General features: G+C 39.2%; 5 protein-coding genes across 8 annotated transcripts; 1 reads left to right on the plus strand and 4 right to left on the minus strand.

The window, feature by feature from the left end:
• Positions 1 to 46,282: 46,282 nt before the first annotated feature.
• On the minus strand, positions 46,283 to 47,558 carry LOC121630437 (growth arrest and DNA damage-inducible protein GADD45 gamma-like). The gene is made up of 3 exons (XM_041970721.1): positions 47,458 to 47,558; positions 47,167 to 47,374; positions 46,283 to 47,069 (listed from the first exon to the last, which is right to left on the minus strand). The coding sequence occupies exons 1-3, from the start codon at positions 47,556 to 47,558 to the stop codon at positions 46,956 to 46,958; spliced, it is 423 nt and encodes a 140-aa protein (XP_041826655.1). The 3' UTR covers positions 46,283 to 46,955.
• Positions 47,559 to 53,745: 6,187 nt separating this feature from the next.
• On the plus strand, positions 53,746 to 55,173 carry gadd45gb.1 (growth arrest and DNA-damage-inducible, gamma b, tandem duplicate 1). Its single transcript, XM_041970212.1, has 3 exons — positions 53,746 to 53,952; positions 54,049 to 54,256; positions 54,354 to 55,173. The coding sequence occupies exons 1-3, from the start codon at positions 53,810 to 53,812 to the stop codon at positions 54,465 to 54,467; spliced, it is 465 nt and encodes a 154-aa protein (XP_041826146.1). The 5' UTR covers positions 53,746 to 53,809; the 3' UTR covers positions 54,468 to 55,173.
• A 2,005-nt stretch (positions 55,174 to 57,178) lies between these two features.
• Positions 57,179 to 61,785, minus strand: nim1kb (NIM1 serine/threonine protein kinase). 3 transcript variants are annotated; one of them, XM_041970480.1, is made up of 4 exons: positions 61,224 to 61,785; positions 60,621 to 60,890; positions 58,572 to 58,840; positions 57,179 to 58,485 (listed from the first exon to the last, which is right to left on the minus strand). In XM_041970480.1, the coding sequence occupies exons 2-4, from the start codon at positions 60,886 to 60,888 to the stop codon at positions 57,730 to 57,732; spliced, it is 1,293 nt and encodes a 430-aa protein (XP_041826414.1). In that variant the 5' UTR covers positions 60,889 to 60,890; positions 61,224 to 61,785; the 3' UTR covers positions 57,179 to 57,729. The 3 variants fall into 3 exon arrangements, with proteins under 3 accessions (XP_041826414.1, XP_041826413.1, XP_041826412.1); XM_041970479.1 differs by having other exon boundaries at positions 61,090 to 61,785; XM_041970478.1 differs by having other exon boundaries at positions 60,621 to 61,785.
• A 105-nt stretch (positions 61,786 to 61,890) lies between these two features.
• LOC121630284 (coiled-coil domain-containing protein 152-like) lies at positions 61,891 to 74,638 on the minus strand. 2 transcript variants are annotated; one of them, XM_041970482.1, is made up of 9 exons: positions 74,412 to 74,638; positions 74,059 to 74,164; positions 73,542 to 73,610; positions 71,095 to 71,159; positions 69,366 to 69,501; positions 67,351 to 67,478; positions 67,140 to 67,238; positions 62,565 to 62,739; positions 61,891 to 62,457 (listed from the first exon to the last, which is right to left on the minus strand). In XM_041970482.1, the coding sequence occupies exons 1-8, from the start codon at positions 74,472 to 74,474 to the stop codon at positions 62,611 to 62,613; spliced, it is 795 nt and encodes a 264-aa protein (XP_041826416.1). In that variant the 5' UTR covers positions 74,475 to 74,638; the 3' UTR covers positions 61,891 to 62,457; positions 62,565 to 62,610. The 2 variants fall into 2 exon arrangements, with proteins under 2 accessions (XP_041826416.1, XP_041826415.1); XM_041970481.1 differs by having other exon boundaries at positions 61,891 to 62,739.
• An 858-nt stretch (positions 74,639 to 75,496) lies between these two features.
• ghrb (growth hormone receptor b) lies at positions 75,497 to 110,995 on the minus strand. Its single transcript, XM_041969383.1, has 9 exons — positions 110,794 to 110,995; positions 99,826 to 99,913; positions 87,564 to 87,699; positions 84,435 to 84,613; positions 83,030 to 83,208; positions 81,524 to 81,668; positions 81,319 to 81,409; positions 78,411 to 78,480; positions 75,497 to 77,485 (listed from the first exon to the last, which is right to left on the minus strand). Exons 2-9 carry the CDS (start codon positions 99,902 to 99,904, stop codon positions 76,613 to 76,615), a joined length of 1,752 nt encoding a protein of 583 aa, XP_041825317.1. The 5' UTR covers positions 99,905 to 99,913; positions 110,794 to 110,995; the 3' UTR covers positions 75,497 to 76,612.
• Between the last annotated feature and the right edge of the window lie 7,371 nt (positions 110,996 to 118,366).

Below are 118,366 nucleotides of genomic sequence, written 5' to 3' on the forward strand. Positions count from 1 at the left end.
AATTTACTGTAGTCCAATTTAATTATATCATTATTTACATGACATTATAAAATTTATTACATCATTCAAATTAGTCCAATTTATAACTTCGTTTTTTTAAACCAATTAATGAAAATAGGGACCTCTCTAAGGAAACCAACAGATTGCATTGAATCTTCTCTTCCCATTCGTCCCTCCATCCGGAGCCTGTACGGTGCAATGGGCGACAGTAGAGAGGAAAAACTTCTTTTTAACAGGAAGTGCAGCTATTTCCTTCAGTGGGTTGGAGAGGACAGAAGATTCCAATTAGGGACCATAACAAAATTTAATATTGAATCACATTATCTGCTTTTATTTATTCTTTAATTGTATCTTTGTATTCTATAACACATCGTATTTAAACAAGTTTTCCAAAATGATGAAAACTTAATTTTGTTTTCAGAATGTTACACATGAGTAAGTGTTTATGATGCACCTGTGTTTGTTTTATTTGTGTCTTTATTTTATTTAATCAGTGCTCTTCAGTGATGTGTAAGTTCATGCTTTTTATGAACTAGTTCAAAGTTCAGTTCATTCAGGTTAAAATGAAAAGTTAATGTTCATAGTTCACCCTTTCAATTCTGAACTTGTTCAAAATTCAGTTTATTTTATTTCTTTTAAGTTAAAATGAAAACTGAATTTGAGAAACTTGTAACTAACCAACTAACCTGTTGCTGGGAGATCGTATGCCTGAAGGATGCAGACAGTGTGATTTGGGTGATTTGGGGGTGTTGGTGGGGCTGGTTTGCCCTAATGGACCGATTTTGCATTGTCGGTTTGTTATGCTAGAGTGTGCAGTGCATGGTGGGTAACGTAGTGTAAAGTCAGTGTAGAGCCAGTGAAAATGTAAGCAGTTACAGGGCCTGAATCTAAACAAGTTCACGTTCATCTTCATTTACAAATGTGTTGCGTTCAGTTCAGTTAATGCATTCAATGAACGCGTTCATGAACACCACTGGCACTATTTATGGAACATTTAAAGGACGTCTTTCTGCTCAGCAAACCATAAGCTGACATAAAACTAAGACAGTGTAGTTTTTTTTTCTTCCTTTTTTATCTTTTTTTTTTTTTTTTTTTTTTTTTTTTAAATGCAGGAAACAACACAAGTGTAAAAGCAGTGAATTCTAGTCAGAGGTTTCATTTGTGCCAGCGGTACATTTATTATGACTTAGTGCAGGACATCTTACCTTAAACAATCCACATCTGAACAATTATTTATTTCATGTCTAAGCTTAACTTACCAGGGTAAAGGTGGAGGTAATAAGTTTTTAATTGGATGGGAACTCCACCGACAAACTCATCCTGACTCCAAATTTGAAGCGTCTTACCTATAAAAGCGTCAAACCAATACCTTTATGACCGTTTTCTGAGATGCATTGAGACTATTTTCTTTCATACATATGTTTTAATGTTTTGTTTTGTTTTGTTTTGTTTTGGGTTTTTTTTGTCCAGGACACAAAGTAACTGGTTACATGTTGTGACAGTTTTAGGAACTTCCAGGAAAGGATGTTGCTTTGTTGGTGATTCTGCAGCTGAATTTATGTGCCAAGAGCTGAAGGACAGAGGAGTAACATTACCAGGAGCAATCTTCTTTTCATCTGCCACATGTATGCATGTACTAACCCACCCATCCCCCAAAAAATGAAAAAAAAGAAGCAAAGCAGCTGTTAGTGTTGGAACATGGAAGATGATCCCTCAGATTTAACATTATAGTATCGGAATAAACAAAAAACTATATTTCACTACAGAAAGATACAGAATTGATGCTGCCATAAATCATTTCTTTGTCTCTGAATGTTTACAGCCTGATTAAATCAATCTTGATTTCTTCTTTTAATAAAAAGAAAAACATATCTCCTTTTATTGGTTTGTATTTTTCATCTCTAAATAAATAATCTTTTTCCTCAAACCCCCACAAGAAAAGACTGATATCTTAAATCTGCTTCAGGCATCACTCTCAGTGTGGTCAGGCCAGACAAAGACCCCCAGCCCCCTTTCCTCTACAGCCTGAGTAAACCTTTTGGAGTCTCATTTGGGAGTGAGTGATAGAAGCTGCTGCTTGGCACATTTCATGGATAATCAATGTGATCAACCTCCAAACAGCCAATCAATCGTCCAGATTTGTGCATCATCTTCTTCATCCACCCCTGTGAGTTATGGTGACACCTGTAATTGGATTCACTCTGTGAAACAACGGAAGAGGAGAGAAACGGCCCAGAAAAAAATGAGACAATTATACACAAGGGTAATGCGTCGCACGGCAGATTTAGACAAACTCATATTTATTCCGAGAAGCAAAGTGAAGCAGAATGTGCAGTGGGCGCTCTTCAGAAGTGCTTTATTGAATTTGTCAGGCTGTTTCCTCCTCAGCAGCCCAATCCTTTCCTCTATCTGTTATATCCATCACACACACATACACACACAAACAAACTCAAAATGATGGGTTTCTCCCTGCACCCCAGGGCTCCCGCGACCCTGCACCAGATTAAATCTGACACTCATGACCAGCTCTGACAGGGGGTAAGGATGCTGAAGGGTGAGGGGGGGGAGATGGGATTGGAGAGCAGGGAGGGGGGGAGCTGAAGAACGCATATGAGGTGAGGAGGGGTTGGAACTGTTAGTTTGGAGTGACAGACTAATTAGGACTTCGCTGCATGAAGCTTTATTTTCATATTTACTCCACAGACTCAGGAGGCCGGACAGGACTCTGACCAGACCAGCTTGGATTACATGGTGCGAAAAAAAACACCCAGAAACAGTGAAACATGGAAATCCTGTTACACAAAGAAGTGACAAAAGCTTAAAAGATAAGACTGATGTTTGTGATGGAAGATGATATCATCATGCTGTAAATGACTCCCTCTGCTGGTGGATGCAGAGTGAGCAGAGACCTCAGTCAGTGATCTGAGATCGCATGATGGGGGTGAGACAAGAGTCCGTTCCTGTTATTACTCACTTTGTTCAAGTTTTAAACAACTGTACATTTAAATATATATATATAGATATATAAAATATAATAATATATAATATATTTTTTATAATATATAATAATATGTATTATAAAATATATATTAATTTGACGACTGGCACATTAAAATAGACAAATAAGTCCTAACGTTTAATTATGAATTGCTAATAATTAAAACGTTCTGTACTGTATCCATTCATGAACTGAAATACATGACTGGAAGTAATTTGTGTAAAGAAATTAATTAAAACAAAAACACGCAGCTCACACCACTTAATCTTACAGAATATATTTGAGTTTTCACTCAGATTTATGAGCACAGAACCTTCCAAAACTAAATGTAACACAGTGTGCTTTTATTTTTATTTAAAAGAAATAGTGACACTTAAGCTTATTGATTGATTGATTGATTGATTGATCGATCTATCTCTTTGATAAATAAGGTTTTTTCATTAAATTTCATAAAAACTGTGATGCAAGACAAATAAAAATAATCTATCAAATATAACACGTCTAAACCCAACTCTGGAGTACAAAAAATAGTGTATTTTTAATAATATTTACACTACAAAAGTAGCTGGTTTAACTTAAAAAGCATATCCAAAAAAAAAAAAAAAAAAAAAAAAACATGAATGACAGTACAATTAACTTAAATGGTTTTAGCTTGTCAAACTTTTACAAACTTGATCAGCTTGATTTAGCTGGAAGTACATGGGGTTGTGGAATAGAAGTGAACAGCATTGTGGGAAATCCTGCTCCCCCACCATCACCATTCCTCATGTGCTCATCTTAATTACACTGATCCAACTTAAGTAGTAGTAGTAGTAACTAAAGTAATTTTAGCTAGATTAAAAGGAAGAAATATCCACCATAAATTCTATTAAAACCAATGTTATATTTTACAGTGTAGTCATATAGTTTATAAGGGGTAAAGAACGAGGAGATGCTATTTTTATGTTGAAGGAAATAAATAAATAGATTTTTTAAGCCTCTTAGAGAGGCAGAAAGTAATAAAATTTTGAGTATGTGCTATAATAAAGGTAGATTCTTGAATCCTTGAATTCATAATTTTAAACTTAAGTGGTTCATTGTACCTAAAGGCAACTATGTCATGATATACTAACTCATTATACATCTTAGCTGCCATCTGTGGAGTAGTGCAGATTATATATTGGTATACAAAGTTATATGGATTATAAGCAGTCAGCAAACTGCTCACTTCTACATCCCATCTTGTGTAAAGATTTTTCAAAAGAAATTAGGCTGTCCATCGCTCTTTTTTTTATCACTATTATAACTCATTTAATTATGTACTTATTATTTATTTTAAACACACACTTCCACTCAAATCACAAAAAGCAGCAACATGATGAAGCTTATAAGGAACAGAAGGTCAAAGCAACACTAAAGCACGGTGGAGGTTTTATCATGTTGAGGGAGGGGAGGGGATTGCTTTACCACTGTGGTGCTTTACAGGTTTGGACATTACAGGTGAACTGTATGCACGGAAATGCATGGAAGCTTTGATTTGAACATGTATTTGCTGTATTAATTCTCCACCCAGCTGAATTATCTTGTTTAAGTCGAGACTCACATGTTTAAATTTATTAAATTAATTAAATTTATTATTGTTGGACCCAAACTGACCTGGGTGCAGTCCACATGCTCTTTTGAGCATTGCAGCAGAAAGTCAGTATATATAAATCAAATTTAAATCCATTTAAGTTTTATTTATAGAGCACTTTTCATGCATAAAGCAGCACAAAGTGATTTACATAAAAAAAAACACATTTTTTTATGTTAAAAACACAAGCATTTTATGCTTGGTCATTTATGCCATTACACTCCACGTTGATCCCTGAGGTCTGGCCAAAAACTCTTGGTGGTCCCCAGGTATACGTTAAGCCTCCAGGGAGGTCGTTCCTGAATGTTTTACATATGTTGTGTTTGTTTTTCTGTTTTTAGTTTCTTGTTTGTTTATTTGTTTTTAAATATGCTTTATAAATAAAGTTGTCTTGTCTAATATCTTTAATTTAAACTTTATTTAAGCTGACCAATTTGAGGGAAATACAATAGTGATGTAGGAATTCCTAATATGGGGGATGGCTTTTAACAATCCCAACTTCTTTACCAGGTTCTGCAGAAGCTACATATCTGATACATACAGTTACATGGCTATAAAACCTCAGTGACTCTCTAGACCTGTCATCAACTAAGCCAGCATCCCCCACACCCCCCGCTCAGTTTTTATATCCTAATTCCCGTAGATGCAAATGCATAATGAAAATATTTTACTGTGCATGCCAACAGAGAGCAAAACGACATCTCAGGGGTATCAGTGTATCATCCTACACTAATAAAATATTACATCATAGTATAAATCCATATACATGAGTGATGTAGCTGCAGCTGCAGCAGAGGAAACATTGCTGAGTGGCAAACTGTGGAATAAGATGAGGTCATTTAAATAGTATATCACTTAGAAAAAGAAAACACCCCCTGAGAAAGTACATACATGTATACATGTGCATGAATGCTGCAAAAGACCGGCTGTACAACATTTTACTCAGCCATGAATCATGATACATCTATTTCCTGCAGCGTACTGTAGTTTGTGACTGATCTCTCCCTGAGGATAATTACAGCCTCTACAGTTTAGCTGTTCTCCAGTGATTTCCTGCCCCATGAAATTAGGCCTCACTGTGTCCATTTATCATCCCATTACCACAGTCTTGTTCTCTATAAATAGATCCAGGTCTGGTAGAATTGGAGAAAGAAAGGCAACGGTGCCAGCAACAACATTGCCAGCAATCACACAATCAGCTGCTGCTTGATTACAGCACGAAGGATTAATGATTAGGTGTGTTTGTAAACAGGTTGCACTGGCTACGAAACTATTTAATAAAGCGTTATGTGAAACCTGAGCTGATTGTTTACTAATTAATAAATATCACTTGGTTGGAGAAGAAAAAGGAGTCATTAAAATAAGTTCATACACTGCAGAGCTTGATTATGATCATCTTATTTTTAGTGTCCCTGAATATACGACTTATTAAGGCACGTTTAATTTTTTATCATATGACTTGTGAAGAGCAGGAAAAAATCATTTCAGGAAACAGCTTTCATAGTTACGATTACTTATTTTGACTGAAGCAATCTCAAAGCTGATCATAACACCTGCAGACCAGTCCATGAACAAATATGCAACAATTTCACAAAAATGCCTAAGAAATCACACAATAACTTCATTTAACTTCTGTAGTTCTCAGTACAGCTGCCATTACTCTCATTAGGAAGAAAAGTTTGTATCTATTACATTTTGAAAGTGTAAAAAAATGTAAATGCGTAAATCACAATATGCTTTATAATAATATCCACAAAAAAATAAAAGTATAAAATGATAAGAAATTAAAGTAAACAAAACATTTATGAAAGTTGTACAACAGCAGCAGCAGCTTAACCAGAGATAATTTTAAACAAGTATGTCTTAAACTTTGCAAAGTCTCGGGGGAAAAGAAGTAAAAGCTCTGTCCCCATATGTCTTCAGGCAGGTATGTAGGACAGACAACAGGTTCTGGTTATTAGATCTGAGTCTTAGATCTGAATGAGATCTGACAGATACGTGGGTGGTTGTCCACGTAGAGCCCTGTAATAGTAAGTATTTTCATTTTAATCCTGGAAGTGACTGGAAACCTGTGTAGAGAACAGAGCAGGGGGTGACATGGGAATATTTGTTTGACCTGGTGTGTAACCTAGCAACAGCATCTTAAATGGACTGTAAATGGTGAAGGACTGTTTTTACTGAGTTGTGAAAATATAGGTGTTATTGCCGTAATAAAAATTGGATGTAATGAAAGCATGAATGGCCAGGAATCCATGGACCTCAATTTACTATTATTACACAAGTGTGAGAACTTGATTTTGCCAGTGATCTTAATTTATTGTTGAATGACAGAGAATGATAAAATGACACCCGTGAGCTTCTTAAACTTGAGCAAACCAAGGATGATGAGAGCCCAAGATTCTGGATTCTTTCAGGAATCTGGAGCTATGACTGAAGCCTCAGTTTGTCAGGATTTAACTGAAGGAAATTATCAACCATCCGGCCTTTTATTGCTTCAACCCAATCGAGGAGTCTAGCAAGTTTAGACATCTTAGTTTCCTAAAAGTAAAGTGGAGTGACACGTGATATTAAAGTTGCGTATACCATATTCCAAATGTAACACACACACACACACACACACACACACACACACACACATATATATATATATATATATATATATATATATATATATATATATATATATATACGGGGTGATTGTGGCTCAGAAGGTTGAGCAGTTTGCCCATCAGAAGGTTGGTGGCTTTTTAGACGGAGCTCCAGCAAATAATTTTTAGTGGAGATAAGACCAGCTGTGATGGACTGGCAACCTGATAACAACTGGGATAGTCTGCCGCTCACCACAGTCCTTAATTGGAATATGTGGGTATAGACGATGGATGGAATTTCAGGATTGCTTTATTTTTTTATTTTTTTATATAAAAGAAAGAAGATCTGCCAGTTAACTATTAAAAGGTTTAATTACAATCAAGTTATTAGTTGTAGTTGTATTTCATCCTGAACCAAACCACAGCCTGGCATTTCCATCATTACAATCACACTAAACATATAACATATCCAGTAATATGACACCACCACTGTTTCGAATTATGGAAAGCGGCTTGCATTATAGAAGGGAAAAAAATCCTAAGGCACTATAAAAATGTTTAATGGCTTAGCATCACTTTATGGATACAGTGAAAACCTTTAATTGTCTAAATTATAAATGGCTTCATTATAACAACGAGGCTTATTCAGGCTTGTCTAACAATAAATCGTTTCATGCATAAATAAAATGAACTTGAATGTGAAAGACTAACTCCATCCAGAAGTGCCTGTTGGTAGCGTTAAATATGACTGTGACGTGTTTGACTTTTGTGGGGAAAATAGGGAATAAGCACCAACACTTAGCCTGATGTTTATTTGACAAGGCTGTCACTCCAAAAGGAAAGCCTCGACTGAGCTATAAACACACTTCACCTGCAGTTTAAACAGCGTTGCAGTTTTAACACTTCATTTTCATCTGAGAACAAGCTTTCCTTTTAGGCTTTTCCTTGTACCTCTGAAACAGCAGGCTGAAGTTTATTTTTGAAAAGTACCAAGTAGGAACACATCTTTTAAAAGACTTTGACCTGCAGCCCTCCGCTGAGTTTTGATTAAATTAGGTGGCAGCGGCCGTATCAGAATGGACTCAGAGGCCATCAGTAGTGCATCATTATGTCGGTGGGAAAATGCGGAGCGGGAAGTGAGAAGTGATGAGGGTCACAGTGGGGTCATGACATGAGGAGCAGGGCAGAGTGAGCCAGAGGACCCCGTGGGGCTTCTGCTCAGGCATGACCCTCCTCAACTAAACAGAATTTTTCAAGTCATTCAGTCAACACATTGGAAATGTTCAGTGTTAATTGTGAAAGCAAGTCAAGTCATAAGTCATTTTAGCCATAATTTAGTTCTGTAACTCGTGTATTTTAGTCTAATTTTTAATTAATTTGACCTCAACTCAGGACATTCTGGACCGGTAGAGGGATTATTTGACGACCTCTTCAATCCCACCAGCACCTCTTCCGATGATGAAGCAGAGTCTGTGGACTGAGAGGTGGACCCTCCTCATTCCTGGACTGAAGTTGGTTGTTAAGGAACCCCTCGGTGGCAGGGTCCTGGTTGTGGATGAGATCCGCCCCTAAATTCCTCATGGCTCAGGATGTTGTGGAGCGTTGTTGGTTGACATGCCTCTGTACATGTGGACATTGGCCACGGTTACATGGTGTTTTTGGAATTAATTATTCAACATGAAATAATTTGGAATTAAAGTATTCTTCCTTGTGTTTACATGGAAATAGTAATTCCAAACTGAGGTTTACAAAACAGGTTAAATCGCATTATCTCAATTCCGCTTTAGACTTGGAGGTTGGGAAGGGATCTGATTGGACAGGGGGTGGACAGGATGTGTTTATGTCTACCAGAGAAAAAACAAAGTTCCTGTTTCTTTTCGTTTCATCTACAACCTGGAAGACAACATGAGAACCGTTTTTGTTCTGATCACTAATGTTATTTTGGTTTTTAACTATATTTTCATCTATTTTGTAATTTTAGTTGTGGTCTTATTTTATGTTGTTTAATTATGTTTTTGCATTTATGTCTTTTTAAATGTTTGTGTTCTTACTATTCTTACTGTTCAGCACTTTGGTCAGAACTTACTGTTTTAAAGTGCTTTATAAATAAAGTTTGCTTGGCTGATTATGATTGTTATGTGTCATCGCAACAGGACAAGGGAACGAGCATGCACAGAATGACCGGAGTTAATTTGAAGCACAATGAATGTGTACATGATCGAGGAATTATTTAATCCAGATTTAAAATCAGAATAAACCATCCACTTACTTCGGATTTAAGTTTAATTCAGAATGGCCATTTTCATTTGGAATTAGGTGTTTGCGATGTCATTTTAAAGAGGATTTAAAATTTATATTTTGAATTAAAGGGGAATTAAAACACTTGTGTAAAAGTGGCCATTGGGGACAGTAATTTTGGACTGGCAGACTGGGGTAGTGAGTCCACTTTTAAGAAGGGTGAGTTTGAACTGCAAGGGGGATCTCAAGTCTCAGCCTCCTAAGTATGGTTTATTCAGGGGTCCTGGAGAGGCGGGTCCACTGGATAGTCGAACCTCGGATTGAGGAGGAGCAGTGTGGTTTTTGTCCCAGTAACAAACCCCCTTGTACGAGCTGTCAGGTCACAGTATGACAGGTGTTATATCTCGGCCCACAATAAGTCCAGAGTTGTTTCTAGTTAGAATAACCATAACTTTTATGAAAAGAATTTCTAGGCACATCCGAGGTGTTGAGGGGATTGGGTTTAATGGCCTAAGTATTGGGTCTCTGTTTTTTGTAGATTATGTGGTTCTGTTAGCTTCATCGGGCCGTGATCAGTACGGCATTGGCAGTGATGCAGATTTTTCATTGGGCTGTCATGGTGAAAAAGGAGTTGAGCCAAAACTCAAAGTTCTTGATTTACTACATTCCTAATCTCACCTATGGTCATGAACTGTGGGTGGAGAGCAAAAGAAGGAGATTGCGAAAATAAGCGGCTGAAATTTCTCCGCTGGGTGGCTGGGCTCTCCTTTAGAGGGAGAGTCCAGCTATTAGCCACCATTCTGGTGACTATGAGATTTGCAGTGCTTCGTTAAATCAGTGTAGAACTGAGAGTGAACACTACAAGCTACCCTGGCCCATCGTGTGTTTCTCTGCTGGTCTGTAAGCAAAGCTTTACTGGCAGCCATGTTTCTGTGCCATCTCTTTAAGTAATGGTGACTGAAAAGAAAAGTTGCATAGCTGGTTCCAGCTTATAAATGTGAAACCGCAATCGCTTTTACACACAAACACATAAAGCAGGAACAATTTGCCTCTTTAACTGTTTAAAACAGGTCAGTTGTCTGTTTACACAGACAAGAAGAGCCTTAAAAACAAGAAGACATTAACATCCATTGTGTTAGCATTGTGACAAAATCTTTTTACAGGTAGTTCATTTCACATTCCTGTTGCACATGCTTTGGTGTGCATGCACGTGCACTAAGCAGACCAACCCCAGTGACATGTAGTTGCATTTCTGCAGAGAAGCACATGAGGCTACAGGGAAGCTGAGGAGTAGACTGTGATTTAGGCAACTGGTTACACCATATGTTCTGAGTTGGTCTGATCCAAAAGCATAGATTTCCTTTAATGGGATATCTGATGCTGAAAAATGTGACACCACTGGATGCTGTGGAAATGTCAAAAAACCGGCTTTTGGTTTGGTTTTGTAAGTGTCCTAATTCTGCTAAAGCTGAAGTCTGGTGTAAGTGGGAAATCCCCAGACATTATCGCTGTTCTGCATATGTCAACATATCTGATTTGAGTTGACAGTTGACTTGTTTTAAATAATGCAGTGTGGATTTGGGAGGATTTTGTGTGCGTTAAATGCTTTGAAACAACAAACAGTTGCCTCTGCCACCTCCGTTATTGTCAGTGTAAACAAAGCAGCAGATTAGCAACCAGAAAAAGGGTGGGAGGTTCCTACTGCGTTGAGTTTTCTTATTCTTTTTTTTAAAATTATGCCACAGCTCAATGTGTGAATATGGCAAACACATGAAAATCACCAGTTTTTATAATAGAAAATAGACAGATCAGTCAGTAAGGATAAATACCGGATCAGCATCAAAGACTGTTGCTTCATGATAACCCTGTCTGTGGTGGCTGTAGTCATCACATCATGATCAGATTGTGGTGGAACGGCCGACAGAAATGGAGGGACAGATGATGTTACTCTCATCTTTCTCAGATTCTCAGAAGCAATAAACAGTTCCATTTCATTAAATCTGGCAATCTGTGGTTGTAGAAATCCAAAGTATTTCCCATTGTAACGCAGCACAGTGGGAATGTCGTCATGTCTTCCTCCCCATGGCAACCACCTCCTGCACAAGTTATAGTTCATTCAAGCTCAGTCTGGTCCTCTCAGCTGGAATTCACATAAAGCACCCTTTGCTTTTGTTTTGATGTTAACGAGGGCTCGACTAAACCCACTCTGATGTTCTCTTTCCCATAAATGTTATTCCCGCTCTCCTCAACAGTCTCCTCTTCCTGCTGAGAACTAACTGAAAACATGTTTGCCTGTGATCCGGCAGCCTCGGACAAACGTTATTTGTTCATTAAACAGAGCTATCATTTTGACTCTGGAGAAGATTTCAGAGGTTCCCAAAGCGAGATCAGGTATCTGTTATCCAGTGACCGTGGTGGAGCTTCTTCGGGTTGCCAGGAGGGGAGAATTCCTGAAAGGAAAATAATGTGTCCATGTCAATGCCAGTCAAGTGTGTCAGGTGATGAGAAAGCATGTTTTTTGTTAAGTGTAGACAAAATAAAAAGGATGAAAGGTCTATAAGAAGAATGTGAATAATACACATTGAATAGACTTTACATGAGGTATGGTAGGAAAGTGAGGTTGCCAATGAGTGTATATCACATGTACTCTTTGTGTGTGAAACTGACCCTACTGGACCAAAACGGAAAAAAATACATTTAGTGTTGAAGAATTCAAACACCCTGCTGGATCCCCCCAGCTCCTACTCCACCCACATGAATCATCTTAAATGTTCGTTTTCAAGTCTGACTGAAAGTAAACAAATAAATGAGCCACTTGGGACGGCCATTTTACTAACTGCATAAGCGAAACCCCCTTTGGGGATGCTTGCAGTCTGACCCTACCACCCTGGATATTCATATGTTTGTTTATGTGTAAGATGGAGGTGATGGGTTAAAGGTAACATGAAAAACATCGCTTCTTCTCTGCCTAAGAGTGTAAATTTGACTTGACTATCAACTCGCTTCTCTGATGTAGCACAAGCCTGTCACTTTGTTTTAGGCCTGGACATGTCATGCAATGAGCTGTTCAGATCTGCATTTATTTATTTATTCGTTTGACCCGTCCTGTCCAGCATCATGACAGCAGATGACAAAATAACGGTCTGGCTGCCGTGCTGTGCCAAACAAATTTACTTTGCTAAGAGGAGCTTTTTGTACACGTGTCTCCCCTTGAATTTGAAATGCTATTCTTTATTATTATTTTATTTTTATTTCATTTTTTATTTTGGTTTTTTTAAATTTGTTACTCATAAATTGTACTCATAAAGGCTGGACCGGACTAGAATAACAACAGAAGGAAGACAGAAAAAAGGACAGCGACACAAAAGGTTGAAAACAACGTCTGGTGACGATAAGATGGAAAAAACAAAGTGAAGAGTCTTTCACTTTGTTTTTGTTTTTTTGTTTGTTTGTTTTTTTGTTTTTGTTTTGTTTTTTTTTTCGTTTTTTTGTTTGTTTTTTTTGTTTTTTTGTTTTTTTTTGTTTTTTTTTTCGTTTGTTTGTTTGTTTGTTTTTTAATCCCAGAACACAGCAGGGCTACAATGGCAGGAATGTACATAATGAATGTCAATGTGCCAAGCAATAAAATATATTTTCTGATGATGTCACAAGACAGGCTTGTTTAAAACACCTGGCTGTAAAATAAATTGTATTTTTAATTTTCAAATTTTTACATAAGGATGTAGAAACTGCTTGTTGCACAACATCTGACTGGCCAGCTGATGAAGTGTAAATGTGAATTTTGTGTGCAAAAACACAACCTTAATCCAATTACTGTAAAGACATCTTGAGATGGCTGTAAAAAAGCATGACCAGTGTGAAAGAAATCCACCAGCATACTGCAATAAACTCAACAGATTAAAGAACAGACCGATTGTTGAGTAGATCAATAATCCCAGTTGTACTTATCCTATACGTAGATTGATTTTGGATTAATGCTTCAGACTAGTTTAACCAGGAATAAACAGACATAAATTACTTAAATAGTCATTTGTTCCAAGTGCAATCCAAATAAAAAACAAAAATAAATAAAATACAGCAGAAATGCAGTAAATAACCCCCATTATGATTTATGAACACAACAAAAAGTTGCAAACAAAGGATTTAATTAAGAAAAAAAAGGATTATTTATTTATGTCCCATAAATATGTCCCAGTTTTTTTTGTTTGTTTGGTTTTTTTTTTGGTTTTTTTTGTGCTGAGGCAGCTACCTGGTTCAAAATCCAAACCTCGGGTCTAATCCAGGGTAACTCTGTCAGTCCTGGTTCCCAAAGACATGAGGTGCTCGTTGAATAGGAGAAGAGGCCGGTGAATGAAAATTAATCTGCACCCTGAAAAAATTTTATTTTAGTGAACAATTGTTCCTTATCGCTTCCTCCTAAAGATGATAATGAGTTTAAAATCAAATCAGGTGTAAATGTTGATGATCATGAGTGCGGCAGTAATCACTCAGCAATCATTGCTGCTGCAGCGATGATGGGGAAAACAAAACTCTGAAATAAAATTACAGCGGTTGTGAGAGATGGACGTGGGCGGCATTGGAACGGGGAAATATGAAGGTACTTTTTATTGACTTACGCAATAGAATTTAATTTACTTTTAAATGAAACATGTGTGTGAAGCATTGTGTAGCACAAACATTAAACATATCACTCTTATATATGGGCCACAAGACTCAATGATGAAAATTAAGAATTAGCCCCTTGGCGTTACCATTACTGCATTTGTCAGTCCCTCACAATTTTCCCCATGATGTCCCAGGAACATCCCAGAACTCTAAATGGCTGTGATTATGCACAGTTTGGAGCATTCTTGTTAAAGTAGAAACAAAGAAAAATCCATCCTGAAATACAGAAATTATGATTGCATTATTTAAATTTTCTATCACTATAAGGATTTTACCAATCCATGATGACCTTTGACCTTGATCCTTTACCCTTCAAACTGAACATCAGAATGTGGAAGACAGGGGATTTAATTGACTGGGTGGTTGTTGGTACCAGACGGGCTGGTCTGCTGGGATTTTCACACACAACCATCTCTAGAGTTTACAGAGAATGGTCTGAAGAAGAGAAAATATCCAGTGAGCAGCAGTTGTCTGGACCAGAATGTCTTGTTGATGTCAGAGGTCAGAGGAGAATGGGCAGATTGGTTGGAGATGATAGAAAGACAACAAGAAGTCAAATAAGCACTGGTTCCAACCAAGGTCTGCAGAACAGCATCTCTGAACACACAACATGTCCAGACTTGAAGCAGATGGGCTACAGCAGCAGAAGACACACCGGGTGCCTCCTGTCAGCTAAGAACAGGAAACTGAGGCTACAATTCACACACACTCACCAACACTGGACAATAGAAGATGGAGAAACGTTGGTCTGATGAGTCAACATTTCAGCTCCACATTCAGATGGTAGAGTCAGAATTTGGTAAAAACATGAAAACATGGATCCATCCTGCCTTGAATAATCGCTTCAGGCTGATTGTTGTGGGATGGAGTGGGGGTTATTTTCCAGGCAGTCTTGTGGTCACTGAGTACAAACATGGCCTGGTTTAACCACCACAGCCTACCTGAGTATTGTTGCTGACCATGTCCATCCCTTTATGACCACAGTGGAGCATCTTCTGATGCTACTTCCACCAGGATAATGCACCATGTCACAAAGCTCAGATCATCTCCACCTGCTTTCTAGAACAAGACGATGAGTTCACTGGACTCCAACGGCCTCCACAGACACCAGATTTCCAGTAGAGCAGCTTTGGGATGTGGTGAAACGGGAGATTCTCATCATGGATGCAGCTGACAAACTTGCAGCAACTGCGTGATGCTGTCATGTCAATATGCAGCAAAATTTCTGAGGAAGGTTTCCAACACCTTGTTGAATCTATGACACCAAAAAGTACTAGTACTAGCAAGGTGGTCATAGAAAAAGTGGTTTCTTACAGTGACACATACTTTTTAAATAAATAAACTAGTGTTTTCTTTATTTCTATTAAATTCCTTTCCTCATAGAGAGACCTTACATGTTATTGAAAAGCCATCTGTTTCCTAATTTTAGCTGTTTTTCTGATGCATTCCTGTTCCAGAACATTTCCACCACATGTGCAAGGGTTGGTAGTAAATTAAGTGGGTGTTAAAAGTTGTCAGGTTTAGTTTGATTAAATGAGCAGTAAATCTGATGTTATTTCTCTTAGTGAGGATGTACCTTGAAAATGTAGCTTTTTGTCTGCTTCTAAACAATGTTTGTTATGGTCTGACAGAAATATGAACACAGGATGGACCAATAACATTGAAATGTACTTGATCTGAGACATCAAGTTCACCTTTTCCTTCTAAATGAGCAATGTGTTGCTCATTCCAGTTTTGTACAGGGTCAGAACCTCAGCATATCTTACTTTTTATATGCAACACAGAACCTCATGATATCATTTAGATATTGAACACTTTCATAGCTCCTATTAATATCTCTGCTAGTAGGAAATGGCGCAAGGTATAGTCTACATGAATCTGATCAGAGCGTAATCCGTGCATGCCCTGGAGGTATGCTCTGTCAACAAATGATACACCATATATACATATATAAAAGACAATAATGGTAGTGCAAACATCAAGGCATACCAGGACTAGGCTACTGCTCTGGTTTGGATTACAAAACCAACCTACCAAGAAGTCCTCCGATTGAATCAATCATTTAGGTCATTTTTTTGCATCTTTAGGTGCAACCGTTACTGACATACTACCATTAGATGCTATTCTGCAGACCTTGGTTGGAACCGATGTTTTTTTGAGTTACAGTTACCTTCAAAGCCTTTTAAATCCCCTGTCTTCCTCATTCTGATGCTCAGTTTTAGCTTCAGCAAGTCGTCTCAACCGTGTCTACATGACTAGATGAACTGTATTGCTGCCATGGGATTGGCTGATTAGATATCTGCATTAAAAGGCAACTGAACAGTTAAGTTATACCCAATAGACAGTTCTACCATGTTTGAAGCCAAGTGACAGTAGCAGTGAGGACTGCTAGCTACTGACTCCAAAACAGTTCCTATAAATTGTTTGCAAATATGATATGCTGCACAGCTTTGTGACTCAAGAAATCCAGAGTTAAATCTAAAGTTACACTTATTTTGCTTTGTTGTAACAACTCAGGGCTGATGGACAAGTGAAGTTGTTTATCCAAATCACGGCTCACTGAGAAAAGAGCACCGGTCAAATTCTTTACTGCTAATGGAGCTTTATGTTATAGTTTGTATATTTAGTCTTCAACTGTATCCGATCAGATTCTGTTTTAGCTGCTAAGATGAGGAAATGTTATCTCCCCCAGAAATGCCTAAGTCTCCCCAATGAGAGACTTCTAGTTTCAGCTATGTTGCTGCTACCTGATTTTAGATAAATAAACTTACCGCCTTATTCTTACTTCCTGGCGAAATACTTTCTGCTATCTGAGCTTTGTGCTTTTGACCTCTGCAGTGTTGATTTTCTGCTAGTTCTTGTTTTAATCTTCAAAGCTCTCTGGTGGTTTTATGTCAATACAGATGTAAACATATAGATTCTAAGCTATCAAATAAAAAAGAAAACAATAGAGTGATAAACAGACCACAGTTAGAAGTAAAAGAATAGTTCTCACATATGTGAAAGATATATAAAAAATTCCAAGAAAGTTGAGAAATTTCTTGAAATGCAATCAAAATGAAAATCCGTGATTTCTTAATCCAACTGAACCTTTATTAAAGTTGCTCCACACCAGGAAGATGAGGCTTTCTGTTTTGACACAGCTGATGTGCGGAAGACTCTGAGGAGAGTTAACACACGGAAGGCTCCAGCCCTGAAAACATACCTGGGCAGGTGCTCAGGGAATGTGCTGACCAGCTGGCTTGTGTTCTAATGGACATTTTAACACCTCGCTTGATCAAGCAATAGTTCCATCATATTTTAAAACTTCTACTATCATCCCAGTGCCTTAAAAACCTCAAATCTCATCTCCCAATGATTACCGGCTTATCACACTCACTCCCATTATAATGAAGTGCTTTGAGTCCTCCAGACTCCGTCCCACGTTTGACTCCATCCAGTTTGCCTACTGGCCGAAACGCTTCGTAGAGGACGCCATCTCCTCTGCTGTTCACCTGAGCCTTGCACATCTGGAGGAGAATACTCATGGATGGATGCTGTTCCTGCACTTCAGTTCAGCATTTGATACCATCATTCCACAACATCTGGTAGACAAGCTAGGACCCCTGGGCTTTAGCCACCTGTGTAACTGGTTGCTTGACTTCCTCACTGACAGACCTCAATCTGTGCAGGTCAGACAGAATACCTCCAAGGTCATCAATCTCAGTACAGGCTCCCCTCAGGGCTGTGTCTTGAGCCCTCTGCTGTTTAGTTTAGATGATACATGACTGCACCCTCAGGTCTGCCACCAACCACATTGTGAAGTTTGCAGACAACACAACAGTGGTGGGCCAACAACCACAGAGAGGAGGTGGAGCGGCTGGTGCAGTCACAACAACCCGATCCTGAATGTGGACAGAACTAAAGAGATCATTGTCGACTTCAGGAAAAACCAGTCCAGTCACTTTCCACTCCTCATTAACCGCGTGGCTGTGGAGGTGGTCAGAAAGACAAAGTTCCTTGGGGTGCACGTCACAGACGATCTCACCCGGTCTGTGAACACCGAATTATTGGCCAAGAAGGCAGAGCAGCAGATGTACTTCCTGCGCAAGATGAGGAGAGCCCACCTGCCCCTGCCCATCCTCACCACATTCTATAGAGGCACCAGAGAGAGCTTTCTGAAGAGCTGCATCTATGTGTGGAGTGGAGGCTGCAGAGCTTCTGACTGGAAGCGTGTGAGGAGTGTTGAAGACAGCTGAGAGGATCATTGGGGCTTCTCTTCCCTCCATTGAGGACTAAAACGCTGCTTGTACCGTGCCAGAAACATCACCAGTGACCCCTCACACCAACACCATGGACTGTTCTCCCTGGTGGCCTCTGGAAAGAGGTTCCAAGCATTCGGTGCAGGACCACTAGATTCTGTAATGATGTTTTCCCTCAGGCCATCAGACTGTTTAACTCTTAAAATGGAAGTTGCAGTTACTCTTATCTGTTTATTTATTCTTATCTGTTTTTTAGTCATATTTATTAATGTACAATGCTGTATATATTTCTTTTCAATTTTAAATTAATATATATATATATATATATATATATATATATATCAAAGAATTTTTTTCTTTATACACTTGTTGCATACTAGAATGACTAATAAAAGTCCAGGTCTATTTAACAGATGAGTACAAAGACAATGATTGTCAGTACAGTTGGCAGATTGACTGGTGACAGGTAAGGGTGTCATGATTAGGTATAAAAGAACAATCCACCAAAGGTTTAGTGTTTCTAAGCAAAGATGAGTCCTGGATTTCTGCTTTGTGACAAACTCCATCAGGAATCATTTATATACTCTAAAGAAATATTTCTCACCAAATAGAAATTTAGTGTTTTTACAGCTACACCGCAAATTATCATAGAAAATTTTAGACAGTTTTGAAAAATATTTGTGCGTAAAGGTTAAGGACTGAAACTGAAAATGGACAAAAATAAAAAATAAAAGTTAAACGGCTATTTTCAGATTAAATGTAGAAATATTATGAAACATCTTCTCACACTGGACAGATACTTTAACTTCATGCCTTTCCAAACTAGATGTTAGTGCAGCTGACATTGTGACTTGTTTTTTAAGCGCAGGTGGACATAATCTACACAGAAATTTTATATTTAATTTTCAGACATTACGTAAAATTCCTGTGAATAATCACAAGCAGACGTGGTGTCTGATGTGCACGCTGCTAGCATCTTTTCACCAGCACTTCCCATTTTAGAGCAAGTGCTGGTTTCCTGGTTTCCCGTTTCCTGGTTTGTTAAGCTTGAGTGTGCAGTGCATCATGGGTAACATAGTGTGAAGTAGGTACAGAACTGGGTAAAGGCACAGACTTGCATAATCTAAACGAGTTCAGGTTCAAGTTCTTTATTTGCAAATATATTTAATTCAGTTCAACGTTCACAAAAAAATGAATATGTTAAATGGTTGTGTTCTTTTTAACTGGTTTGTGCACAACACAGGAGGAGGAGAATCAGAGAAACAAAAAACACAAACTGTTTAGCAGCTGAAATCTTGTCAATCTTCAACAATAATGGATTCTTCTTGGAAAAGTCCAACAATTTCTATCCTGGAAATCCTTTCTTTGGATGCACAAACTCAAAAAGTGGAAGAAACAACCACGTGATCTGCATTTCATCATTTAATTGCTTGCTACAGGATAAAAATGATTTATCTACTTTCATTTACTTAATTTTATGTCTTTTTATGGTCACAACTGCAATGTGCTGGACACAGAGAACTGCACTGCAATTATTTAGTGTAACTTAACACATTTATAGGCGCTAATGCTCAAAGCAAGTTCCTCAAAGGGCCTTTAAAATAATACATAAAACATGTTTCGCACAGAGACTTAAACTGTAGTACATTTTATTAACCTTCACACAGACAGTAGTGTGATTTGCTGGAGTGCACACATAGTGGTGTGAAAAAGCATGAAGCCAGATGTTTATTTCTTTTAACATTTTTATACCTACAATCAGTTAAAAGAAAGTAACGAGGGATTACAGTTCATGGGGTAGGGGTCAGCGGGGTCGGGAAAGTGTACATGTGCTTTGTGTGTGTGTGTGTGTGTGTGTGTGTGTGTGTGTGTGTGTGTGTGTGTGTGTGTGTGTGTGTGTGTGCGTGCATGTGTGATTGTGTGTATTTTTGTGTGTGAAGGCTTGTTTTATTTTAATATGCATAACTTGTTTCTACAGTGTGAAGCACATCATGTTGCTTTCTGCATGAAAAGTGCTTTATAAATAAAATTGATTTAATTTCTGCTTCAGTGCATTACAACAGATATAAATAAAAAAAAAACAATAAAATGTCACACATCTTTAATATTTTATGTGGGATTGCTTTTCTTTCCATCGATTATGGTTTCAAAACGACAAACAAAAAAAATGCTACTAGCTAAAGTTTGGGCAGCCGACGTGGCAAGCATGTAACTGTACCTTCTTTGCAACTTGTCCTCTAATCAAAAATAACAAATAGTTTTAATTAATTCCTTTAAATATGACCCGCATCCTCTGATATACCCCTACACATGCAAAGAAATATTATTACATGAATGCAAAGTCATTCTCAGGATACTCGTTAACAAGCCACAAAGTCCTCTTAAAGATGCACTACTAACTTGCATCCTGTCTGTACTGTGAGATCTCTCCAGCCACTGAAAGACAGTCGTATCTTGACTCTTTTCTTCTCTTTCTTTTCTTTTAATCCTCAGATAACATCTTCTTGCATTTTTTGCTGAATCAGTCACAGTGCAAGTTTAAAACGGCCAGTGTGTTTGTATAAGTGCGGTTTTTCAGCCTTGGGACTTTGCTGGGCAACAACAGCTCCTGAAATGCACATAACAGATGTCACTGAGCCAATAAATGAGTCTGGAACGCAGAGTTTTAAGGTTAGAAAATTATATAACGCATCTTTAAAGGACTCATGGCATGTTTGTTCATGTTTTCTGACTCTTCTGCAATGTTAAAGAAATGTATTATACACAATGCTCATGTTATAATAGTGATTAATATGGCAAAAAGAACCTGATTTATCCAGTAATCTGAAACTCTTGCAGCACTTCTTTTTTAGCAACTTTTACACTATTACATGATTCTCCATGTTTGGATTTGTTTACTATACGTCACTGAAAACCTAATTTTTTTTTAAAAAAAAGGGGGGTCAGTAAAACATGGGCTTTGTGGGGAAAGTTAAACAAAGTCAAGGCTGTTGCAACGCTAAAAGGCTTGCGTTTGTACCTGAAGTGGTAAGTGAAACTGTTTCTGATGTCTGTTTATGTTGGTAGGAGGTGTATAAATACATTCTAGTACAAACATTACTACAACCAAACACATCCATTTGTTGCTTCTTAAAGCACACAGAAACATGGAGTTGCTCACACAAGCAGTCATACTTTGAAATAACCCCCATCCCACACAGTACAGCCTGTTTACCATTACAGTAAACATCCATAAATTAATTAATATGTTAGTTAGGCTCAGACAAGTATTTATTATTTAACCAAGAGTGAGTGGGTGATTAAACACAGCAGCTTTAATGTCACCAGGTTTCTGTCTGTTTCATAAAGCAGACTGTGTGGAGCCAAAGCAGTTACAGTGATAACAGTCGAAAAAAATTACTTTATTGAGTTACAGTTTTGTACAAGTTATAATAGCATAGATAAGAAAAAAGTCTTGTGTAGTAGGGGGGAAAAAGGGGGTTTTGTCTGGTGAAGATGTAATTTTAGTCCACTATTCAGCTGGTCAGAAACATTTGTCCCCAGGCCAAAAGTAGTTCCTGACCCCTGGTCTGGGCATTACTATCAGGTTAGATTTTTAAAAAAAAATTATAGTTAGGATTAAAATACATTCTTTATGCTTTACCACTTCCACCTGTAACATTTTACATACAGTGTGAGGTTGTAATTATAGATTAACTGCCTGCATGAACAAACAGCCCATGGGAGTAATTTCTAAGGACAGTCTGTCTGAAGCTTGTAAACACTTTTTACAGAATGCAAAAGTTTGATTTCCGTCCATTCGTCCTACACAAGCCTTCCATATCTGTAATATTCAGATCTCACTGTACAAACACTGCTATTTAAAGTCTATCCATAGATTTAAGATAATGTTAATGGGCTGTTTTGTTATTAAAAACTTTCAGTGTGTGGGAGTTGTGTGGATTTTCCTACCAAAGGTATGGCTACATCACATTCATTTGTTTTTACCCAGCAGCAACAAACATTATCTTATTTGTTTTTTGTTCCTGTTAAAACCCAAAGACACTCAGAATAACCTCCACCTTTCTTCCTCCGGGCTCTGAAAGTGAAGCCTTGGGCCTAGTGCTCCTGGTCCTGATTGATTCTCTAATAAGGAATGAACAGCAGTGCCTCGTACTTTGGATAATTGTCATATTTGTCACCCTCAGAAGCGGGCTGAAGCGACAAACGTGTGCAGCTTCTGGGATCTAATTGGACAGAGTTATCAGACGGCGAAAACGCAGGCAGCAGAGTGGTGAGAGGGGGCGATCCATTTTCTGCTCACAACAAGAATAAGGAGTCGTTAAGACGGACAGAAAGGCATTAGGGGCATCGTGCTCATGCATAACTTCACACGCAAACTCAGAAACAGCTACACACACATATTCCGTGTATCATAAAAAGCATTATGTAAAAGCAATTTTGCTTTTACAGAAAAATACAAAAGTACATGTAAACATAATTTTTTAAAGAAAACCTATTAACACAAGACTTTGTCATTTTAAAGCTTTTCCAAAAGGAAACTGGTCCTCCATCTACATGTTACACATTGATATAGAAGTGTGCATACAGTCAGTTTTGTGTAAAAATAACTTTGTCACATGTAAATAGTTCAATTTCAATATAGACTCAGGTTGCAAAGAGCAATGTATGTTATCTTCGGGGTTATGGCTCAAAAAGTTTGGGAACCACTGCTTTACACAGTAGTTCTTCTTTAACCCTATAATGTCATTTGTGTCATATTTGATACATACAGTTTCTGACCCCTCATTTCCACCGGGTGCGTGTGCGCCACATTACGGCTGTGCTGCAGCCTTTGCTGCAATTTGCAGCCGGTTTGGTCAATGGTTTGGTTCCCACCAGGTGCGCCACAGCGCGTCAGAAGCATCCCAGAAGCGCCTTGTCGCAGCTCTGTGCTAAACTTACATGTCGAGTCTATTTTTGATGGAGCACACACCCAGGACGCGTCAAACTCAGCAGTTCTGATAGGGGCAAACAGGAAATCAGACACGGGAGCAGTGTAAAAAGTTAAGGTACTTTTCAAAAACAAAGCTCCTATGCAGACATGTGCTGCTGAACCATGTAAACATTACGTCTTTAACCAGTTTATTCCGTAACTGGAGAATCATAAGATTCTGCAATTCTCCTGTGATTTTCTGCTAGGCAGACTGCACTTGTAGGTGCTCCACGTCCGACACGCTCCCAGTGTGGACCGACGTGCCATGGAGGTCGGAAAAAAGAACATGGTGCAGCCATAACGTGGCTCACACACACCCGGTGGAAAAGAGGGGTCATACTTTTAGCATCACTTTATTTATGTACGTAAAGGAGCATAAATGGGCCTTAAGACCTAAACTGTGCGTTATAATGACAAAAATATAGGATGAATTAACCCATGGATATGCATAGATTAGTCTGCCTCTTGCTAATAAACATACCATAGCTACCTTTTTCTGCAAACCCCTAAGATGATGATGACCAAATGTTGAACTAACAGCTGCATAACAGTTGTCCATCTAAAGTACTGGAAGTTTACATAATGTCTCCACCCATCTTTTCTCTAGTCTGGTTGTACCTCCATTTCCCTCTGTACGGTGTTTTGCAGCACAGATATGATTCTGCTAAGCATGGGAATCTCTAAGTCCCTCATAATTTGACAGGTTTATGATTTAGAGAGCTACAGTTCAATTACAAAATTATTATCAATCCCTCTTGATGCCTCTTCTTTCTATACATCTTTATTTTTTTCTCACTTTATGACTTTTAAAGTATTTGCATCAATGCATAAATTAATCATTTAATAATTTACCTATAGTATATTTTGTTAACCCCTTAAGCTCGACCAGCTCCACTTATCCAAATGATTTCAAAGTGTGCCAAAATAATGTTTCATCTGGTGGTATCCTTACTAAAACCTTTATGGAGGCTTTGCTCTTTGCTCATGTTTTATCACATTTGGTACATTCGTCGTTAAGGAGTTGCTGAAAATGTTTAATAGCATCAATGTGCATGGAGTCATGGTTAGCATGGTTTTATCCTCTGGCAAGTAGGAGAAAAAAACAGGTGAGGTCAGAAATGTATTTCTACTCTGTATTATTGTAACTTACTCAGCCACAGTGACAGAAAAAATCTTTTGACACTTGGAATAAATTCCCAACATGTCCCTAGAACATGAATATGAATATGCTTATTATTGTATCACAATTCTTCATTTCCTATATGTCATTTTGTTTTGTTTTGTTTTTTGTTTTTTGTTTTTTCTGAAAATACAGCCAGAGTTAAAGTGGTTTAATAAAACAAACAGAAGAAATGCAGCCATCTTCTCTGTGCTATGGACCTTTGTGGCACTTTACTTCAGCTTTTTCTGTTTCCTCCTTCAGTGTACCATTTGTGTCACCTTATCAATCATCATTTTAAAACATTCTTTTTTATCTTTCATATACCCATGTTAATGCATATAAGAATTTATTCCAGCCCTAATGTGTGCCTTTGCTACTTAAGCACATTGATATTCAACTGGTTCCAATATATTTCCACACAGACGATGCTTTCCCTTTACCTAACAGGGAAAACTTGCATGAAAAGTGTGCAGAGAGATGATACATGAAAGTGGAGAAAGCATAAGAGCCTCTTTGGCAGCATGTATGGAGGAGGAGGTTACCTTGTTTAAGGCTGTCTGATGAAAGAGTTGATCTAATGTGCATGTGTCCACTTTAATAATTTATGACCCCCAGCAGCTGTGCAAATATCAGTGTTGAGCATTATTTTTCACAGCAAATTACGGCCTGACTTTTGGTATTATAATGACAGATCAGCGCTGGATAATTCATCTGAGGGCTCTAAAATATGCAATTACTCTGTTGTTGGTCTGGATCCATTTATCATGACACTCAATGATTTGCCTACATAGAGCCAACGCTTTTATCAACACAGGAGTTAAGGAACTTATAGTTATGGACTTGTGTGTTTTGTTTTTCTCTCTGACAAGAACAAAGCTGTAATATATAACACAGAATGAAGGGAGGAAACCAGTATGAGTTCCAAAATTTTTCCACGTTGAGTGGCCAACTGCTTAGTTCTTACCTCAAGTCCCAGCAGTTCACGGCCAGAAAGTGAATAAACAACTTCCAAACCGCAATCAGTCCATCGTCAAACAAAAAGAAATCATCCCCAAAGATAGCTCCTGTCCAGGTCTCTTTATGTCTCATTATTCCGCCAACACAAACTCTTAGCTGCTGTCATGCAGTTAAAAATGCTATAATTTGATGTAGTTTTTATTGCTGTCTGTCCAGAGTCCAACGCGGGGGTTCAGATGGAGCATAACTTATATCTGGAACTGGCTTTAGGAGGACAAGATTTTTAAAAAATGACTTAATAAGTGGTGCTGCAATAAGCAGAGATATAATCAACATGTGTGCCAGAAGAACCATTTCCTCCTCTTCTCTTCAGGACTCAAGTCTTTCATGAAGATATTGTTTTGTCTTGGGGGGCCTGGAAAATATGAAGGGTGGAGGCAGCCGATTAAATCAGCCTTCGACACCACAGCAGATCAAATTTGTCTAGCCAAGTTTTATGTTTTCTGTCATACACCCATTTTAAATTATGATGATTATTCCGATAAATGGGACATATTGACATCACTGATCACCTATATCATACCTAAGACCACAACCCTGGAGACCCATATTTTACTGTGCCTTCACATCAGTGTTGCCAGCTTAGCTACTACTAGTTTTCAGGCCCCTCTAGCAACATCCGTCTGACAAATCTAGCAACTTTTCTGGTGATATTGGAGACTTTTTAAGACTGGCATGAAACAACATACCATTTACTCTTGCTGCCGTAGGCCCCTAAACCATCCCAAAACACTCACAAGAGGCTCAATCCACGAGCAGCAGCAGCAGTCACAGCTCCCTTACTGCAACATGTTGTAGACACTTGATTAAAAACTAAACCAGACCTTGTAAATAAAAATACATATATTTATGTAGTGGACTTTCCCAATTAATATAACAACATATATACAGTACCAGTCAAACATTTGGGCAGCTCCCGACCCTGGTCACTTTAAAGAAACTCTTCAAAACTCACCTCTTTACTAAGGCCTTCAGCATTTAATCTATTTATGCTGCATCTATTTATGCTCAACACAGATGTGAATAATCACATCAGGCAAGAGGAGGAGAAGAAAGATAAGGACATAATTTACCTATTTCACACTTACAAACCTGAAAAAGGTCACATATAATGCATATATCCCTTACTGTGTAAAAACCAAACCACTACATGGCATGTACTTTATTTAAATGTCAGGGGTCCTTCAGTCCTCTGCACCCTGTACTGATTCAAATTCTGTCACTTTAATCAGTATACAAGAGAGTTCATTGTTTATCAGAGGTTACCACAGAAAAAGAAGTTATTCATACATTTATTTTTGCACTTAGCACTTTAATTTAGAAAAAAAATAGAAATCCTTGGGTTGCTCTGTAGAGAAGTTAATCAGAATACAGAAAAAAAAAATTCCTCCACAAATAAATTCAACAAATATTAATTCAAATTCTTTATATGGTTCACTTCAATTCTGCAGTTTTTGTTGACAACAAAGTAATCTCAAGTCACTTTTACAATCACAGTCCAATTCAGTCCAATTCACTGTAGTCCAGTTATAAACCAGTTTAAATAAATTTCATTATATGATTAGCAATAAACCAATTTATAATAATGCAATATAATATAATAATGTGTTTATATAAACCAAGTCATAAAAATTAATAAGCTAGCTAATGAAATCTGCAGATTGCATTGAATCTTTGATTCTCTTTGATTCAATCCCCAATCCTGAGCATCCACGAGGCAACAGTGGAGAAACATTCCCCTTTAACAGTAAAGAAAACCTTCCTGTTAAAGGGGTCGTAAAGGCAACGTTGCATGCTCACCCACACGCCATACGTCTGCCATCTGCCCTGTACAGAGAAAAATGGGATTCATCCAGGAAGAGAACACCTCTCCAAAGTGCCAGACCCCATTGAATGTGAGCATTTGCCCACTCAAGTCGGTTACAACAAGAACTGCAGTCAGGTCGAGAGCCTGAGAAGACAAGCCTGCAGATGAGCTTCTCTGAGATGCTTTCTGACAGTATCTGCAGAAATTCTTTGGTTATGCAACCCGATTGTTGCAGCAGATTTCCAGGTGGCTGGTCTCAGACGATCTTGCTGCTGGATGTGAAGGTCCTCAACTGGTGTGGTTACACATGGTTACGCTTGTGAGGCCAGTTGGATATACGGCCAAATTATCTGAAACGCCTTTGAAGATTGCTTATAGTAGAGAATTGAACTCTCAATTCACAGGCAACAGCTCTGGTGGACAACCTGCTGTCAGCATGCCAATTGCACACTCCCTTAAAACTTGTGACCTCTGTGGCATTGCGCTGTGTGATAAGACTTGATATGCCACACCTGTGAGGTGAATGGGTTATCTCAGCAAAGGAGAAGTGCTCATTAACAGATTTAGACAGAATTGTGAACAATATTTGATTGAAATAGGCCTTTTGTGTCCATAGAAAAAGTCTTCCTTCTTGCAACAAGTGCTGTGTTTATATTTTTGTTCAGTGTAGTCTAATCGTGAAACAAATGCAATGGCAAGTATAACCTCAGCATATAAGCTGTGCTGATCTCTTAACATCCCAACTGTTTTCATACACCTCCAAAAACAATGTGTGAAATTATCAACCCAGGACTCTATGGAGACCCCAAGGTCTCCTCAAGCCTATTCCATCAAATAAAAAAGAAAAATAAAGAAAAGAAAAAAAAATAAAGAGTTAACCACTTACCTGGTCATTTTTTGCGTGACATTATTGAACATGCAGCAAAGGTCTCAGGCTGGGCACAAATCTGGCCGGGTGAGCTGTCTACTTCCTCTATTCATTTTCTTTCCGCTTATCCAGGATTGGGTCGCAGGGGCGCTCAGACTTCCCTCTCTCACGCCACATTTGCCAGCTTGTCAGGGGGTCATAAAGAGATGTTCCCAGGATAGCCAAGAGATTTATTCCCTCCAGCACATCCTGTGCCTTCCCCGGAGTCTCCTCCCAGAGGGACGTGCCCAGAATACCTCACAGGGGACGTTTCCAGGAGGCATCCTGACCAGATGACCGAGCCACCACATCTGGATCCTCTTGATGCAGAGGAGCAGCAGCTCTACTCTGAGCCCCTCTGGATGCCTAAGCTTCTCACCCTATCTCTAAGAGAGAGCCTGGCCACCCTGCAGAGGAACCTAATTTCGGCCACTTGTATTTGCGATCTCATTCTTTCGGTCACTACCCACAGCTCGTGACCATAGGTAAGGCAACTCAAAATAGTAAATTTAAATCTGTAAAAACCTCTAACAATTCTCGGCTGCAATTCTTCTAAGTTAATTGCAACCAACATTACTCTTTCATTCATTTTCTACGCCACCTAGTCGATATTTTAATTAATATTTATTGAAAAGAAATCTGCAGTGTTTGTAATCTGTATGAAGTGGACAGCCATAGTTACGGCCTCTTTAATACACCTGGGGCAACCAGATGGTTGAAGTAAAGAACTCCTGGAAGCTACAAAAGGGTATGTTGGAGTTGATACTGAGGTAAATACATAATTTTTCATTGAAATCTATAACAGTAAGAACTTAGAAAGAGATTAAAGGAAAACAGAGCTGAAATCTCAATTCTCTAAAATCTGCCGGGAGTCTTTCCATCCGTCAGTGTGTTTGCTCTGACCTCTGAGGAGTCTCAGCAGTGCTGTAAACCCAAAACAGCTCATCAGTGAAAACCCATCAGAGTTTATTTACTCTGCAAATCCACTCAGCAATGTCTCCGTATGGCAGATGAAACTTGCTCCTTTGATATCCATTACCTTGTTATTCGCCGGTAATATCTCTGCCAGCATTATGGCTGTAATTATGACTGTCATTCAAGCCAGGCTTTTAACATAATTGAGTCATAAGAAATTAGCATAAAGGCTAATTTGTTTGATTATGCGTGAATTTGGGGAATTATGGGACTAAATGATGACGGCTGTGTGGCAGGTTTAAAATGAGCTGTGGGGAAATTGTTTAAGGGGAAGTGCAGTGATGCAGTCTCTGTTCATAATGCGCCCGTCATGGCTGCAAATCACCGCCGTGCTTCCGAAACCTCGGAAATCCAGTCTTTGACTTTCATGGCTTAATATCAGCAGAGGGATCGCTCACTCCTCTACATCCTACTGCTCCTATAAAAGGTCATCACCCATATTTTGCAAACAAACACAACAGTGTGTTTCATCTCAAGAGTTTTATCCTGAGATATGAAGAGAGCAGAGAGAGGTTCTTCACTGCCTGAAAATGGGTTCAAATAAGACTCTTACACTCCTGCAGGTATTTATTGGCATCTTGCCCTTTGGCCATGTTTGTCTCATGAAAATGACCTTCATACTCTTTTTTGCAGGTACAACAAAATCTGTTTGCTTTAAAGGGATATTTTAGTTTTTTAAGAAAGTTTGTGTGTCAAGCATATCTACAGTAGACAGACAGACAGTACAGTTTCCTGACAGGTGAGCTAAAGCTAAAAGCTAACTGGAGCAGGGCGTTGAGATGAGTGAATTTTTCACCATCATTTTCACCACTATAAAAGCCACAAATCTTTCATAATGGCTGGAGATAACACAGTTTGAGGGATTGTTACTCAGCATCACTTCTTACACAGAGTACATTTGTATGATACAGTTTGGTTTGCAGCCATTTAAAAGCCCAGTCCAGTTCGGCTGTTACACAGAGGTTGTTAGACTTACACATACCAACCACTTTATTAGGTAGGCTACATCTTGGTAGTGGTCAAGGAGTAGGTACAACATCTGCTGACAATAGCAGCGCCATCTTGGCTAAGTGTACCAGGGTGGACCTCTTTTTCCTGACTTAAAGGTCCCATATTATGCAAAATTCACTTTTTAATGGTTTTGGAACAGTCATACTGGTCCCCCCGCATGTGTAGGAGACCCGTAAGTGTGAAACTCTTTCAGGCGCTCTCTCTCCCCCCTGCTCCACCTCTAGGGAAGTAAGCGCTGAAATGAGCTTGTTTGAAAGCGTGTACGTTATGACGTCATAAGGGACAATAACCACTCCCCACAGAGCGATGGACCCGTCTACCGGCTCTCAAAGCCCGCCCTCTAAAAATCACCTAGCGCCCAGTGTTTTTCCCTCTTCGGCAACCCTCGTTAGCGGACATGGCTAAGCGACAGAAGCACTGTTCTGTTTGTGGCTGCATAAATGAACACGAAAACGTTTTTTTACTTCCATCCACTGAACCCACGAGGACTGAGTGGATTAATTTTATTTTTGGAGGAAATGTACCCGGAAAACTTCCAAAGGTTTTGCATGTCTGTGGCCAGCATTTCAAAGAGGACTGTTTCCACAACATGGGGGCATGGAAAGCAGGCTTCGCCAACCGTTTGAAGCTGAAGCCAGTTTCAATACCAACTGTCCGTGACACAGCTGGAGAGGTAAGAGCAGTACTGTTAGTCTTCTTGCTCGAACTTCTTCAGGAATGGGTTCCGGTGTTCCGGCGTTTGTTTATCCTTCACTACGCTGTAATCAGCGTCTAGTTACCGCTAAGGCCTAACCTGTCAATCACCTCATGACGGGCGATGCGATGGGCGGAGCCAACAGCTGAGCTGCTCCACCAGGGTTCCGCCCACCATAAACGGCACATTTCTGAAGCTGCTAAAAAGAGGGAGGTGAAGAGAAGCCGCTGCACTCAAACTGAGGGTCGATTTGTCCATACCATGGCGGAAATATTTCATTTAGATATTAATGAATGGTCTCAGATTGGGAATAAAGTGTATAATATGGGACCTTTAATTCTTTGAGGCATAGATTCATCAAGGTGCTGGAAACATTCCTTAGAGGTTGACATGGCAGCAACACACAGTTGCTGCAGATGTGTCGGTTCATCCATGATCAGAATCTCCCGTTCCACCCAAGCAGCAACCTCCGGCAGTGAAAGGTGAAGCAGTTCACCCCTCATCCGCTAGGGTCTGGCTCCAAAACAGAGGAAATCCCCATAGACTCCCATGTTAAAAAGACCAACTTCACAGCAGAAACATGTTTAAAGCCTGGTACAAAAATCCATTTTAGGATTAGTAGGTCAAGTTTACCTTCATGACAACTGTGAGGGGGGTGAAATTTTTTCGAAATCATCTGTTTGGATGTTATTTAATCTTGAAATTTAGCAGAATTAAGGGCGTGTCCTTTTGATTGACATGTCTCCAATATCCACGGCAAGAAGGGAGAGTGCAGCACAACCACAGTTTTTATTCGGCTAACAGTGCACCTTAGCTTTAGCCCACCTACCTTCATTAGCTGGTTAGCTCACGTTAGATCCGAGTTGGCTCAGTTAGCTTTTAGCTACAGGCAGCCCAGAGTTTGATAGATGTCAATCATCCACCCCCACGCTCACATACCCCTCTCAATTCCAATTCTTTGCCCATTTTTGTATTTTCCAGGATGCTGCCAAGATGGCGACGGTGGGAACTGCCCAACGAGCTTCACTTTTTCTCTTCAGAAACCTAAGGGTGACGTCACAGAGGCTCCGTCCATCTTTTGTATACAGTCTGTGGTTCCACCACATCCCAAAGCTGCTACTGGATTTAGATTTGGTGGCTGTGGAGGCCGTTGGAGTCCAGTGAACTCATTGTCATGTTCAAAAAAAGCAGGTGGAGACGATCTGAGCTTTGTGACTGGAAGTAGTGATCAGAAGATGCTACACTGTGGTCATAAAGGGTTAAACCAGGCCATGTTGGTACTAAGGGGTCAAAGCGTGCTTGAATGTAGCAGCTGAAATGGAGACTCATAAGACCAAGCAATGTTGGTCGAGTTTGGTGACTCTGTGTGAATTGTAGCCTCAGTTTCCTGTTGTTAGCTGACAGGAATGACAGTTCTCACTGGATATTTTCTCTTCTTCAGACCATTCTCTGTAAACCCTAAAGATGGTTGTGTGTGAAAATCCAAGTAGATCAGCAGTTTCTGAAATACTCAGACCAACAACCATGCCACGTTCAAAGTCACTTAAATTCCCTTTCTTCCTCATTCTGATGCTCAGTTTGAACTTCAGCAAATCGTCTTCTTCATGTCTACATCCCTAAATAATTTGGGTTGCTGCCATGTGATTGGCTGATTAGATGTTTGTGTTAACAAGCCATTAGACAGGCAGAGCTGGTAAAGAGAGGAGTGAGTTTATGATTTTGCAGCAGTTGCCTGGGACGGATGATAGGTGTTCAAAGAGCTCCACAGGTGAAGCAAAAAGGCCAAGATTATGGTTTTGATTAAATATATATTTGTTTTAGAGAGTCCGCAATTCAGGCTCCTAAAGATTTCAGCATTGGTGCTCATGGCATGAGCCATATAGATATACATTTTCCTGGGACCTGCACATCTCATTTATCCAGAAGGAATTTGGGTAGTTTATCATCATAGGTAATGTTATTTACTTTTCCTTATTTACTTTTTAATAATATTACTTTTTAATAATATTTGTAACAACTTACATTACATTGGACACAATGAAAGTAACACTTTCAATAAAGTTGGGACTTAGGATTGTATAACTTTTTAAAGAAGTTGGTTTAATCTCTAAATTTAAAAGGGATCAGCAATGACTTTGATTTTATTGACTGACAAATCAAGTTTAAAGTCACAAATAAGAAAAGTAAATCAGAAACCTTTTGATACAAGACGTATAGTGTCACCATAAAGTAGCTGTAAAGGTCATATTACTTGTAGTTGTCGCTAAACAGCAGCAGAATAACTTACGGTGGATTCTTTTTTTCCCCCCTAATACTTGATTTCATAGTCAAATATCTTCTTGCTAAATCAGTTTCAGCAAAATCTTTTAGCTGTATATAGGAATCAGCACCCTGTTAATGTTTGGGATGGATAATAATCTAATTTTAGTGTTTGTAGTGTCAAACCATTTCAAGAAGCTTTCCATGGAATTGGTTTAGAGATGCAAACATTTGGCTGGTGATTTACCAATAATTACAGGCCAGTTGTAACCAATCAAATGCTACCAGGTGCTCTAGTTTGTAAATTTAATTATAGGCTGTAAAGTGTTAGAAGTGTCACACTAACTGCAAATTTATAACATGGTATTGATAACCCAACCATAAGGGAGGTCAGAAGTTTTTAACTTTTTGTGATTGGATGTGCATGTTCTGACTGTTAAATAAATGCTCAGTAATAACAGTAGTATACATCTTTGCCTGAATCAAAATAAACAACACATGGGATCCATTTACCCGAGCTCCATCACCCTCCCCCAAGGCTCTCTTGAAGGGTCTTTGGAGGCCTTGACCTGTCATCCTTTCCCCCTTCTGCAAATGTAAGCCATACATACGCTCCTCTTTTCTCTGCCCTCCATCAACAGGCTTCTCAAGTAAAAACTACATAATATCTGCTATGCAAAATATTAAATGAGGCTGTTATCATTAGGATTGTTGCATGTTGCAACAGTTAGCGAGGCCAGAAGAAAAATCTGCACCACAACGTACAGAAACATTTTATTCAGCATATTCCTTCATCTTTGTAGCAACCAGAATGTTTCCCAGAATGAACCATCTTCACTGCAGCCAAGTTCCAAATTAAGGCAGAAAAACCTAAAATCAGACACTTGGAGTTTAAATGTCAGTTGTGGGTATGTTCACATTGGTTTGGTTGCCTGCAGGAAATTCTTGCATCACCAACAGTAAGAGAAAAACTATCCCAAGCCAGAGAGACATTTTAGGGAGATCTTTTTCTAGCTGTGAGAGTACAGCAGTGTTGAAGCACTGCCGTTTCTCCTGAGTCTGTGTTCCTAGCTGCGGGAGGCTTTGTGTCCTGCTACAAACTGATACTCAGAGTCAGTGAAGCGCACCAATCCAATTTGCTGTGTGGGAGCATTAGAGTATAAGACTCCAGCGTTAATTTCTTTCTGAAATGACTTCCAGTCTGTTCTGTTCTGTTCTGTGTGCTCCCTGGGACAGAGATGGGTGAAGAGGGGGAGGTTAAAAGAGGAAACAGACAACAGCAGAGCCAGAATCAGAGAAAACAGGAGGGACTAGATAAATGGATGAGTGCAAGGATTCAAATAGTTTATTTGAGACATCAATTCTATGAGCTGCATGTTGGGAAATGAGGTTTGAGAGGGGCAATGTGCTGAAAAACTTTAAGGTGAGGAACACTTTCTGTGTCTTTCTTTGATAGAAGTTGCCTTGACCAGTCCTCACAATAATGTGCAAGTTCTTGTTAATGTCTAAGCACAAAGTAAGTATGACTTCTATGTGTGGCACTATGATTCTCAAGAAAATCCTGACTGTAAGTAGACAGTCTCTCCTGCCAATTGCCAGTTTAATTAACTCGACAAGACCTAAAGTGTTTTTTTTTAGCTTGTCAATGTCTGTGTTGCTGGGGCACACCACACACACACTGAATTACAAAGGAGTTTCTAACACAGACATCAGACCTTCTACAGACATAAAATAAACACTCACAAAACACTCTTGCTCCTCAGCTTCATGTCTTGGTGGTGTTCTCCTGACTGGGATGGAGAAACGTGCACATTTGGACACTTTCTGCTGGCTTTTTTCCATTAAGGACATTCAAGCTGGCATCAGTTCTGACTCTCAGAGGATTTCAGGAGGGTTGTCAAGGTCATATGTCTCTGATTCTCCTGACCACTGTATCAGTTCCACCTGTTCAATTGCTTGTTGACACAAATATCTAATCAGCTAATCACATGGCAGCAACTCAGTGCATTTAGACATGGTCAATATGATTTGAAGTTCAAACTGAGCATTAGGATGAGGAAGAAAGACTGTGGCATTATTGTTGGTCTGAATGAAAGCAGTTTACAGTGGTATTATTTCTATGTATTCATGAATTATCCATACTCAATATCCATACTCATCCATGATCTATACTGCTTCATCCAATTAACGGTTGTGGGGAAGCTAAAGCCTAACCCAACAATTAGCAAGTGAGAGGTGAGAGGCAGGTACACCCTGGACAGGTCGCCAGTCCATCACAGGGCCAATACAGAGAGACAAACAATCACTCACGCTCACTGCTAGGGAGAAATTAGAGTCATCATTTAACCTAACATGCATGTCTTTGGATGGTGGGAAAAATGCCAGAGTATCTGGAGAGAACCCACGCATACACGGAAACAACATGGAAACTCCACACAGAAAGGCCACTGTTTAAACCTCCCCCCCAGCTGAGCCTCAGACCAGTGACCTTTTTGCTATGAGGCCATGGTGCTAACCACCACACCACCGTGCATGTACTGGATTATTGATGTGTTATAAATATGGTGGTGTGTTTCCAGTCTTTTCAAGTCTGATGGTCTAGTATACCACAATTTTGACATGACTCTTGGTGGCATGTATTGGCACATAGCATAGCCTTCACCATCAAAGTTCAGTGGATCAGGTAAGTGCATTAAATCCACTGATCAGATTTTAAGCCTGATCACAATCATTTCCTGAACGTAACCAAGTATGTTTGCTTCTTCAGTCTAAGGTTGATGTGTAAAGCTAACATGCTGGATATTCTACCAACCTAATAATCCTGGGATGCATGCATCTAGGCTAAAACCAAATGACATATGGTCCATACCTAAACGCTGTTTAATAAAGTTTTCCCCACAGTCTGCCCCATGATTTTACAAATTTCTTAATTTTTCTCTGGCCTCTGGATCTTTTCTAGATAGTTTTAAGTATGCGTTTGTTCACCAGCTGCTCAAGAAACCCCGTTTGGACCCTTCATTTCCAATGAACTACAGAGCAATTTCTAAACCTTCATTTCTATCTAAGGTTTTGGAGAAAGTAATGTTTGTTTTAGAAAAGTGCTGAATAAAGTTTTATTATTTCATTTTGAGAGACACCAGGGGGTCTGACAGAAAGGTCATAACCGACACAATGAGAATCATAAAAGGCCGACATTTCTTGCTACAGCCTCTCTCATCCTTATAGAAGTCAGAGTGCAGCTTTTGGATGAGGATGTTTGTGGTGTTGGTGCCAGTTTTAACACCAGTGAAAATGTGTGGAACCATTCCACATAAAGCACTCATCATTTAAAAAAGGAAGAGAAGAACTTTGTAAAAAAAACTGTCTAAGTGACATTATAGGAAATAAAAACCCAATGAAAATCAAATTAATAGAAGTAGAAAATGAGCAACAGTTCACAATCAAAGCACCACCTTCATAATCAACAACAGGCGCTCCTATTCCAGCTTGAACATGTCTGTCTATGCAGCTTCCGCACTGGATTTTATTGACAATAATTTTTGCTGCTGACTAAGGCAATAATGTTAATGCAGAGTTATGCAGAATCAGGTCTGAGGTCATTTTAAGTGAAATGATCAGGACTCATCAGATGACGTTAAATCAATTGACAAGATTATGATCATCCACAGAAACCAGGATGAAGAGGTGGCATATCCTTTGAGTTGAGTCTGTTGTCTGATGTTCAGTGTGGGAAGGTCAAAGATACAAATGACCCATTTCCACTGAGTGATATGGTTCAGGTTTATTCGGGCTGGTACGCTATAAACCTGTTCCACCAACGGGTCCAGGTTGGTACAGGGTGGGTTGAAAGACATTTATTTGCCTTTCACAATCGAAAACTCAGGTTGTATTTGTCAAATGTTAAGACCTGGCAAATATCAAATAACCTTTAAAGAGCATTTATTGTATATTGTTTTGATAATTATCATTTTTCCCCAGGTTCACTTGATTAACATAAATGACTAATTTAAAATGAAAAATATACCAGTGACTATTTTAAAATACTCTAAATTTAATGGCTGAATAAATAGTAAATGGTAAATAGCACTTTAAATTCCTATGAGTAAATTCTGCCTCCCAATTTCATATTTATAAAAGAACAGAGTGCGCCAAAGTACTATTATGGTTTTATGTCTAAACTCACTCAGCTTACATGATTTGATGTTATGTATGTTTATTTCATTATCTTACATCTTAACACTTATATTGCTAACATGATAAGTTATTCTTGTTTTTTAGATGGAAAAAAAAAAAAACAGGCAGCCTGAGAGTATCAGCAGTTAGTGTGCTGTGATGCAATAACCACTCTTCACCACTAGATGGAGATATTTCTCTGTGTTCATTAAGATGAATAGAGCGGCAGGGTGAGAGTTGCAGTACCACCAAAGCACCACCAGGTGGCACAAGAAGCTTTTAAGCATATTTTCTTAGAAATAGCGTGCTTTGGTTCTGTTGAAGTTAAATGATAAAGTAGTATAATTAAATCAGCATTTATGCACAGCAAGTTTTGTTTTTCATTTTATAGATTGATAAGGGCAACAGGTAGTATTAAAAACTATTATTATCTGATATTTAGCAGCTTTCTTTTAAGGATAATGAAAAATACTATGATTATCATTAAAGAAATAGTTATATTAACAATGTAATATTAAATTAAGAAATTAATTTAAAAATGTATATCTATTTTTAAATTTATTTATGGACTTGACATTTAGTTTATTTTTTGTTTGTTTACTGATTTATTTTTTCATTTTTCACTTATTCATTTCTACACTTATTCATGTATTTCTGCATTTATTTAATGATTCATCTGTGTTACACAAATAACATGGATCTGGCTAATGTGCTATTACTTTAACAGTACTATGATATTAATGATTTTGACAATCACGAATGACCATGTAAGTGGATTAACTGTTTATGTCAAGACTCAGCAACTCTGCAAATCTTGGGCCAATGTCCTGGAGGTTTTAGATGTTGCCCTGTTGCAAAGTCCCTGTTTCAAATCAATAAGGAGTCAAAAGACAACCTTTTTTTTTTTTTTTTGTAAGTTGACATTAAATTATTGAACACAGTTATTTGACAGCAAAGCAAAGTAAGAGGCATTAAAACTGGTTTATTTTCCTCTTTCATCAACACTAACCGGTCCAAGTCATGAATTAACCTAAAGTGCTAAAACACCTATCTGGCTAATAAAGAGAAAAAGTTGCGAGTGCTTACACCTCAGCAGCCAATCAGAAAGGATGATTTTGTCGTTGCTAAGCTAGGCAGAGCAGAGGATAGCACTGGAGCTTCCATTGGTTCATACGGGTCTTTTTTTTTTTTTTTTTTTTTTTTTTTTTTGACTGATTCCTGAACAGATGATGTGCCTGCATCCATATGGTACACCTCTGGGACTCCTTTGTGCTCGGACTGATCTGACTCGCATCAACTTTAAAGGCTTCCTCCTCCACTTTAAAACCACCTCATCCCCCCACCTATCGCAGCTGCTGCTGCTGCTGATCTGCAGGATGATAGGGAGTCAACACCATGCTGATCTGGCAAAGTGTGCCTTTCGTTTTGTATACAACTACCTCCCCCTCCTCCTCCTACTCCCTCCCCTGCAGCTTGTACACTCTCAGTTCCAGACTTTGTGTTTTGGTGAAAGGGACTGTCTCAAATGTCCTGTGCAGCCAACAGCAGCTGCTCCTGGACCTCGCCATTATTTGGCACAAAAGAGGAGTGAGGGTCCACCTTTGTGTAGGGCCCCTCCTGTCGTTTTTCTGCTCTTTGTGCCCATTGATGAGGGTGTAGAAGAGTTGGCTGTAGCTTTTGTGTGAGTTTTGTTTGGGTGAGGGTGTGCAGAACAAGCACATGCAGCCATCTGATCAGATGCACTAATGCTGTTAACACTAATCAAAATGTTTTCAAAATGTTTTTTTTTTTAATATAGATATATATAAATGTTTCTTTTTATAAATTTTCTCTTTGGAAGTTCAGAAAGGAAGCTCAGTTTACCAAAGCTCTGTGCTACACTTCATAGTCCACTTAAGATAAACTTATACTCACTGTGTTGGACTGCCTCTTTCCTTCATAACTGTCTAAACTCTTGGTGTCATAAATTGAACAAGGTGTTGGACACCTTCCTCAGAGGTTTTCTCCATATTGACATGACATCATCACACAGTTGCTGCAGGTTTGTCGGCTGCATCCATGATGAGAATCTCCTGTTCCACCACATCCCAAAGCTGCTCTACTGAACTGAGATCTAGTGACTGTGGAGGCCGTTGGAGTCCAGTGAACTCATTGCCATGTTCTAGAAAGCAGGTGGAGATGATCTGAGCTTTGTGAAATGGTGCATTATCCTGCTGGAAGTAGCATCAGAAGATGCTCCACTGTGGTCATAAAGGGATGGACATGGTCAGCAACAATTCCCAGGTAGGCTGTGGTGGTTAAACCATGTTGGTACTAATTGGGTCAAAGTGGGCCAAGAAAATATCCCCCACAGCTTTACACCACAAGCAGCCTGAAATCTTTATACAAGGCATGCAATTTTCACAACATTCTGAGCCTAGCATCTGAATATGGAGCTGAAATGGAGACTCATCAGACCAGCAACGTTTCTCCGTCTTCTATTGTCCAGTGTTGGTGAGTGTGTGTGAATTGTAGCCTCAGTTTCCTGTTCTTAGCTGACAGGAGGCACCCGGTGTGGTCTTCTGCTGCTGTAGACCATCTGCTTCAAGGTTGGACATGTTGTGTCTTCAGAGATGCTGTTCTGCAGACCTTGGTTGAAACCAGTGGTTGTTTGAGGTCTTGCTGCCTTTCTATCATCTCCAACCAGTCTGCCCATTCTCCTCTGACCTCTGACATCAACAAGACATTCTGGTCCAGACAACTGCTGCTTACTGGATATTTTCTCTTCTTCAGACCATTCTCTGGAAACCCTAGAGATGGTGTGTGAAAATCCCAGTAGATCACCAGTTTCCGAAATACTCAGACCAACAGCCATGTCAAGTTCAAAGTCTCTTAAATCTCCTTTCTTCTTCATTATGATGCTCAGTTTGAACTTTAGCAAGTCGTCTTCTCCACGTTGACATGAGTAAACATCAATATCTGAGTTGGCAAAAGTCCCATTCTGTATAAGAACTAAACCAGACTCTGCATAAACAGAAATGTTCAACTAAATCTGAGGTGGGAAAGGAAGGAAAGGTTTCCTGACTTTGAGGAAAGTTTTGTCCCCTTTACACCTCCACCTGCTTGCCTTCTTCTTATACAGGTAGGATCCTTCCATCAGGCCAAATCCTTGTATTGCCCCATGCTCCATTCTCAGGCTCATTGTAGGTACTATTAGTGGTGAACATGGGTCAGTATGGGCACCTTGTGTGGTCTGTAGTTACACTGTCCCATACCCAGTAGACAGCTTCAGTTCAACAACAGCCTTCTCCACCAAGCACAATGTTGCTGGTTTTTACAAATGTTCTTTCCTTGAACCACTTCTGGTAGGTTGTGCCACCCCAGCCTTCCTCCATCACAGCTTTGTTCTTGCTGAAGTTGCTCACGTTTCTGTTTGTTTTCTGTTTTTTCAGGTTTCAACACATCAGCATAAAGGATGATGTCAGCGGTAACACTGAACTATGGGCACGTTTTTACATGTAGGCCATAAACTGAACTCTAAACTCAGAAAGTGAGATTATAACATGAATGCCAGAATGACTAAACTGGCCCGGTTCCTGCGTGCAGCCTGGGGGGCTTTCAGGTTGGCTAATATAATTAGTGATTAAACTCATTGTGAGCAGAAGCAGGTCTGACGAGGATCCAAACCAGAAATTTGCATTAACAGCTGATGACTGAAGGACTGGGTGGGTGTGTGCACACATGTACAGACCTGACTGAGGACACACACACACACTAGGAGTGCGTTGTTTGACCCTGAGCCCCCTCTGGCCTGCAGCACAACAGCAGCAGCAGTCATATGGTAATGATGGAGGAAGATATTAGCATAGTTAAAAAGTGGATTAGCATAGTTATCAGACAGAGCAAGGCAGCAGAGTCCTGCAGCTCAAAAGTGGGGACAGTTTTAGACTTTTTTTTCAATAACGTCATTTCTAAAATAAATACGAATAACATAATTGAACTCACTGGTTTGGACTTCGACAGGAATGAATGACCTGCACACACACTGAGCCAGTCATTGCCATCTGCTGTTCTCCAGCACTGAAAAGGCTTTGGGAGGAAGAGAGGGGGGCTTTCATGTTTAAAGGACACTTGAGAAGCAGCATGTGGCTGCAGCAGCAGAGCTCTTAATGCTCAGGGTTGAGGCAGAGGGCAGCTGAGGTTGTTCAGGGTTCAGAGAGAGCACCAGAGGGGTTATTTTTAAGCTTTGTGCTTACAGGTTCAAGACAGGTGCTTCACCCCAACTTCAGTAGTTGCTATTTTAAGCTGTGCTAACCACCTCCTTACTCCAGACTTGACTTTGGTTGCATCTTCGAGCTGTCAGAAAAATCTCATGTGTATTACTCCTTTAAATGTTGAACTCTCCCTTTAAAGTAGTTTTTTTTAGCATGCTTCTTGCTGAGCTGAGCTTAGCGCAGAGATGTAGCAGTACGAGGATCCTGCTCCGCCCTGCTGTGAGTGTTGGGGGATGTTGTTGTTGGTCAGGATTTGGCTCTGAATGGATGAATGGCAGCAGGCTTGTGCCAGGCACAGGGCCTCCTCCTCCTCCTCCTCCTCCTCTTCCTTTTAAACCCTTTCTCCTTGTCATTAAATTGGTCAGCAGATGGAGTGATTGCTGGAGTGGTTGCCGTGGAAATTTAAAGAGATGATTGTGTTTCAGCTGGTCCTACTTGGTCCAATTTTTTCTCTTAATAAGTTAGAAAGAGTTTGTGAAGACAGAAAATTCTGAATATGAATGAAATCTTTACGTCTTGGTTTTTGTTTGGTTTATTTCTAATTCTAGCTAATCATATAAGTTCTAGTCTGCAGAATGAGGTATTGTGAGTTTATAATGAGGCGAGGGGGCTGCAGCAGCTGTTGAAGTCACAATAGCTGACAGTGACAAGCAACATGCAGGTCACAGTGACTTTTCAGTTTCAATCCAGACATGTGAAAGCCACTCAATGTTTCTGAATCACACATTAGAGAAAGAGAAGAAAAACCAACGTGTGCCAGGAGCAAAGGATGACCTCCATTAAGCTGCAGCTTCAATTTAAGTGACTTTCTTTGTTTTTTCTATTCTATTCTATTCTTCTTAGAGAAAGAACATATTCCAAAGAACAAACTATCAAACCAACAGTCCAGTCCAACTTGAGCCATATTTGTTTTCAGCAAACAAAAAGAAAAGATCCACTTAAACTACTAAAAAAATTCAGGAATATTCAATTTTTAGTGGTCCAGTCACTTCTTTTGGGTTTTTTAAGGTTTTTTCACCTTGTTAGCTCACAGCATGTTCTTAAATAAATACTTAAACAATAAATAGTTGTATATGTGCCTTAAAAGTTTTGAGAAAGTCACATTAGGTTCACCTGTAACAGTTGTGGTGCATTTTAAGTACATTGTGACATCATACAAAATGCAGATTATGCCTGTCTTTTTGTGAGTAGTGTCTATGTGTCTATGCGCCATGCAAGGAAAGAAATTACATAAAAACAAACCACAAAAAATAAGAAATTAAGCCAAAAAGCAGCTAAAATAAGCCCAGTTTACATGTATAAAACTATATGCTCATCTGGAGCTACGAATGAGGAGATATGGAGCATTTATCAAAAGATTTTGTCTCTAAATTCTGGGAAAGTTATAAATTTATGAATGGCACTATAAATGTAGCAGCGAAAGTAAGGAAACTTGTGTTGGTGGATTATTTCTTTGTTTTAACTGTGCTTCTTGAATATGAATCTTATATTGTTGGAAAACCTATTTTCTGTTTAAATGGTGAACCAAGAAAAACTTGCCAACTCTTCTCTGCCTATTCAAAACACTTTATTCTGCTGCTGGCTCTTGTTTGGTGTGATCACAGCTTCCCAAAAGTGAAATGTTGCTGGAAAGTGAAGTGAAAAGTTTCTCAGACTTGGAAGGCTCTGGGCAACAATTGCTCCAGGACTGTACACAAAAGATGTCTCTCTACTATCAAAATTTAGTCAGAAAGACATATTTTTAAGGTCAGGAATTTACATTGTGCTACTTTAAGCACACTTAGGACCAATCGCATTTCTCTTTTTTAGCTCTTGTCCTTTTTTCCCCTAGGAAATGAGATACCCTTTCTTTACTTTTATACGTTGTCAGTCGTTGTTTTGTCAAACAAACTGACAAGTATTTATGACACCCGAACGGCAACAAACTGATGACAACAAACAAAGGTGACATCTACAGCTGCTCAATTCTTCCATTATTGTTTCAAGCCTGGGCTGTGGCTATTTGTCTTCAAAGAGACGAAAAAAAGGAAAAGAAACATTATGTAATAATGTTATAATACACACTATGACGAATGTTAGCAGCAGTAGTAAGCTAGCTAACTTTAATGTTTATGAACATCATTGATTAGCAGTTAGCGATAAGTTAGCCATTTTGACAACATCCCTATGATGAGTTACACACCTTTCATGAAATGAACTTTGAAAATGCTTTGCTGAATGCTTCAGCTCCATTTGTAAGCAATAGTACATGGTTTTGATCAATTAAAGCCTCATGCCTTGTCTTAGAAAAAAACCCTTTCACATTATTTACCACATGTTAAATTCTCTTTTTCGGCTCAACAGTGACCTGGTGAACGGTGTCAAAGACATTAAACATGTGGAAGACATGAAAGAAACCGACCGCTTATATACTTACTTCTAAAATTATTACTGGATGTCTCTATTAGTACAAATAAATTACTTTTTTGTCCTAACAATTTCACGTTTTACCATAAGACATTGCTGACTTGTCTGATATTAGTTTACAAATGTCACCTCAATGAGCTTTGATGGCGAAACTCACGTCTCTCCATCACTGTATTAGTTTAGGCCTTGGTGATCACATGTCTACATAAGGCACTTCAACCTTCTTCCATTAACACACTAAATTTCACACTGAACTGATGCCTTTAAAGACACGGAAAGAAAATATTCCTGTGTAAAATAGTCGGATTCACTTTGAAGTGCAAAGATCTAAGTTACAGGAGCAGCGAGTTCATGGAGAGAAACAGGATATCGTATCAAGTGTAAAATGGCTGGAAAGGCAGTGAAAAGTCAGACTCACCAGACGTAAAGGTGTTTTTCATGGTACAGTGATCCCAAAAAACAAAAAACAAAACTCAGAAAAAAGGTTTTTAATAGAGACATGAGCATGTTGGACTATTCCTTTAATACAGGAACATCAAACTCTGGTCCTTGAGGTCCACTGTCCTGCAGGTTTTAGATGCTCCGCTGCCATGGCAAGGCCAGAGGGGGGACCTGAGGGGGCACAACCCACCCCTAAAATCTAACGGGTGCCACCTTAAGAATACAGAATAACAAATATTTGGTTTAAACAAATTTTTACCTGGATAAACCACCAATGCTCCAGTGCATGTAAATGCAGCATGTAATGTACTTCTATGTGTAGCTCTTCATTAACATGTTAATGATAATGAAGCAACGTTTATAACATATTATAACAACATCCTTTCACCAGCTGTTTATGACAATATTTGTCTGTTACAGCAGTTTACATGTTATTAACAGGATGTAAACATAAAATGATCAGATGTGAGGACTAAAGTTAATCAGGCAAAAATGATGAAGAAACACTGATCAAACTTGTGATTTGACTCAAAACTATGTTTTTCTAAATAAATAAAGTATCTGTTTGTACAATATTTACTACAGCCATTAAATCCGGGATCATCTAGAATAAACAATATTAATGAAAACAAATATCAGCTGTTAGCTGTTGCATAATTTACTTTATTTTTTATATCATTTGACCACTTCTGTTGGAATTATGAGTTTATTATTTACTATAATCTAGACCTTTTTTTTTATTTTTTAATAATTTACATGCGCCACCTTTTTCATGGTCTGTGCCCTTGCATCAAACATTTTCACACAATTCATATGAAATGGATCCAACAGCTTGTTGTTAAATTCTGCAAAATAACTCAGTAATTGGAGTCATGTGTGTTGAAACAAACATCCCAAACCTGCAGGACAGCGGCCGTTGAGGACCAGAGTTTCAGATCGATGCTTTATGGACTGTACGTACCTCTTCATTCAGAAACATACAGACTAGGACGAGCAGATTGAGACACAGCTTCTTCCTCAGAGATGTGAAATCTGTCTTACCACCATCCCTTCAACACACAAATACAGAATCATCTACCTCCTCCTGAATATTTTCTGACTGTTTGTGATGCAACTTGCACCATTTACTTACACCATTAGTCAACTGCTTATATTTGCGCACCTATTTTTAATTATTTATTTATTGCTTAATTTATTGTACTTTTAGTGTCTCTCTTAGTGTTTTTTTTTATTTTGATTTAATTTTATAGTGTATATATTTGATTTTAAGATGAGAGTTAAATTTCGTTATGTGAATGCATAATGACAATAAAGACTTCCTGAATCTTAACCTTAATAGATAGAAAATGAGGTGCCTTGAGGAGAAGCCTTGTTATGCTTTTTTTTTTATTTAGCCACTTATACTTTTACTTATACTTTATACTTTTACATTTACAGAAGATTTTCTTCTCTTACTTCATGTATGAAAGTGCTCAAAGAACGTACATACAGAGTTGAAGGGTTTGCTTTAAGTTGAGGATGACACAAGTATATATTTAAATTTTATGCATGCCGCTGATTAATCTGTGATTCTGTGATTTCAAGTGTAAAACTACAAAAAAAATATACAGAAAACTCAAAAAAGGTTCAAATCAGGAAGTTTCCCTCGTGTAAAAGTCACTTGTAAAGTCATTTTTGCTTCAGACAGTTCAAGTCAAGAAATCAAACAATCATTGAAGAAAAGTTGTTGTTTTATTCATCAGTTTTTATCTTTAGAAAATATAAATATACAGGAAACACATGAGATTATTTTGTATAAAGGTTCAGAAAATACAGTTTCTATTTTAACTATACATTTTGCCACAAATTAACCCAGTTTAATCTTTATTTTTCTAAATATTACTGGTCTACAGTTTCTGGTTATCTCGATTACAAAATGTCTTGAAACATGTTTTATTTTTTTTTTTTTTTTTTTTTTTTTTTTTTTGATGTTTGTCTCATAATTTCAACATAGGCTTTTTTAAAGTTCTAGAATATTTTCATCATTGTTAAATTTCTAAAGTGAAACCTTTAGAGAATTAAGACAATTCTGGAAAGTGGGAAACATTTCCGCTGACTGCAACTGCTGTCATGTTGCTCAGCAAAGAGAACCTCCTCAAAAAGTCCCTTTCTAAGTAGGCCTCTTCCTCAGCACCGCTTCTTCTCCTGCTGCGCGTGCTTCAACGTGCGACATTTGCTCTGTGGGACCACAGGACGCAGAACTCGCTTCTCCTTCCTCTCCAAACCTCATCCGCACAAAGAATGAGGGTCGACGTGTCGCTCTCGTGGCATGCCCGACCTCGTTCACATAAAGAATGAGAGTCATCTTGGCATGGACGGGACGAGAGGCGACGGGTTCACGGTGCGTGGGGGCCCTCCTCGGGCCGGCGCCGTGCTGCCTGGACGGGATTCCTCCTCAGGAGTATCCAGGGATGAGCAGAAACAGGATCATCCTGATCATCAGGATGAGTATTTCCAGATTAAGAAGCTTCAAAGCATCTGAGTGAGTCCCAGATCAACGGCCAGGGAGGCTGATCTCAGGAACCCAGTCGTTCAGACGGCGGCTCTCCTCACAGAACAGGTGCAGCTTCTCCAGAGCGGGGTCCTCCCAAGACCCTTCAGTTGGATTCTGTTTAAATAAGGAGAGAAAAACAGTTAAAATCACATGAATTTCTGCTTTGAAATGCTTTAAAAAGACTCTTTCTCCTTGTCTGAACTCTACGTACCGTGATGAGGACGCAGTGCGCATCTTCGAGCTGCTCCGCCTTGTCTCCAACGATATCAACCAGGCGCTGCATGTCGCTCACTCTCACGATGCTGATGTCGTTGTCGAAGCAGAAGGACTGGATGAGGGTGAAGTGAATCTGGAGGGCGATGTCGCACTCAAACTCCTCATCCATGGCCAGGACGCAGAAAGACACGCTGTCCGGGTCTCTGTGGACAAAGAAAACAGAGCTGCTGTTAAGACAACTGTCTTCAGTGCTCATACAGAAAGCCAATAGGTGCAGATTACTTACTCAGTCATAATTTTTGCACTCTCGTAGACCCCAACAGTGACTCGATCTTCACTCTGAGCAAAGAGCAGCGCTTCTTTCAGAGACTTTCCAGGAGAAATCATCATGTACTGCTCAAGTGCTCAGAGAGTCCAGAGAAGTGCTGTTTCAAAGACTCAGACAGCATTTATACCACATAGCCGGCACACGCTCACTTTCTGATTGGCTGCGTGGAGCACAATGGCAACAAGAGGCCGCTGGCCTCCACCCACCCTAAGGGACGCGTGCCCATAGAAAAGTCTCTGAAAGTCGGGGGTGGCTTAGGTTGAAAGGATCAGATGTAGAAACTCTCTGACCTTTACATGATCCTTTCAGCTTCAGCAGGAATAATAAAACCACACAGGAAGACCAGAATGCTGCTGTCAAAGTCAAAGAATTAGAGGCTTTTCAAACTGTGGAGGACGTCTTTATTGAAGTACTTCAAAAACAAAATGTTATTTTAGATTTTTTTTTTCTTGTACTTTTTCTCAACCTGCACAGGTTCAGTTAATTGATTATGTAGAAATGATGATAAATAGGTAAAGAGACAATTTTCATGCTAACAATGCAGTCGTGTGCCATTTATTAATCCTCCAACGTGTGTTAAAACAACACAGCGTAAGCAACCAAGAGGCAGCGTGTTTAAAGTCCTTACAACACCTGAGTAAGATGATGTATGTTCGGGAGCATGATCTAATCCGAGATCACTGAGTAACACGGAGCATATTTGTCATGAACTTGAAGCATTACATGAGTACAGGAACGCAAGGCATGTCCACAGAGTCCACTACAATAAACACTTTTTTCTTAAGACCTCTGTTGGCCATCATCAAAAACTATTACATGTCTGTCCACAACAACTAAGACTTGACATTAGATATATTTTAATTTAGGAAAAAGTCCAACACAAAGTGACTAGTTTTTAAATCATCGTTAAAACTGGTATCTGTTGTTATGTGGCCGGGTTTCACAGGACTTCATATCTGTCTCTACCATTTCAAGTTGTGCTTAACTCAAAGTGGTGGTCAGCCCGGCTCTTTGTGGCTAACATGTTTCCGATCACTGGAAGATACCTTACGTTTGCATTTATTTTGATAGTTCTAATCATTCAAAACTTGACTGAAGTTACTTCAGGATCCCTTAACTTGTGAAGGTATGAAAAAAAGGGAGTTAATCATAGGCTTTACAGAAGAACACTGAGGAAAAATGGCTTGCAAACCTTTAGTTAGGATCAAAAGAAGCTAAAAAGCATGGAAGACTTTGCAGTAATCACTGGGTAAAATGTTTATAAACCACTTTTCTTCAGCTCATTATGGTCCTGCTAATTTATTCAGAAAATTCAAGCTCATGGGGCAATAAAGGTAGAGTTGCCTTCTTCATTTACTAGCCAAGATCACGGTTGCTAGGCAAGTTAACCGACAGACTGGGCTTCTATGAAAGATCTAGACCATGATAGACCAAAACAGCTGTTACACTCACATGTATTTATAGGAACAGAATGTAGGTTTTGTCCTGAATTGTCTTAATTTCATCTACTTTCACCCATCCACATATAGAGTTAAAGAAGCTTTTCCATGAGTTCATCTGCTTGGCCGTGTAAAAGCTCGTATGAACCACTAGCTCATTTGAGACATCTGGGAACTGAACTAACGGGTTCTCCAATTCAAAGCTAAAATCTTTATTGGAAAATGTATAAAGATCTTTGTCATCACATAATGTAAGTTTTTTTTAAGATATTTAGTGTATGATTTCACATCTAAACTATGAAATTGCCTTTGACGTCGCCAATATCTTCAATACCAGCTACCATACTTGTCAAGGAGAAAACAGCTCAGTTCAAGTTCAATTTTATTCAGATTACGTTTTTCTGTCAGGGAGATTTTTATGAGGGAAAAGTGTTTCTTTATCAGTCTCGTGTCAGTCAGATCCATATCACTGTAACAGAAAACAAGGGAATGTCTTCATTAAATCATCGGTACTGTGCAGATGTTGGAGACACAAGTCTGTTCATTTAGGGCCATTAATGTAATGAGAGAAATTATAAACAGATTCTAAGATACAAATCAGAGGAGCTCTCCTCTCTAATAAAGTAGCTGGTAGTAGAAAGGATTTATACTTCAGCCATGCAGGGGTGGGTCTAGAAAAGTTTAGATGAGGGCCAGGCAGGGGCACTGACCAGGAAAAGGGGGGCTCAAATGAGATATACTTTATTTAAGATCTTAATTTTATGTAATATTGAACTGATTAGTACAACTAAAGTTATCATCTAATGTAAAAAAAAAGTGAAGTAAAACTCAAGTAAGCATCGGTTTGCTCTTTCTGTTGATACAATACAGGAAAAACGGGCAGATTTCAGGCATAGTCGCGAATGGTGATTAATCCTGATTAATCATGATTATTTATTTGTAAGCTGTGATTATTCTGATTTAACATTTTATTCACTTGACAGCCTTAATAATTATCATTTATGTGATGTTTGTGGTTCATTTTCGAGAAATATTGGTTATTTTCACTGATCACCACTAAAATCAGCCCCATGACAAGCCTACACATAAAAGGCTATTAGATAAAATAAAAACTGAATTTTAAAATTTGTGAAGAGATGCTTTATATATATATATATAATGGTTGGAGGGAAAGAGCATGTGCTGAGCAACACCATATTCATATATATATATATATATATATATATATATATATATATATATATATATATATATATATATATATATATATATATATATATTCCAAAGACAATTGAGAAGGATTTACTGGCACATTCAAACATGAAAATACTGAGTATCAAACTGGGGATCCGTTTAGATTTGATCCTAGCAGTTCTGCTCATCATCACAGTATCATCTCTTTTAGACAACCTTGTTATTTCTTTAGTCTTGTTAGCTGACTTTTGTTCTGTTCTCTGCTTGAGGTCCGGGCTCTGTTCAGGGTTCATCAATCCTTATGCTGCTGAATTTTATGCCAGTTCTTGTGTCATTTGACATACCTCAGCCTTTCCCCCTTGATTCTGTATTTTGGATCCAGATGCATCTCTCATGTCCCGTGTAAGGTCTTTGCTGGACTTTTTTGTATATTTTAAGAATGTCACTTCCACATACTGTTCATCTGCTCCAGTTTATCAGGCCTGGGACTTCTTTTTGGCCCTCAACTTCACCATTTTTTTTTATATAACAAAGAAAGGCAGAAAGAAAGAAAAGTCCTTTACGAATACCAAAGGGAGAAGCAGACACACACCAGCTATGCCAAGTTTTCAATTACCAGCTCTTTGAAAATCACCTTGTTGCTGCAAACTTTTTTTTCTTTTGGCTGTCAAAATGGGTTATTTCGGTACATAGATACCATACCATGCCATACTATACCATACCATACCAACTTCTTTAGAAAGTACTTTAAAAACAACCACAACTGGACAAAGTCGAACACAAAAAGATCAATTAAGCTCAAATAAAGAAACTGAGTCTCCTGAGGCTGAAAGCCAGTTAATAAAAATGGGTTTTAAGATTAATTTTTCAAAGAGATGCAACTACATAAATTGGAATAAAGATGTCTTTGGGACAGGCTGCTAGTAACAAAATGATAAAAGATTCAATATTTCCTAAGTTTTTATGTGTCAACACAACACTGCTTTATACCTTGAGTTTGGTGATTTTTTTATCCTTGAATTATAAAGAAAGGCATGAAGTTGCCTAACAACAAACAAAAAAGGCCTAAAATGACAGAAACTTTGAAAGACACTGAAAAATAATGGAAAGCTATTGTTCAAGATCACTTTTAAAAGTTGCAAAATACTCTGGAAGCAAAATATAAGTAAATGAGGAGTGGATCGAGGATTTTGCAGAGTACTTTATGTGGTTTTATGTGCAAACACTTGCAATATGGCATTGTTATACTTCCAAAGAGAAGTAGAAATTCAAAAACGTGATCAAATCATCCACAAACTGCAGTTTCTTATATTTCTGTAAGGAATAAACCAGCTGTGTGTGTCTTGTGGACTTTTTTAAACTCGTGGCCAATTTTCACAGCACGTCCTTCTTTTTTGGATAGGAAGTGGCACGCGCCGCTGCTTTGCATGCATAAAAGACGGCCCTCACTTCAGGCGCGTGGCATCTGGGGTTGTCTGCGTGCTTTATCTCTCTGCCTGCATCACTCTCCATAGCAACGGAGAGATACCATCTGTCCCTCGGGGGGAAGGTGAAGGGAGGGCAGACAAAAGACTACCAGGCAGCACCTGCTGAGCGTGTTTGTTAAGCTTCTGAGTGGAAAAAAACGCAGAAATGCAGCCATGCAGCACTTTATTTCAATATGTTGTATATTTATAACTCCACAACTAAACGAATTTGGTTGGATTTCTCTATCTGAGCAGCTTTGGCGCATCTAGCAAAGGTTTTTGGCTCCACTGAGGCGCCGCAGGCCACAAGGAAAAGCAGCTTTGACCACCAACACCTGTCGCGCGCATGGGGTGGGGTGTGTGGGGAGGTCCTCCGCCTGGCAGATGTGCTTCAGCAACAATGGGTCCGTATCGATTTGCACGCGCCTGCCCTGTGGTCATGCAAACTGATCCTTCCTAAAATAGATCAGTGTTACAATCTCTGTCAGCTGGATCCAAATCAAACTTTGGAGCAAAGCTGATGCGCAAACGAGTTTGCACCAAACAGACGTCGCCTAAAGATGGGGGTGCTGCAAAAACGTGTAGATAAGAGTTTTGTTGCCAAATAAAACACTTGGCATTCCTCCACGTGTTTATAACTCAAACTCAAAGTAATCTTTTTCTGTTTTTACGCGCAGGACATCGTTTGAAGAAATGTTCTATAGTAAAAGTTTGGACCGTCACCTCTCCTCTTTTGGGATTCAAATTTAATCAAAACTCAGACAGCAGCACTGCGAATGTGGAGACTTGTAGACAAAAGCTCAGGGAGCCCCCAGGGGTCCAAGCTGACCTGGGTTTATGGAGGGAGGAAAGAGGGGGAGATGGGTGGTCCCCTCATAGCGACAGTTCTCCATCTGCCGCTCTCTCTTCCACAGAACAATAGCGCAGAATCAATCACCGCCAACATGTGCCTCCAGTCCCCCCTCACCATCACCTCATCCATTTACGCAGTGGCAGCAGGTCTGACTTGATGCAAGATGATTCTGGATTGTCATGCAGATGAAATAGCAGAAAATAAGACGAGATATGAAGGAGAATCTGCTCCATCAGTGGTGCAGAGTTGTGCGTTAAAGTTCTAGTTTTTGGCTAATTTGAACGTCAGGAGATTGTTTTTGCTCACTTTGAGTGATGCTAAATACTTCCAAGAAAATACGGTGTGTTTTAGAAACTTGTTAAAAAGATTTGTGCATGAAAATGACGCAGAATCTGCGCACTGAATACCACCCCAAAAAATAGTGCAGACTTAAATCGACTTCCAATCCTCCAGAGTAAATAAATAAAAACAGGGCGGAGAATTTTGTGGACAGCTGATGGCCACGTGGTTTGCAATGGGCAGCAGCAGCATGCGCAGTTCTGGCACGCGCTGTCCATTTGCATTTGTTTGGAGGGGTCCCCTTCCTTGATAATAGAGGGACTTCAGCACGCACAATGAAGCGTTTTTATGGCCTGCTTCTAGTCCACAGATGGCATCATCCACCTGCCCTTTCTCTGTGCTGTTCATGAGGAGGGAGAAGGTTGGGGGGGTGTTCACACTTTCTCTGTGTGTATTCTGCAATACTATCACTAAAATACGTTATTAAACTGAAGAAAAGCATTGATTTAGATTAGTTTTGGTTAATATAATATAAGATTTGTTGTTTAAAACTTTAAGGCTAAAATGAACCGGAATGTTTTTAGAGGAGGATAATAATACGCTTATGTGCACTTTTCAGGCTTTAACAGGTTGCAAAATATATTCTTAGATTAAAATTTTACAAATGCATGGCAGAAAGTGCAGCTTGTGCATGATGCATCTCAGCCACAAAAGTAAAAACAAATCGAGGGCAATCTCATTTTAGCGACTTCGCAAAGAGTAACCAAAGTTATTATTATTATTATTTTAATTAAGTTATTTTAGTCTCTGCAGCTTGCAGAGACGGGGGACGTGCGCGGCTGCATGACCCCCTATCAATCTGCCACGAGCCAGAGTGTGACAATAGCATTATCATACCAATACACCATTCAGCTCCAGCCAATCAGGACACAGCGCTTTCACTGCTCCGCACGAGCGGCTGGCTATAAAACAAGAGGGTCTGCAGCTTTGAAGGGCATTCTGCTCTTCTCGCAGACCTGAAATCTCCAGCTGAACTTTCGCTAACTCTCCTGTTACGGGATATCTCCATCGTTTCCATCATGACTCTTGAAGAGGTCCTAATCCAGAAACCCGCCGAGCGCGCACAGTGCGCCGGCAAAGCCCTGGAGGAGGTTCTGGTGGCTGCTAAAGACAACGACTCTCTCACAGTTGGGGTCTATGAAAGCGCCAAAGTAATGAATCTGTAAGTATGGAACTCAAGATGTTACAGTTGAACACTTTTCAGAGATTCTGTTGTGCGTAAAATCTCATTGAGTTCTTGTTTTTGTTGTTTCCACAGAGACCCGGACAGCGTGTCTTTCTGCGTCCTGGCCATGGATGAGGAGTTTGAGTGCGACATCGCCCTCCAGATTCACTTCACCCTCATCCAGTCCTTCTGCTTCGACAACGACATCAGTATCGTGAGAGTGAGCGACATGCAGCGCCTGGTTGATATCGTTGGAGACAAGGCGGAGCAGCTCGAAGATGCGCACTGCGTCCTCATCACGGTACGTAGAGTTCAGACAAGGAGAAAGAGTCTTTTTAAAGCATTTCAAAGCAGAGATTCACGTGATTTTAACTGTTTTTCTCTCCTTATTTAAACAGAATCCAACTGAAGGGTCTTGGGAGGACCCCGCTCTGGAGAAGCTGCACCTGTTCTGTGAGGAGAGCCGCCGTCTGAACGACTGGGTTCCTGAGATCAGCCTCCCTGGCCGTTGATCTGGGACTCGCTCAGATGCTTTGAAGCTTCTTAACCTGGAAATACTCATCCTGATGATCAGGATGATCCTGTTTCTACTCATCCCTGGATACTCCTGAGGAGGAATCCCGTCCAGGCAGCACGGCGCCGGCCCGAGGAGGGCCCCCACGCACCGTGAACCCGTCGCCTCTCGTCCCGTCCATGCCAAGATGACTCTCATTCTTTATGTGAACGAGGTCGGGCATGCCACGAGAGCGACACGTCGACCCTCATTCTTTGTGCGGATGAGGTTTGGAGAGGAAGGAGAAGCGAGTTCTGCGTCCTGTGGTCCCACAGAGCAAATGTCGCACGTTGAAGCACGCGCAGCAGGAGAAGAAGCGGTGCTGAGGAAGAGGCCTACTTAGAAAGGGACTTTTTGAGGAGGTTCTCTTTGCTGAGCAACATGACAGCAGTTGCAGTCAGCGGAAATGTTTCCCACTTTCCAGAATTGTCTTAATTCTCTAAAGGTTTCACTTTAGAAATTTAACAATGACAAGAATATTCTAGAACATTATAAAATGTTTGAAAATGTCATTTTCCTAAAGGTTTCACTTTAGAAAATGGTTAAATTATTGATAGAATTATGAAAATTTGGTTGAATATTTTTAGAAACATATTTACTAAAGAAAAAGTATTGTAAAAAACGTAAATTTATCTTAAGATTGTTGGAACAATGTTGGAAACAAACTCATGTATCTTTTAGAAGTTTCATAACTTAGATAAAAAAAATGTTTAATAAAAAGTTAAAAAGATCTTTCTAATGAGTTGTGTTTTAATTTTTCTCTTGAAAATGTGTGTTTGGACACAGATGGTGATGAGTCAGAGAAGGAGGGGACGGGACAAAAACTACACAGAAAAAGTTTCAGACTTGGTAAATTTGCATTGGAAAGCCTGTCATCTGCTCAGAGGGTCCCTCCTCCTCCTCCTGCAGACCTAATCTGCATGTGTATGGAGCACAATAGCGCACAATAGCGGAGCTCCATGGTCCGTCAGCGTACAGAGCGGCTATTGTTTGTCCCGCAGATGTCTCCGCGGACACGCCGCACCATCTGCCGCTCCGTGCAGGTGGGGGTCGGGCAGGGCATGTCTGGGCGGAGACGAAGAAGGAGGAGGTTGATGAGGGGGATAGGGGGTTTGTCAGGCCAGAGCGGGGAGGTTTGGCTGGTTTAGGCTGGTTCCTCTGCGTATCATCTGGAGTTTTGCCAGCTGCTGTTGTTTATTCTCAGGCACTTAGTGAAAAGTTTGGTAAACAGGCCACAGTGTCTGACCAGCTCTGTTTGGGTGGAACCAGGTGGTGCAGAGCAGGAAGTCTGCAGACGCCATCAGGATTTTGAAACACTTTATTATAAGAAAAAACTGACTTAAGTTTATCACTAATAAGCATTTGTCTTGCTGTTCCTAGGTTTGTTGTGGATAATTAACTAATTATTGCCGTGGTTTGTTATAAACTTATAAAGATGGGGTGGCCAGAGCAAGACTTTATTAGGGGGTCCATATCCTCTAACATGCACTGTTGTGATAACTGTGGTCACATTAGAGCAGGGGTGCCCAAAGCCGCTGCTGTTTCCTGCTTCAACACACCTGATTCAAATGAAATAGATCCAACAGCCTATTAAGTTTTGCACAATGACTCATCAGGTTAAGTCAGGTGGTTTTGGAGCAGGGACACATTTAAAACCTGCAGGATTGTGGCCCTTGAGGACCGGAGCTAGCCACTCCTGCATTAGAGAGACATGAGAAATAAAACATCCTTACGTTAATAATCTGGATCACCAAGTGGAAATATTTACAAGTTCAGAAAGGTCCATAAAAGCTAAGTTTTTCTGGCTGAGGCTGCTGTCTGATGATGGTGGTAGACTGGATCTTTGTGTCTGACCACAATGTCTTGCATGGTGAGTTCTACATTGGGATTGTTGATACTGGGGCTGAGCTCTCCCCCTGATCTTAGTTTTCTTTTTTAAAAGTATTTATTGCCAACCCAATTTCCAAAAGTTGGGAGGTTGTGTAAAATGTAAAAAATAAAAATAATAATAATAATAATAATAAAAACAACATAAAAAACCCCATAAATCCATATTTTATTACCAATATAGCATAAACAACCTTTCAGATGTTGAAACTGAGACATTTTATCATTTCATAGGAACTATGAGCTCATCTTGAATCTGATGGCAGCAACACATCTGTAAAAAGTAGTTCCAGGTTGGTGTTTAGCGTTGTGTAGCATCCCCTCTTCTTTTAACATCTGTCTGTAAACATCTGGGAAGTGAGGAGACCAGTTGCTGGAGTTTTAGGAGAGGAATGTTGTCCCATTCTGGTCTGATGCAGGATTCTAGCTGCTCTACAGTCCTGGACCTTGGTTGCTGAATTTCTGCTTCCATGATGCTCCAGATGTTGTGTATTGGTGAAAGGTCTGGACTGCAGGCAGGTCAGTTCAGCAGCCGGATTCTTCTCCTGTGATGCTGCTGTGATGGATGCAGGATGTGGTTCAGCATTGTCTTGCTGAAATCTGCAAGGCCTTCCATTAAAAAGACGCTGTCTGGATGGAAGCAGATGTTGCTCTAAAACTTTCACGGACTTTTCAGCATTGATGGATGTCAGCTGCCCACGCCATAGGCACTAATGCAGCCCTATACCACCAGAGATGCAGGTCTTCAAGCTGGATGCTCCCTCTCCTCTTTAGTTTACAGGACATAGCGTCTATGTTTTCTAAAAAGAATTTAATATTTTGATCCTTCTGACCCCAGAACCGTTTTTGATTTAGCCTCATACCATTTTAAATGAGAAGATGGTGGTGTTTTTGGATCCTGTTCACATCTGGCTTCTTCTTTGCATGATAGAGCTTTAACCTGCATTTATGGATTTCAAGGTGATCTGTGTTCAAACAGTCATTTGTGGAAGTCTTCCTGAGCTCATGCAGTGATTTCCAGGCCTCTGAAAAACATTTGAGTCAGATCATTTAAGAGGAAAACAATCTTTTATTTACCATAAAATAATTTCTGTCCTTTCTTTAGTTCATCAGGCACTTTTACATATATCGTAGACGACCTGAAAAAGTTGCATTTGACATAATGGAAGATAAAAAGCTGCAAACTGTAAAAACAAAAAAAACAAAAAAAACAAACTACAAGTCACTTTTCCATCAGCAGCCATATCAAATATTAAAAATTGCTAGTTGTTAATATTTTGCTATAAAAGCAAATGTAGAAAGCATGACCAGCTTTGTTATGAATGATCAGCCTTCTATGAAAGCACGCAGAACTTGGAGGTGTGCCTGAGGCCCCTGTAGGCCCGGAGCCCCTCCCTCTTGTGGTCCCTCACCATCCCTCGGACCACCGGCGGACAGTCGCAGCCTCTCCTCTTCTGGACTCGGTGTAGCAGGATTTGGTACACGCCGGTGACGGGGTTGCGGCTGTCTTTGAGCTGATTGTTCTGTAGGTGCTCGGCGGTGAAGCCAAGCTCCTCCAGCTCGATCTTCACATCCTCCTCATCCTCAACATTGTCACGCTCTGAATCCAGCAGGCTCTGCAGAGCATTCTGCGGTTCGGAGGGTGCCAACGACCAGGGAAACTCTACAGGCAACAGCCAATCGCAGCCCAGCATCTGGTCGACGGCGCAGCGTTCAACAGGGGCCGGCTTCAAGATGCCCTTGATGAGTCGCTGGCAGGGGCCAGGCACCCAGGGGGGGATGGTGTAGTTGCCTTCGATGATGCAGCGCCGCAGCTTGCCCATGGTTTCAGCACGGAACGGCATGGTGCCGGTCACCATGAAGAAAAGGAGGACCCCCATGGCCCACACGTCTACCGGAGGCCCCAGGTATGACTCGTCCTTGAAGAGCTCTGGGGCAGCGTAGGGTGGAGAGCCGCAGAAGGTGTCGAGGGCGTTGTTACGGTTGGACACCCGCGTGCTGAATCCAAAGTCGGCCACCTTCACGCAGCCGCTGCTGGTGAACAGAACGTTCTCGGCTTTCAGGTCTCGGTGGATGATGTTGAGGTTGTGCTGCAAAAACACAGACAGTAGAAGTTTCTCAGATTGTGCTCTAATCCGGTGGATAAGCTACGTGAAGGACCAAAAAGATCACCAACCATATATTTGACAGCAGAGAGGATCTGCGCGAAGGTGATCTTGCTGGTGTTGTCTGACAGTTTTCCCTCATTGTAGATCCGGTTGTGGAGATCGCCTCTCCCTGCATACTCCAGCACCAGGTAGAGGCGGCTTGGTGTCTCCACCACTTCATACAAACGGATCACGTTGGGGTGCTGCAGGGACTCCATGTTGACAATCTCCCTGGAAAGCAGACGCTGGGCCTGAGAATCCAGCCTCATCTTGTCCAGGATCTTTAGAGCCACTTTGTCTGCAGAGGGACAGAGTGATATTTTGTCATGGGACAGGGATGCAGCTGAAGACTTGTCCACTAGGTTATCTGCTGGGAGTGGAGCAGGAAATGAAAACATGGATGTAATTGTTTAACAGAAATTGTTAAAATTATAATTTAACTGCACATGTAGAGTTCAGGAAAGAATGAATGAAGCTAAATCAGAGCACTTGTCTGTCTTGTTGGCAGTCAGTCAGGAATGAAAGAAACATCATAGCTTGGATCTCTGGCTGGGTCTGGAGGTCAGATCTCATCCACTTCAGACTAAGAGCTCAGTATTTTGTTTGAGTTAATACGATTATGCATTGTGAATCAACAGGTATGTGCCTGTACAGATTGCAAACAAAGTCAAAAGTTAGAATGAACTGTCCCCTGACAGCTGTCCAGACAGGGCAGGGACATTGGCTGCACCTCTTAATATGAAATGGACTGACTTGATGAGGAATCAGTTCATAAATTAAAACCTGAAGGTTATATATTTGCTGTGTTGTAAATCTAAACCTCAGCTCTCAAACTAATTTGTGAAAAAGAAAGTGGGATAGGTTACCTATTTACAAGCTGGGTGTGGATGGTATATTTGCAAATTAGCCACTTCAGTGGACATTAGCGAGTCATCCAATACACTGCCACTCACTGAAGAATAAATAAATATATTACATAATTTAATATGTATTCATACATTATAATTACCATGTTTGCCTCAGTGATAACAAATTGTACGACCACATTTTATAGAATAGTTAAATTATATAAATAGGATGTATTGTTTTATAAACTAGCTACAAATAAAAAGTAAAATAATATTACAAATAAAAAAGAATCACTGTACGTGTCTGTAGAAGTAAAATATTGTGGAAAAAATGTGGCTGAGGGTTAATCTCAGTCTTTCAGTCAGGTTGAGGTCCGGACTTAAGCTGCTACTGTTTGGGATCATTGTCCTGTTTCATGACCCAGTTTCAGCCAAGATGTCGCTGTCAGACTGATGGTCTCACATTTGGTCTTTGGTATCCAGAGGAGTTCATGGTCCACTCAATAACTGCAAGGTGTCAAGATCCTGTGGCTGCAGAACAAGCCCAGATCATCAGCCCTCTGCTGCCGTGCTTGCCAGTGTTTGTGCTGATATGCTGGGGGCATTCTGATCAGACATCTGTACTTTGGTCTCCTCTGTCAATTCAATTTCAGTTTATTGTTTATTTGGCGGGGGTAATGCACAATCACACCACTGCACCGTTAGCTAAAAGCTAATTTACATCTGCAGTCCCTGGGCAGGACACAGGACAGTGTTCCTGGTGTTTTGTAGTTTGATTAGATGATCGGTTAATCAAGCTGATCAGCAGCACCTGGTTGTTTCTTATCCTCTTAACTCCCATCGAACCAGTAAGGGTGGACTTCCCTTTTCACACATTTCTGCTTTGTTTTTGTTAAATTAATAATAAAATGTTGTAATATTTCATGTTTTATTGTTCTTTTGAAGTGTTATGTACCTCATTTAAAAACAAGATGTACCAGTAAGGTTCAGAAGTATTTCAGTGTACTTTAAGAAACCTTTGCTTCAGATTCAGTCAGTTAAATTCAGCTGTATTTATGCTAATAGATCATATTGGGTTAAAGACAGAGGTCTTAATTCTTAATATATTCTAGGAAGTTCTGTTTTCGTACATAAAGGAAATGAACTTAGCAGTAAGTGTGCTTTAATAAAAGAGGGGTGAGATGAAGAGATTGATGAAATATTTCTCATACGACCATCACATTAATTTACCTTTAGTCAGGGCATGGAAAGCCAGTTTGACCCTGGAGAAGGTTCCATAGCCGATCTCCCCGCGGACCTTGTAGAACCCAACCCTGCGGCCAATGATTAGCTCCTTGATAGTCTTCTCATCTTTGCACATGTCTGTGGTGAGCTGTTGGAGGGGGGTGAGGCGCTGCACGGGGTCCTCATCCTCAGGGCCGCCGTCAGAGCTGTCCGTCAGGCTGTAGAGGCTGTGGACGAGCTTTGTGCTCCCCACCTGGTACTGACCTCCAGGCATCTCTGCAGCAGGCACCATAAATTGAATGAGTCATAACACATATTAATATACAAAAAAAGTTACAGGAAGAATAAGGCTCTAAATGAAATGACTGCTTGGACTAGAATTAAGCATTACGAAGAAGCTGAAACAAGGGAGGGATTCAAGAAAAGTCATAGAGATTCTGAAGGTCAAGAGAATTAAAATGAGAACTTCTCTTACCAAGAGTCCAAACTGCTCCCTTGAATCAAAACATGGCTACAGTCTCTGTTGCAAATTATACAAAAAAGAAAAAAGAAAAAGGAAAAAGTTCCTCTTTTGGTCCAGAAGGACCCAAAAAGAAAAGATTCACTTACATGCTGAGGTCAGAAGAACACCCATCTTAGTATCCTCGTCTTTCACTCCAGCAGCCAAGTGCATAGTGATGGCCAAGCACACCAGAGACAGGTGAGGAGGAGGAGGAGAAGGAGGGGGGGCATCTGAGCCACGAATCAAGTGGGCAGTCATCATGTACATCCCAGACCACACCTACTCTCCTCAAACAACGAAGGTTAAGATGGTGTCATGATCTCTAATCCTTTTTTATTTTAGGTCTGCCCCAATCAATTCAAAGCTCCAACATCAAAACAAGGAGGGAGAAAACCCCACACGACAAACATACATGTATTTGTATTTACAGAGTATGTAATGGTGATGCAGATGACACAAAACACACCTGAGTGAGAAGCAAATGTCTGCAATGTGAGTTAAAGCTGAGCTCTTTGGCTTTCATGAAGTTGAAATGTTATGCAACAGCATTACCTAATGTTCCCATAGAGATTAGCTCTCTTCCCCCTTTAGACGCCGGCCGAACAGCACAGATAAACAGATTACAACGCAACACCTCGGGAGGCGGAGCATCTTCATTCAGGTGTGTTGTCCCTGTGAGGAGCGGCAAAGGAACAAGGAGGGGCGGAACAATTGTCTCATCATGTGGTGTCAACACAAGAGCAAGAGAACAATGAAATCTTTTTTTTTTTTTACCCCAAACACGTGGGTTGCATCTGTTCCTGGTTGATCAGTCAATTATAAATTCCAATCAAAAGCGCCAATGATTATAATGTGGGGTAAAGAATTAGATGGTAAATGCAAATATTCATGCATATAATTCCCATAAAACTATTTCTAATGAATTAATTAAGCAAACAAGCATTAATTGATGCCATTTAGACCTGCAGGCAGGCAGCGTTCTCTCAGTCAGAGCCAGACAACCTTTTTCCATTTATCTGACGTCATAACTTTATTTATTAAGCAACAGCTTGAACGTTGCTAGATCCAAATAACAGAAACATTTCCAGCTCGAATTCAAAGAATCTTGCAGCAAACACGCAAGCTGGATAAATCAAGTTCAATCATTTTTTTGAATGGAAAAAGATAAACAGCTTTAATTTCTTGAACAGGATTAGTCTTCCTCTGATGTGATTCATTCAGAAGCGTGCTTCCTCCTGCTCCTTCTCCCCTCTGTTCTGTTCTTCCTTGCAGGAGTCTAATTGGATTAGACTCTTGGACTGGACTGCAGCATGTGTTTAAATGTACTCTGCACATCGTCACCTGCGAGCGAAGCAGTGAAACAACAAATCTACACGAGCCTTACACCTGCACTGAACTGCATTTTGTTTGTAGTCCAACTCTGAACATTTTAAAAAGACGCCATGAACCTGCAGTTCTTTGGGGTCGGCCTCTGACCGCTGACCTCTAAACGAACTAGATCTTCCTCCTCTTCAGACGGCTGTCACTCAAGCTGCTGGCACGCTGATTCTCTTCCAGCTCTTTGATTCTCTGACGTAGAGCCTCAATCTCTTTGTTCTTCTCCTCTTGGAAAAACTGCAGCTTCTGAGGAAACACACACACACACGCAATTAATCCAATCAAACACACACTTCCACAGCTAAAAGAAACAACCCATTCATTCAAAATCTTTCACTCACTGATAGTTGTGAATACGTGCAGGTAAGGAGTATTTGTAGTGACTACTGATTAAATTTGTGGCTTTTTCTTTTCATTCATTTAAAGCTGCTTTGTCCTGATTGCTGCAGAAATCATTAAAAAAAGGATTTTGATTTGATTTTTATGTTGTTCAGGGCGTCCAAAACAACATCTCTACCAGCTGCAGGACCGTGGGGTTTAATGGGGAAATTTCAGCCACAAAAAGTTTGAGAAGTAATTCTGTCTTTAGATTACCATGAAATTTCAGGGTGGAGCTTGTGGTGTTCGGTATTTCCAGCTTTTCACCAGAAGGAAGAGTATGATTACAGAAACGAAGGATGAAAATCCGCTGGTTCATTTCCTTTTTGTGTCCTGATCACAAAGCTGCTGCTGCATCCAAGGACACGACTCAAGGAAAACATTACAGGATGAAACACATATATTTATGTATTATCTTGTTTTGAAAATGCTTGTTTTTCAGAGTTTATAGTCTGGACCCCAGAAGACTAGCTGACATCTTGGCATCAGCTAATGGGATCCTTTTAAATAAACAATAAACAGTAAGAACAAAATTCTATTTAAATAGCATTGTAGCCTTTACACATTTAGGCTGCATTTCATTTAGATTTTTTAAAGTATTTACATCAAATGACTACTGATGGTGCTATTCGTTATCTGCTAGACTTTCTCTGGTGTTTTGCTGTAGAATGATTTTTGATTGTCTTCCACCACAATGCTGCAGGCAGTACAGAGCAGTTTATCTCCATTTTCATGCTCAACACTGGGAAAAATAGTGTTAACCTTTGAGGTCTTTATTAGACAGTTTAATGACCAGAAAGCCGGCCAGAGAGAGCTGTGGGAAGTGTCATGCATGGTGCTTTGTGGTGATTTTAGACAGAAGACGTGACACATTTCCCTTACACACATCTACGTTTTATTAATCAGAAACAGAGAAGTAAAGTTGATGATGGCTGCACATCAAGTACGCAGTTGCATTAAAGTTGTGCTAATTATAAAAAAGTTGAATTTGGGTTAAATTTGAATTTGATCGCAACATCATGAATTCTTAGAAATGATTCTTCTCTGGACAATCAGCTCCTGGAGCTCAGATCAGACCCCAGCACAGAGCCAGCCAACTTGATCAGTTTTTTCCAGTTTCTGATGCTGCTGCACCAGCAGACGATGTGAACTGATTGTACTCGCCACAGCACACATAGAATTTATGCAACATCTTGGTCCAGACACTGAAGTTATCTCAGCTTCCTTAAGAAATAGCTTATTTAGTTTAGTTTGAAGCATGTTTAAAACAATAAGTGATTTAGAATGTCACTGTCACAATGAGCAAACAACACAAAATCCTAAATGTCAACAACACAATCTGAGTTAAAAGCCAAGAAATTGAAATGTCTTTTTTGTAATTAGTGTTAGACATATTAACTGTAGGTGAGGTTATGATGTGGAGGGGAAGGCAGGCCCATGGTTTGGGGCCAACAACAGAAAACGTTATGTCACCCTTGTGTTTGAACCACAGACTGTATATAAAAGATGGACGGAGCCTCTGTGAAGTCACCCGTATTTTTCTGAAGAGCAAAAGTGAAGCTCGTTGGGCACTTCCCACCGTCGCCATCTTGGTAGTGTCAACCGTGTCGTTAGTCCCGGAAAATCCAAAAATGAGCATGTTGAGCTGAGAGGGGGACTGTGAAGGTGGGGGTGGATGATTGACACCTATCAAACTCTGAGCTGCCTGTAGCTAGGAGCTAACCGAGCTAACCCGGAGGAAAGGTAGCTAACCAGCTAATGGAGGCAGACGGGCTAAAGCTAAGGCATGCAAAGCCTGCTAAAAACTGCGTTAGTGCTGCACTCTCTTTTCTTTCCGCGGATAATGGATACCTGTCAATCAAAAGGACACGCCTCTAATTATACTAAATTTCAAGAATAAATAACACCCAAACGGATGAGTTAGAAAAAAATTTGGCCCCCTCATAGTTGTCACGAAGGTAAACTTGATCTATTAATCCTAAAATTGATTTTTGTACCAGGTTTTAAACATGTTTATTTCTGCTGTTGGTCTTTTTAACATGGGAGTGTTTGGGGATTTTGTTCTGTTTTGGAGACAATCCCTAGTGGATGAGGGGTGAACTGCATTTTTTTTGCACTTCCGCATTGGCTTCACATTTTACTGCCGGAGGTTGCCGCTTGGTTTTAACCTGGACCTCCGGAGAACCAGAAGCATCTGATCGTCAGATCCCAGGGATCAGGAAGGACTGGGTATAGTTAGAAAGTTAGAAAGACAAGAAAAGGCAACCCATTTTAACACTTAAAAGATGAAAATAAATTTCATCTGTACAAATGTGAAAAGAGACACCATGGCTGTGTCCGAATGTCCACCCTACTCCCTAACCCCTCGTTCACTACATAGGGCTGCACTACATAGCACACTACATTGTGACTCATTCTCCTGGCGATTTGGACACGAAGCTGCCTATTTGTTCGTCGCTGCAAACCACGTGACTACCGCCGTCACCACGGCAACCACAACCAGCGTCAAGATGTCATTCCAAATCCAATCTAAAGTTGTGTGTAAATATATATTTTTTTATTATTCCTTATAAGTTGTATTTTATTCTTTGTTTGTTTGCTTATAGGTAATTTCAGACAGCTCAATTTTTTCGCCTCCTTGCGCCATGTTGAGCTTCTGCCCGCAATGCATTGTGGTCTATATTGACCCGTCTAGTGATCGGTGCCATCGATGCTCACTACTTTTCAAGATGCATTGTGGGTAATTTTGAATTTACTTTTTTCTCTCTGGACTTTCAGACACTTCGACAAAATGGCGTGACCCCTATATAGAGCACTATGTATGGAGTAGGGAGCACATTCAGACACAGCCCATGTTTTTAAAGGATAGAACCTAGATGCAACAAGAAAATGCCCGCGAGTGAGATGAGCTGAAGACAATTCTCCAGTCTTAACAGAAACCTTTGTTGCTTAAATATGATCCAGACTCAAAAGGAAGACCTGTGGTAAACAGTCTCAAAGGCAGTCCCCAAGTAATAAAAGGTAATTTTATAACCTTTAAGTCTGTGAAACACTTTAAAGGTCCCATATTATACACTTTATTCCCAATCTGAGACCATTCATTAATATCTAAATGAAATATTTCCGCCATGGTATGGACAAATCGACCCTCAGTTTGAGTGCAGCGGCTTCTCTTCACCTCCCTCTTTTTAGCAGCTTCAGAAATGTGCCGTTTATGGTGGGCGGAACCCTGGTGGAGCAGCTCAGCTGTTGGCTCCGCCCATCGCATCGCCCGTCATGAGGTGATTGACAGGTTAGGCCTTAGCGGTTACTAGACGCTGATTACAGCGTAGTGAAGGATAAACAAACGCCGGAACACCGGAACCCATTCCTGAAGAAGTTCGAGCAAGAAGACTAACAGTACTGCTCTTACCTCTCCAGCTGTGTCACGGACAGTTGGTATTGAACCTGGCTTCAGCTTCAAACGGTTGGCGAAGCCTGCTTTCCATGCACCCATGTTGTGGAAACAGTCCTCTTTGAAATGCTGGCCACAGACATGCAAAACCTTTGGAAGTTTTCCGGGTACATTTCCTCCAAAAATAAAATTAATCCACTCAGTCCTCGTGGGTTCAGTGGATGGAAGTAAAAAAACGTTTTCGTGTTCATTTATGCAGCCACAAACAGAACAGTGCTTCTGTCGCTTAGCCATGTCCGCTAACGAGGGTTGCCGAAGAGGGAAAAACACTGGGCGCTAGGTGATTTTTAGAGGGCGGGCTTTGAGAGCCGGTAGGCGGGTCCATCGCTCTGTGGGGAGTGGTTATTGTCCCTTATGACGTCATAACGTACACGCTTTCAAACAAGCTCATTTCAGCGCTTACTTCCCTAGAGGTGGAGCAGGGGGGAGAGAGAGCGCCTGAAAGAGTTTCACACTTACGGGTCTCCTACACATGCGGGGGGACCAGTATGACTGTTCCAAAACCATTAAAAAGTGAATTTTGCATAATATGGGACCTTTAAAACCAACTAAAGACTTGGTTTATTATGTTCAGTTTGATACTTTAGGAACCAACCAACCAATTAAAACTAAACACACATCACGGCTGGACTACTAGATGTACTGTGTACTGGATTTTGTGAGTCCTATTATGTGTTTTATTCTTGCCTCTGTCACAGGTGGTCATTGTCAGTGAGAATTGGCTCTCCATTGACTTATCTGGTTAAATAAAGGTAATATAGATGTAGTAGATGTACTTTTACTAGATGTAAAAGGCTGTGAGTGTGTGGCTCACCCTCTTATAGACGCTCTGTGGGATGAGGCTGGAGCCGTGGAGCTGCTGCTGCTGGCTCCACTGAGCCGTATTCTGAACTCGGGCTAACTTCGCACCAAACTGTTAAAACCCACAAAGAGAAACAGAAATGAGACAAAAGTGACCACTCCTCCTGCACTGTCTGCTCCCGTTGACACTGTTCTTATACATAAACAGCCTTTTGTTTTCTCACCTCCATTTGTAACTTGAACAGCTCGCTCTGGGTGTCCCTCTCCTGGTCCTTCAGCTTTTTCTTCAACTTCTCCAGATCCAGATCCTTCTCCTCCATCAGCTTCTTTACATCACGATCTTTAGCTTCCACTGCAAATAAAAAGAAACCACAACAGAATTCAGAGCCACAGATTGTTCCTCTGTAGCTCTTCTCTGATGCTGGGGGCTCATGTGAGGTTGGAATTTTTTTTCTGTTCTGAATCTTCTGAAACATCTAAAAACTTGAACTTTATCTGATATTATTTTATTACATTAACTTCATAGGAGCTTATGTCTGTCCTGTTAATCATATTTTGAGCATCGGGTTGGTGCTGGTCCACATTGGGTGGCTGTTCAGGGGGACCAGGTCACCCTGGACATTGGGTGGGGCCTCTGCATTGGGGGGGTTGCTCTTGGGCTCCTGGGGCCCCGCTCTCCGTCCATCTTTCCTGGGGTCAGTGCTCTGTGGCCGCGGGGTGCTCTGGCTGGGGCCTTTCCTCTGACCGGATGCATGCTCGTCCCCGTGGCGGCTGGCTGGGATCTGTACTCTTGAAAGGGGGCTGGTCTCCTGGGTCCCAGGGCACCCTGGGACAGCTCTGATCTTTGTGGTGCCCTGGTCACATTTGCACAATCTCTCAACACTACTCATTCCTATTACTTACTACCTGCATGCTGAGACAGTCACTGTGTCGTGTTGTGGGTTTAAACACCAACAACTAGTTATGTTCATGTTTTTCTTTGTGCTGCTGATGTTTTTGTTGTTGTGATGGATGTTTTTTTTTCTACAGCTCGTCTGTCTTTTTTATTGTGATCCTGATGTTTTTTCCTTACAGGTGTTGCAGCTGGTTGTTTCTTTCTGCTAAGACCGAACAGCTGATGTTACCTTATATCTGGTATATCCTTGTCTTTTTTTCTCTTGTGTCTTTACTCTCTTTTTTTCTTTCATTTTCTTTCGTTTACTTTCTCCTTTCTTACCCACCAACCCTTTTGCAAGGTCCAGAACAAATATGTAAAATCAGTAATAGAGAAATTGAAAAATAAAGAATGATGCCTAAAGTTCCACTTGGCAAAACAAATTTGTTCAGCACAACAACCAGACCATCATTCTGCTGCTATGATGCTGGACGGGACAAATAAAAAAAAAAGATTAAAAAAAAGAAATGAGACCTCAATGTCTCGATGGGTAAAACCTGTATAAAGCTAAATAAAAATAAATCTGTTTATATAGCACTTTTCATACAAGTTTACAGAAATAACAACAGAAAAAGAAAAGTCAAAAAGTCTCTGTCAGTTTCTGTCTCTCTTATACACACACACACAAACACACACACACACACAAATAACAAGTAATAAGTAAAGAAATTAAATATAGCACATAGATAGAATTAAAAAATCGAACAAAGCATAAAATACATATAAAATAGAATAAGATACAAATTAAAAATACTTTTAAAAGCAAAATTTAAAAAAAAGGCCAGTTTAAAAAGGTGATTTATGTCTCGTTGTCCTCAGGTCTTCAGGAAGGTGTTTCGCAAACATAGACAAGGAGAAAGTTCTCTGAAGTTCTCTTTAAAAAGAAAAAAACTGTCCTGTGACCTGAGAGCTCTAACAGGCTCATAATGTAAAAGCAGTCCAGATAAAAACCAGTAAATAGAAAAGAGAGAACTGAAACAGGGTCTTAAAGAAGAAGGTCTTCACTGCTTCAGACGGTTCCATAGTGAGTAACTGTAGATGTGCTGACTGTTTCTCTCTCTGAACTTCATTACAGTAACTAAACATTCAGTTCAGTCCTGGTTGAGCTGTAACAGGATCTCTGCCATCCAGGTGTCATTATCAGATATACAACTTTCACGTTTATCTCTTTCATTGTTTATTATCTTCATGCGGAACTGTTCCTTCCAATTTTGTTGTGAACGCTAAATGAATAGAACTAGTAGGTGTGGTATGTACACAGAGACCAGGTCATGCTGTGAGCAGCAGTATTTAATGACGTCTTACACTGAGTGAGAGCCTCCTTGTGGGCGTCCTCCACCTCTCTGCTGCACTGCCGTCTTACAGTCTCCAGCTCCCTCTTGTGTCTCTCTTCTTCTACTCTCATTTTACTTAGCAGCCGCAGCATTGCAGCCTCACCAACCTGATTTCAGCGCAAACACACACACACGCACAAATACAAACACAAACACACACACCGGAGATTTCAAAGCCAGATTTCCCCATTTTTTAAAAATCCACCTACTTGCAGGCTGCGTAGGATCCTCGTGTCTTCTCTGCTCTCTCAGACGAGGAAGCAGAGCGTTCTGCACTGCAAACTCTACATCAGTGGATTCTTCTGACAACGTTTCAGATGAAGAATCCTTCAGGTTCCTGGAAGGTCCAGGCTGCGCTTCCATCTCCTGAGCTTGGTCTACAGAGAAGGACCTCTTCATCTTGCTTGTTGTCACAGAAATGAAATGCCAGCCAGCCAAGATGCCGATATTTAAAACTTTGGCTCCCACAGGACAGCAGTGCTGCTGCATAAACCCACTAAGTATTGCTTTTGTTTTCCTCACTGTGGCCTCTTTGGAGTGCAGCCAGGGCAGGGAGCCATGTTTTTATTTACTTGTAAACAGTGCAAGTCTGCTAAAGAAACTTTGTCTGATATAACAAGTTCTACTTTCAGGTAAAACTAGGGTCAGTCTCTGCAGCTTAAAGACAGGAGTCCCACACTGCACTCAGTAATACTGTCACAGAGCATAACAGCAGGTGTTTCAAGCAAAGGCCTTTAATGGGAAATGAAACCATGGTAACCAGTGAAATGACTATTTTTCTCTAAAATAAAACCCTGATGGTCGAGATTAAAATATGTGGTTTTAATGGGAGTCTATGACCAGAAAAGATAGCAAATCTAAATCTGTTGACTAAAGAAAAAAAATGCAGCAAAATCAATTTTGTCACTAATTTTCAGTATATCTAAGACTGATCTTGACATCTATTTTCAAATGGTTAAAAATCATTTGAATGTTTCCATATTTGGTATTTTTATTAGGACTGAAGACGACTGAAAGACCCCTGCTAAGAACAGAGAAAAGAATTATAATTCTGTCATTTTTATAGCACTTTTTTGTCCCACTTTAAATCAAAAGGATAGTAAATTTGACCCCGGTGACCTGTTGACCTTCAAAAGAAAAACATTCTTACTTAAAATCATCCCACATGGGGCAACCCAACAAAAAGGTGACCAAAAGTTGAGCGAAAAATGACCTAAAAGGACAAAAAAGTCCCTGATTACCTACAAGGTTTAAACAAACATAGAGGAATGCAGCAGACGTAAAGTCCAGAGTTCATAGAGTTCATGATATTTACTCTGCACCAGAATTATGATTTCTTCTCAAAAGTTGTTGTTTGAAGTTATGTAAACAACCAAATTTAGTTATATAAGTATTTGGGAATAAAAATGAACAGTCAATCCAATATTGTTTAGTTTTGCATGTGTTGGAAGCTCTCTCATGTCATAATAACATGCTCCAATGTTTATTAAGTACTTCAGATCTCAAAACAGGTGTAACCTCACTCCTTAAAACGATCAGCCTGAACAGAGGTGTGAATTAATAGAAGGAGCTGCTGCAGTATCTCTGTTATTTTGACCAAAGCATACCAGAGACATTTCATTAAGACTTCAAATAATTATGTCAGCTTGTAGAAAAAATAAAGGCCAGAATATTTATTTCACTCCTGCTTCTGTTCTCACCTCCACTGCTCTTTCGTTCTGTTGTTTCACTTCCATTAATTCTGTCTTCAGTCTCTCGTTTTTCACTGAAATACAGACAATAACAGAGCATTTAAATGCTGAGAATGATCAATAACTTTACTTAAGATTCATCAGCTTTTGAGATACTGTTTTTTATATTCTCTAATCTAAAGCTATCTGTTATTCTTTACTATTTTTTAATTTTTTACTGATTTTAAAAACTATTTGAATAATAATTAGGTTACATTAGTATAACAGCATGTCAGTATGACCCGTCACAGCAGACATTTTTACTTGTCATATCAAGAAAACACAGGTGACATGAATGAAATAAACAATGGCTCAGTTTCACTGTTAGAGCATGGAAAGGGGACAGTTTAGAATCATGAGCTAGCATTATTTATACCCTGCGAATGAGATGGATTTACTTGAAAACAATAATAAACTTCACACTGTGAATCCATTTATCTGTCATAAAATACACTCAGTGTCCACTTTATTAGGTCCAACTTGCTAGTACTGGGTTGGACTGCCTCTTTCTTTCAGAACTGCCTTAATTCTTGGTGTCATAGATTGAACAAGGTGGTGGAAACCTTCCTTAGAGGTTTTCTCCTTATTGACATGACAGCATCACAGAGTTGCTGCAGGTTTGTCGGCTGCATCCATGATGAGAATCTCTCGTTCCACCACATCCCAAAGCTGCTCTACTGGACTGAGATCTGGTGAGGAGGCCGTTGGAGTCCAGTGAACTCATGTTCTAGAAAGCAGGTGGAGATGATGTGAGCTCTGTGACATGGTGCATCATCTCGCTGGATGTAGCCAGTGTTGTGCAAGTTCATGCGTCTCATGAATTAGTTCAAGGTCCAGTTCATTTCAGTTGTTTTAACTTTAAGTGAGAATGAAAGACAGAAGAAACCTGTAACTAACCAACTAACCTGTTGCTGGGAAATCACAACAGTGTAATATGGATTGTTTGGAGCTGGTGGTAGGAGGTCTTGCCCTTTCCTTATCGATTTTTTTTATTGTTGAGGACTTGCAGATATCCTCTCCAACTGGACGAACGCTTCAACTCCACATGTCTCTTCAAATTACAAGTCAGTGAGGCTGACTTGCTTTTTAAGTGCAGGCAGACATAACTGGCATAGAAACGTTTCACCTTTCACCTCCACTTGCCATTTTAAGAGCAGGACTGCACCGACGTTGCTGAGGAGCGGTGCCGGTTAAAACGCATGGTGATTAATGCAGTGTGAAAAAGTTGTAGCACCTGAAAATGTAAACCTCACATGATATGAATGACTTCATGTTATTTTACAAATACATTCAACGTCCACAGAAAAATGAACGTGCTCAATGAACACGTTCTTTTGAACCCATTCATGCACAATTCTGGAAGTAGCCATCAGAAGATGCTACACTGGGTCATAAAGGGATGGACATGGTCAGCAACAATACTCAGGTAGGATGTGCTGGTTAAATTATGCTCATTGAATCCAAGGGGCTCAATGTGCACCCAGAAAGTATCCCCTCACCTGTACGCTACCATCAACCTGAACTGTTGATACAAAGCAGGATGGGTCCATGCTTTCATGTTTCCACCTAATTCTGAGCCTACCACCTGAATGTGGAGCTGAAACGGAGACTTGTCAGACCACGAAATGTTTTCCATCTTCTGTTGTTTATCTGTCTAACAAGTACTGTGCAGCACAATGCAGAAAGATGTGTTTGATTCATTTTGGATAGATCAAGCTAAAATTAGCATATTGCTAATAAGAAGGATCCGAACGATGGGAGTGGGGTCTGCACATACTGAACTCATGTTTAAAGGTTTGGTGATGGCACGATTCAGACTAGAATACGCATACTGTAAAATGTCTCCACTAGGGGTGTTTGCAATGTATTATGTATAGTGGTTCAAGAATGACTTGTTCTTTGTTTTTGAGGGAAAAAAAACTGCTTCAGTTGTGGATAATTTAAAAATCTTTTCTAAATAAAAAATGTGATTAAAAAAGTGTCTGTTGAAAAGGTCTATTGTCCAGTGTTGTGTTGTGAATTGTAGCCTCAATTCCCGTTCTTAGCTGACAGGAGTGGCACCCCTTCTCTGTAAACCCTAAACATGGTTGTGTGTGAAAATGCCAGCAGATCAGAAGTTTCTGAACTACTCAGATCAACAACCATGCCACGTTCAAAGTAACTTAAATCCTCTTTCTTCCTCATTCTAATGCTCAGTTTGAACTTTTGTGCAAGTCATCTTCACCACGTCTACATCACTACATGTGTTGGATTGCTGCCATGTGATTGGCTGATTAGATATGTGTTTTAGCAAGAAATTTAACAGATGGACCTAATAAAGTGGTCAATGAGTGTGTTTGTTTAACTTTAAGTGTGCAGGAATACTTTCCTCATATTCTAAATACACACATTTCATTAATAGAAGTTGTTCCAGCTACCTCTGAGGTTGCATTGCTCCTGCAGAGTCTGCTGCAGTTTGTTCACCGTGATGAGGAGGCTGTCTTTCTCTGCAAGAAGACGATGGAAATTAACAAATTCACCCAGATTCGTTTAAGTCCCTTATATTTGTTAAATAATTAATCTAATACTGTTCAGAAAGTTAAACCAGCCATTACTGAATGCTACAGGGAGTCATTAAACATCTGGCTTTAAATCCAATGTTTAATCAATGTCAGCTATGTGCAAGTCAGATTAATGTAAAAAAAGCTGAAAAATATTAATAATAGTAACATGTCAAATTACAATATAAACTTAGTTTTTCTTCAGCATCGGCCAGTTTAACTCGATGCTTTAAGACTGAGAAAAGCAGTTTTGACTGTCATTAGGCAAAATTACCAGCAGGGGGAGACAAACATACACCAACTCTCCCGCTATACTGACCTGTTTAGAAAATATTTTTTATTTTTTTATTCATTCATTTATTTATTTATATATATAAAAAATGCTAATCCTCACCCTCAACCAGACTCTTCTCCTTCATGAGCGTGAACTTCAGGAGTCTGTTGGCATCCTCTAACATGACCTCCAACATGGCGTTTCTGCCATTACTGTCTGTAATTTTCTGATTGTTAACAAGCAAAGAGGGACTATTTTAATCACCAAGAAACGACCCGCTAATAAATCTGGTCAAAATATTGTCAAACTCTAACATGACATTTTAACTTTATTGTGTAAAATTAGCTTAGACGAGATGCTTAGCGCATGATTAACATTTTAAAGGTGTTTTCTACAGTTCTAACATCTGTATGTAGCAGCGTGGTTTTATCTGCAGTGATTTGGTCATTTAGCTAGCTAACGTTCATCTTTACCTGTTCCAGCTGAACAAAATCCTCCATGAACTTGTCAAGATTAACGCAGTTTGGATTTGTCATCTTTTTAATCTCAGATGTTACAAAGATATGGTTTATCGTTCCTGTTTTATCGCCACTTTACACCTTAGTTAGCCAGGTGGTCCTTAGATGTCTAATCATTAGCTGGAATGTCCCAGCGCGAGCTCTAACGGTTTGTCGCGAGGAAGCTTGCAGACACAGGTGTTTGTTGTTTTCTTTTTTAAAATTCATTCATGTATTCATTATCTGACCTGCTTCGGCCATTAAGAGTCTCGGGGAAGCTGGAGCCTAACCCTGCATTAACAGGTGAAGGATACACCTGGAAAGGTCACCAGTCCATCACACTTACTCCAACATGCATGTCTTTTTTCTTTATTTCCATTTTAAATATTTCTAAATGCCCCACACACATCAATAGTTTTTTTCATTATTATTTTTAATATCAGTCAAATTTCTCTTCCATAATTTTTATCCTAAATACAGTCATTTCTAGGCAGGGCCGCAGGTCAGTTGGGTGCCTAAAAACAACTGATTTGAGGTGAAAACCCCTCTCTTGATCTTCTTTATTTCTAAAACAAATGCTCACAATTAATTTTCTCTTAATGTTCTCAAACTACAGGCTCTAGATACAGGCTAACATCTGTAGCACTACAAGAGTATCACAAACTGGAGCACTGTAAAGGGAAATGTGAACAGAATGACAAAGCCTGTGCCCCCTCAGTGGAGGGGGTAATTTTAATCATGATCAATATGCAACTTTTCTTATTTACATTTGTTATAACTGATAAACAATATTTATTAACTACGTGACCTAATACATGTCTGAAACTCAGAGATCAGGAAACCTGTAAATCAGCACAGTGAGCAATGACGTCATATTTAAGATGAGTTAAGGGGGCTCTTCTATTCATGTTTTCTTCAATATTCTAAGTGTTAGAGATGATTGCAGTGTTTTTTCTTTATATACTTATGTATATAAATAATGAACAATGGGTGGTTCATCTTTACTCACCACTGATCTATGTAAACAAACTTGTCTAAGCTAACATGATATACCAGTACAGTTGTGTGAAAGTTCTTTATTTTCTCAATATTTTGGAAAAAAAATACAATAACTGTACAGATGTAACACTCATGACCACTTATTGGCATAATAAGCATGTGCTTCAGCCAATACCTTTGATTACATTTATCAAATTTTTCTTGTTTTTGTGGTTTTATTGAAAAAAAAAAGTTGAATGTTAATCAATAAACAATGTTATAAAACAAACACAAAAACATATTCCCAGCTTTGGAGGCTGAACTCAGCATGAAATTGATCTAACTGAATAAAAAATATATAATAATAATGACAATAATAATAATAATAATAATAATAATAATAATAATAATAATAACAAATCAATACAATAATATCAATTAGATATATAATATCTAATAAAAATATATATGTTTGATTTATAAACGTAATAAGCTAATACTGAATGTGAGATTAATCCACTTCATTTTTGCTGTCAGCTTTGAAAATATTTCACAGTCTCAGATCATAAAAGAAGACCACAATAGTTTGAATTGAGCACACACACACACACACACACAGAGCATCTTTGCTTCTCAACATGCGAGACAGACAGAATTAGGTATGGTAACTGGTATAAAAAAGCAAATATTAGCAGAACCAGAGAAGAACCCGATCTGAGACATACTTTCCATCTGTTTACAGAAACCGAACAACTAAAGAATGAATACCGAACCTAACTTTATCTGTATGAGTCTAAATGAACGAACGCTACATGTATCATTCAAAGCAACTTCATAAGACATTAACTTTTGCCAGTCAGCTGGTTGGGGGGACTCTTATGACCCCCATCAGTCCATAAATTGACTACAGCTGTAACAAATGCATTTAAGCTATTTAAGAAGTAATGCTGAGGAATATATGGTTTTAAACTTTGATGTTCTTTTCAGCTCCAGCTTTCTTTTCATGCTTCGGACCTTCAGCTATGTTGCCTTTAGAGCCTTGTCAGATAATGCTGTTAATTCTGAGGAGCAGACATGGTGGCGGGACCCCCTCAAACTATTTTAGGCAGGTTGACATTCAGCCTCAGACTTGCAAACGTCAATGACAAGGAACTGCTCTGCCTTGAATTTGTCTTTTTTTTTTACACTCTGTGACTGATTTATGGTGTGATGCTTCCCAAAACATCAGGAGTGACGTAGCCATCTGGCGTCGGCATGGTCTTTAATATTGTCAGGATGGGGCCCGGTGTTGGGTTCGGCGTTAGGAAGAGGCTGTTCTGTCTGTCAACGCCCTCCACCACAGTGTAGACAGGAGCAGGGGGCAGCAGGGACATGGGAACGGTGTCAGATTCGCAGTGAGGTGATCGGGATAGAGAGCTGTTAAGCTCTACTCCTGTTTGGAAGGGTTCACCACGGCCCCCTGGGGATGATTCTGGGTTAATGCTCCCTGCAGTGAGCTCTGAGGTGTAGTCTTTGGAATCTGCATTCACCACTAGTAGCTGAACTTCATTCTTTTCTTCTCCCTTCTCCACCATGACGTCTTTGTCTTTGCTGGTGTTTGTCTCCACCTCAGTCTGTTCTTCAGGTGACAGCAGCACATTACCAGAAGACCTGACCTCGCTGACCTGCGCATACATGGCCTCTTTTCCCTGGGCTACTAAAGAAGGCTCTCCAGATGGTGAGCCTTGGTCCCCAGAACTTGACTTAGAGCCTGTCTGGCATGGCAGGTCTTTACTCAGCATCTGGTTTGGGATGGGAGGATGGAGAGGCGATGCATTTGAGTCGCTGAGGAGATCTGGGTCACAGCAGCTGGAGCGGCCTGAATCATCATCTCTGAAGCCAATTGAAAGAGGAGAGCAATTAGAGGACAGGGAGGGGTCCATGAGACAGTCTGTGTCCAGATCTGTCAGCCTATCGCTCGGCTCCTCGATGTCTAGATCGATGAACTCCACCCAGGGGTCATTGTTGTAAAGCTCTGGCCTCAAATCAGGGGGACCACCCAGGATTGATGTCAGCTCTCGCAGCTTCCCTTTCTGTTAGAGAAAAGAAATGAAGTTGACGCCTTCAGCTTGTGAGTTTTGTGCTCTAATTTTATATAATTGACAGTTCCAACCAGCAAAATAACATTTTTACACAAGTTAACAACAGAGGTTTGGAATTTTTAAAGCATCTTAATGAAAAGCAGTCCCTGCAAAACAATGGTCAGATTCTGATCCTCAAGTTTATCCCACATTTGTTTGACAAAATTATGACTGAGCTAAAGCTAAAAGCAATCAAAAGAGAATTCCCACAGTTGTAGTCCATGTTGCCATCACTTAAAGCTCTTGGAAATGCTCTCCATCTAAGACAAAACAAGCAGCTGTTGATCCTGTTCTTATCTGTCTTTATGGGAGGCTTCATAGTCAAAGCGAGTTGTTTATTAAATGGAGAAAAATTACATTTAAACTTTAAAAAAACAAACGAGGTAGAGTCAGTGTTAAATGGCTGATGGGTGAGCAATTTCAGTAGTAACTCGGAGCGACCTCATAGACTTGTTTTGCTATTATTGGTGGACCAAAGGGCTCAGTCTTTTTCTGGTCCCAGTAATAGCTGTAAAACTAGCTGTACAACTGCTTCCAAGTTGTGAAAAAACTTAATGTGATGGAATTTTGTTTATGCACTGTGTCTGTAGACCCTGAAAATCGTTTCTCAGAAATAACTTTACACTGAGAGCTTTTTAGTGTAATCTTGCATTTACTTCAGCCTCAGTTTGTAAAGGCTCTCAGCAGCATCAAGGAGGAAAGGTTTACATGCAGATATCAGACAGGAGTCAAATCTTTGAAACAACTGTAAGATAAATGTGTATTTACTGAGATTTTACAGTCTAAGTTAAGAGATCTAACTCTTGTTAAATGATCATTGGCAGGTAAATGTCACTCCTGCACCAGTAAAGTGTCGTAGCATGGGTGTGCTGCATACCTTAAGTAGTTCTGGGTCAATTCCTCTTATTTTAGGCCCAGGAACAGGAGGCAAAAGGATAACCATTAACCTTAGGAAATAAAAAAAGAAAAAAAGAAGAAAAAAGTAAACATTTATGCAACAAAAATATGAAATTTAATTTCTTCATGTCAGATCTCATAATATCAGCAGTCATAAAACCTTTTCAGTGAGGACAGTTGCAACATCAGAAATATCACAAGTCTGTTAACCCCTTGATGTCTGTTGTCGCAGATTTGAAACAAACTCCTTCTGGCCTCGGTTTATTTTATCCATTTTTATCAAACTGAATTATTTATCTATGTGCTTCTACTCATTCTTATTTATAGATTTATTTTTTAAAGATTATTTATGATTTATCTCTATTTATTGTTATGAATTAATTTAATATTTGTGTATTTTATTTTATCCCAGTCTTTTTCTTTTTGTTATTTTTTACTAGCTTTTTTTGTATGTACTTTGTTTTTTATATAACTAAATAAATTCAAGCGTTAAGCTTGACATTCTGTCACCAAGACCATCCACATCACCATTATGTCCGTGTACCTCATTTCATTCATATGTGAAACAGTGCTGGAAAGAGTCAGTGTGATAATTGTCATAAAGCATCTTATATACTTTTCTATTAATTTTAAATACCACCTATTTATGTGGCTTTCTGTTTTTTTATTGTATAGGTATACAATATTGATCAGGTGAACAAGGAGGCCATGTCATTATTTTTTCTTCTTTTAGACCTTTTCTGGCCAGCCACGCAGTGGAGTACTTGGATGCGTGTGATGGAGCATGTCCTGCATGAAAATCATGTTTTTCTTGAACGATGCTGACTTCTTCCTGTACCACTGCTTGAAGAAGGTGTCTTCCAGAAACTGGCAGTAGGACTGGGAGTTGAGCTTGACTCCATCCTCAACCCGAAAAGGTCCCACAAGCTCATCTCTGATGATACCAGCCCATACCAGTATCCCACCTCCACCTTGCTGGCGTCTGAGTCGGAGTGGAGCTCTCTGCCCTGTACTGATCCAGCCACGGGCCCATCCATCTGGCCCATCAAGACTCACTCTCATTTCATCAGTCCATAAAACCTTAGAAAAATCAGTCTTATGATATTTCTTGGCCCAGTCTTGACGTTTTATCTTGTGTGTCTTGTTCAGTGGTGGTCGTTTTTCAGCCTTCCTTACCTTGGCCATGTCCCTGAGTATTGCACACCTTGTGCTTCTTGGCACTCCAGTGATGTTGCAGCTCTGAAATATGGCAAAACTGGTGGCCAATGGCATCTTGGCAGCTTCACGCTTTATTTTCCTCAGTTCATGGGCAGTTATTTTGCGGCTTGTTTTTTCAACACGCTTCTTGCGACCCTGCTGACTATTTTGAATGAAACGCTTGATTGTTCAATGATCACGCCTCAAAAGCTTGGCAGTTTTAAGAGTGCTGCATCCCTCTGCAAGACATCTCACTATTTTTGACTTTTCAGAGTCCGTCAAATCTCTCTTCTGACCCATTTTGCCAAAGGAATGGAAGTTGCCTAATAATTATGCACACCTGATATAGGGTGTTGATGTCATTAGACCACACCCCTTCTCATTACAGAGATGCACATCACCTGATATGCTTAATTGGTAGTAGGCTTTCAAGCCTGTACCGGTTGAAGTAGAACAACATGCATAAAGAGGATGATGTGATCAAAATACTCATTTACCTAATAATTCTGCACACAGTGTATTTGAGACTGAGTTCAGTCTGTGCAGTTGCTTCCACTGTATGTCTCCATCAGCATAAAGCTGCCAGGACGCCAGTATACAAGACTACAGGGCTAGTAAGCACTGAAAGGAACTTTCCATTTGTCCCTCATGTGTCTCTTGGGTTTTCCTCCCTCTCTTGATCCGACTTTGTTGACATTGTAAAATAAGACAGCACTTTGTAATGCAGTGTGTAATATAACTAACTGTCCCACCACTGATGTTTGAGTTGATACTTAGGTCCTGTTTTGTTGTCAAAGTCCACCATGATTTCATTTAATTTTATCATTAAATAGGGGAATACATATTGATAAACTCTGCTGTAAATGCACCAGGATAAGGTAGAAGAAAAAAGAAATGTTATATTTAATCTGTTGTCTCTTGAACTCTGATATGTGATGGCTTGCTTTACAGAACAGTGAAAACCACGTTAGCAGTTTTTTGCTCATGTTATCGCATCAGAAAACTGGGTCAGATCTTCAGTGGTTCCCTTCAAAGCAGAAATTAATTTCTCTTTGTAGGTCAGGCCATTGTTAAAGAGACACGATGGCCTCAGGTATCACCTACCTGATACCTACAATGCAGCTTTGCCTCTCCTTGTGATTTCACTGTAACTCACAGATGTGACCGAAACAGGATGCTCATGCAGGTCAACAACTCACATGTGACAATGACCAAATCACTCACAGAAAGAGAGGGCGCATCTATGACATACATATTTAAGACTCTCTAAATTTAGATTATATTATTAAAAGTAATGTGTAGCAGGTTTATCAGTGCTACATCTTACTTCTACTAGGCCTCTTTTTGTGGGCAAGATGTCAGTTTTAGGGCCTTCATTTTAGATGATAACTGTGAGTACTGCTTTCCCTCATGGAAAGCCAAGCTGTGTTTAAGGTGTATAAAACTATGATGAGAAAATGGGCTAAATTGTTATTTTCTTGTTATATATTTCTACACTTATAGTCACTACAGTTGCTAAGCTCCACTATGATCAAATAAACCCTGTGTTTGTGAGGAGGGTGAAAGCATTTGAAACTTTGCTCGTGAATATGTTTTAGATTTCTGATCAGGTGGTGTCATAAGGAACTGCTATTGAGCCATAAGATTGGTTTTCAACAAGAGAAAAATCTTGATGATTGTAAAACACTTACTTTTCTTGCTGTGATATGATGACAAGCATCAGGATAGTCACTAGAACCAAGGCTCCAAATATAAGCAAAGCCATCCCTGGAACTCTCGACACTGATAAGAAAGAAACAGAAATTCAAACAGACTTCTTAAACTGCATTGTATAATCATATTTGTAAATACTATAATTCTAATATTTTCTAACATTATCTTTGACATCGAGTTTACCTTTACATGGGATGTGGACAAACATGGACTCGCTGAATTCTCCAAAATGTTTTCCAGCTAGCATTTTGCATCGGACCCGAACCTCGTGATAGGTGTTAGTTTGAAGCCCAAAAAGGGAGCGATGTGTGCTTTTCACTAGGTCAGTCTGTGTTGAAGACATGGTTTCATATTACTTAGAGCAATACAGTCTTAGCTAAATAACACAAGCAATAAAGGTTTACAGTGAAAATCAGTGGCAATGCATTTGCGTTAAACATGCTTCCATTAGGTAAAGTTATTAGACAGCAGGGCAGAAATTTCTATTGCTATGCGGATGATACTCAAATATTCATCCATGAACCAGTAGTTTACCAGTTGGTAAGAATACAAAGATATCTAAAAGGCACATTCAGACAGACTGAGGTTGTTGTCTGTGGACCTGAGGGTCTCAGGAAAATAGTGTTCAGCTATGTAGTTTCCCTGGTTGGCATTAACTTGTCTTTCATTTCTATAGTGAGAAAGCTTGAAGTTATTGTGGACCACGATCTGTTCTTTGACACACATATAAAACCATTTTTTAACACTGCCTCTTGTCAACTACATAATGTGCAAAAATGAGGAACATCTTGTCTTACGGTGATGCAGAAAAACTAGTCCATGAGTTTCTTTAAGTTTGGACTACTGCGATTCCTTATCATTCTGTCCCAAAAATGCTTTAAAACGCCTCCATTTGATCCCAAATGCTGCAGCAGGGGTTCTGATGAGAATTAGCACCAGAGATCATGTTTCTCCAGTTTTAGCTTCTCTTCATGGGCTCCATCTTAAATCCAGGATAAATTCTTATTGTCATATAAAGCTCTTCATGACCAAGCTAAAATCTCAGTGTTCCAGATTTTTCAAACAACACTTTGCTCTCAGACTGAAGGTTTATTTGTGGATCATAGAGGTTATAAAAGCAGAATGGGAGACAGAACCTTAAGGTATCAGACCCCTTTCTGTGGAACCAGCTCCCAGTTTGGGTTCAGGACGAAGATTCTCTCGCTACCTTTGAGGCTACCCTTAAACCTTTTCATTTTGATAAGATTTACAGTTAGGGCTGGCTTGGGTGACCTTTAGCCATCCCTTTGGTAATGCTGCTATAGGCTTAGACTGCTGAGGGATTTCCCATGATGCACTGAGCATTTCTCTTTATTTCTCTCTATTAACTCTTTATTCTCCATGTGCAAATTTATATTATTATTGTCATTAACTTGTGTATGCTGTCCCGTGGATGCTCTGGATGAGCGACTGAATGAAAGAGAAGAGATGATGCAATTCACTGGTTTTTAGGTAGGTAATAATTTTTATGAATTGACAGATATGTACTCAGTTATTAAAAATTGGGCTATTGCAGAATGTGTAATTAATTTGTTTTAACTGGATTACAATTTGACTACAATGAATTGTTTTGAATTGAACTATGTCTGTAATAGTGCCTTGAGATGATGACTTTCATATGAATTGGTGCTATATAAATAAGACACCCACCACTTCCCACAGGTCAGAGTTGACTCTGCGGTACTGGACCTCATACTGCAGCGTCATCCATCCTGTCTCAACATCTGCAGACTGGGGAGGTTTCCAGCTCACTATAATATCATAGTTGACACTGGTCAAGCTCATGTTCAGCAGAGTCCAATTTAGGCTGACTGGAGGATCTGGTTGCACTGTAAAGCAAAGAGAATTATTTCAAAAACATCTCCCAGACTGAACTAAAAGACATTCTCAAAACAGAAACCTCATCTTTAAAAGTAATTGGGAAGTCTTAAAAACATGCACTAAAACAATATAAATAAATGACTATCGATGTTTAATGACAAACTTAACAACATTTAATTTAAATTAAATTAAAATTAGACTTTATTTATTCCTTTCCCTCTGGGAAATTAAAATTAAAAAATTGAAAATCTAGAAAATATAACCAAATTTAGAAATTGAGAGAGATTCAAAGAAAGACAGCAAATTGTATAGAATATACAGTAACAACATTCCGGAAAATTCTACAACTAGCATGTTTATTGGTGATAGGTGAGGGTGCCAAAATTGGGTATAAAAGAGGAATCCACCAAAGCGTTGATATTTCCAAGTGAAGATGGGTCATGGCTCACCAATTCTCAGAGAATCCTCAAAAAGTTACGGAAATAATTAAACAAAAAAAACTTTGGTCTTTCAACAGCTACAGTCCATTACATCATGAAAAACATTCAGGGAGTCAAGATTATGGAGGTCAATATTTACTGCAGCAAGACAATATACTAGACTTCATTTTGCTTTGAACAGACCTCACAGACACAGAGTGTGTGTTTGCTCTACTGACCGAGCAGCCGTTCAAATCTACTGAGCAGCAAAATCAACAAAACTGGACAGAAAATTAATAACAAATATATCTCTATCTCAAGTGTGTTCTTGATATCACATTTTAAATTAGCTTATTTTCTAAATATATTAACTTTTTTTTTAAGAAACTGTAAATATTTTGTGTATTTGTGTCTGTCAAATACAGGTTCAAGCAAATGAATTACAGATTTAAGTTTTTAATCACATTAGGGAAAATCAAAATTTTTCTAAGAAAATGGTTTATCCACAAAAACATTTGACTTTGAATGAAGATTTTAAGTGAAAACCCTGAAAGAAATAAGTAGAATTTGTCCTTTAGAGTCCTGAGATATTGAAAGAACATTAATTAGCAGGCTTCTGATAGCTGAAACAATGTTGGCACATGAAGGGAGATTTGCAGAGTTAGCAGAAGTCATCCAGTATGTTTGCCATATTTGACATTAGACCAAACTTGTAGAGAAACTAACTAAATGAACAACCAAAAGGGTCATTCTTGCTATCACATTTGGACTGTCATGCTTGAACTAATCAAGATAAGCAGAAGCTGTAAACTCACCGATATCCTGAACCTCAAAGCCGATTTCATCATACACGACGGCTTGATCCCGGGAGCGGAGCTGAATCCTGTAATTTACCCAGACGGTTGTGTGGTTCTCATTAAAAAAGCACTCATTGGACCTCTCAGTGCTGTAGTGAGGACATTCGCTCCAAATTCCAAGGGAGGGAATAAGGGGCCTGTCAGGTGGGTGAGAGGAAACACAATCAATCTAAAAATGTGAACAAAGAGGGTTTTAACTGTACAGCTGTCTCCTAAAAATAATTAACCTAGGCAAAATGTTTTAGGTTAGAATAAAAATGTTCTTAGGGCAAAACTGAAAGTTTGTCCTGAGAACCTGAGAGTTTATAGTAGGTTCAGCTGGATTCCAGATTTGATAATCTTGGTCTCTTCTTTTTTCAGAAGTAGTGCAACAACCAACTCTCTACACTGTAATCACATTACACTTACAGTTACATCTGCTGTTCTGCTGAAATCATCTTACCGGTGGGAAATCTGAGGGTATTGTTTGGTTTCCCAGCGGGAGCAACACTGAGGAACAGAAGAGCTTGGAGCTTAGAGAGAGAAGGGAGGAGTGCAAGTCTTTTGCTTGCATTTGGTTTTATTTACTGCACATTCTTACACACCACTGTAATTATTTCCTGCATTTAAGAAATAGGTTTGCAGGAATTGATTATATTATGCGTGATTCCCACAATTCCGAAGTGAATTTCAGGTCCTGAATAATACTCTACTGTTTTGTGAAGGTCTTGTCAAGTTATTCTTTGAACAGTTCTTTTTATTATCTTCAGTCAGGTCTTTGCACCGGACCACTTTCAGAGGAATGTAAATGAGTTGCTGTCGTAAAACAAGATAACTGGAGACTGTCAGAAAGCTCTCAGCTGTGTAGCGAGCACTTTGTCAGTAGTAAGTTTATTTACAGTTTCCTAGTCTGTTTATGGTGAGCTGCTCTAATTTTGAATATATTTATTTATTGAAAAGTAAAGACAACACATGATGTAGCAAACTGCAGTTGTTTAACGTTGCTGTGCCCCGGGACCAGACATTTCAATTTAGCATGTTGTTAACGGACATGTAATTGAGGCTAATTTTGTCTTCCTGCTACATCTGTCCCTAGCCTATGTCCCGTCCATCTTTGTGTCTGTCTGCACTCCTGAGAAAAGAAGGCAAACGAATGATCTGGAAAAGTTTGAAAGACAGCAAGCAAAAAAAGTACCATTTACAGTACAAATCACATTACAGTTTTTAAAAATGGTCTTGTTCTTTTGTTCAGTTCAGATATTCTTCTTCATGCAACAATAAATGGAAGCAAAAATGTTGTTCATGTGTACCTGGGAGGACAGTCAAATAATAAGTTTATACATAAGTCATGTTTTAAGTGAAGCAGCGTTTCTCACTGTAAATGCGACCACGACGAAACTGGTTGGATATTTAACAAATTCAACCTCCACGGCGGATCACCATGGTGATGGCAGTTTTCAGTGTCAGTGAAAAGTTGGACATGTATTTTACTTTGTGGTCTCATTCTTTAAAAAGCAACGTTTTCTCACAGTAATTGTTGGTAACGTTAACTCCTAAATATATCACCGGGACATCCCTAATATTTACATCGCATTAACGTTACCTGTATCTGCTGTTTTCTTACTCAGCTTTGACAGGAAGAGGAAATACTTTGGGTAACTTTCCACAGCTGAAGGTCTGATACGCATCCTGCCATGAAATATTTATAAGTCTCTAATCTGACTTGAATGCTTTTAATTCTGCCCCTGTGAAGTGTGACTGTCGATTGTCTCGGTAGTATGTCAAGGTAAGGTAAATTGGACGGCAATATTTCCGTCAGTTGGAGGTTTTGGAGTTCTTTTTTTTTTTTTTTTACCTGGAATTAGGAAAAATCATACGGATTTTCAGCAACAAGTGCATGTTTTTTTTTTTTTTTTCTGAACTTCACTGTCTGTCCTGACCACATTAGTTCTGAAGTGGTTTGGAAAGAGGTAAGTCCACTAGCGCCGTGCCTGATGAGAAACAGTTAATAGTCACTATAGTGGGTGTGAGGTTCCAACTAGCTTTTTGCCACCCAATGTGGCGGCATAAACAAACAATGAGATGTCACTGAGGATGGTTCATATGTGTGCAGGGGTGTGTGTGTGCACAAAACATTAGGAGGTAAGCTGAGTAATCATGCAAATGTGCTCGGCTGACTCGACTTTGCCTAATAAGCATTTCATTCCTTTCTTATGAACATCTTTATCAGAATGCCATGACTTCTCTACTTTCTACTTGCTTGGTGTCTTGGAGCACAAAAAAATGCCTGGTTATCCGTCATTTTTCTTTTTCCTGCCATTTTAACTGACCTGGTTGGCTGACAATCGGACACACACATTGTCATTAGCACACCCCAATTACTAAACTAAAACAAAGCTAATATTCATAATTGTCCAAGATATATTTTCCCAAAGAAGCAGAACAAATAAAAAGTTTTTTAACAAATGTACAAACCTTTTTTCAATTTAAGATCTTTATTGTCATTATGCAAGCATAACGGATGTTTTTTTAAAAATGCATCAGTCACGTATTAGTCATCAACTGAAAATAGTTGTATATATGAGCAATTTGTTGTAGTGGTGTTCGTCTTTCCACTGAGTTTACTGAATTTGTGTTTGGTATTAAAAAAACTGAACTACATATTATCTTTGAAATATCCAAATTATAACAGTGACCTTAAAGTGGACTTTGCCTTGTCAACACAGAGCGAGGAGGTACAGCTTTTGTCAGATAAGGTTTGGACTCAACAGTGTACACATCAGCCTTGATCAGATCAGGGTTGAGTGATGGTGTAACAGCACAGAGGGTGTCTCAGATCATTTCTTCAATAATCTGATTTATGTGGAAGATAAGGACAACTTGTAACTGTGTAATTCTCACGTGAATCATCTGAAGCTCATGTTTTGCTGTAAGCTAGTAACTATTATTGGGTAAATATGTTTCCAGTTTGAGTCTCTACCGACTCCTTTGGAAAACAGGTGTCATCCACCTTGTTTTCTTTTATCATCTATTTTATGGAAATTTTACTAAAGCTGCCACAACAAAACAAAAACACTATTGTGTTAGTTATAAAGTCTTTCCCCTCACGTTGTTTGGACGAAGAATACGCGCAGGTCTCCCGGCTCAGAAACGTTTCTGAACGTGCCGCCGTTCCATCTGCAGCGGAAAGTCTCCATGTTGTTGGAGATGCAGCCAGTGAGGTGTGGGCGCTGTGGGAGGAGGCCTGCAGGAAAAGAGGAAAATTACACATATTATTATTGTTACAAATCAACTTACACAATACACCATAAAGACATTTCTTTTTCTTTATTGCTAGTGGAGGATGACTGAGCTGGGAGGATGACTGTAACCCGACCTCAGAGAGCAGCCAGGCCGCAAGGCAGCGTATTCCTGGAAATCATTTTACTGCCTGTTAGAAGAAAGCTGCAGCCGGGGAGTTCACTGGCTCCGCTGTCGTGGAATAATCTTATTTGTTTTCGCTTTACTCAGAAACTCACTTGCACAGAAAGAGCCATGGGGATCAAGTTTTACTGCCTGCACAGATTCAAACCACATGTGAGCAGCACATTTCTCTTGAGCCTTCATCAGCAGACTTAAGTCCTGTCAAAAACCCTGTTTCTGTGCATGTGCTGGGTTCACATGGCAAAACTGAAAAACACCTTTTTTCTTTTGTGAAGATATACTTAATTTTCTAGTTAGAACAAAGTAATTGTTTAGTGTGAACTAACTGCAAAAAAAAAGTGTGCAGATACACGGCATGGATGCATGCCTGAAAAGATATGAAGTGTTTGAAGCATGAGGTCATTTTTAGCCCAGCATGCTTTCTGCAACACACACACATCCATTTTTCAAGTAAATGATATATGTTTGTTGTAGTGTCATACTGTAGTTACATACAGCATGGATGTACATGTAAAGAGACAATTAAACACAGATGAATAAGCAAAACTTTAAAACAAAAAAAAGGGGGAGATACACTAAAAAGTCTGTTTTTTGTTCAAAGAACAGAAAATGACTGAATGCAGAATGAGATATATTGGATATAAATTAGAGTTTAAAATGTAAGATGCTTTTAGTTATTTGATAAGTGAAGTGAGATGAAGTTAAAGCATTTGTGACTGTATGTCCAGGAGGCCATCAGCAGCAGAGGTGTGACAACGTTTGCATTTAGAGAGGATCAACACAAGAAGCCAGGCTGGCTGAGTGCAGATAAAGTGTGAAAACCAGATGTCTCCTTCACTCAAGCTGTGGATGCATACCTCGGGCCCGTTTCAGAGAAGAGGAATCACGTGTTAAAAATAACCTGTTTACACAATCCCTGCCTTTTCCTGGGAATTGTCCTTTGTCAGGATTAAGAGAAAAATCTATTTGACACATACTATGCAATGCTTTTTTTTTTGTGGAGAGCCCCTGTTCAAACTTGACCTAGAAAAGAGTAACACACAGCAGAGTAGTTAACTTATTAAATCACTTGGTTGGGTATTAATTCTATTATAAAAAAGTTGAAAATAAGTTTAAACATTTCAAATTAATTTCAAGAAGTTTTACTGCATCATAGTTTGCCGTGATTTTGTAAATCATAGTGTAATATCTTAATCCATTTCATTCACACCACCACCGTCAGACCTCTGAAATCCATGTAAACAGAACTGACACTTGAAAAACATTTGGGCAGAAAACTCTGCATATGTTTAAGATAACCAACAGTAGGTTAGTTAACACAACGAAGGATCAACCTATATATCCACCAGCCGAAATATTTTTTTTTTACTTGCATCATCATCAGCCGATACGTGTTTGCCGATATGTTTTTTCCAACATGATTTTATAGACAGGTGTCCGCAGGCAGCTCTGTGTTGTTGGAGATGCTGCAGTTACCTGCAGAGCATGCATTACCCCCCCAGCAGAGCGCTGGTGGAACGCCTGCTGCATCAGCTTAAAAAATAGCAGGTTTTAAACTTTCAAAGCATCTTTTAACTGTTTAACTTAGCTGAAATATTACTGTACACTTTAACACTACAAACAGGAAGTTTATGGGTCGATATGAAAAACAGGAATACAGCTTCTATAAAACTTCTTGCCAAGAGAGCTGCAGACAGAGGATGTAGGCTGTGTGCAGGAGAACAGACGTGATCTGCTCCGGCTGTTCTGGATAGTTGTTTTAGCCTCATAGTAAATAGTGTAGATTGTCATGACAGTATACATATTCTTTCGTGCATGTGGTTCATGTATAGCTCAGGTCTCTGTTGTAAGTTTTACCGAGTGCACTAAAAGAAATTATATATGTTATGAAATATAATCTTATATAATAAGATCTCTGACAGGAATAATTGCACACAGCAGCTGATCGATCAGAGTGATCAGCTGATAAAGCGGACAAATAGCTCTGATGTGTAAAGTCAAATAAGTAAAAACTCCAATGAGTTCTAAAATGTCTTGTTTTATTCTATGAAGCCTAGAAGTGACTGCAGCACAAGGTTTGGATAAAAAAAAAGACACCGACAGCGCGTGAGGCAAAGCCGTGTGGGAGTCCCAGCCAGACCTGACCTAATCTGGTTGGCTGGGACTTCTAAATAGTTGTTTAAGCCTCATAGTAAAACGTGTGTATTGACATGACATATTCTTGCCTTCTTTCCATGTGCACCTGCTGCTTTGTGTGTGACGGCAGCGTGCACGTAGTTGATACGACTACGATGCAGAGAGAAGGCAAAAATATTTCTGGCTCATAAGCTCTGCTAGACATTCCTCTTCCAGCAAAGTGCAGAAACCCTTTTGAGTTGTTTGTTTCAGTGCACATCTTGATGATATGAACGTTAATTCCTGCAAGGTCCAGTATGATGTAAAATAAGCATAGATTCATTTCTGCATATACTTCCACATCATCTGATCCAGAGCGTCAGGAATATAAAAATAGAAAATCCTGTGTGGTGAAAATGTCCACCCGTGGCTGGATAGGATTACATTTCTTCTGTTTTTTTACATACTAAATATTAAAACAAACATTAAAAGAACATCAGCAGCCTGTATCGGCCAAGGCTGATGGAAAGAAAAAATAAAAAATCAGTATCGGCATCGTCCCTAAAAATACATATCAGTCGATCCCTAAACACTATACTATGGTTTAACTCTCCAATACTTATTAATGTTAGAAAAGCAACCAATATCAAGTGAAGTGAATGTTCCCCTTAACCAATTAACTAAAAAGTCTAAATATAACCATCAAAGAATTCATTAAGGCTTGTGTTGCCATGAGCAGTGTAGGAAAAACACTACCCGTATGTTATCAAGGAAGATTTTACCGGTTTGCCTTATTTCTGCATCAATGACTGTTCATCATTTCTTTGGTAGAAAATGTTAAGTGCCCTTTCAAATTCAGTTTGTTAACTTTGCAGACTGTTTTAAAGTTTTTAACCTTTTAATATTAATCAATGTGGCCATTTGGCATCATCTCCTCTCAAAGCCCACAACAGGAATCTCAGCTTGTAAAATGTTTAATGACTATTTGAACATTTGAAAAGTCACTCTGTACTTTTAGGACTAATTTTACTTTCAGGTCAAATACTTGCAGATGGATTTCTGCTCGTCCAGCGGCAAGTATTTTGAAAGTTAATTCAGTTATTTTGAAAGTTAAAATAAGGATAAAATAAAGCTGGGTCTTGGCAGAGAGTGCAGTCAGACTGACTTGCACACTGACAGCGCTCATTTTTGTGCTTTTCGTTAATGAAAGTGCTGCTGTGTTGGCTCAGCAGCTATCAAGCAGAGGTCACTGCTGGTTTAAGTAAACATATGAGCAGCAGATCCAGAGCGGACTTTGGAGCATGCTCATCAAAGCCACTAAACGCGTTGACTATTTCCAAGAAGGTAATATCAATTCACAACCTACTCTCGTTACAGTACTCCTATATCCGAACCACCACCAGATACCAAGTAAACATGTTTATATCATTTCTCTGTCAGCGCTACCAGCAGCCTGTTTCAGAGAGAAACACAACATCCTCACTCGATTTGTTTTGATAAGTCCAGATGTGTTTCCGCTCAGCTGTGGAACTAGGAAATGGCCACTAACATTAATTTCCTTTAAAGGACAAACTCATCCTCTCAGCAGATCCAATTCTTATTAGCTGGAACACAGCTTATTGTCTGTCTTTGTTTGTACAGCCACTTGATGATAATTAGTGTGTGCTTTTCCTTTTATTGCACCTATTAACATCAGCACAGTGTACTGGTGGGAAGCTCACATTAAGGTCATTGCAGTGAGCACACAGGGCAAAGGGGTTATTTAGAGAGTCCCATGTTCAGACATCATTCAGTCCACTCTCAGGGGGAAATGCCTTACGTCCTGCATTTAGAAAAGTCATTTCCTACAGTGGCAAAGGGTCACAATGCTCTCATTGGAGATTACAGATTATAACATTTTACTACACTAAAAGGTTTATAAAAAAATGTGAAAAGAAGAAAAAAAAAAAAAAGAAAATAAAGGTTTTATTAGCACAAGACAACAAATGTAAGCTACATTAAAAACCAATGTTCTGACTCTAGTGACACAAGGTGTGGTGCATGGGTAGCACAGAGGAAACACGTAAATAAATTAATAATAATTGTTCACTGAACACATGTCGAGTCAGTTCCTAGAAGTAGCAGCAGCTGGGTTTTCAGTGTAGCTGGGAAGTGAGAGGAGCTATTCTGGGCAACGGTGTCTTCAAATAACAAGTTCCATCCATCTTCTGACACTGTCCAACTTTAGAAGCCATATAAACCAGTTTCTGCCCACTTATGTGAAATGTGGGAATGCATCCATGGGAAAACCAGTGTACTGGTCCCAGATCATGGTATAAGTAAAAATATGTACTTAGGCACAGTGCTTTAAAAAAGTATTCATCCTCTCAGGCATTTTTCTGTTTTCTTCCCTAACATCCTTGAAATAAAATTAGTATATTTAAGGATTTTACATAATGAACTGACAGAAAATGTTTTGCTCTTGTTAGGAATTGATGTTGCAAATTTCCTTTCGAGGTCACTTATTCAACTGTCCATGTGTACCACATGTGAGTCATAGGATCTCAGTATTCACATGAGGGAAAAAAGTCTAAAATAATTATAATAATTAAAAAGAATAAATTTTTACTATGTTTCTCTAATAATAAAAACTAAATAAATAAATAATATTTTTCCATGTTCTCTAATTGTTTAAAATAATATACACACCTGATCCTGTGCATTTTGTTTGATTTTCTTTACTTTAAGGACGTGTTATGTCTTCATGTTTCGTTTTTTTGTAAGTGTAATAGCTTAGGTCACTATCACAGTGACAGCATAATGAAGACCAAAGAGCTCTGAATATCCAGCAGAGCACAATCTAATCCATTTTAGGTCATGGAATGAAAAAGAAGAAAAAAGATTTGGCCCTAAAACAAATCAGTCAAGAAATGATACATTTCAGAGTAAAACATGGAGGTGCATCAGATCCTCGCGGTCTTACCTTATTTCTATGAGAACTTTTACTGTAATTTTCCACGTCTGACCACGAGCATTTACTGTAGCTGTGGTTGCGCACGATGCCCTGCATTGTACCCTTAATGCCCTTTGAGCTGTAGTCCCTTTCCTGGATTGGTAGACCAGAGTTCGATTCTTTGACACGCATCAGTTTGGTTGCACATTCACACCTCTCCAAATGAACCAGACTTTTTGAGAAAACAAACTACGACTTAAAACAAGTGTTTTTTTGTGAATGCAAAAACATCAAGAAATTCAAGGCTACGCAGCTCTAGAAAAATGTAAAAGCTGCATCTGTTTGAGGTGAAGCATCAGGCTGAGAATATTTACCGGATAATAAACGTGGCCAGAAAACAAGAGCAGCCTCCATCAAACTCAGTCTGTTTGTCTGAGGTGCACCTGGAGCGGTCCTGGAGAAGATCCGTGGAAAAAACATCAATCATGGTCGGCATAACTAATAGGTGATGCTGTGTAGTTTTAAAAAGAAAAGAAACCTAGAGCATGCATAACCGTGGCATATATGACATATAATATATGGGTGGGACTCGATTAAAAAAATTTATTTAAACAATTACAGGCTTTGTAATGAATTTCGATCGCATTTAATTGCATAACAATATTTGCCCCAAGAAGCAACAGTTTTTTTTTTTTTCTTTTTTTTTCTTTTTCTTCTTTTTTTTTTCTCTTTTTTTTCTTCTTTTTTTTTCTCTTTTTTTTCCTTTTTTCCTTTTTTTTTTCCTTTTTTTATTTTAAATGGATTTTTGTGGGTGACTGAATCAAATTATAGACAGACATTAACATTGTAAACAAACGTCTGGAAAAATGCATTTAATTGAATTTCAATTCAAAACAGTGGAAAAGAAATAGAAAATGTCACTAGCAAAAAATGAACAGACCTAAAGTTGAAGTGTCTCCAGCCTTTCACCAAATTCAAGTCCAAGTAGAGAATTCTCAAGAAAAGCATTGAACATAAATCTGGGGAGGGAAATTTTCCAGAAGCAGCAAAGCGTCATGGGTCATTTCAAAGTTAGAAATGTTAAATTTCATTCAGTTCTGTGCAGTTAGCATGCTACGTTTTTTTTTAAAGATGTTTAAGATGGTTTTATTCTACTTAACATTTGTGCTTCACATAAAGATAAACATTTTCCTAAACCTCATTCTAAATAACCAACAGTGTCGATAGGTAATGATCAAACAGCAGTCCTTAAAACTCACCTTGGGGGAGTGGTAGCCTAGTGGGTGCAGAGATGGGCTTGGGTCTGGATGACCCGGATTCAAGTCCAAATCAAGGTGTGCTAACAGAGGTAAACCACTCTGAGCCCGAGTAAGGCCTCTAATCCAACTACTCTCCGGGCGCCAAAACCTGGCAGCCCACTGCTCTCTATTAAAGCTAGAGACAGGTAAAATGCAGAGCTGAATTACCCAATTGGAATGAATAAAGTAAAGCCTATTATAATTAAAATGTAGTAAAAGGAGGTGCTGAGAGTGAAGATGGGAAAATTGTGCTGCACCTAAATTTTTGCTGGTGCACCCAAATTAAAAAGTTAGGCCAACCAGTACAACCAATGCAAAACGTTTGTCTGGAACCCTGAAAAAAGAAGCAGCTTCTTTCTCTTTGTTAGATGGAGACAAAAACTGAAACTTGAAGCGTGTGTGGTGGAAAATCAGCATCTTGTGTTATCGCTATGCCCACAGAGAAATTGGCTGGCAGCAGCATCATGATGTGGGTATGAGATAATGGCAGTTCCTGGAACCTTGGGTCAAAAGTGAAGGACTACTTCGGTACATATGGGCATATTCTTAAAGAAAACCTGCTTCTGTCTTGAAGATAAGTGAGGCTGAGATGAATGTTCAGCTTTCAGCGTGACGGTGACTCCAGGAACATTAATAAAGTGACACTGGAGGCGATATTTATCTGATGTGTCCTGGTTCCACTTTCTCTGCCTTGAAGCCAACTATATAAATTTAGTTTTTAAGGACTTTAATTTAGTTTTTAATGGATATTTAAAAACAAAAAAGTTTTCCAACAGTTATTGGTTTACTCACTTATTGTTTTTTGTGACTTTTACACACGTAGACAAAATTGTTGGTTCCCTTCGGTTAATGAAAGAAAAACTCCCAATGGTCACAGAAATAACTTGAATCTGACAAAAGTAATAATACATAAAAATTCTATGAAATTTAACCAGTGAAAGGGACATGTTAATCCAAGGTGTGTCCACTAATTAGCATCACAGGTGTCTACAATCTTGTAATCAGTCAGTGGGTCTATATATAGGCTACAGGTAGTCACTGTGCTGTTTGGTGACATGGTGTGTACCACACTCAACATGGACCAGAGGAAGCAAAGGAAAGAGTTGTCTCAGGAGATTAGAAAGACAAGCAGCTTGATGTTCCTGTGACTACAGTTGCACATATTATTGAGAAATTTAAGATCCATGGGACTGTAGCCAACCTCTCTGGACGTGGCCGCAGGAGGAAAATTGATGACAAATCAAAGAGACGGATAATACGAACGGTAACAAAAGAGCCCAGAAAAACTTCTAAAGAGATTAAAGGTGAGCTCAAGCTCAAGGAACATCAGTGTCAGATCTCACCATCTGTCCTTGTTTGAGCCAAAGTGGACTTAATGGGAGACGACCAAGGAGGAACCATTGTTGAAAACAAATCACTAAAAAGCCAAACTACATGTTGACAAGCCACAAAGCTTCTGGGAGAATGTCCTATGGACAGAAGAGACAAAAGTTGAACTTTTTTCCAAGGCACATCAGCTCTAATGATGAAAAATGAAGCATATGAAGAAATGAACACCGTCCCTACTGTGAAACATGGAGGAGGCTCTGTTATGTTCTGGGGCTGCTTTGCTGCATCTGGCACAGGCTGTCTTGAATCTGTGCAGGTACAATGAAATCTCAAGACTATCAAGGGATTCTAGAGAGAAATGTGCTGGCCAGTGTCAGAAAGCTTGGTCTCAGTCGTAGGTCATGGGTCTTGCAACAGGACAATGACCCAAAACACAACTAAAAACACCCAAGAATGGCTAAGAGGAAAACATGGACTATTCTAAAGTGGCTTCTATGAGCCCTGACCTGAATCCTATTGAGCATCTTTGGAAGGAGCTGAAACATGCTGTCTGGAAAAGGCTCCCTTCAAACCTGAGACAACTGGAGCAGTTTGCTTATGAGTAGTGGACCAAAATACCTGCTGAGAGGTGCAGAAGTCTCACTGACAGTTACAGGAATCAAAAGGTTGTGCAACAAAATATTAAGTTAAGGGTACCATCATTGTTGTCCAGGCCTGTTTCATGAGTTAATGTTTTTTAAATAATTCTGTTGAAGCATGGTTGAAAAGCAACGTCTGACTTTCATGAGTTAAATTTCATAGAATTTTTATTTATTGTTACTTTAGTCAGATTCAAGTTATTTCTGTGACCATTGTGATTTTTTCTTTCATTAATCGAAGCGAATCAACAAATTTGTCCACGTGTGTATGATGTGTTTTTAGAATGTGCAATTGTGTGTTTTAGGTTCTTTAAGCTCTTCAAAGATTCAGTGTTTATTGTCATTTGCACAATAAGGAAACAAGTTTCCCTGAACAATGAAATTCTTATTTTGCCATCCACACTGAATGCCATAAAAGATTATAAAAGAAAAAATAAACTATTTTAAAACCTAGATAGAATATAAAGATAAGATAAAATACTCTGAGTAAATAATCTATGTACATAAATGTGCAGTGTGCTATATAAACTGTTGTGCCAAATTCAACAATGAATGATTAGCTGTGCAAAAAACTGTCATGGGCTGGACGGTAAGATGTGCAATTTCTATTATAAATAATAATAAGACACATACAACAGTACAACAATATTGCAGATACTGTGTTTAAGCTCTTGTTATGCCCTTTTAAATTGCCCCATGGGGACAAATAATTTGAATTTGAATTGAATTGGATAATGTATTGAATGGATTAATTCCTTAAAACGGTTATTTTTCATAATGGATATTACATAGTTTTCCTGGCATTAAAGGGAAAAATAAATGCTAAAAATAATCTTCGTTATTGGATATCAGTCTAATTACAAACAGAAAAAGTGGGTATATTTATTCTTTTCTTCTTTTTTCATGACTGACACTATGAACCCAAAACATTTCATATCAACGTTATTTCTCTTAACATATATTTAGACTTACTTTAGACAGACCAATAAGTATTTCAGATCATTTAATGAAGAAATGGCCAGTGTGTACTCTGGACTGAAGACCAATAGGAAGGTTGAGTTTGTTGGGCGGTTGGAAACAACTTCATAGCGGTGCATTACGGCCACCAACCGATGTCTGAAACTGACGTCAGAATGCAGGAACGAACTCTGAACTCAGCGCTACCCACTAGTAAATGAATTGACTTCATAACCATGGCAACGTAAAAGACACATGGAAGTTTGAAGGCCGGCAGTGTATGACAATGCTTGAAATGGACGTACCTATTACGTACGTAAGGGAGCATAAATGGAACTTTACAGGAAGTTGGCCATTTTGTGTCAAAGTTGCCATTTTGGCGTTTTACTGAAGTCGCATTTGAATGAACTCCAACCAGAGATTTTATCGTACTGCCATCAAAATTGGTCAGAATTTTCAGAAAGCATGCGTGATTAAAAGTTATCAAAAACTTTCTCAAAGGAGTACATGTACAGTGGGGGCGGGGCCTCAAAGTTTGATGTCTCACCATGAAAAACTAAACTGATGTAACTCCCACATAAAACAAGATATCTAAAATAAAATACACATGCATAACCATGGCGAATATTGGTCCAACACCATGAAACAGGAAGTCCTTGTAACTGACCCATTCTAACTTTGATCTCCACTAAGCTCAGCAGGGAGGGCAGCAGTCAGACCTGGAACTCTAGTGCAAGTAGAGACTATTACTATTACATATGCTGGAAAAGTTGCAATATGGCACTATAGGGCCCCCTACAATGACTTAATCGATCAGCCTCAACCACTACATTGACCAACATGGATGAAATTCAGCACATTAATATAACATGCCAGGTGTACAAAAAAAGCCATTTGGACCACGAGGTGCCAGCTGATCCTTGGAGGAGGACAATGACCAGCTAGAGCAGAAAATCTCTGGAGGAGTGTGCTATGAGAGGGAGGTAGCTGGGTTTTGCGGTGGTGAAACAGGCTTAAGCGGCGCCAAAGGTGTGAAGGCCTTTATCACTGCTTACGGCTTTAATTGTTGTTATTGTTTTGTCTTTAAAGACAGAGACCATTTTACATGCTTTCCTACATGCTCTCTCCTCACGCCTTGACCACTGCAACAGCCTTTTTACACATCTTAACCAAAAATTCATTAATCGGCTACAGATGGTTCAGAACTGGCCACTAGACTTTGAACAAGAACCAAGAAAAGACTTGTTTTAGCCTCTTCACATTGACTCCTAGAATGTTTTAGAATTGATTTTAAGATCTTAGTTGACTTTAAAAACCCCTGAAGGCCTTTCGTCTTATTAGTTATCCAATTTTTTTCAAACCATATGAGCCTGTACGTAGATGGAAATACTCTGACAGAGGACATTTACTTGTTCCAGACACTCAGGTAAAGACCAGAAATGACAGAACATTTTTGGTATTATGAGAGGCATCAAAGCAGCACCGAGGTACAAAGACAGAGGTAGTCTTTCACTACTTTTAAACTATGAAAAGTTAAAGATAGCCACAGATACACATAAACAGGAACAACCATTTCCCACTGTGTTCCTGTTGCCACTTAACACACCTCATTGCAGCTGATAATATAAGTACAAAGTTGTGCTGGGTAATGATGCAGCAGAAAAACACCAAAAATCAGCTGAGTGGTAAAAATTAAGTTGTTTTTGTTGCCTGTGTCTGCAAACAGCTATTAGCTTGTGTTTAAATGATTAAATGAAACATTAAGAGCAAATTTAATTTATATTTGTCATCTGGTTAAGTGTAGTTATTCCTTCCAATGGGCAAGCAGCCATTAAACACAGTGACACCAGAGCTATCTGAATCACTTGATAAAATTTGAGGAGATGGCAAGGATTCAGAAATTTGCAGTCCATTACCTCTGAATGATCCACAACAAGGATTTCTGCAAACAAGCTGATGCCCTTCAGCTTCTTAGCAACAAAGCACTTTATATCAAAACACAGTGACTTTGTTAAATCTCACAAAAAATATGAAACCAAAAAAGAACAAAAAAATTAAGCTGCAGGAGAACATGTCTTCAGCAGCACATTCACTAACTTACTGAGGGTGTTTTGTAACAAAAGCAAAGCTCCAGATGTTAATGCGCAGCTTAAACAGTCAATTCAGACCTAGCTTATGTCTGTGGATAAAATACTGCCCATGTGTAACAACACAGAGCCTTTCCACAGCCACCGGGCAGAAAACTGGGCCTCCACACTGAACAGCTCCTCATTGTTCAGCAGTGCAGAGCTCTGAATTCCTGGTAAGCCACTTTACTAGAAATCTGCTGGCTCTCGGTGGAGGGCTCCGGTGTTGCGCAACACATTTTGTGCTCATCTGAATGCCAAAGCTACATGATAAGTATGCAGTTATTGTTGTACTTTAAAAAAGCTCTCAGCTGTGGCCACTTAAAAAATCCACTTTAACTTGAAAGTAGTTCAAATGTTACGTTTTTGTCACAAACAAAACAAAACACTTAAAAATCTGGGCATCAAATGTTAAATACAGCAACATAGGCGTCAAACAGCATAAGTTGGATTGTTGTGCAATAATTAAAATTTTAAACATGGTTCATCTCTTCCAATGCAAAACAAGAAAACTGAACAGGATGGTTATTTAATGTGTGTGCAGAATCGTACCTTTTTGAGGGTCTGGATGTACCGCTGATCCAGTGAGGATGAGAAGGAGGAAGAAGGGCGCGATGAGAGCTGCAGCCATGATGTCGAGCTGTGGCAGAAACGTGGTTAATGTTAGTTTCTCAGCTCAGTCCGTCCAGATGAAGAACACCAGCCATCAAGGCCCAACCCACTAACACCATTTAACAGGGACGCTCCCACCTCCACTTTTACTGAATGTGGAGAGGTTACATAAAACTGTACAGAGCTGTTGAACTGACTGCTTTAGATTAAAGTGTGCAGGAAATAATAAACAGTCACATGTAAAGTAAATATATTAAAGTTTTCTAATAAGCTCTTTTACAAACCAGTATTTATCTGGATAAGTGTTGCTTATATTGACTATCTGCAAGGCAAACATAACGTAAACCTTCTGCCAATATAAATCGACTACCATCAATGTAATCCAATGTAGCCGGATTACATTTACTAATAATAAATATCCATTTATTACACATATGTACACATGTATTTTTGATATATTTTTCTAGATTTTTCTCTGTAGTTTTGTGGCAGAGAAACAAACTTAAATTATAAGACCTTTCAAGGTGAAATTTTTCGATAATCTGGCTGTGCAGCTAATGTGTGAACAGGATAACTGGCATTTTTGGCTTGCAGCATCAAATGTGTGTGTGCATCATAATATGTGCTGGTAACTTCTTTGTTTACTCCTAAATGTGAACTAACATGTTCACATTTAGCAAGTAAAGATTCCACCCCAACCAGCCGAGGCAGACAAAAAAGAAATCCCATTTACTAGGCTTGCCCCGATACAACTTTTTCAGTTTAGATAAAAGTACTGGCTGATACCGATATCAATCCAATACGATATCTGTACGACTCATATATATGGAGGACGTAAAGTGACACAAAGAATTAATTAAATATATCATTCAATAATTACTTAAATGTGTCATTAAATAATTAAAATGATAATGAAATACATAAATGTGTAATTAAATAATTAAAATGATAATTAAATAAACAAATGTGTTATTAAATGTATCATTAATTAATTAAAATACAAATTAACATATGTAAAAACATATATAATTATTTCACTATTTAATTAATTATTTATCTATTTCATTATTTCACTATTTAATTAATTATTTATCTATTTCATTATTTCACTATATGAAATATGTTCACTAGCTCTGCATTGATCAATTATCTGAAAAGTCTTTGCCTGGACTTGTGGAAAGGGCAACCAATCAGGCGTCAGGAACCGCCCACTGAGTTTGATGGGCTAGGCTGACAGATAAAATAAATTAATGATTTTGGCAGTGGCGGACCATGAAATAATTAATTAAATAGTGAAATATTTAAGTAAATAGATAAATAATTAATTAAATAGTGAAATAATGAAATAGATAAATAATTAATTAAATAGTGAAATAATTAATTAAACAGATAAATAATTAATTAAATAGTGAAATAATGAAATAGATAAATAATTAATTAAATAGTGAAATAATTAATTAAATAGATAAATAATTAATTAAATAGTGAAATAATGAAATAGATAAATAATTAATTAAATAGTGAAATAATTAATTAAATAGATAAATAATTAATTAAATAGTGAAATAATTATATATGTTTTTACATATATTAATTTGTATTTTAATTAATTAATGATACATTTAATAACACATTTATGTATTTAATTATCATTTTAATTATTTAATTACACATTTATGTATTTCATTATCATTTTAATTATTTAATGACACATTTAAGTAATTATTGAATTATATATTTAATTAATTCATTATGTCACTTTACGTCCTCCATACACATATACTTTTACTTATTTTGTAGAGTGGAATGTGAGAAAAGGCTTGATCAAGTGATTTTACTCAGAGAATAGTCAGCAACATGAAAAAAATTGACTGAAAAAGACATTTTTTCAGTGGGATTCCCACGGGATGGGAGTCAATGTTACTATTAATCACGTGATTGGGACGGTACAGGATAAAAAGTTAACGAGAGCAGACGGGAGCAGGAAACTAACGGAAAAAAAAAAGACAGGCGCAGCCATTTTGTAGTTTTTGCTCAATAAACCTACACTGCAACCAAGCATAAAAAAGAACTACACTACCCAGAAGACACTGCTTTCTGGCCGCTGCTTCCCTGCCAGAATTGAAATAAGAAAAGGGATGGAGTTAGCAAACACCCGCTGCGAAACCAATATGGCAAAAAATGATTTACAACGCAAAGTTAGAAGTAATGACGTGTCTATTAGGTTGGCAGAACTGGTTAGAAAAGGCGGACATATTAATGAACTTCACGAGAGTTAAGTGCGTGGTAGAAACACGTAGCAGCTGGTCTAAAATGAAGGGTGAGAACATTTTTTCAAATTCAATGTATCGCCTAAAGACTAAATAAATTTAAAAAAATGGGAGCGGGAGTCATTCTAAATGGGAGCGGGATGGGATCGGGAGTAATTTTATCGGGATTTGGACGGGACAGGATTTTTTCTTTTGCTTTGGCCCAGGATTGGGATGTGACAAAAAGTTTTCTGTGGGAGTGGGATGGGACGGGAGTAATGTTGCACTCCCGTGTCATCCTCTGGTTGGGATACAAAGGCAGAAATGATTGACAGGCAGCAGCTCAACTCACTGGCAAGATGCAAAGCGAGATTCACAAAGCAGCTACCCAACAGAGCGTCTTTGAGGTGGAAGACTTTTCCCCTCCTGAATTTCCTCATCTACACATGAACCAGGTGGTCCTGAACCGTATCAATCTGAGCCATTAGCGCTGTTAGCTGGCCTGTCAGCAGCTCTGGAAAGCTGTGGAGACTCGCGACAGGTTGTGGCAGCTGCTGAAAGTTGCAGCTGGTACGATTTTGAGCTGCTGTCTGTCGCCAGATGAGGATCAGCAGGTAAAGAAGAGTGGCGCTATGAGCCACAAAATCCAGTTTTCAAAAAAAAATAAAAAATGACCAAAAGATTCAAGTTTCAATTTACTACTAATCATTTTACTAACAGGACTCGCCCTGTGTTGCAAGAAAATGGCACTCTGGGGGCCGTTGTCAAATCTTTGTGGTTTTATCCACCCAAAGTTACCGTAAAAGTGAATCCCTTAGTTTTCTTAGTTAAGTTATTATTTTTAAATGGAATGATGAAGTAAATGGTGGATGAACGCTGTTTTTATATATTGGAGTAAAGTGGATCATATGATGGATTTGTTTTAATTGGATTATAACTGAATGACAATAAATTGGAATGAACCGGATTTGGTCTGTAAAAGTGGCTTGAGTTAACTGTTGTGAATTAGCACAATACAATTATATGATTAGTGCATTATAAATTTCCTCCTCCTTTCTGTATAATTGCCGAATCATTCCAAGACAAGACTTGGGCTTTTTTCAAAACACCTGCTACATATACGAGGCGGTATGCAGTATGTTTGTTGCTAGCATGTAGTAGGGAAGCTTAAAAGCGGTTCATTTTGTAGCATGCTATAGCATTTTTAACCAGTTTCCAGTTTAGAGAAGTGGACTAGCATGACATTATGATACAACTGTTCTATTTAATTAACTGATGGAGGGGTGATGCTTCCAAATCAGTACACTATGTGGGCACTTTTTGGATACAGCAGATTTTGGAATAGCTTGGATACTACAACCTACAACTTGGAAAGATTGGAAGAGATTTTTAAATACTAACCCAGTTTTGAAAACAGCCTTACTCCATTATATAAAATATTTCATATTCACATTGAGTATTTTGGATTTTACATCTCAGCAGTTTGCTGTGTTTAAACGAACTGTTTCATTTGAGTTAATCTGAAATCTGTGTTGTTCAGAATCATCTTCAGCATCTGAGAGTCAAAATTACCGCTGATCTTCCAGTGATTTTCAGAACTACTTGTGTATTATTCATGTTTGGCTGAGAGGTTAATATGGATTCATATCTGCTTTACTCAGACTCTTAACATATTGAAAGAAAATCCTTGGGGATGTTTTATAAACTGTTTTTAGTCAGTTTTACTTCAGAAAATGCTTACTTTTTACTATTCCTACTATTTTAAAGCAGTCTGAACTACCCCTTCATTCTGATTTTACTGGGAAGGGCCAAAATGTTTAAATGAGCCTGTTGAACATGTTTTATTCATTATTTTCTTTCTCAGAATTCAGAGCGTCGATCCTTCCTGGAGAAGCATATTTTGAAACAGTATGCAATGCTGTTCTAATCATGACATCCGTCTCCAGCCAATAACAATGCGCCACAGCCTGTGCAGTGTTATTGTGAAATCTGCTTCTACTACTCTCTGAGCCTTGTTTACATCCCATTTGCTGGCAAAGATTCCTGTCATTTCTTCTGGTGGCGTCCACCGTTCCAACTACAGCAGTGTGGGTGGGGGATTCTGGTGGGTTTTATGAGGCTTTAGATATTGTTTAACCTTTCACAAATACAGCAACTCACAATATTCTTTTATTATAGACAAGCTACTCTCATTGCTATAATATGGTGCTTTAGATTTTAATGACATTATGATATAATGACACAAAATAAAGGTCATAAAAGTTTGAGAGATGTGTACTGGCCTGTAAAACTAAATTATATGGGGAGAGGTGAGATACTGCTAACAACAATCCACAATGTATTATATGTCCTTATAAGAGCTTAATGGATTTTGAGCTTTAATAAAAACCACTGGGTACTTTTTATTTATGTTATTAATCTATCTGTAACTTAAGTCAAGTAAAGATAGAAAATATTCAGCTTCTTGAATGTGAGGAAACTTTAAGTTTTTGTGTTAATGAATCTGTGGGATCTTTCAGACGAGGTACTGGAGGATTGTCAACGTTGCTTTCTTTGCTTTTTAAAGCTGGTTTTCTCTGACTTGCTCGGTCAGAGTGACTGTTTAAGCTACTGATCCCGTCAATGACCAATAACTTTCTAGTTTGGTTGTTCAGTTTAGACAAATGGCCAAAGTCTATGTTGATCAAGCCTGGATTGGAATTCTGGCACTCCCAGTTGGCCAACTCACTACAGCCCATCAGGCTGGACAGCAGTCCATGGGTTTATCTTCCACTCTGACAGCATAATACCAATCATATGGCAGCACAGATGGAGTATCTTGTACTGCCCTTCTTTTTTCATGAAAGGTTGAGGAAATTAATAACCACTCGCTATTCAGTTTATTTACTTTCTGAACAATCAGTATACAGCTTCTTCAGATGTCACTGCAGAGACCAAAATACTAGTGTGACTTGCTAAACTCCTTTAAATGAATCAATGGCAATGGCCATAATGGAAAGAGACATTCTGAAATACAGCTGGACAATATAAACCAAATTTCAAATCTCAATATTTTTTACCTGAATTACGATATACAATATCGTATTTTCTTTTCTTTTCTTTTTTTTTTTCTTTTGTAAAGTAACCAAAGAAACAGTTCTAATTTACAGCCTTGAGGTCTAAATGCACATTTATAAAGGATCAGCAGTACATGTGCATTCAAACAGTTGACTGAAATTAAAGTAGTTGTATATTATATTAAATCTTCTTAAAACAAAATGAATGAAAAATACTTTTCAATGACAGTGATGCTGCTAGGTCTTCTATGCAGTGAGTCGCCGGGACCCACAGGTGATGATTTGAGTGTGACTCTTAGAAATGCAATGAGTCCCCAGTTAAAGAAAAGTTTTTCTTTCTATTTCTTATATCCTCCTATTTCTTAAAGGTCCCATATTATGCAAAATTCACTTTTTAATGGTTTTGGAACAGTCATACTGGTCCCCCCGCATGTGTAGGAGACCCGTAAGTGTGAAACTCTTTCAGGCGCTCTCTCTCCCCCCTGCTCCACCTCTAGGGAAGTAAACGCTGAAGTGAGCGAGTTTGAAAGCGTGTACGTTAAGACGTCATAAGGGACAATAACCACTCCCCACAGAGCGATGGACCCGCCTACCGGCTCTCAAAGCACGCCCTCTAAAAATCACCTAGCGCCCAGTGTTTATCCTTTTCAGCAACCATCGTTAGCGGACATGGCTAAGCGACAGAAGCACTGTTCTGTTTGTGGCTGCATAAATGAACACGAAAACGTTTTTTTACTTCCATCCACTGAACCCACGAGGACTGAGTGGATTAATTTTATTTTTGGAGGAAATGTACCCGGAAAACTTCCAAAGGTTTTGCATGTCTGTGGCCAGCATTTCAAAGAGGACTGTTTCCACAACATGGGGGCATGGAAAGCAGGCTTCGCCAACCGTTTGAAGCTGAAGCCAGGTTCAATACCAACTGCCCGTGACACAGCTGGCAGGTAAGAGCTGGCAGTTATTTTATCGTTTCGGCCTTATTAGTCTGATAGCTTGAAAATATATTAGCACTGTTGTAAATGTAGCCAAGTCACTGTTTCTACTGTTTGTATCCGGTGCCATTGTGCATCAGATTGGTGAGCGTAGCTAGCTGTGTTCTCCGTGCATTTCGGTTTGGGTCGGGAATGGGGGCTTCAGGAATGGGTTCCGGTGTTCCGGCGTTTGTTTATCCTTCACTACGCTGTAATCAGCGTCTAGTAACCGCTAAGGCCTAACCTGTCAATCACCCCATGACGGGCGATGCGATGGGCGGAGCCAACAGCTGAGCTGCTCCACCAGGGTTCCGCCCACCATAAACGGCACATTTCTGAAGCTGCTAAAAAGAGGGAGGTGAAGAGAAGCCGCTGCACTCAAACTGAGGGTCGATTTGTCCATACCATGGCGGAAATATTTCATTTAGATATTAATGAATGGTCTCAGATTGGGAATAAAGTGTATAATATGGGACCTTTAAATTGTGGTGTTACTCATTTGGTGGTGGTATGGCATGACATGGTGTTAATTAGCAGACATATTCATGTACATAAATAAAAGAAATAAATTTTCAAATCTGAAAAGGTCACAAACCAGTAACAAATAGCACCATAATGGATGCCTTATTATAAACCCAGAACTATCACACCATATACTAGTTCTGAATATCACTCTTCTTGTAACTGATGTCAATGTTTGTTTGTTTTTGTATTAACACAACCCAATCAACCAACAGGTACATAAGCAACAACAAATTATGATTCTCCAACATGTACAGCCACCACATCACCTGTGTCTCGCTCTGCAGCTCACCTTCAGCCTACTCCTGCCTGTCAAACATTCTGTCAAACATTCAGACCAGATTTGAAGGTGTAGTATTTTATCAGCAACTGGTCTAATGTGGTCTAGAGTCCCAAGAATTCTGTGGAATTGTCCTTTATGGCAAATCTCTGTGTTGTTTATTTACATGTGTTGACGAAACATTAGAAAAGTTCTTTCTGACATTAGCCAGAAACCGACCAATCAGAGGATAAGACACGTCAACCTCTGGAGTCTCAAAACTGTCTAGGACTGTCTAGCCGAGCACGTAGTGACAGAATTCAGAGCGCGCTGGTCACCGGTGCGAGGACATTGGTGCACATATGTGCACACAGTAGATTGATGGGCTCTCACGAGGGTGATTCTCTGCTTGCAAACACTGTGTTTATCCCTCACAGTGCAGCAATGCCTCCTCACGACATTTCACTCGTGGGTACTAATTTACTCGTATATGCGCCTGGTGTTAACCGTGCAAGCGGTCGGTTTTCAAGCGCGCCCTTTTTGAAGCTGAAAAGAACGCCATAGCACTCTGCATGTTGAGTTCACATGCAGAGCAGATGTCTGACAGCAGAGTAGCTACCACTGCTGCGCTTCTGGAGGCGGCAATGCAGGATCTATTAAGAGATTTTGACATTCATGTAAAACTGTTTAATTCTCAGCATTTTGAAGGTATGGCGTTGAACATATAGCCAAGGAGGCTGAGTCAACGCAGGGGAAACACTGAAGTTTCTTTTGCTAGTTACTGTAATTTTAAACATGAGTTGTTGTTCACAATGAATCGTTATTCATGGGAAAAATGAGACGCATCAATAGTGACTTTACTGCGTCCTTTCAGATTTTAATGCAGCATGGAGGTAGGACGCGTACCTAGCAACATCACTGAGACGTTATTCTCGTCTTTAAAACGAGTGAAAACATACTTGCGCAATAAAATACCTAAACAATATAGCGTGATGAAAATAAGCTAGTTTTTAATAAAGCAGAAAAGAAGAAAATAAAGTGGACATCTATAAACTGATGCTGCAGGATGACATGCAGGTTCAGTTAACCATGCCTGCATTATTCTGCTGCATTAATCTGTTGTTGGGATTTACTTTTGGTTACTTACTGACAATGGTATTGAAAAGTGCTGAGGCCAGATGATAGTGTATTGAGTCTGTTGGTCAGAACAATGTTGCTTAGGTCCTGTTGTCAGCTAATGAAACCTTTTTTGATGCTGTAGTGAAACGCACTTATAATGACTAGACTGTGTATGTGAGTGTGTGCATGGTTACAACAGCCATCAACCTGTGGACTTTTGAAGGTAACAGGTCCTAATGGTCATGGTTAGCTTCCCAAAACCATGCCTAAAGCTTTGAGTTTGTCAAAAAGCAACTCCAGTCAGGTTTTAAAGGCACTGGAAGAATTAATAATAAAAAGCTGGTTAAACCGAGGAGCAAAAGGTCTGAATAATTCTATAAAGAAGATATTTCAGATACAAACCTGAACCAGAAAAAGTTGGAGCAGAAAGGAAAAATTATTTCTTTTCACTGCAGATGGTATAAACCCCAGATTTTTCATGGTTTCATCAACTTCATTTAACTGCTTTTTATGAACTTGGCTTGCTGCTAATAACAATGTGGATAATCTACTTTGTTGTTGATACAGAGAATGTTATGTCTATTTATTACGAAAAAAAATAAATAACTAAAAAAAACACGAATCACAAATCAATGTTCTGACCACAAAATACAACGATGGTCCTTCCCAGATACGCCCGAATCCAGAGAAGTCAACGCCACCTCTGGAAAAAGTGAGCAATAGCCATCTTTTTGGTCATGTTTTAAGTAGCATTTGTGAATTAGTGCTGGGCAGTATGATCAAAATTATATATTATGGTTTTATTTTTATATCTGTTTCACAGTACTTGATAGTTAATTTGTTTGTTTGTTTTTCATGCATAACTGGGTGTTAACCACACTGTACACTGATTGAGAGATGAATTACTGCAGTAGATTGGCTCAGAACAGCCCAATTTATTGTCATGAGACTTGTATAATATACAAAAAAGAGAAAAAAGAAAACATTTTGATATCAAGGGTCCTCCAACTCTTTTAGTTGTACCTGAGGACGTGGAGGTTTCCCATCTTTCTTTTAGATGTTCTTGGCACTCTAAAGCATGTTTGCAGCTAAGATGGTGCAGCAAATTACTCATGTTGGTGCTTGTGGAAACAACTTTATCTTGAAAGGTAAATAATTGTTTGATCCACGTCTGACCTTTTAAAAGCAGACCAGTGTCACCAGAAAACAGGCCGTCTTTCTGCGTCATCATGTTCAACATGATGACAGCTTCATTTTCAGAACTTTGTCCATCTATTTTTACTGAAGCGCAGAGCTGTCACCCAAATAAAAAAAGAACTAGGACCATATCACGTTAAAACGTGACCACTTATAGTAAAACTGTAAAAAGTATCACGTTATAAAGTAGAAGTTTATTGTAAAAAGGTGAAATGTTTCACGTTATAACATGATAAGTTTTACTGCAGCTTGCTCCCCTGCCCTCTACACACTGTTCGTCCAAATCCTTAAACCAATTCTTTTCTGCACTGTAGAGGAAAGAAATTTGCAAATCTCTTCCAATCTTTCCAGGAAAAACACTGTTTTCAAACAGTTTAATGATTTTCTCACATGTGGTGATAAAATGGAGATTATCTGTCTTTCCAAGAAACTTATTTTTGTAAATACTGCTGCAGTACTAAATCCAGATTACAACCACTTTTAAATGTCTTTGAAAAGAAATCTTTAATTCACCCAGTCCCAACTAAAATAGTTATTCTAGTTAGCAAGACAAAACATGAAATACCTTGGCTTTTTAGAGTTAAAAATCAAAAGAGTAAAAGCATAACAGCTCTTTTTCTCTATCTGTATATATATATATATATATATATATATATATATATATATATATTGCATTCTAGATAATGCAGAATGTTTGTCAGTGCATTATTTCCTGGTACATCCTTTTATAGGAATATGGAATAAAAATAGGTTTATGTAAAATAGTAAACATTTATGTAAGAAAAAAATAGTGTAAAACTTATTCTATATATTGGGAGTCCTTTAGAATTTTGTCTGTCAGCTCTTAAAAAAATCATAACCCTGTCACTAACTTGACCTCATTTATATTTAAGGAGTTATAAAAAACGGATGTACAGACATGTAAAGAAATACTTGAACATTTTCTGTTAAGAAAACTGTTTTTAACCATGTAACACATCACATTTAATGGGCTTTACTATCATGCTTATAGGCTCCTGTATAAAACTTTTATCTTTAAGCTGCAATTGATTTTTAAGTATTCATGAATATGCAAATTATTTTATTATTTTTATAATCCATTACACGTCAAGAAAAAGTGAAAAATATCTAGTAAAGTTTCATCAGTCTCACTGTTGTTCTACTTCTTGTGTTTAATAAATAGTCCAAAACGTCCTCAAGATTTTTACTTTTAATATATTATACATTTTTTGTTCTTAAAAAATAAAAAATACGTACAAATATAACTAAAAGAATAGACTTCATGTTTGTTTACACAGTTGGGACACCAATTTATTCCCCACGTTATCTCAGAGTGAGAGATAAACCGGGGAAATGTGAATAAACTAAAACCTCAGATAAAACCCCACAGAACACGTCGACACATAAAGTTCCTTAAGGGTAGGAAAATATTCAGTTCATGTCCATGAGATTAACTGAATGTAAACAGGATGAGTTTCACATTCAAAAGCGTAAACAGACAAAAACGTGCAGGACGGACATGAGGAGTCACTCACCGCTGCGGCGGACAGGACAGCAGTCTGCTCCCGGTACCGGAGCTCTCCCCGGTAAAACTCAAACAACGACGAACTGACAAAAGTATCAACCACAAAGTCGCTCCAAAGCGGCTGTGAAGGCAGTCCGCCAGCCAGCTGTGAGTGTGGTTAACCAAGAGTTAACCAATTTCCATGAAAAGCTCTCCACCTTCCCCGACAAGCAGCTCGCGAGCCTGCGGCTGGCTGGAAAAACACTGAGAAAGGCGCGCCACCTGCTGGTGGAGTCTGGGTAGAGCAGGGAGGTGGACGGCAGCCGGCAAGCGAATGCAAACAGCTAAAACACCAAAAAAAAGCCTGAACTGTTGTTTCACGTTTTCTTGTTTAAGATCATTGTAACTAAATTTAAACTGGTCATCTTCTGTTTCTAAGCGTTGTCATCTAAATGCTTCAAATATGTTAAACAGTCACATTTAACAGAAGCAGATGTAACCATTTTTGGGACCCCCATCCATTTGGCCCCCTACTTCCCTACTTTTTTTTTTTTTTTTTGGCAAGAGTCAAATGCTTGTGTCTGACTCTTTCTGGCAGTTTTTCTCAATAATAACAGGATCTTGGTCCATTAGGTGTCAGCTGTAGATATTTGTAGTATCTGTGGAAGACTCCATTGGGTATCTGTGTTAGTAATAAATATGTTATGCTCTCTAAACTGGGCTGAGAGTGTTTATTTCAGAAACTGAATCGTTATCCTCAGTTATTTGAAAACGTTTTCTTTTTTTTTATTTGATAAGCATAAGTAAAAAGACATACTGTCACATTAATTTATTTCACAGTAAGTGCCCCAAATTTGTTCATTTATATCTTCAGTTTTCATTTGCTTATAATGGACACTGCTTGTAAATTTGTGCCAGTGTTGGTTTTGTTTATGTATTATATTGTTTTGGTGTTTTCATTCATTCATTCAAGTGAATGCAAATTTTATTTATAAAGCACCTTTCATAAAAACACACAACTAACAAATTTAAAAACACATCCCTGATCATAATCTCTCTCACATTCACTCACTCAGTCACACAACATGCCTCCGTTGAACTGAATATTATTATTATTATGGAAATAAACATTCATTTGAGGTCTCTTTAGTACTGACTTTAAGTCTAGATGTGTTTAGTTGGCCTCTTCTATTAGTTTGTTTACTTGAAGTTTTAATTTGGCAATAGTTTTTATTTTTGGGGGTAACGTTACCGTAGACCTACCAGGTGCTGCTCTGATCCACGAGAGTCTGACAGTCTCTCCTCCGTCTCTGCTCATCAGGCCCAGGCTAAGCTCACCCAATCCAGCCAATCCACCTGCATTTCAGCCTCCTCTGCAAATAAAGCCCAGGATGGAAAAATGAGCTGAGAATGATGACCTTAATCCCTTTTTAATCACATTTGAACGTATGGCTACAGCACACCGTTGGCAGAAGTCAGGTTGGATTTTTCATTTAATACCCTTACTAACGGATAAAGCTAGAGGTGCATATGGACATATGGACACTGATGACTCCTTCGCCTAAGACAAAGTTAAAACTGCCATTCTCTTCAATATGATGTTAACCCTGAGACCTACAGGCAAAGGTTCAGATCCCTGGAAGTCAATCCTGATGAAAACTGAACTGTACGTCAGGCTAAAGGAAGTCTATGGCAAGTGGATCCATCCAAAAGTTAAAACCACCAAAAACATAGGTGATATCATTATTTTGGAGCAGTACTTGAGAATGTTGTCACTTGAGCTTTAGGTTTAGATCAGAGAGCACAGCTTCACATCAGCAATGGTGGCTTCTAAACTAGCTGATGTCTTTGTGGCCATCCGGAACCACAACCGCAGAGCTGCAATTCATGCAATGCTTCAAAGGACAGCAAAAAAATGCTTCCACCATGCCATCAGGAACCAACAGAGACAAGTGGCAGTAAGACTCCAATAGCACAAAACCATCAGTCAGCCAGATCTGCAATAGCCGCTGGTAAGAAGATAATTTGCTGCCTTTGTGGGATGGAAGGTCATACAAAGCCTATGTGTCTTCACAATTCTGCAAATATGGTACAAATGTGTTTTGTGCATCGTCTTAATATTGAACCTGAGGTGAAGATTGAGAATGAAGTTAGACTCCATTAACCTCAGATTGCAGTTAATGGAATTATACTCAAGGCTCTCCTTGGTTCTGGGAGTTCTTGGGCTCCTCTTCACTCTGATTTTGTTCTGCCTGATATCATTTGTATCAGTGACACTGGCTCTTAATTATCAAACGAACGTAGAATGGAAATCTGTGCTCATGACCATTTCCACGTAAGGTTTGGCTTTTATCAATTTGAACATAAGCATAGGATACGATCAGATCCCACGACAGGTCTGAGATCGTGTACGCAAGTTTGAGTCAGTGTGGGTTAGCGTTGCAGCACAGCAGACACTAAAAATACAAACAAGCCTCAAACCATCATCTAAGCATAAGCAGCCGCATATTCAGTACTCAGAATTAACCCATTAGCAAAAAACAAACAAAAACAAAACTGCATATTTACATGGATTCCCAAAAGAAATAAAATAAAAAAAAACTTACTGATATGCTTGAAGTGCACACTGACTCACTTAAAATGATCTGGGAAAATAACAAATATGTTAAACAGTCTAAGACCATGCATGACAATTACAATAGCTCAATTTTAATGAATAGACCCATAAATTATTAAACTCTACGATTTGAAATATTAATAAATACAAACAAAAATCTGATGGAGCCTTTTGATGCCCCGGCTCAGCCAGAGGAGCCGATGCCCGGGAACCGAGTCCAGCACGGCGTCCACTGGAGGCTCTACGGAGGAGACAGTCGATCTGTCTTTTCTAACAACATAGTCTAGATCTTAAAGTTGTATAACTACTTTATTTAATCAGTAGGCTAATGTTTCCCAAGCTGTGCACTAAAATGTGCAGTTCTTTACTGGACAGATGAAAATGCTGGAGGCTACCAGTTTTCTCTTTAGGATGCTATAAAACGTGGCTTCATACTACAGAACCTTGAACACAATAATGCTTAGGTAATGCAGGTAAACACTGATATTTAGCAGTTTGAAGAAGCGTTATTCACTGTTTTTTAATATTTTCATTGATCTCTTAGTGTGTCGTTTATATTTTCAAGTGCTCAAAGTAAAGAACTATGATTTTTGGTTACCAGGCATGGCTTTCTCCTGCAACCCTTCCAAACAAGCCATGCTTGACTCTATCTATATGAAGAGGTAAAAAGATATCCAACAGCTGATATGTACATTAAAGTTCAGGATCAGATTTATGTTCTGAATGTTGGTGTTGTGGACAGTCTGCCATATCTTGCTGTGTTTGGACACGACCTTCCTCTGCCTTTTGATTTGCTAAAGTCAGATCACATCCAATGAATGTAATGTTGCTGTTACCAGGGCATAGGCTAAACAAATCATTGTTCACTTGGAGATCTTATGCAACCTGCCTTTTTTTAAGGGAGTAGATAGAAACTACTGCTGTGAAGCCACAGAAGACCCATAGACAAAGACGGCAGGAGAAATTCCAACGGTCACCTGTAGAGACACCAAATTCTATTCCCTGGGCTAGCCATCCAGGTAAGCACAAGACCACAGCTCGCATTAAATTCCATTTTCACTGGCCAGGCCTGCACAAAGACGTTGCCTAATTCTGTGAAAAATTTGCCCTCATTGCCTGATAGCATCAGCCAAAATTCCCTCCAGAGATCCACTCCAGCCACTTCCTCTCATTGGTACCCCTTGGCATGAACATTGTGGAGCATGTTGAGAGGAGAAAAGCAGAAAACCATTAGATTATGCCATGAGGTACCCTGAGGTGTTCCCTCTAAAATCTATAAAAGCCAAGTCTGTTGCATTTTTTTTGGTTTGTTTTTAAAAGAGTTGGATTCCCATGTGAAATATCAACTGATCAAAGACTAACTTTATGTCAGCTTTGTTGGAACAAGTTTATCAGTTATTAGGTATCTGGAGCCTGAGAACTTACCACTCATACTATACCACCTGAAATCAGTCAATCAATCAAAACGCCTTTGTACTCCTACTATTTGTACTGTACTTGCTATACCACCCTAAAAAAAGACCACTGTGGGCATGAACCCATACCTTTACTTATTAAGTAGATTTGTGGCACTTGTTGGCCAAAGTGGAAGATCTGAAAGGAATGGAAACTAAAATCCGCTCAGCAAATAACTAAATCCTGCTGCAGAACTGTTAGGACTGTTTGTCAGGAAGAGCTTCTCCACTGTCCCTTAGCGAGTGTTTTCCAGCCAGCAGAGTCACATTTCAGTGTCTGTCCAGTCCATGGTACATGTGACTCTCACCCACTCACACAACAGCAGTGACTTGTTTTTCACCACCCTTATGGACCACCCACACATTCTCCACATGCTTTGCATAGCACACACAATGCTGGTAAACAGTGGCAATTCTGTTTAAACTGTTTTACTACCATGTGCCCCGCCTGGCCTGATCTGTAACTGTACCTGTATCACAGTGTTCCTGCTGATGTATCATCTGGAAATAACTGATTTTCATCTACCTAGAATTAATTTCTTCTGCTTTATGCTGGGCTTACACCAAATAATATTCACAGTCCATGACTAAAAACCGAAAGCCTTTAGTAAATTTCAGGAGTCTTACTGGAGTCGCAACGCGCTCCCTTTAGCTTGATCGTTAAGTTTAAGGTGGCAGTCTGTGCTGTTTCATGTCAGTCTTTTCCCAGTCTTGGGCTGGCGACAATATCAAAGTGTTTAATATTATCGCAAGTTGCAGTGACGCAAAACAATCAACAACCAATAGATGGGCTCTGACAAAAACAGAAACAGGAATCCTGACAGAACAACATCAACAGAAATAGACGAACAAGAACCGGTGATGGAAAGTTGTAGGTGGACGGTCCAGAAAGAGGAGTGGATGTGGAGCTTGTAGCAGATCAGCCCTGCCTGTTCGATATCAACTGCCCAACATATCACAAATAAAAAAAATGCTAAAAGAATCTAGTTGAGGTCTTGTAAATAATGATCCTGCAAGATCTGCAAGATCACAGTCTTTGTAAAATCTCACTCTGAGACTAGGCTGTGACTAAAAACTCAAACCTGAGTTGTCCAGCTATAGTCCTCAAGGGCCAGAATCCTGCAGGTTTTCCATGTCTTCCTGGTCCAACACACCAGACTCAAATTACTGAGTCTTTTTGCAGACCTTCAAAGGCTGATGGATCCATTAATTTGAGTCAGGTGTGTTGGAGCAGGGATACATTGAAAACCTGCAGGACAGTGGCCCTATAGAACTGACTTTGGACACCCCTGCTCTAAACACTTCTCTTTAGATGTGAGCAGGTGTCAGCTGTGAGTCTTTTCCAAATCTCGTCAAAGTCTGTTGATGCATGGTTAGCATTAGAGAGCCTTAGAATGACCTGTAGTTCTCTTCCTCTGTGGTTCACTCAGTTGTGACATGTGGCCATTTTCTTTTTACAAGTAATCAAAGGGTCCATTTAAGGAGTATCAGTCCAATTATGTTTTTGTGTATCTCAACTTAATGGAATAAAATCAAATCTATGTGACAAAGAAAGAAAAATGAATGTCAATGTTGTGTGAAGTTGTCTTCCTTCTAAATACAATGGGAAGAATATTTGAGAGTGAATTTTCCAGCTATTAGGCATGTTTCCATACTGAAACAACTAGAATCTCAGCTCTTCTACAGGTGAGGGAGGATGTGATATTACAGGAGAAAAATAACGACATTAACCTCAAACTTCTGCAAATATTGGGTTAATCAACCATTCATAAATTCCCAAAATGACATAAGCAGTGTAGGATAAATCTGATCTGGCATCTGATCAGTTATAAGGCAATGACAAGTTTAGCCTGTAAAAAAGTTATTTAACTTTTTAAAACTTAAAACTTTAAAATAAATAACCCTTTTCTCTCCTTAGTAATTCCATGAAAGAAGCTCTGCACATCAGGAACATGTTTTCATGTGATGCAGGTTTATTTCCTTGTGTGGAGACAAACACGCTTCATGTGAGAGCTGCAGTCATCCAGCTACAGATGCTATCCCAAGCAAGTCAGCAACAGTCTCTAAAAAAATATTACGTTAATGCAGAACAAAAAGATGGCTGGCATTAATCGTGTAAACACGAAAATAATGCATCAAGGCACAACATGGGGTTAGCATCCGTCCCAAAGAATCTTCAACATTTAATCTGAGGTAGGTGAGGAATCAAGCTAGCAACCGTCCAACTAAGAGACAACCACTCCACCTTTTGAGTAGCAGGATTCAAAGCGATTTTCATCTCTACCAATTTGTCTAGCTGCTGTTTTTGCTGAGTTAAACACCTTTTAGGATTGACGCTACACCGCTGACCCTGAACCATCTTTTAGTCATCCTGCTATAGGCCCAGGTTGCTGGGAGACTAATGCACTCAGCACTTCTCCGTTACTCTCCTCCCTCACTCTGCAAGCATTTGTATGTCATCATTGCTACTCATTAACAGTGTTTCTCCCCTGTAATTTAGTTTTTCTCGCAATATCACTGAAATGAGACCTTTGAATTAGATAAAAACAACACCAGATGAACAGCACATGATGCATTGTGCTGTGCATGACTGATTTTACAAAAACTAAGCCAATAAGCAGAAGTAGTGTGTTAAAATGACGTCCACCCTGACTGCTGCCATAGGAAGTAAAATGGTAAGCAGCAGCCAGGTGCTACTAATCTAATGCATGGCACCCTCAGTGTGAGCACCTCCATAAATGCAAAGTTTTGGAAATTGTTGAACATCCGGGAACCACATCCCAGACAAAAAAAAAAAAAAAAAAAGACTGAACAAGCATGGCTTATTTGAGAGTTTTGCAGGAGAAATCCTCGTCTCTCGAAAGAGAACATGGCAGCACAGTTTATGTGTGCAAAGTTACATCTGAACAAACCACAAGACCACTAGAATAATGTGCCTTGAACCGATGAGGCCAAAGTGGAGCTGCTTGATTAAAATACACAGCCCCATGTTTGATTAAACTGGATATCAGTACCTCATACCAACTGTCAAACACAGTGTTGAAGGTATGATGATTAGGGCTTGTTTTGCAGCAACAGGAACTAGACATCTTTCAAATAAGCACATCTTATCGCAGGAATGATCTTATGATTGGATCCATGTGTAATTCGTAAAATCCCAGTGTACGAATGATCGAGCCTTGATAAATGTGGTGTTACATGTTTCGCCCCTTAATTATTCGTGGTCCAGAGGCTTAGCACAGTACGGTCAAACCACAGAGATGAGATGTTCTGCCAAAAAAAGAAACTTTTTGGAGGTCGAGATCAAAATCCTCACTTGTGAAAAAAAAATGCTAAATGGAAAAGGATCGTGGAGACCGTAAATAACCTCGCCGTTGTTGAACGGAATCTAGCTGAGGTATGAATAAAATTCTCAATAAGTAGCATATAAATGCCCATGATTAATGTTTTATTCGTTGTATTAATTTTTTATTTGGATAATAGCCCATGCCTGGTAACCGAAAGTCACAATGACAAGCTAAGAGATCAATGAA

Source organism: Melanotaenia boesemani, chromosome 19 (assembly GCF_017639745.1).
Source record: "Melanotaenia boesemani isolate fMelBoe1 chromosome 19, fMelBoe1.pri, whole genome shotgun sequence".
Taxonomy (NCBI): domain Eukaryota; kingdom Metazoa; phylum Chordata; class Actinopteri; order Atheriniformes; family Melanotaeniidae; genus Melanotaenia; species Melanotaenia boesemani.

Excerpts from the sequence above, each read along its gene's own strand:
- LOC121630437 (XM_041970721.1), bottom strand. The coding sequence starts at position 47,558 with ATGATTTCTCCTGGAAAGTCTCTGAAAGAAGCGCTGCTCTTTGCTCAG. Across the intron at positions 47,375-47,457 it reads AGTGCAAAAATTATGACTGA|AGACCCGGACAGCGTGTCTT; the intron begins GTAAGTAATCTG and ends CTTTGTCCACAG. Across the intron at positions 47,070-47,166 it reads CGCACTGCGTCCTCATCACG|AATCCAACTGAAGGGTCTTG; the intron begins GTACGTAGAGTT and ends TTATTTAAACAG.
- gadd45gb.1 (XM_041970212.1), top strand. The coding sequence starts at position 53,810 with ATGACTCTTGAAGAGGTCCTAATCCAGAAACCCGCCGAGCGCGCACAG. Across the intron at positions 53,953-54,048 it reads AGCGCCAAAGTAATGAATCT|AGACCCGGACAGCGTGTCTT; the intron begins GTAAGTATGGAA and ends TTGTTTCCACAG. Across the intron at positions 54,257-54,353 it reads CGCACTGCGTCCTCATCACG|AATCCAACTGAAGGGTCTTG; the intron begins GTACGTAGAGTT and ends TTATTTAAACAG.
- nim1kb (XM_041970478.1), bottom strand. The coding sequence starts at position 60,906 with ATGGTGCCTGCTGCAGAGATGCCTGGAGGTCAGTACCAGGTGGGGAGC. Across the intron at positions 58,841-60,620 it reads TTTCCATGCCCTGACTAAAG|ACAAAGTGGCTCTAAAGATC; the intron begins GTAAATTAATGT and ends GTCCCTCTGCAG. Across the intron at positions 58,486-58,571 it reads TCTCTGCTGTCAAATATATG|CACAACCTCAACATCATCCA; the intron begins GTTGGTGATCTT and ends GTGTTTTTGCAG.
- LOC121630284 (XM_041970482.1), bottom strand. The coding sequence starts at position 74,474 with ATGACAAATCCAAACTGCGTTAATCTTGACAAGTTCATGGAGGATTTT. Across the intron at positions 73,611-74,058 it reads GGAGAAGAGTCTGGTTGAGG|AGAAAGACAGCCTCCTCATC; the intron begins GTGAGGATTAGC and ends GTCTTCTTGCAG. Across the intron at positions 67,239-67,350 it reads TGTTCAAGTTACAAATGGAG|TTTGGTGCGAAGTTAGCCCG; the intron begins GTGAGAAAACAA and ends GGGTTTTAACAG.
- ghrb (XM_041969383.1), bottom strand. The coding sequence starts at position 99,904 with ATGGCTGCAGCTCTCATCGCGCCCTTCTTCCTCCTTCTCATCCTCACT. Across the intron at positions 81,669-83,029 it reads ACTCTGACCTGTGGGAAGTG|ACTGACCTAGTGAAAAGCAC; the intron begins GTGGGTGTCTTA and ends TCTTCAACACAG. Across the intron at positions 81,410-81,523 it reads TGTCCACATCCCATGTAAAG|TGTCGAGAGTTCCAGGGATG; the intron begins GTAAACTCGATG and ends CTTTCTTATCAG.